General features: G+C 40.5%; 6 protein-coding genes and 1 pseudogene across 9 annotated transcripts; 6 read left to right on the forward strand and 1 right to left on the reverse strand.

Moving 5' to 3' along the window:
• The first annotated feature begins 34,540 nt into the window (after window positions 1-34,540).
• On the forward strand, window positions 34,541-36,752 carry LOC103698426 (UPF0481 protein At3g47200-like). Its single transcript, XM_089929341.1, has 2 exons — window positions 34,541-34,704; window positions 34,918-36,752. Exon 2 carries the CDS (start codon window positions 34,928-34,930, stop codon window positions 36,323-36,325), a length of 1,398 nt encoding a protein of 465 aa, XP_089785467.1. The 5' UTR covers window positions 34,541-34,704; window positions 34,918-34,927; the 3' UTR covers window positions 36,326-36,752.
• A 22,164-nt stretch (window positions 36,753-58,916) lies between these two features.
• On the reverse strand, window positions 58,917-62,564 carry LOC148702520 (uncharacterized). Its single transcript, XM_089928189.1, has 3 exons — window positions 61,824-62,564; window positions 59,891-60,523; window positions 58,917-59,606 (listed from the first exon to the last, which is right to left on the reverse strand). The coding sequence occupies exons 1-3, from the start codon at window positions 62,562-62,564 to the stop codon at window positions 58,917-58,919; spliced, it is 2,064 nt and encodes a 687-aa protein (XP_089784315.1).
• Window positions 62,565-63,203: 639 nt separating this feature from the next.
• On the forward strand, window positions 63,204-108,711 carry LOC103699705 (long chain acyl-CoA synthetase 8-like). Of its 3 annotated transcripts, none has more exons than XM_089929018.1 (4): window positions 105,012-105,146; window positions 105,863-106,453; window positions 106,550-106,630; window positions 108,371-108,698. In XM_089929018.1, the coding sequence occupies exons 2-4, from the start codon at window positions 105,908-105,910 to the stop codon at window positions 108,476-108,478; spliced, it is 735 nt and encodes a 244-aa protein (XP_089785144.1). In that variant the 5' UTR covers window positions 105,012-105,146; window positions 105,863-105,907; the 3' UTR covers window positions 108,479-108,698. The 3 variants fall into 3 exon arrangements, with proteins under 3 accessions (XP_089785146.1, XP_089785144.1, XP_089785143.1); XM_089929017.1 differs by having other exon boundaries at window positions 105,086-105,165; XM_089929020.1 differs by lacking the exons at window positions 105,012-105,146; window positions 105,863-106,453 and adding an exon at window positions 63,204-64,105 and having other exon boundaries at window positions 108,371-108,711.
• Window positions 83,087-85,520, forward strand: LOC149768326 (pyrophosphate--fructose 6-phosphate 1-phosphotransferase subunit beta 1-like). The gene is made up of 5 exons (XM_089929312.1): window positions 83,087-83,279; window positions 83,401-83,562; window positions 83,732-83,853; window positions 85,218-85,271; window positions 85,419-85,520. The coding sequence occupies exons 1-5, from the start codon at window positions 83,102-83,104 to the stop codon at window positions 85,518-85,520; spliced, it is 618 nt and encodes a 205-aa protein (XP_089785438.1). The 5' UTR covers window positions 83,087-83,101.
• On the forward strand, window positions 93,522-95,766 carry LOC120104961 (UPF0481 protein At3g47200-like). Of its 2 annotated transcripts, none has more exons than XM_089929015.1 (2): window positions 93,522-93,727; window positions 93,887-95,766. In XM_089929015.1, the coding sequence occupies exon 2, from the start codon at window positions 93,897-93,899 to the stop codon at window positions 95,457-95,459; it is 1,563 nt and encodes a 520-aa protein (XP_089785141.1). In that variant the 5' UTR covers window positions 93,522-93,727; window positions 93,887-93,896; the 3' UTR covers window positions 95,460-95,766. The 2 variants fall into 2 exon arrangements, with proteins under 2 accessions (XP_089785141.1, XP_089785142.1); XM_089929016.1 differs by having other exon boundaries at window positions 93,535-93,666.
• A 151-nt stretch (window positions 108,712-108,862) lies between the features above and the next one.
• On the forward strand, window positions 108,863-110,018 carry LOC149768327 (uncharacterized; annotated as a pseudogene).
• Window positions 110,019-130,673: 20,655 nt separating this feature from the next.
• LOC120104956 (UPF0481 protein At3g47200-like) lies at window positions 130,674-132,879 on the forward strand. The gene has a single exon (XM_039116964.3). The coding sequence runs from the start codon at window positions 130,911-130,913 to the stop codon at window positions 132,450-132,452; it is 1,542 nt and encodes a 513-aa protein (XP_038972892.1). The 5' UTR covers window positions 130,674-130,910; the 3' UTR covers window positions 132,453-132,879.
• The last annotated feature ends 11,300 nt before the right edge of the window (window positions 132,880-144,179 follow it).

A 144,179-nucleotide genomic window follows, 5' to 3' on the forward strand; every position in this document is an offset into this window, starting at 1 on the left:
ATACTTAATTGTCTTCTTTTTTTTCCTTTTTCTTCTTTTTTCACTTTTTTTCTTTTTCTTTCATTTCCTTTTTTTTTTTCTTTTCTTTCTTTTTCTTTTCTTTTCTTATTTTTTCTTTTCTTTTTCTTCTTCTTTTTTCTTTTCTTCTTTTTCTTTCATTCTCTTCTTTTTCTTTCCTTTTTCTTCTTTCCTTTTCTTTTTCTTCTTTTCTCCTTTTTCTTCTTTTTCTTTTTCCTTCTCTGATACCAACTTGAGGGGGCGCGAGTCCCTCGGAGCGAAAGCGGGGGAAAGGAAGGAGAAGAGCAAGGAGACCGAGACGGAAGCGAAAGAGATTTTCTTATTACTTCAAGGGGCTGTCTAAGGTTCCTCCTCCTTCAATGTGAAGAGATGAGTCCCTTAAATAGACCACGGGTTACATTGGATTCCAATTCATTTTGGAGTCCGGGGTCAGACTGTCTCCTCACGTGGACGACAGACAAAACAATAAAGAATGACACGATATACAGAAAAGGAAAAGAAAGACCGAAAGGACTCAACAATAAAAAGCAAGCAGTAAACAGTACTGCTTTACAAAAGTGCTTTATTGCACAGTGTCCTTGGTCCGCTGAAAGGAGATTCCTTCGTACGTCCTTTTCTTATCCTCTGCTGGTGGAGATGCCATCTGTCAGAGTGACGTGACATTGGTCTGTGTTGCTTTCTGCCGAAAGAAATTTCTTCGCTGCCAAGAAAGCATCTTTCCTGCCAAAAGTGATTTCTTCTGGTTCAAGAAAGCATCTTTCCTTGGGTAGAGGGATTCCTTCCGCCTGAAGGAAAGCACCGATGTGATGTAAAGTGGCCTCGGGCTGAGCCACTCTGCAAAGGCGATTCCTCCTGTTGGATGGAGGACGTCCTTCTTCGTGCTGGCTTCACGGGCGAGCACTGCTGGTCTGATTTGATCCAGCTTTGTTCAAAGCATCTTCTCTAGACTTGTCCTTGTGCTTGGTGAGAGGTCATTTCTTCCACCGAAAGCATTGCTTGATGAAGACACAAGGCTTGGTTCTTCTGCCGAAAGTAGATTCTCCCGGTCATAGAACAATCATCTTCCTCTGCTTAGTCAGAGGCAGGTTCTTTTTCCTTGGTTTGGTGTAGCTTCACCGGCTTGAACCTGGAATCATCAAGGATTACTTGATGTTGGGTCTTAATTGCACCCTTTCTTGGATGGATTTCCAAGATGCTTTGCCACATATGTTCTGTAGCTTCAGCTCTACTCATCTTATGCATTTGATTATGCACAGAAGTAGACTGTTCTTCTTCTTTCTCAGGAGATAAAGTATCCTGTGCATAAGGATCTTGAGCTTCTCCTGCAAGACACCTGAACATATTAGTATCATCAGGCAAAGAGTTGGATGAACTCTGTGAGGCAGTATCCTTCATTGACACCGTCTTCTTTGATGCAGTACTCTTGATGGATTCTGTCAAATGTTCTGCTTCAAATGTAGAACAGAACTGCTTCTTCAGCTGGTCCAGGCATTTGGACATAATCTCTTCAGGACTGCATTGTGGATATTTCCTGGAGAGTTTAGCTTTAAGATTGGCAAAATAATTGTCAGTAGAACCTTCAGACTGCTGAATTTCAGTACGGTCCTTCTTGAAGGTAGCTAAATCAGATTTAATGGTGGAAATGATATCATCATATTTTTCTCGAGGCATTCCTCACCACCATTTGTAGAGATATTTTCTCTTTAGGACAGGGATATTTACCTCCTGGTCCATTTCTGCCGATATGATCCACTTGAATATCCATGGGATCTTGTTCTGAATTACGAACATCATCGGGCATAGCTCTGTAGAGATGTATTCATCTGTGAGCTTGTTGATGGTGGGATGATTATCCACCCATTCTTCAAAATGTTGAAGCATTGGTGAGGGCAGCATATTGATTTCTGGCCCAAACTTGGTCCACCATTTGTGAAACCATCCTGGCAGTGGCTTCTGCAATATCTCCGTCTCCACCTGTATAAACCAAGAATGCTTCTTCTTGGGATTTTCATAATAGAAAATGTTGGTGAAGGCTTGAACATAGTCCCAGTAATTGACTAGATAGACTTGTCCGTTGGTGTGATCTGCTTGGCCTGATTTGGGTCAAGTCCCCATTCATTTGGTCTGATCACTTTTAGAATATAGCATTTGCTAAAATTAATTATTCCACTCCTGATACTTCCATTCTGGAAGTTATGCTGGGTTTCTACAGATTTAGTATGGAGCAGGAGTGCCTCCATTACTACTCTGTTTTTCCCCTCCATTGAAGGGTAACCCCATTCGTCAAAGTATTTTTGACATATGAACCATGGATCACTCAGATGAGCAACTTCACTGTGATCCAGGTACATAACAACCTCCTCGGATTTCTTCTCCGAGTAAGTACTGTCCAGGAGATTCTCCTGTAGTACTTCCTTCATCGTTGGGCTCGACGATGAAGTTGGTTGCAAGGAAGTTCCTTGCCCAGCACTAGTGTGCTGTTCATGGCCAACCTTCTGTTTTTCCTTATTGAGAAAGGTTGCCAAATCCACCAGTTTCGAACTGCTGGGCTCCATTGGTGGGAAATTTTCCGCAGTTAACTGTGGAGCAGCTTGAGTGGGAAGTGCATAAGTACTGCGTCCCCTGCCATATATGGGAAGTGCATAAGCACTGCGTCCCCTGCCATAATGACCATAATGGGGCCATGTATTCCCAGTATTTTCGGGAAGTGCTATATTTGCACTGCGTCCCCTGATATTTCGGGCAGATGATTTTCTGCCTTGTTCATGGTAGTCTCGCCTTGGGATCATTCCTGCAAGAATTCATGAAACAAGGGGTGAAGAAGACTAGTATCTTCTACAGTCAGATATTTAATCTGAAAATCAAAAACACTTAATTGTGCTTGCCAACCAACAGATACTTTCTGCGTGGCTTCAATGATTTGTTTTACTGCATTGCAATTTGTCCTTAGCACAAATGGCTTGGATAACAAATCATTTTGGAAAAGGGATATAACTTTCATTATTGAAAGTATTCCTCTTTTCTCTTCAGGATACTTACTCTGAGTGGCATTCCACATGGCAGAAGTGTATCTCAATGAAACTTCTTTACCTTGGATTGGATCAAACTGTTTTAAGATTCCTTCAAAATAAATAGAGGAAGTTGAAACATGAATAATCTTATCCCAGTTTGGATTAGGTAAAGTGTTTTTTATTGGAACAATTTTTCCAAAACTGATGTAATATCCCTTAAACCTTAATGAGGTTTGGAATAAATTCATTTCATCAGATTTTATGGTGAAATTGTTATTAACAGTCACCATCTTAAAGATTTGTAAATCTTTAAAGTGTTGTTCTACTGATTTAGAAAACACTATAACTTCATTGTTATAATTAACAATAAAATGTAAGAATGGATTATAAATCTCATTCTGTATTCTCTGGAATTCAGAGAGTGCATTTCCTATGCCAAAAGGTATGACAGTCCATTCGTATTGTCCGAATGGTGTGGTAAATGCTGTTTTATAATGATCACATTCCTTAATTGGAATATGATAAAAAGCTAAGTTTAGCTTGAACTTAGAAAAGATGAATGATTCACTCAACTTATCTAAGCATTCTTTCTGGTTGAAAGATGGATATATTTTCCATCCTAAAGCTCTATTTAGAGGTTTATAATCTATAACCAATTTTGGTTTACCTCTAGCTTGTACTATGTTATTATTAACATAGTATGCTTCAGAACTCCATGGTGATTGGGATTCCCTAATCAACCCTTCATTCAGGAGTTTATCTATTTCGGTTTTACACAGATCAAGATATTTCTTGATATTCTGTGTTGGTCTAGCCTTAGGAGGTATATCCTTTTCATTAAAGGATTCATCATAAGGTAAGGAAATAAAATGATTTTCCCTAGACCTAGTTGACAGGTTATTTCCTGTCTGTTTCCTTAGATCCTTAATCCTTTGAATTATTAAAGGATCTTCAAGCTTTCCTAAGGTGCTAAGTATTTTAGCCTGCTTTATAAGAAAGCTTAAGTAGTCTTCTTTACAAGCTAATTTAATTTTAGCCTGCAGTACAGCCTGATTACAGGTCTGTGAGACATAAGGAGTTATTCTTTGTCTTTTCATGTTAGGCACTATGTCTCTTCTAGATTCTAACAGATTTATTTCTGTTTTTAATTCTTCAGTTTCATGCCTCAGTTGATTTACCGAGACCATGGCTCTATGGTTGTTGGTTAACATATTAACCATATGAACCATCTGATGTAGAGCTATAATCTACATCACTTTCTTCTTCATTAGAAGAATAGTTTACTTCTTCTTCTTCTTCAAATAAAGAAGAGTAATACTGTTCTTCCTCTTCTTTATTTGAAGAAGAGTATCCTCTTTGTTCTTCTTCTTCTTCATCTGAAGAAGGAACTGCTAATGGATAATCCCTAATTTTGGATTTCCAATAGTGGACTGACAGGGAAGGCAGCCTATCCATTTTTAATCCTGATTTAGAATAAAATGTCCATTCACGGAGTTGCCTTACTCCTTTAGGTGGACTCTTAGGTTTATTTTTAAACCTTAAATAGGCCTCTAACAAGGTCTTAATATCTTCTAAGTAGTTTTTAACTGACTCAGTTTTCGGCAGACTATTTTCTGTCTTCTGTATAGGTTCAGATTTTTGTGGACCTATATTCCCTTTCTTAATTTGAAAAGGATCTACATCCGACCTGGATATAGTAGTAAACTGTCTCAAATTATTAATTTTTTCTTGAGCTTCATCTAGTTTACTAGTATTCCAGTCAGGTAAGTCTGACATATCTATTAGATCTGGTAACGTCCTAGATCCATTATCTAGGGGATCTTTCTCAGAACTTATTGAGTTCTGAAGATCAGAATCAACCTTAAGTTGAGCTATTTCAACCTTAAGTTGCTCTATCTCTTTTTCCTTCTCTTTAATGAGAGAGGAATAAACATCCTGCTGAGGTAAAGCAGTGGACTCTATAGGTTTAACTATAGGTTTTATCACACTGTTTTCCTTAACAGACTTTGTTTTTACCCTAACTGATTTATCAGGGTTAGTCCTAGAATTTTCCAAGACTTCTTCTTCTATTAAAAGTTTACCAAGACCTTTCTGTTCTAGAAATTCATTATAGAACTTTTTAAACCAAAGGGGAAGACCTATTATCTCTCCTGTGGTCTGGAGGTCCTGTAAATACAGAGTTTTGATTTTTTTCTCTCTCTGTATCTGAGAAATGGTTTTTATACCATTCTCTAAAGGGCTTATTTGCCTTAGAATTAAAATCTTTACTTAAGATTTGTCTTAAGAAACTTCCTTCTTGAAGATTCTTTACTCGGTCTATTAGACTCATTGTTCTAAAATTAAAGAACAAAAAGAGTTGCTCCATAATATTATTATTATGGGTTAAGCCAGTGGGAGGGGAGACATTCTCCGACTTCATGGAAACATTGTCCATGACCACAGTGGAACCAGGGCAACTGGAGATCTTCTCCATAGGTTCAGGCAGTGCTGGCTCTTTGGGCAAGTGCTAAGTTGAACATGCACAGTGAAGATATAGCTTTCTTTCTATTAACCTTATCATCAGATATGTATATGCTAACTGATCAACAAATAGTGTATGATTCTGAACAATAAAAGCAGTATGATACGGGAGCTACATTCTAGTCTATATTTGAACTATGAATCTTACTATAAGATATATGATATAAATGCATGCTCAGGATATGATAGCTTAACTCTATGGAACTTAGAAGCAAAACATGATAATCTTTTATTCTAGCATTGAAAAGTACAACTCTTCAATCCTGCCATCTTATGGATGACCAACCCGACGGTCCTCGATCACCGGGCGATGTACCATACAGGAGAGGATCACTGCGGGGACTTAGGCTTCATCGTCCTCTCTTCCCCTCAACTGCCGCCTCCATGCGGACTTACCAAACGGGTACTTCAATCGGACATCATCACCCTCCCGCTCTCGGCCTCAACCCATCCAAGTACATTATCCCCGGGAGAGGGATTGCCGTATACTTGAAATCATCCTTATGACGGATTCAGGACGAAGATGTGTTCATACCGTTCAATGATAGATAAACTATTACCATATAATGCCTTCGGACACAGAATATTAAACTACCATATAAGATCATGCTTGGACATCATAACAAATAGTGGAGATTCAAAAGCTCAAAACAAGATAGACAATAGCCACCAGATCATGCTTTTAGCAAAATCCTATACTATTTCAGCAGCATAATAAGGCTACATAGAAAGAACCATATACCTTCGAGTGCCTTAACACTCCCAAGCCAGGCGCCTCTTAGCCTATCATTAGGCTAAGCCCTATTCCTGCCGGCCTACCGGCGTGCGGTAGTCTCCTCCCTGAACCAAGAGCTAACTTGGCTCTGATACCAACTTGGCTCTGACACCTCTTTTCCTTTTTCCTTTTTCTTTTTTCCTCAAGTTGGTATCAGAGCCAAGTTAGCTCTTGGTTCAGGGAGGAGACTACCGCACGCCGGTAGGTCGGCAGGAACAGGGCTTAGCCTAATGATAGGCTAAGAGGCGTCTGGCTTGGGAGTGCTAAGGCACTCGAAGGTATATGGTTCTTTCTATGTAGCCTTATTATGCTGCTGAAATAGTATAGGATTCTGCTAAAAGCATGATCTGGTGGCTATTGTCTATCTCATTTTGAGCTTTTGAATCTCCACTATTTGTTATGATGTCCAAGCATGATCTTATATGGTAGTTTAATATTCTGTGTCCGAAGGCATTATATGGTAATAGTTTATCTATCATTGAACGGTATGAACACATCTTCGTCCTGAATCCGTCATAAGGATGATTTCAAGTATACGACAATCCCTCTCCCGGGGATAATGTACTTGGATGGGTTGAGGCCGAGAGCGGGAGGGTGATGAAGTCCGATTGAAGTACCCGTTGGTAAGACCGCATGGAGGCGGCAGTGAGGGGAAGAGAGGACGATGAAGCCTAAGTCCCCGCAGTGATCCTCCCCTGTATGGTACATCGCCCGGTGATTGAGGACCGTCGGGTTGGTCATCCATAAGATGGCAGGATTGAAGGGTTGTATTTTTCAATGCTAGAATAAAAGATTATCATGTTTTGCTTCTAAGTTCCATGGAGTTAAGCTATCATATCCTGAGCATGCATTTATATCATATATCTTATAGTAAGATTCATAGTTCAAATATAGACTAGAATGTAGCTCCCATATCATACTGCTTTTATTGTTCAGAATCATACACTATTTGTTGATCAGTTAGCATATACATATCTGATGATAAGGTTAATAGAAAGAAAGCTATATCTTCACTGTGCATGTTCAACTTAGCACTCGCCAAAAAGCCAGTTTAAGCCTTGAACCATGGATATGGAATCCATAGACCTAGTTCCTGCCTCCTATGAGGTCTCCCAATGTTCCCGAAGCTCGACCAATGAGGTCACCTATGCGGAAAGCATAGAATATCCAAAATATTTGGATGAATTGAATAATTGGTCAATTCCTAAGGTGAATCCAAGCCATATCTATAAGAAAGGATGGCTGGGTTTAGGTTCTAAGATGATAGTAAAAACTATCGAAAGGACCCTGTCTGTTAAAAAACAGACCCAAACTTTTCAGTTATTAGATGAAAAGGATATTAAGGAATACCGAGAAAAGTATAATTTCATACACATCGGTATGGTCCAGGTTTCATTTAAACCATTAACTTTGCTAGGAATAAACTCTAGCTTTATGTCCATAATAAGGGATGCAAGGAATATGGATTTCCAGACTTCCTTGGCAGCAGCAGTAGAAACTAGTCTCTGCTATGGTCCAGTTTATTTTAACTGTTCCCCAAACTTTAGTCTTTCATTAAAAGACCAAAATCTTTTGAGAGCCTTAGAACTTAAGGTATCTACTCATGGATATAATTTTATTCCAGGGTCAGAAATTATGGCCATCAGTTATAGAATTTACTATAAAATTCTGACCACACTAGCTCCTCGAACTCGAGAGGTAAATCTTCCACATGGATTTACAACAGTGGTCCAAACAAATCTGAGGTCATCCCATGTAATGACCAATAAACTTATCGAATGGAATAAGATAAAATTTCCAGAATCCTGGAAAATGGAAAAAGAAGAAACAACTGAGCCTGTACTAAATAAAAGTATAGATCCGGTGATCCAACATACAGATGGATCAGTAGAAATTATGTTTCAGGATAAAGAAACAGGTAGGATCAAGAGATCATTCTCTAGTAGATCCTTTCACCAACCCAATCTGGTTGATATCCCTAGTAGGCCATCAACGTCTCGAATGAGGATTGAAGACATTTAGACAGTTGAAGGAATAGGGATGAGTAGAAATGAAATTCCTTTTGGAATCTACTCCAGAGACAGAGGGAAGGAATCTCCGACCCAATCTGAGATGAGCTTTCATCTATGATTTCTTACAAAATAGGAAGTCATTTTAGAAAACTCTTAAGTAAAGAGTTTGGGCTTGACAAAAACAAGCCATTTAGACAGTGGTATGGGAAGAGATTTTCCCAACAAGAAAGAGAGTTCTATAAAAAGAAATTCTATAAGGAACTCCAAAGAAATCAGGATATCCAATTTTTTATCCCTTGGTTTCTAAAGTATTTCTTGAATGATCAAGAAAAAAATTGACTGTTATACAAAGATCTTGGATAACAGTTCAAGATGAGGTAATAAAAGCCCCATTTCCACCTCAACAGCCGATCAAATTAGAATCGACTGAAGCCAATGCTTATCTAGGATTAAATAAATCAATCCTAGAACATATAAGGGTAAAAGAACTTAATGAATTAATTAAGTCCCAAAACTACACAAATGTGTATCTAGTTTGTCTAGGAAGCCAGTTCTTAGAGCTGGAAAATAAAATTGAAAAAATGACAAACTACTTTAAGAGAGAGATTCAAAATTTGAAATCTCTTAAAGAGCCCCCAAAATAGAAGGAAGTAATCGATCTTCCAATGATACAACCACCAATTAAGGTGGAAGGATTCAAATTGAAAAACCATAATTCTGAATTTTTAGAATTATTGGAAGAAAGGTTAAAAACCTTACATATAGGAATGATAAATCAAAATCATTTCTCAAAAAACAATTATGGCTTTGATAATCAATCAAGCCTAGAAAAGTTGGAAAACCAACTAGGAGTATTTAAACTTGATCATCTAGATGAATTATCACAGATAAATCAAGTTAAATACAAGCCGGCAAGAATGGAGCATTATTATTATCAGAGACCTACTCCGGCTGATGTACTCCTTGAGGAAAATCAACCTCACTACCAGACTTCATTTTCTGGAAAACAAATCTATGAATGGAACATAGATGGCATGAATGACAAACAGATAATTGATGTTATACATAGAATGATGATGTATAGCACTGTTTGTAGAGCCAGTGGTAACTCAGACTATCAAGTAGCTTAGTTTATAATAACTGGGTTTGTAGGCCAACTAAGAGGCTGGTGGCAGCATTATCTTTCTGAGGCTCAAAGAATTGAAATCATGAGTCATCAGAAAATTATTAAAATAGAACCTGATATGGCAGGAGCTACAGCTGTCACAGAGCAAGATGCAGTTTATACACTCACTCTTGCTATAGTTCAAAACTGGTTAGGTCATGAAATCTCAGTGACCGATACGATCAAGTCATTATTGATCAATCTCAAATGCCCAACCTTAACCCATTTTAGATGGTATAAGGATACTTTCCTTAGCAGAGTCATGCAATTACCGAACTCTAACTCAGAAGGTTGGAAGTCTAAATTTATAGAAGGACTCCCAAATTTGTTTGCGGAAAGAATTAAAAGAGTCCTGAGAAATAGAAATAATGGAATTTCTATAAATTATCAACAATATACCTATGGACAACTCATCAATACTTGTGTCCAGGAAGGTCTTGCCTTATGTAATGACTTAAGGTTAAAAAGACAACTGAAAAAACAAAGGCTCATAGAAAAACATCAATTAGGTGAGTTCTGTGACCAATTTGCTTGTGATATAGGGGAAGATGTACCACCTATAAAAAAGCATAAGCATCGCAAATTGCGAAGGGAAAAGGTAAGAAAACCAAAACCCCATAGGAGAAAATTACCTCCTAAAACTAAAACACCTAATAATGAACTTACGTGTTATACTTGTGGGAAAAAGGGTCATACCTCTAAGTACTGCAAGATTAAAAAACGGATTAATAATCTGAGTTATGATGAAGAAACAAAGGCTGAAATAGCAAAAATAGTACTAGCATCTTCATCAGATCAGGAAATAGATTCTGATATATCTGATGCAGATGATGAAATGGACACCATCTCATCCTCATCCTCAGAAGTAGAGGCATGTTGCAGTAGAGCAAGCTGCAAAAAAGACTACTGGAAATCCGTAGTCGAAATGAACAATATAAATGTTCTATCCAGAGATCAAGAAAATATTCTTGAACTCCTTGATCGCATTAAAGATCTAGATGCAAGGAAAGCCTTGCTCGAGTTCTTAATAGAAAAGAACCCGAATAATACAGAAATAGGGCCTAAAATCCCTACTTACACATATCAATTGAGTGAAGTCATGAATCGATTTTACTCATCCCAAATCAGGGAGAAACCTGTTTCAACCAATGAATTGAAACGGAAGATTGAAGAAATAGAAATAGACATAGTTCTATTAAAATCTGAAAATGATCAGATTAAGTCTAGAATAACAGACTTAGAATGTTCCCAAGAATCTTCTTTTGATTCAAAAGGGAAAAGAGTAGTCAATGATGAAGAAAATATATCTTCTGAATGTCTACACCCATTGCAAAGGGTAATAACCCCAAAATGGTATGTTAACATTAGCATTAAGGTTAATAAAAACCTTATCATACCAAATGTTATTGCTCGGATAGATTCTGGAGCAGATTTTAATTGCATTAAAGAGGGAATTATCCCCAAAACTTATCTGGTTAAAACAACTCAATCAGCTACTATAGCAGAAGGAACCAGATTAAGTATCTCCAACCAATTGTTGGATGCATATGTTATTACAGAGGATACAAAGATAAAAACATCCTTTGTAATAATAGAAAACTTGACACATAATGTCATTCTAGGAACACCTTTCCTAGATCAGATTATGCCTATCAATAAGATAGATCATAAGGGAATAATATTCCAAAGAAAAGGCAAACAAATCAAGTTTCCCTTTGTGAACCCGAATTATGAGGTTGTTAAACAGATAATAAATCATCTTAATGAAAAGGTGAAATTATCGCAACCACAAGAAATTCTTGATGCAGGGACAGCCAACAATGCTAGCTGCAGCCAACCACAGCACCAAGCTCTGGTAAGAAAGGGGAAATACCCCAAGGTAAATTATTTGCCTGATTATGCATCAATAATAGATGCTATAGAGTATTATAAATATTATAATACTGGATTTGAAAATAGTCCTCCCTAACCTGTCTGCCATGCAGGAACAAGATCAGGACAGAAAATTTTATCTACTTGATAAATCAGGGGACGCAGTGCTCATAGCACTTCCCACTTGTTATGACAGGGGACGCAGTGCTGATGCACTTTCCGAAATAATGGAAATTATCCCCAAGGGACGCAGTGAGGAAGCACTTCTCATAATATGAGACGCAGTGCTGATGCACTTCCCGAAATACTGAGAATAATCCTACGGGACGCAGTGAGGAAGCACTTCCCACATTTGGCATTTTGTTTGGAAGAATAGCCTTGATAGCAAATTGCTATATTGCAATGAATACGTTGCAACCAACTTTGTTCTTAGCCAGGAACAAAGGGAGTATTATTACTCGTTCTCAGAGAAGTATTCTGGGAGGTTATTGAACCAATATCATAATGAAGGCTATCTGAATGATAGAAGGTTCATTGAGTTAAAAAATAAATTAACTCCTTGGCAACAGATTGGTAATAGCCAATTCTGGTTAAAAGAAGCTAATAAGCTCTATAGCTATAAAAGATGCTAATAAGCACTATAGCTATTCTTGATCAAGCCTTGCAGAAGAAGAAATCACTTCTTGCCCAGGACAAGTCCAGAGAAGATGCTTTGAACGAAGCTGCATCAAATCAGATCAGCAGTGCTCGCCCGTGAAGCCAGCACGAGGAAGGATGTCCTCCATCCAACAGGAGGAATCGCCTTTGCAGAGTGGCTCAGCCCGAGGCCACTTTCAGTCACATCACCGCTTTCCTTCAGGCGGAAGGAATCCCTCCATCCGAGGAAAGATGCTTTCTTGGACCAGAAAAAATTACTTTTGGCAGGAAAGATGCTTTTTTGGCAGCAAAGAAATCACTTTCGGCGGAAAGCAACACGGACCAATGTCACGTCACTCTGACGGATGGCATCTCCACCAGCAGAGGACAAGAAAAGGACGTACGAAGGAATCCTCTTTCGGCGGACCAAGAACACTGTGCAATAAAGCACTTTTGTAAAGCAGTACTGTTTACTGCTTGCTTTTACTGTTAAGTCCTTTCAGTCTTTCTTTTTCTTTTCTTTATGTCGTGTCATTCTTTATTGTATTTGTCTGTCGTCCACGTGAGGAGACAGTCTGACCTCGGACTCCAAAATGAATTGGAATCCATTGTAACCCGTGGTCTATTTAAGGGACTCATCTCTTCACATTGAAGGAGGAGGAACCTTAGACAGCCCCTTGAAGTAATAAGAAAATCTCTTTTGCTTCCGTCTCGGTCTCCTTGCTCTTCTCCTTTCTTTCCCCCGCTTCCGCTCCGAGGGACTCGCGCCCCCTCAAGTTGGTATCAGAGCCAAGTTAGCTCTTGGTTCAGGGAGGAGACTACCGCACGCCGGTAGGCCGGCAGGAACAGAGCTTAGCCTAATGATAGGCTAAGAGGCGTCTGGCTTGGGAGTGCTAAGGCACTCGAAGGTATATGGTTCTTTCTATGTAGCCTTATTATGCTGCTGAAATAGTATAGGATTCTGCTAAAAGCATGATCTGGTGGCTATTGTCTATCTCGTTTTGAGCTTTTGAATCTCCACTATTTGTTATGATGTCCAAGCATGATCTTATATGGTAGTTTAATATTCTGTGTCCGAAGGCATTATAGTTTATCTATCATTGAACGGTATGAACACACCTTCATTCTGAATCCGTCATAAGGCTGGTCAAGTATACGGCAATCCCTCTCCCGGGGATAATGTACTTGGATGGGTTGAGGCCGAGAGCGGGAGGGTGATGAAGTCCGATTGAAGTACCCGTTGGTAAGACCGCATGGAGGCGGCAGTGAGGGGAAGAGAGGACGATGAAGCCTAAGTCCCCGCAGTGATCCTCCCCTGTATGGTACATCGCCCGGTGATCGAGGACCGTCGGGTTGGTCATCCATAAGATGGCAGGATTGAAGGGTTGTATTTTTCAATGCTAGAATAAAAGATTATCATGTTTTGCTTCTAAGTTCCATGGAGTTAAGCTATCATATCCTGAGCATGCATTTATATCATATATCTTATAGTAAGATTTATAGTTCAAATATAGACTAGAATGTAGCTCCCATATCATACTACTTTTATTGTTCAGAATCATACACTATTTGTTGATCAGTTAGCATATACATATCTGATGATAAGGTTAATAGAAAGAAAGCTATATCTTCACTGTGCATGGTCAACTTAGCACTTGCCCAAAGAGCCAGCTCTGCCTGAACCTATGGAGATGCTCTCCAGTTGCCCTAGTTCCACAGTGGTCATGGACAATGTTTCCATGAAGTCGGAGAATGTCTCCCCTCCCACTGGCTTAACCCATAATAATAATATTATGGAGCAACTCTTTTTGTTCTTTAATTTTAGAACAATGAGTCTAATAGACCGAGAAAGGAACCTTCAAGAAGGGAGTTCCTTAAGACAAATCTTAAATAAAGATTTTAACTCTAAGGAAAATAAATCCTTTAGAGATTGGTACATAAACCAATTCACAGATACAAAGAGAAAGAAAATTAAAACTCTGTACTTACAAGACTTACAGACCATAGGTGAAATAATAGGGTTTCCCCTTTGGTTTAAAAGGTTCTATAATGAATTTTTAGAACAAAAAGGTCTTGATAAGCTTCTAATAGAAGAAGAAGTCTTGGAAAATTCCAGGACTAACCCTGATAAATCAATTAGGGTAAAAACAAAGTATGTTAAGGAAAACAGTGTGATAAAACCTATAGTTAAACCTATAGAGTCCACTGCTTTACCTCAGCAGGATGTTTATTCCTCTCTCATTAAAGAGAAGGAAAAAGAGATAGAACAACTTAAGGTTGAAATAGCTCAACTTAAGGTTGATTCTGATCTTCAGGACTCAAAAAGTTCTGAGAAAGATCCCCTAGATAATGAATCTAGGACGTTACCAGATCTAATAGATCTGTCAGACTTACCTGACTGGAATACTAGTAAACTAGATGAAGCTCAAGAAAAAATTAATAATTTGAGACAGTTTACTACTATATCCAGGTCGGATGTAGATCCTTTTCAAATTAAGAAAGGGAATATAGGTCCACAAAAATCTGAACCTATACAGAAGACAGAAAATAGTCTACCGAAAACTGAGTCAGTTAAAAACTACTCAGAAGATATTAAGATCTTGTTAGAGGCCTATTTAAGGTTTAAAAATAAACCTTAGAGTCCACCTAAAGGAGTAAGGCAACTCCGTGAATGGATATTTTATCCTAAATCAAGATTAAAAATGGATAGGCAACCTTCCCTGTCAGTCCACTATTGGAAATCCAAAATTAGGGATTATCCATTAGCAGTTCCTTCTTCAGATGAAGAAGAAGAACAACAAAGAGGATACTCTTCTTCAAATAAAGAAGAGGAAGAACAGGAAAAAAAAGGAGAAGAAAAAGGAAATGTTGCCCAAGGTGACAACCCAAGAGGGGGGGGGGGTGAATTGGGTTTTTCTAAATTTTTAGTACTTTAAAAACATCCTTAGTTGAGTGCGGTGAATGCTTTCTTAAATTACTTCAATGAATTAAACTATAGCAAAGATGAAAGATAATGCAAGAACAATCACAAGTGAGTCCACAACACAAACACCACGATGTATAGTGGTTCGGTGCACCCCAAGGCACCTACGTCCACTCCCTAAGCGTCCCCTTGGGAATTTTACTATAACCCCTCGGATTACAGTAGGATTGTTTTTCGGGCTGACAATCCAAAACCTTTACACTTTGGTTTTCCGGGATCACCAAAAACCTATGTTGGTTTTACGGGCTCACCAACGAACCTTCACAATTGGTTTTACGGGTTCACCAACAACCTACGTTGGTTTTACGGGTTGACCAACAACCTACGTTGGTTTTACGGGATTACCAACAACCTATGTTGGTTTTGCGGGTTGACCAACAACCTACGTTGGTTTTACGGGCTTACCAACAACCTACGTTGGTTTTACAGGCTTACCAACAACCTACAATGTTGGTTTTACGGGCTTACCAACAAACCTTACAACAAGGTGATTAATAAAAGAAGTAAGAAGATTTAAGCTCCTAGATGAGCAAATATAACAATATAATCTACAAAGAAGAGTTTAGAGAATAGTTATCGCTTGATGTGTCTTCTCTCTTCTTTGTCAAGGATGCTTCACTCTTCAAGGGTGGATGGAGCTCTTAATGACTCTTGGAATCTGCTCAACCACTTTCTTTTGACTCTTGAATGAAGCACTTGGATGAAGCTTGCCTTGCTAGGGTTTTCTCTTGAATGCACTTGATGTATTTTTCCCAAGCTTACTTCCTCTGATGGATACTCCCTCTTAAATACTTCTCCAACCTCCAAATAGTCCTTCCTGACCGTTGGATTGAAGAAACTAGCCGTTTATAGCCGTTGGGAGTCCAAAAAGCACTTCTGCACAACTAGCCGTTATGCTTCTGCCCGTGCTTGGGTCGGCTCAACCTGTCCTTGGGTCGACCCAACATTCACTTGGGTCGACTCAAACATTCCTTGGGTCGACCCTCTCAGAAAACACAGAAACTTGAAATTTCAGCCTTCCTTCCCATAGGTCGACCCAACCATTCTTTGGGTCGACTCAAAGTTCACTTGGGTCGACTCAACTTCTTCTTGGGTCGACCCTCTCAGTAATTCCAGGGAACCATTTTCTGTCTGCCTTTCTGTCTTGCCTTTGGGTCGACCCTCTCAGGGTTTGGGTCGACTCAAGCTTGGGTCGACTCAACCACTGTTTGGGTCGACCCTCTCAGTAAATCTAGAGAACATATTTCTTTCATGTTTTGAGGTTCTTGAAGTTTGGGTCGACTCATGCTTACCTTGGGTCGACCCAACTCACTGTTCATCTGTGCCAATTTTGCAGAAGTGTGCCAAATGACTTCTTGATGTGCCGGGGTCGACCCAATCATCCTTTGGGTCGACTCAATCTACACTTTGCTGCATCTCAAGGTTAGATTCATTCAAATGAACAAAGACATGTATCTATATCAATTCATACAAATATACTGAGAGTAATGAACTTATAAATGAAGTATCAATTTAACTTATAATATACTCTAGATAATTGCTTGTTAATCATCAAAATAACACTATCATCCTCAATCTCCCCCTTTTTGATGATTACAAAATAAAGAGTATAAGCCTATTGATACTTGTCTTTAAAAACAGTTTATAAAAGGGTTTAAATTGCTGAATTTCAGCTTTTCATATATAAGAGTGAAATCTCCCCCTATATTATTTAAATGTTGCCAGTTTGACTCTTTGAATTGCTCCCCCTTTCATTTATAATTTATTAGCGATGAAACTTCAAAAATTTGAGATAAAATATGAGTTTCAGGTTATGTATCGGGGTGCGAGAGGTGCGTGCCAAATTCTGAATTTATATGTGCCAAATTCTGAAATTTGATAGAAAATTTTTGATTTAATCAATTTCATTGTTACAAATTGCTCCCCCCTTGGATGTATATGCTTTCCTATATGATTTTCAATTTGTTTTACAAATTATTTCTCTTTCTTTACTTCTCCTCTTATTACTCTATCTTTGCTTCTCCCCTATTACTCTTTCTTTACTTATCCCCCTTTTTGTTACTCTATTTACTCTATCTTTACTTCTCCCCTATTACTCTTTCTTTACTTCTTCCCCTTTTTGTTATCATCAAATAGGTACATGGGAAAGGACACAATAACAAACATTCAAACTTCATTGATCAAAATAGGAACATTTTAGTACAATCATGCCAAAAACAAAAGCAAATATAATGTTCCTCAATCAAGGTTCAAAATACATGATCAACACAAAATACATATGAGAACTAGATACATATCCTAGGCTCTAAACAAGATCGTGAGACTCTCTCGGATCGCTTGGCTACGGCTCTCTTGGGTCCCATTTCTCCAAGATATTGAAGTAATCTACTGTTTGGAGATGATTGGAGAAGATTTGAGAGTGGGAAATAGGGTTTTCGGAAGAGGACAAAGGGTAAACAGTGCCCTAGATAGCTCACGGGTCCTCCTTTTAACAGTGGGGTCCCGACGTTGGGTCGACTCAAGAATTTTCTTGGGTCGACTCAACGTTGGGTCGATCCTATTCTGGGTTGGGTCGACCCAAGTTCAGAAATTTTTTCTTTCTCTTCCTTTTCGCTTCTAAAATTTTCCTTGCTTCCAATCCTTACAAATTCTTTCTGGGACAATGATACATGAGTAAGGAATCTATAGATTACAAGTTTGACTCATGTTTCATAGGTTTTTAGAAATGGGAGGAATGTATCATGAGACTGCTTGCTCCCTTTTATATCTCTTCAATAAAAAGGATCACATATGCCTAATTCCCTCCTTAGCATGCAGAATCTATCTTCACTCAAGGGTTTTGTGAATATGTCGGCTAATTGTTTTTCAGTCCATATATGCTCAATACATATGTTTCCATTTTGCACACGATCCCTAATAAAATGATATCTTATTTCTATGTGTTTGGCTTTAGAAATGAGACATTTAAGATGTGAGCCAAAAGAGATCTCTAACTGTAGATTCCAAAGATATTTTTCAAATCAAGTGTAGATGGAATCTTTTTCAAGTTATTTCAAGAAGTATCAAGAATAATATTCAAAGAAGGTACGAATGAAAATTCAACACCTTTATATATATATATTAAGTATATAGCAAGATGAGAGTAATCTAATTAATTTTTAGAGTATAGTATAAGAGCAGATAAAGATCAAAACTTATATACTCGAAAAACATAAGATTATGTTGAATCCTTAATTTTTAATGACTTCAAAGTTTTTTCATGATATAAAAGTATTGGAGCATAGATACCAAAATATGAATTTATGCAATGTAGGATACATAAAATTCAGGGCTTTGAAAGTTCTTTTAAAGCTCTCTTAAAGACTTTCTTTTACTCCTTTAAAGATCATAGAATCAAAATCAATTAAAATGAATTGGCTCAGGATTGAAACACTAAAGTGCAAGAAAATAAAAACTCATAAGTAGATTCCAAGATAAATTTTCGAAACTAAGACAGATGGAATCCTTTTCAATTAAATTTTCAGAAATAAATGATTTACCGATGAATACAGATGGAAATCCAACTTTCAAAAGATATTCAATGAAGCACAAAGTTTAATACCACTTTACATTTAGTATTCTTTGTCTCATCTTTAGATGCGAATTTATACGATTAAGTTCTATATGATCTCTCACTCGGAAATTTTCTTTCTTCCCCTTAATTAATCATTCCATTTGAGAGTTTAGAGTTTGAAGATAATTTTCAATAAAGAGATTGAGTATTTAAAGCTCCCCCTCAAAAGATGTATTTTCTTTCAAACTTCTTTTTTTTTTTTGTGTTCTTCTATAATATCAAGAATGTAGAGTGATCCAGAATTTTTCAAAATTTATAGCAATCACTCTTTTTAATCTTTCAAGAATAAATTATATTTTCTCTTATTTTTTTTTTGAATATGTATGGAAATATTAATCAGAAAATAATTCTTTTGAAGCTCAAATTTTTTTTTCAAAAGTAATTACATTTTCTTTCCTATAAGAATTATTGAAGTGAGTTGAAATATTTTAAGCTTTAGGATCATTAACTCTCTTCTTAAAAATAGCTTTTTGTTTTTTAATGATAGAAGCATTTAATTATGCAGGAGTGTATATTCAAAATATTAATTTCTTAGTCATAGTTTTTCAACAATGTATATATGAAGCACCATAAATCTTTTTAATATCAAAATAACATCATATGTTTAGAACCATTTGTTCGCAATCAAGATCATTGAAAAATACATCATTTAGACCAATTTCAGTACACTTATAAGATAAAAAATGATATGTTTCAGATGCGTATCGGAGCAGACAACCAAAGTATCAAAATTAATTCTATTTTTCTTAAGCTGTAGTTTTTATCTAAGAATCATAGTAAATTATTCTCCAGCATGATGCAATCATTGAAGCATATAATGAAAGTTACAAAAATGCAACGATAGAAGCATTTTTAAATTAAGTTTAAGCTTTTATACAAAATCAGATTCTGAATTTCATAAAAATTTTCAAGGAGGCTTTCAGGATTATAATTTGAGATATGCATCTTCTACATTGTAGCTCATCTTAAATTATTAAGATTGAAAACACATATTTCAAGAACATTAGAGCACATCCAGAATCTTTGTAATTCATATTGAATTTTGGTACAAATTGGAAGACATTATGTACTAATGTTAGGCAAGATAAAAGATAAATCAGAATCAATTCATTTTGCCTAATTTGCAAATTCAAATTATTCTTTTCTTTTATTTTTCAAAATATATTCATTAAAACAAAATGATGTTGTTGTTGGTAATAACATGTTTCAATCAAATTTTATAGGCATGAAGCATTACAAGTTATATTTAGGAAAGATCTTTGTTATTTGAATATTGAAAACACATAATTCATAACATCATGTTACATGCAAAACATAATATGCATTAAGTCATAACATCATGTATTAAAACATTAAGAGCAAGCATGTCAAGGATCAAAATTTATTCTTTTCAAATAAACTCTCCCTATTTATATATAATTCTACACTGATTTTATCCTAAAGGTGTGTTTTCAAGTGATCGAAACTTCATTTGGCTTTTCACAAGTTTTTTATATACTTTCATTTATCTTGTCATTCATTTCCTCATTTTTGAATTTCTTCCTTTAACCACTTAGTGAACATTCTAATCTTCATTTCTTTTGGTTTTACTTTTCTATGCTCTATACTCTATTTGCTCCCTATCCGGTGGAGTTGGAAGGGGCATGAGGTACTACCACTAGCCTCCCTCTTGTGCCGTCCCTAATATGCCCTACACCGAATAGTTGGGTCAAATAGTATCGGGTACTACCACTAGCCTCCCCATTGACACCATTCCTATGATGAGCAATATAGAAGGGTTAAAATGTTCACTTCAAACTTTTCTTGTAATTAATTACGGATTTTATCTCTTCCAAAGGAATGTTCATATTAGTCTCACAAATGTGCCAAATATATTATGCTTGTTTTGCTTTTCCTAAATATTGGAGCATTTGCCTTTACTTAGATTTTACTTTCCTTGAATAATTGTTCATTTTCTTTTCTTTATCTCTCCCTCTTTTTGTTATTCTCAAGTAATTTACATGAAAGAGCAGAATAAAGAATTAATCTAATATGCTGCATATAAATGTATATCATGCAAACAGCATTTTCATTATGCCAAATGATTCATAGCGTATCACAAGTTATTTTGAATTAGAGATTTGAGGCATAAACTTGTGTATTTCATGGTTATGCATTATATAGGAAAAAGTAAACTTCAATTTAATCACACCATGAAACAATTATCACTAGCATGAGAATGAAGCATGATATCAAGATGATCACTAGCATGAAACAGTTATGCATTATATAGGAAAAAGTAAACTTCAATTTAATCACACCATGAAACAATTATCATTAGCATGAGAATGAAGCATGATATCAAGATGATCAGCAATTAAAGGTTTAATCATGCTACCATATAATTTCAGACTATTGATTTTGCTCAACTAACTCACAAGAGAAGAGTTTAGATTACCAGTGCATTTAGCATTCTTCAAGCCAAATACCTTTTAGATTCTTTACACCCTTGGCTGAAGAAAATCTCCTTTTTTTTTTTGTTTCCAAGGGAATGTTTATTGTATCTTTCATCGAGGTGTCCTTCAAGTTGAAATTTCTTGCTCATAAATCCTGTATCATTAGCAAAATCTTTTTCTTTTCTTGAAGGCAATTCATTAGGTTCTCTAGGATACAAAAACATTCATACAACATATTTCTTAACTAGATGACTCAACATGAGACATGACAATAATTGAATTTGAGTCACTTTACTCAAGAGATTGTCTAAATATAAGCAAGCACATGTCACTTGAACTAAAGAGATAGTTTCATTAACCAAGATGGTTCAAGAACAAGCATGTGAGGCAATAGGAAGATTTATCAAGGTCAAATTAATTTTTTTTTATTTTCAGAATCAATTTAGCTTAGATTCTATTTGCTTAAGATAATTATCAATAAGACGTGCTAGCTAAGTTTTAATCAAATTATCTTAAACAGTTGTTTCTTTCAAAATTCAGATTGTTACATAGAATCAAAATGATAAGCTATATTCTCAATAAGGGATCCAGTTTTAATAAGAATAGTTTGAATTGATATTTCTACAACTAGTATCTTTTCATTGAATATTCTATATGCATTGCTTGGAGAGTAATATCCAAAGAAACACTGTTTTATCAGATTTGGCATATCTTTCATTGTTGAGAGCATAACATGTACAATTGAAAAACATGAAAGTGTGCAACATTTGATTTTCCTTTTTTTTTTGAGTTCACAAGGGGTTTTCTTCAAACATAGATCTAATAGAAACCTTATAATATGACAAGCTGTAATGATAGCATTAATTAAAAGTTACTATCACAAAGCATTGTTATTACACAAATCTTCCAAGGGTTCTATTTTTATGTTTTTATAACCCTATATGCAATGGTGTTCTTGGTGCAAGCACAATTGTATTCAATACCATTTTCTGTACAAAACTTATCAACAAATTGATTTTCAAAGCTGTGTCATGAATTTTCACAGTTTGCAAACCTTTTTCATTTGAAACCTTTTGTAAGTTTGTGCCAAAGCAGAAAATATTTCAATTTAAGTGCCAAAAACCAACATTAGCTTTGAGAAATCATCCATAATTACAAAATTAGAGAGCTTATCTCCTAGGTTCACAATCCTAGAGATCTAAATAAGTTCTTATGGAGAATTTTCAAAGGCTAAAAGGTGGAAACAATGTTTTCAGATTTAGAAATGATTCTAGTTTATTTTTCTAGATGACATACATAGCAAACTTTGACCTTGCAAAAATTAATCTAAGTGAACCAATGACAAGGTCTTTTGAGATTAAGTCCATACTAGTATGAGTTGATTTTATATGCCAAAACTAGACTCTTTAATCTTGGTATTCTTAATGCATATATTTAAAAAATATACCAAGTAGACATTCTTATGTTTATGATCAATAGAAGATAATGCCATGGATAAGAACTCTCAATCAAGCATATAGAGAATTTAAAGAGTTATTCTAAGAGTATTGATTAAGCAAATTATCCATCAATAACTGAAGCATAATATAGAAAGATGGAGTGATTTGGATATATTTTCTTTTCATGCCAAAAGTATCACTTATATCACAGAAATGATTATACTAGCTACAATTTCAATATGAGAGGATGCAAGGATTACTAATTTTATTATTTCTTCCATTTTAGTCACTCTTCTTAATTACATTTTAAGTTTCATTCTTTAACATGTGTCTAGAGAACCCATTATCTAAATTAACATCTTTTGTTGGAGCCTTGAGTGCTAGACACACCTACAGAAAATATTTAGATTTTCAACTTAGGAACCCAAGCTCTTTTGGGTCCTTGTAGGTTAGCTATTATTGTTCCTTTTGGAACCCATATTTTCTTAATAGCTATTTTGTCCATAGGCTTGCAGATTTTAGGATTACAAGGAGTGTATTTCTGCTTCCTCTTGTTAAATTTAACATCAGTAGTAGATAAACTTACAATTTTCTGTTTTTGCCTATTAGGTTCATCAGAAAAATTAGAATCTGTTTTAGGATAGATAGTGGAGGATTTAACACATATATTATTAAGGAATTTTTGTGTGTACCAAGATTGATATCCTAATCCAGCCTTTTCAAATTCAGCTCTTTGATTATTTATCATTAAGTTCAGCTTTTCAGAGCTGATAGTAAATTTTTCAACTATAGGCTTAAATTTGTTAAATTCTTTAGTTAACCTTTCATTATCTTCTGAAAGCAATTTATTATTTTTCTGAATTATATCATAGCTTTCAGCAAGAGATAGATTTTTCTGATTTAGCTTTTTATTCTTTAAACTAAGCTTCTTATATTCTAAGTATAGATCAGAAAAAGCATCATGAAGTTCATCAAATGTAAAACCAGATTGAGTTTCAGCATGTACTTTATCTTGGAATGAGAAATCACTTTGTGTTCCAATACATACCTTATCTTCATGTGCCATAAAGCAAGGATTTTTAATTTCAGTTTGCTGCTCTTCTTCTTCAGAGCTAGTTGCAGATTCACTAAAAATGTTAGTGCATTCATATTTACCTTCAAGCATATTCCAGATTTCCTTAGCAGTTATGCAAAAAGATATGCTATTAAGTTCACTATCATCTAATGCACAATATAGAATATTCATGGTTTTTGCATTTTGCTGAGCCATTTTCTTATCATGATTAGTGTTTGTGTGTAGCCCGTTCACTATGATACTCCATAAATCATAGTCATGTGCTTGAATGAAAATGCGCATGCGTGCTTTCCAATGTGTGTAGTTTATGCCATTAAATAGTGGAGGTCGATCAATTAACTGTCCCTCTCCTAGGAAACTGTCTATTTGAGTTGTCATGATCTTTGGCTCTTTGACGGTTAGGTCAAGATCAAAAAGGCAAGGAATTATAGAGCACCTGCTCTGATACCACTTGTTGCCCAAGGTGACAACCCAAGAGGGAGGGTGAATTGGGTTTTTCTAAATTTTTAGTACTTTAAAAACATCCTTAGTTGAGTGCGGTGAATGCTTTCTTAAATTACTTCAATGAATTAAACTATAGCAAAGATGAAAGATAATGCAAGAACAATCACAAGTGAGTCCACAACACAAACACCATGATGTATAGTGGTTCGGTGCACCCCAAGGCACCTACGTCCACTCCCCAAGCGTCCCCTTGGAAATTTTACTATAACCCCTCGGATTACAGTAGGATTGTTTTTCGGGCTGATAATCCAAAACCTTTACACTTTGGTTTTTCGGGATCACCAAAAACCTATGTTGGTTTTACGGGCTCACCAACGAACCTTCACAATTGGTTTTACGGGTTCACCAACAACCTACGTTGGTTTTACGGGTTGACCAACAACCTACGTTGGTTTTACGGGATTACCAACAACCTATGTTGGTTTTGCGGGTTGACCAACAACCTACGTTGGTTTTACGGGCTTACCAACAACCTACATTGGTTTTACAGGCTTACCAACAACCTACAATGTTGGTTTTACGGGCTTACCAACAAACCTTACAACAAGGTGATTAATAAAAGAAGTAAGAAGATTTAAGCTCCTAGATGAGCAAATATAACAATATAATCTACAAAGAAGAGTTTAGAGAATAGTTATCGCTTGATGTGTCTTCTCTCTTCTTTGTCAAGGATGCTTCACTCTTCAAGGGTGGATGGAGCTCTTAATGACTCTTGGAATCTGCTCAACCACTTTCTTTTGACTCTTGAATGAAGCACTTGGATGAAGCTTGCCTTGCTAGGATTTTCTCTTGAATACACTTGATGTATTTTCCCCAAGCTTACTTCCTCTGATGGATACTCCCTCTTAAATACTTCTCCAACCTCCAAATAGTCCTTCCTGACCGTTGGATTGAAGAAACTAGCCGTTTATAGCCGTTGGGAGTCCAAAAAGCACTTCTGCACAACTAGCCGTTATGCTTCTGCCCGTGCTTGGGTCGGCTCAACCTGTCCTTGGGTCGACCCAACATTCACTTGGGTCGACTCAAACATTCCTTGGGTCGACCCTCTCAGAAAACACAGAAACTTGAAATTTCAGCCTTCCTTCCCATGGGTCGACCCAACCATTCTTTGGGTCGACTCAAAGTTCACTTGGGTCGACTCAACTTCTTCTTGGGTCGACCTTCTCAGTAATTCCAGAGAACCATTTTCTGTCTGCCTTTCTGTCTTGCCTTTGGGTCGACCCTCTCAGGGTTTGGGTCGACTCAAACTTGGGTCGACTCAACCACTGTTTGGGTCGACCCTCTCAGTAAATCCAGAGAACATATTTCTTTCATGTTTTGAGGTTCTTGAAGTTTGGGTCGACTCATGCTTACCTTGGGTCGACCCAACTCACTGTTCATCTGTGCCAATTTTGCAGAAGTGTGCCAAATGACTTCTTGATGTGCCGGGGTCGACCCAATCATCCTTTGGGTCGACTCAATCTACACTTTGCTACATCTCAAGGTTAGATTCATTCAAATGAACAAAGACATGTATCTATATCAATTCATACAAATATACTGAGAGTAATGAACTTATAAATAAAGTATCAATTTAACTTATAATATACTCTAGATAATTGCTTGTTAATCATCAAAATAACACTATCATCCTCAGAAAAAAAAAAGGAAAGAAAAAGAAGAGAAGGAAAGAAAAAGAAGAAAAAGGAAAAAAGGAAAGAAAAAGAAGAAAAGAAAAGAAGAAAAAAAGGAAAATAATGAATGAATGGCAGTTAGGTTAGTAAGCTTGGTACACAGGTATGTATAATATAGTATGGCACACATTTAAGTAAGCTTGGCATACAATTAATTAATATTTTAATATTTAATCTAGCCTGGCATAGTTTTCTATTCTGTGTGCATAGAAACTATATCTTTGTGTAGGGAACGATAAACTATGTGCACAGAATAGAAAACTGTGCCAGGCTAGATTAAATATTAAAATATTGATTAATTGTATGCCAAGCTTACTTAAATGTGTGCCATACTATATTATACATATCTGTATACCAAGCTTACTAACCTAACTGCCATTCATTCATTAATTTCTTTTTTTTCTTCTTTTCTTTTCTTCTTTTTCTTTCCTTTTTTCCTTTTTCTTCTTTTTCTTTCCTTCTCTTCTTTTTCTTTCCTTTTTCTTCTTTTTCTTTCCTTTTTCTTCTCCTTTTTTTCTTTTCTTTTTTTTTTCTTTCCTTTTTTTCTTTTTCTTTCCTTTTCTTCCTTTTTCTTTCCTTTTTCTTTTTTTTTCTTTTTCTTCTTTTTCTTTCCTTCTCTTCTTTTCATTCCTTTTTATTTTTTCTTCTTCGTTTTCTTTCCTTCTCTACTTTTTCCTTCCTTTTTCTACTCCTTTTTTCTTTCCTTTTTTTTTTCTTTCCTTTTTTTCCTTTTTCTTTCCTTTTTTTCCTTTTTCTTTCCTTTTTCTTCTTTTTTTCCTTTTTTCCTTTTTCTTTCCTTCTCTTCTTTTTCTTTCCTTTTTCTTTTTTTTTCTTCTTTTTCCTTTTCTACCTTTTTCTTTCCTTTTTCTTCTGCTTTTTCTTTTCTTCTTTTTCTTTCCTTCTCTTCTTTTTTCTTTCCTTTTTTTCTTTTCTTTTTTTCTTCCTTTCGTTCATTCATTCATTCATACATACATACATACATACATACATACATACATACATATATATATATCTATATTCCTTTCTTTTTTTTTCTTCTTTTCTTTTTTTATTCTTTTTCTTTCCTTTTCTTTTTTTTTCTTCTCTTTTTTCCTTCTTCTTTCTTCTTTCTTCTCCTACGGCAATGTCGCCGGCGTCAGAAGGGGGCCGGGTTATGGCGGACGCAGGAAGGAGCCGGGCCGCCGCCGGTGGCGGCCGCAGATGGCCCGCGGAGAATTCTTTTTCTCTTGCGAAGCCGTCGACGCCGAAAAGTGGCCGGGCCGCGGCGAACGCGGGAGGAGGTCGGGTCGCGGCCAGCGACTGCCGCAGGATGCCACGGCCGCCCTTCTTCCTCTTCTTTGGCGCTATCCCATCGTTGGGCTGGGGCATTCTCGGCGGCGTGGCCGCGGGAGGGAGCTCGGGCGGGGATATTTCTGGCGGCGCGATCGCAGTAGGAGGTTCGGGATGGGTCGGGCCATGGCTGATGCCGGCTATGGCGGGCCCGACCCCTTTTTTCTTTCTCTTCCCCGGTAGGATGAGAGATAAAGCAATAGGAATTAAAATATTCTTAGTGGGCGTTTTCATCTCATAATAAAATATTGAAATATAGCTAGACTGATTGTTAAACAACCAGTCAATAGGGATTAAATGTTAGAGACCGGTCAATGAATGTACCGGTGATTAATTACCCCTAACTAAAATCCTTGGGCATGCCTCTTTTTTTTTTTCTTTCTGATTTCATGTGTTTTCCCTTTATGATGAATATATCCCAGCTTTCATCTTTATAATAAATATAAATGTATCCTTTTATGTTATTTTAAAATAAATGGAATAGAGAAACGAAAAACCATGAGTTGATATTGCCTCTGATCCAACTTTTGACATCATCCAACTGACCGATGGCAGCTAATCACGTGGCTTCCACTAAATGTGTCATAAACCTATTAAAAGCTTCTCCAACGGGCAACGATTCCTTAGCCCACAAATGCATGTAGCCAAGCTTTATGTTGCCACCCATAGGGATATGTGTTTACTCTCCCCCCATTGATTATTCATTAAGTAGATGAAGTCATTTTTTGAGAATTAAAGAACCTAAATAATATTTTTTAGCTAATTATTTTAGATAAAATTTTTAATTATTACAAATGGTATCAGAGCGGACTCGGCTTATAACCTATGTGAACTAGAGAACATTGCCCCATAAATTCATTGGGGCTGACCATGGGCCGATCTTGGTGAATATGATTAAACTTGAATAGATTTGAACTCTTAGCTTGACGAGAACATTAGGGCTTGAACAGGAGAAATATATAAGGACCCGTGCGGGTGTGTATTTAGTCCTATATCGATTATTCGCTGGATAGATCTTGAATACTTTTACAGAATTAAGGAACCCAAATAATACTTTCTGGCTAGATATTTTGGATGAAATTCTTAATTGTTATAAATTCAAATATATAGATGGTTATCAAGTAGTTAAGGCGCATAACTACCTTACTCAGTAACAGATCCGACTCTCATCCTATATAAATAGTGTTCAGGGGACCATTTGGTACAATTATTCCCACTTGTTCTCTGCTATTTGGTACAATTATTCGATACAATTATGCTTATCATGTATGCCTCAGACAATTTTGGAACGTGTCCGTCGTTCAATTATAACCAGAAATGCATGTAACGAAGTGCTCCACATGTCACAGAAACCAAATTCACAACACAACTGATAAGAACTCTTCTCAGAATCCTTTAAAAGGTGGAACTTGGACCTAGTGTCTTAGTATGGGGACCAAAAAGCTATGCAGGCAACTTTTGTAGACTTAGCTTTTTTTTTTTTTTTTTTTTTTTTAAGATTTAAGGCACAACTGTTTGCAGTAAAGTTTTTGGAAATAGATCTTTTGAAAGTAAAGCTTTTAAAAATAGAGCTTTTAGAAATAGAGCTTTTTGAAGTAGAGCTTTTACAAAAAGTTGTCTCCTATTTGATAACTATATTTTTAAAGTGTTATGAAACTTTAACATGTATTTAATAAATAAATTAAAAAAATACTTTTGGTACGATAAAATGACCATAAAGAATACTGCATAGTATTATACAATAGAGCATAAGAAATATAATATATATTAATGTATAAATATATGATATAGTACAATATTACTGTAATGTAATATAATATAGCAATATAATATTATATCCTATAACATAATAATTTAATATAATATTAAATTATTTAACATAACATATCAACGTATTATGATATAAAGTAATATAACATTAAATTTATAGTATAATACAATAATAAATGCATAAAATATTTTAGTTATTTTTTTTGCTTTAATAATATTTTATTTTAGTTATTAGCGTAAAGGTATAAAATACTGGGACTCTTGCACATTTCTATGATTATAAATAGACATTTTTTGTAATTATTATATTTTATTAAGTCAAAATATTTTTTCGACATGGCCAAAAGTACTATTTCGGAGAAGCTCCAAAACCAAAAGGCTAGCAAAGCTAAAACAGCTTTCTAAAATTTTTATCAAACACTCCTATTTCATCTAAATGTGATTTTGGAGGGCCAAAAAGTAAAACCTCTGCCAAATAGGGCCTAATTGTTGGGAGAGGACATTAGGTAGCTGGGGGTCACTCATTTGATTTATCATAGTATAACATCGCTGTATCAATAGCTGAAGTAGTATAGACTAGGCATCAATCACTCTTTTGATTTATCATTTATTATTTGTGTGTTTCATAATGTTATTTACATGGCACTTGGAATTTCATGTTGAGCAAGTTCTTACGAACTTTATTTAGTTTTCTAATAAATATATAGCGTTGGAATCAGAGCAAGGATCAAAATAGCTATATTTTTTTGATGTGTTTAATCCGTAATTGAAATCAAAATCAGAATTGGATCAGGAATTTGAATACTCCAGTAATGAATGTTATTGGGCTTGCCCAATCTTTTCTCTAAAAAGGACAAGCGGCTAGCTGTTTTAAGTATCACACGTGGCTGAGTTAGATTGTTTCCGTGAAGGGAATCAGGTGGGTTGATGCTGTTGTGGTTCAATCTTGTTACAAGAATAATATGTAGTCCGCAAGACATGTGAGTCGCCATCAAAGGCTGAAGGATGCGAAGATCGAAGAACAACTTGATTGAAGAAAATTGGCAAATTTGGTGTCATCTAACATGAATCTGATTCTAGCCATGCAAGATGATGCTTAAGATACGAGCATTGGATAAAGACATTAGATGCCTTCTTTATTGATTTAAATTTCCATCATTTATTTGCTTAGGTTTTGTTGCGGAATTTAGCAATTGGTTGAATATTTCCATCTTCTGTGAGTCAATACCTTGTAAATTCTGTTTACAGGGCAGCTCTTAGATGTGTTTCCTAACCTAAGGTGCAAGCAATGCATTTGGAAAGTTCTCATTAGGTGGCATTGTTCAAGGTTTGGTTTCAATGACACCAACATCACCAAATGAGAGTCATTCCCCAAATCTTTTTTTTCCCCTCTCCAATATAACCAAAATAATGGTTTTATTTGTCCGGTTGAACTTGGACTAGGTTCATTTGGGAATTAAATATTTGTTGTTAATGTAGTTGCTTTGATCCGGTATAACAGAATAAGTGACAATAACCGGGGAATAATAGTCTTTAATTTTCTGAAATGATCATTTATGTAAATTTTTAATATTTAATTTAAAAATTCAAATTTGAAAAAAAAATCAGTAAGATAAATACTTACATTGTAAAATAATGACCAGCTATTCTTGTTATCACTGATTTTTGTTTTGTAAAGTTCCATAAGGTTTCTTCCTATCTCTTTTTTTTCTGTTTTTTTTTCACTGTTTTAACTCTGCCTTGAAATGACAGATTATCCATCTGATGTCTCTAGGTAATCATAATACGGCATGGCAGCATTTTGCTTAGAAAGAAGAAAGCATTTGCATTATTTGTATGTCGATATGAAGCCTGATTGTTTCCGAAATCCATGGCTGACCATGTTGGTAATTGCTGCCATTCCCTTCATTCTCACCTTCATAAATACCTATTATACTGTCTTTTGTTATTATCTTTGTATCTCGCTTGGTGATTCACTTGTGGAGGGTATTTTTTTTTCACTTGAGGGCGACTCTGCTACGATGATTGCTTGGATTCAGAAGCAAGTTAGAAAGGTGAGTGCACTTCTCGTGCTGCAGTAATTTAGAGCCAGATGAGAGAGGGTACCATCTTTGTTGTGAGGGATTTCTACCGCGAAGTAAATGGAGTTGCGGATTGGGTGGCCTTTTTTGTGATCATATATTTTGGACAGATTATATGCTTGCCCCGAGGGTATTTCGAAATATGTTGCATTTAAATTTTTTTTAATGTACTCGTGTTAGAAAGAATATGCCCAAAAAGTGTACTTTTTTAAGTATATCTGTCACTTTTCTAAGAAGAAAGCGTGCTTGTGACTTATTTGTCACTTTTCTTTTAAATGTACATTCCTATCACCGTTAATTAGGTTGGAATCTTAAAACATAGAGATGTTTCAAAATATATACAAGAAAAAGAAACACATTTGAAACAATACTAAACGCGATTTCACAGACTTGTATGTAGATCTAAGAATGAAAATATAGATAATAAATTTTAACCACAAAGATACTATAGGGAACAGTAATTATGACAAGTCAATATTAAACCTAAGCCTTAAATCGAGCCTTGTTCTATACTTTTAGTGCTGCAACAGAGAGGTCATGTTCTTGGTGGCATGTCCACACTAACATGATCAAAGTTATTTGTGTTGAGAGATGCCCATTTGACCATTTGATGGTCCTATGCAATAAAGACCACTAGATCTAAAGCTAGAAATGGGCCCGAACTACCTGAGGCCTGTCGGCCGAGGCAAGCTTCAGCTTAGGCCTTGGACCAGGCCCAAGAATGTATGAATCGGGCTCGGCCGAAAAAATTTCAGGCCAAGCTTGGGCTAGTGCTCGGCCTGGCCTAAAAAGGCCTATGCTCCCTCTCTCTCCTTCCCAATCTCTCTTTTAGAAAACCTTATAAGACAAGGACTAGTAAGGGTGCTGAAAGCCGTTGGTTTAGGGCTAGTAAACTCTCCTAAAGAACGTAACTTTTCCCTATCTCTTCTCTCCTCCCTGCTCTCCCCCCCACCCACACCCCCCCGCCCGGTCTCATTTGTGTTGGAGCTCAGAGGAGAAGCTCAGTCTTCGACCAAGCTCGAACTCAAACTCAGGTCAGAAATTTAAAAGAAAATTTTAGCTATAGCCCAGTTTGAAGCTCGGTTTCTTTTTCGAACTGAAGCTGCACTACATGGAAGCTAAAAAAATTTTTTAGAAATTTTTTCTTTTCAAAAAGAAAATGACCTAATTTTCTCCTATTGAATCAACATAATTCATCATGCTCCCCTTCAAACGGCATATATATGAAATTTACTGTTGGGCATGCATTCCTTGCCTTAGGATAATTATACATATCATGAAATTATGCAGCAATAATTCATCACACCATAATAAATCATAATTAATCAAATAATACAGCTATCTAGAACCAGAGAAAACTAAATTTAGAGATTTACAAAGGAATGGGCAAATTTGTCAAAAAGGTGATATTTTACTCTAATAATGACATTATTATAATCATAGTTAATTATCTTCTTCTTAAGGCCCAAAAGGGCATGACATCCATCCAGCAACTTTGTTTCAAAGCATATGAGTTATTCCTCAAATCCAGCTTGATGCGAACATTAAAACTAGGTTATCTGAAAAATTGATTTTAATCTCTTCCCATATGAGAAGGAGATGACAATCACGAAACTGGAGGGGATAGAGTACATCAAATTAGTCAGGCGGAAGTATTAATTAAGACTATTCTTAATATTAGAAAAAGATTCGGGACAACTTAGGGACATCAACCTCATCGAATCGAGGGCTGAGTTCCAGCAAGACCATACGTGATATAGTTGTTGGCCATCTCTCAACAAGCCCTATATGGCGTGGTAAAGAATCCAAACTCGTCAAAGCAACGCTGGAGGAATATATAAAAGCTATATAAAAAATTTATAAAGTCTATACGCTATTTACATGACATATTGAGGTGACGTGCAACATGATCATAAGATTAACACCCCTGTTCCTCTAAGGATGAGAAAAATTGAGGAAAGAAAAAAGTGATGCCGCTGCCAAACCTAGCGAAGAGGAAGAGGAAGAGAAAGAGGTGTTAATTTTAGTGCCAAGTTGGATGCCAGCTTAGTAGATCAGGCAAATTATACATTGTTACTTCAGCATATATCACTCAAATGTCAAAACTAGATATATAACTGGCAAGCGATTGGTATCCAATGAACATTTTCTGTCCCCCACTTGATGGATCAATAAGTTCTAACGCGAAAGCGCCAGTTTTTCTTTTTGTTTCCATTGCCGACGTGGGACGTGAGGATTTGGACAAGCGGAGACACATCTCGAAAATAGTAGGATGTGTGGAGTTAGATCGATGCTGCTGGCATGCCACGAACGTAGCATTGTTTTTTTGTGCTGGAAATTTTATTCTACACTATGTTCATCACATAGTGGTGCACCATGCCAAGCACTAGCTTTTTTTTGGATCATAAATCAAGTACTCATCTCAATAATTGATATACTGGAATAAATATTTGTGATTGCCATGGTGCACCGGTCATGTGATGTATATGCATGTGGTGTAGAATATAATTTAGGCAGCTTGTGACTGTTCAGAAAAATTATCGATCAGTATCTTAGTCTTATAAATAGAACCCAATTACCCAACGTTAAAAGGGCTATCATGGTGGACCTCTCTGGCAGCTCATCTGGCTGACATAACAACTTGGTTTTTTATATGCCAATATGATGGATGATAGCCATTCATTTTCAAGATAGACCATGTGCCCATCCAAATATGATATCTATCCACAATGGTGGAACGTGAGAAGTTAGACCTAGTGTCGGCAAACCATCACGTCTTCAAAAGAAGCGATCTTCGTCCATTCTTCCGGTCCCTGGTATGATGGATAGAAGATATGATTCCAGCCGAATCGAGATTCCTGTGCATGCATCCGAGGACGTAGCACTTTAATTTGTTCTTTTGTCAACTCTGGTGGGTCAGCCTTCATAAATACAAGGGACAGCGAGACCAGAGCGACTGTCCCCACCAAGAAAAATTATTTGTCCATTGTTTCACTTGTTCCCATAAATGGAGCAAATAACGTTACAACTTACAAGGGTTATTATGGAAACGACCCCTCTCTCAACTCAAGTTGTTGACATACAAGCTGTATTTGCCGTGCCAATAGGATGGGCAACTGCGAGATCCATTTTTGAGGTAGGTGATATGGCGACCGTCTCAACTCAGTACCTTTTTTTTAAAAAAAATATTGTTTATAGTCTTAATTAGTCTTTGCTCTTTTATATTATGAGATAGAGAAATTATTGATTAAATCACATCAATCATTTCAGCAGTAGAATATTAATTTAATTATAAAAAATATGGGCCATAATTTCACCTCTGAGCAATGCATATCGCGATGAAAAAGAAATGAAACGGAAAGAGAACAATTCAAACATATTTATGCACGTTCTTTTGTAATTATGTTGGTCCATTGTTGAGTTGGTAGATTTGATTCAACCAATAATTTCATCATGAAGCATGCCATTTAATAGAAGAACGTAGTTGGTGCCAAACACTTAAGTGCTTTGTTTTTGAGTAATTTTTTTGAGTTACCCCGCCATTACCCTTCAAATAATGGAGCATCTAGATCAACCCACACATACTTGCTGCCAAAATATACTAAGGACCGTCAACAAGAATTAATTGTATAATAAAAGACTTGCTGCCAGTACTCCTTATCTATAATAAAAGACTCAAGACTTTATGAACGAACACAAACCATGTGCACTCGACTTCCTCCATTTCTTGGTCTTTCTACTATTCTATTTTTTAGAGCTCTATCAAATTTAAGCATCGGAGGCCTCTTTATCGGTACTTTATCTTCCATCATAGCAGATCAACATCCTCATATCGGATTTTAGTGGCACAATATGTATTCAGTGCTCCGATGACTTCTGTTACCATATAAGCTTGCTTGTGTGGTTCTTCCTTCATATGCTTTCATCCCAGCCAGCTAATATCTGCGGCTCTCCCTATCTATTATTTTCCCAGCTAGAGCTAATAGCATTTCTATCCTTCTTACAGCAAAGGCGCGATGTATTGGCCAAGGGACGAAGCAACGGACGTTTGGGCCAAAAAAATGCTGGATAAAATCGATGTCGTCCTTCAGAAGCCACGTAATTACACTGCATCCAAAAGCACCAGCGCAGCTCCTGCAAGCACCGAGGACCGTGACAAGAAGCTTTACGAGCCAAGGGCGGTGGCCATCGGTCCCTCCCACCGGAAGACGGAGGATAATTATTTCAGAATCACAGATGAACACAAACTGTGGTGTGTGAAAGAAGTAATCGGCGATAATTACAGACGAGACCTCGGTAGATTCCTCCGTGAGATGCAGGAGAGGAAAGAAGATGCTGTGAAGTTTTATCGTGAGCGTTATGGGGAAGACGATAACTTCGGCATGGATCCCCAAAATTTACTGGAGATGCTAATGCTTGATAGCTGCTTCATCTTGTTTGCGCTTTCATTGCATTATAATCCTGTCAAGGTACTCCCTTTTGTGGGTGGCCTTGAAGATGGACCATGGGCACCACGTGATATAGTGGGGGCATCGGAGCTTGTCAAGACTGACTTGCTGTTGCTCAACAGCCAAATCCCTTTCTTTATCCTTGAGGATGTTTTCAATATGCAAATTGCTATTCACCCAAACGAATATATGAACAATGAAGGCAATGAAGGCCAACCCACAATCAGAAAAGTTGCTCTCAAGTTTTTTGGTACTCTCGGTTTAGAATGCAACGGTTCGAATGACACAGAAACAGAGGTTGTTCATCATCTGCTTCATTTGTACCACATGTATTTGAAGCCAACGAAGCATCGTGCTGCAAGCCTTCCTGGAGATACATTTATAATTATCAATCCACGGCGATATCTCCCCAGCGCAACAGAGCTCCAACGAAAGTCCGCGGTGAATTTTAAGGTGAAAAAAACGGTAGGTGTGCCACAATGCGTGCTCGACGTAACGACGAGGAAATCTGGAGATATCCAGGTGCCGGCATTGGGCGTCTATGACCATACCAATATTCTCCTCCATAATCTAATCAACTTTGAGCAGTCTCTTGGCAACATGGACTCGTACATCACAGCCTACGTCGCATTCTTGAATCACATCGTGCAGAGAGAAGAAGACGTGGAGCTGCTTGATACAAGAGGGGTGTTGGAGCACAGATTGACCAGCCGTGCGGAGGTGGTCGCTGTCTTCAGGCAATTACATAATGTGATCGATCATTATAAGACGCCCGGTTACTTGGCTAGCGTATACGAGGAGGTGAATGATCGTTGCACCAGCAAGTGGCGCAGAATCTATGCCGATGGGAAGCAACGTTATTGCTCCAATGTATGGCTGAGCATGTCGTTTGTTGCCGGCATCGCTCTATCAGTTCTCGCCCTCATCCAGACCATCTACGCCGTCGAGGGCTACAAGAGAAAATGAATGGCACCGCTGCTAGCTAGGAGCAGCGTTTGATGTTATGCTGAATAAATCGTGCATGAATGTAATCCATCGCGCATGATCCGTCCCACTTGTCTCAGCTGTAATGTTCTTTCCTGTGTTATATATATTGTAAGCTGTCTGATGTGTCTCCCCTAGATTTCAGGGATCCTCCCCCCATCGGGGGAGACCAAGTTTTTTTCATCTTCTTTTGGTGTAATTACTAATAAGTGTCGTGGTAGCTACTTGTGTGAATTCTCCCCGTCAATGTAAATTAAGCTTGCAAGTGGAACTTTTTAAACCGTGTACCTAACTGCTTAATAGTTTATCTGTTGTAACTGATGCTGGAACTAATGATATATGCAGTATTTAACCTTGTTTCTGTAAGATATTATTGATTGAAAACGCTTATTGTTCGCTAATACTGACTAATGGCATTCGGAATGACTGGCACGTTTTCTCAGGAGGGTCCGGGGGCGACCCCACCAATCTCCCCGGATGCACGTAGATGGAGAGTGTGCAGGACAGCAATCCGTAAATCCGTCCATTGTTTTGTTTTGTTTTTTTTTTTTTTGCTAAAGCAAAAGGGGAAGGAGGGAGGAAAAGACAAGCCCACCCCTGCGTAGCAGCCTCCACTGGGCCCCCACCCCGCCAGGAGAATGTTCGATGCGGGCAAAAATGACCGTGTGTTGGGCACCTTGGCCGGTTTTACTCATACCCTCCCCACCCGTGGGCCCGGCTCGATTACCCTTCTCGGCTCCGACTCGAATACCACGTGTAAGTACGTCACACCTGGCACCACTGAGACTACTAGCAGAGCGATACGCCCTTCCAGACCCCGTGTTCGAGCAGAGAGCATTTAGTCTCCACAATTTAATCGACGCTCGTGCGTTTCGAACTCAGAACCACTTAATTGGAAGTAAGACCACGCTCCCATTGGGCTACCACCTCAATGGTTGGCGAGCAAATTCACCATTGTGATGTGACTTTGTATTGGCTGAAGTTCAGGCGCTCCCCACCTCCCCCCAGCTCACGTGCATTGTCGAGTCCCAAGCCCCTCGTTAGGTAATGTTCTGCCAGTTTTAACTTGTTTGCCCTATGGCTTGGAGAGGAGGAGAGAGAGTGTGACAGCGAGCGAGAGATTTCTTGAGCCCGGTCCTTATCTCACAACAACTAATGGTCTTCCAAGCGCCGTTTCACTTAGTTAGCCCACTAGCATACTTTACAACAAATTAATATTATTATATTATGCTAATGTTTTATGCCAGCATCATAAGTATATGACCATTGATGGAGAAAATATGGGACACCTTGATCTCAGGCTAGACTAACTCCCTTGATCTCGGACATGGATAGTGGTGAACGACTTTAGCTCCAACCGAGGAGTCGCCAGCTGAGAAGAACCATCAAAATGCGTCAAGCAGGGCTAATAACCCTAAGAACCAACAGTCCTGGCAGTTCACAGTAGTGGCAGCCCCATGTCTCGTGTCAGACCTGAAGTAAAAATCTCTCGCAAAATCCGATAAAATCGGATGCCCGGTCAGAAAATCAGTTTTAAATTTTTATCTATTTATTTATAACAGGTATAAATAAATAACATAACTATATTATGTTTACCATACCTCGGTCCCGCAGCGGAAGATTGATCGAGGTACTCTGGAACAGAATCTGGTACAGGGCCAAGTGCTGGATCAGATACTGGATCGGATGCTAGATCTAGTACTGGATCGGGAACTGGATCTGGAACTGGATCTGGTGCCGGATCTGGTACTGGTGGATCTGGTGCTATGCGAGGCCCGGATGTACGGACCCTCTACTTCACACGCACGCCAAGAAATGCAGGAAGGTAGGATGATGTCTGTATAGTGCAGAAACCTTTTTTTGCAAATAAACCCCTGGAAGAAAAGAATTTCAAAAATTCTTTCTTCCCTTTTTTTTTTCTTTTCTTTCTTTTCCTCTTTCTTCCCGTTTCCTTTTCCTCTCTTTTCAAGCTACTCAAAAGATCATGAATCTCCCCTCTCCCCAGATAAAATCTCTAGCAAAGAATGAAGAGAACCCCAGCCTATTTATAGGCAAAGAAAAGGCTGAACCAGGGAAGAGAAAACGCCAAACGATTCATGATTTAATTAAATTTTTTTTGAACCGTTTGATTTCATTTAAATCAGCACTACATTAAAGAGTTTTGAAAACCGAAGAGACACGTCTCTTCGGATCTTCAAATGGTTGCAGGATGAGGAAGATCAAGCGGTCAATTTATGTGTTTCGAAGAAGGGAAAAACCGTGGTTCACGGGAGAACGTTTCAGCAGAAAAGTGGTTCATAGGCTTGTGTGGACCGAAGAAGAAACACAGGAAACGAGTCATTTAATTCAGGAGGGCATCTAAGTAAATTCCCAATTCAAATTGATTTTTCTTAAATGGTTTAATTCAAATGGGCTGAATTAAAATGGGCTTGGGTCCATTATTGGTTCTAAACCAAATTGAAGACCAATTTGAAAGATTTTGGATCCGAAAAAATTCCACATGAATCTGATTCATGTGAACTCCAATTAGTTCAATTTTCAGATCAATCCGAGTCACACTTGGACTAGAATAAATATGGAATAAATCGTCATAAAGCCCAATTATATTTATTTGAATCCAATTCAAAACCATACTCAACAAATGAGCCCAAATCAATTTCAATTACATTAATTGAAACTTGATTAAGCCAGAATACAGACATAATCAAATACACATCCATGAAATTCAGTATGTACCTCATGTTCAGTGCTAGCTGAACATAGACAAAACCAAATCTCACATGACCCACAATTTAATTCTCAATTAAATTGGATCAAGTCCTTCCTACTTAACTTGACTTGTGTGCGTGACTCCGATAGGTTCGAACACTAAGCCGGTAGTACATGAACCACTTCATGCACTAATCGAGGTGACCATCTAGCAATGATACCCGACGTCCGGATAGGTCGAATATGCCAAGCAACATTCAAGAACCCATTCATATGGTTACTGCATAATTGATCCTTTTGACCAACGATGCTCAAGATGACCTAAAGTGAACTGTCATACTTTGGTCCGGTCATTCATATTGTATTTCAATTAATTAAATTCAAGTGACCAATCACTTGGTTTACCCTGGCCAAGGTTTTACTAAATTGAAACACAGCGAAGCATCAACTCCTATAATCTGGAGCGGTCAATCCCTTCTTGACTCATACACAGACTTCGCGAGTACTTGACTGCACCCAGCAACTTTTCAATATCTGAATTAGAAATTCAGATCGTTCAGTGCCAAAGTACAGTGAGTTGCTTGCAAGTCACCGTGATAGTCTCAGGTCTAAGGGATACTTATGCCCATATGCTTTGTGAGCTAACTCCTGACAGTGGAGTGCTCAACAGGTGAGTCACTGTTCAGCGACGATGTACTCCTACATCTCACCTATATGCCATACCAGTGTCTCCACACTCCTTGGTTAAGAGGACAACCAACTAAATGGCATACAACGACCTATACTTGACATAGCTATTGTCCAATTAATAGCTTGTCAATCGGTCGCGAACTAATTTAAGGACTAAATGATAAAACCTCCTTTATCCACTAAATTAGTCCTAAGGACTTCATCACAATACACAGGAGTTCCTATTTGAAGATGCAACACTTGTGATGAAAAGAGTGCCATAATAGATTTTATTATTCATTAAATAAAACATATACATTATTCTTACAATAAAAATTGGCTTTGGGACACAATTTCCAACAACTCCCACTTGAACTAAAGCCAATTTGTACAGTATCTAATACCCATCTTCGATTTGTGATAATCGAACTCCTTTACAGAAAGGGCTTTAGTGAATGGGTCAGCTAGGTTCTCCTTTCCATCGATCTTTCGAAAATTGACGTCACCTCGTTCCACGATCTCTCGTACAAGGTGGTAGCGACGCAGAATGTGCTTGGTTCTATGGTGGGACTTTGGCTCCTTTGCTTGTGCAATGGCTCCAGTATTGTCACAATACAAAAAAACTAGACCGTTGATTGAGGGAGCAACACCAAGTTGATTTACAAACTTCTTGATCCAAACAGCTTCCTTTGCCGCATCTGATGCAGCAACATACTCTGCTTCGCATACGGAATCGGCTACTGAATGCTGCTTGGAACTTTTCCAGCAGACTGCTCCTCCATTCAGGGTAAACACAAATCCTGACATACTCTTACTATCATCATGGTCTGACTGAAAACTAGAGTCTGTAAACCCCACAAGTTTTAAGTTGGATTCTCCATAGATTAACCATTGGTCTTTAATATTTCTCAAATACTTAAGGATGGTTTTCACCACCTTCCAATGGTTCTCACCCGGATTAGACTGATACCTACTCGCTACTGCTAGTGAGTAAGCAACGTCCGGTCTTGTACATGTCATGGCGTACATGATAGAACCTACTGCAGAAGCATATGGGATTCTACTCATACGCTCTCTTTCTTCGGAAGTTGTCGGACAATCTTTCTTAGAGAGAGAAATTCCTTGGCCTATCGGAAGATAGCCCTTCTTGGAATGCTCCATGTTGAACCGCTTCAACATAGTGTCGATGTACGTGGATTGGGATAATCCAAGCAACCTCTTAGATCTATCTCTATAGATTTTCATCCCTAGGATGTAGGATGCTTCTCCCAGATCCTTCATGGAGAACTGTGATGACAGCCAGAGTTTCACATTTTGTAATGCAGGAATGTCATTCCCAATTAAGAGAATGTCATCCACATACAAGACAAGGAATGTGATCACTGAACCGTTAGCCCACTTGTAAACACAAGGTTCTTCTTCGTTCTTAACGAAGCCATACGTTTTGATAGTTTTATCGAAACGTATGTTCCAACTTCGAGAAGCTTGCTTAAGTCCATAAATGGACTTTTGCAGCTTGCATACTTTGGACTCGTCTGTGGATATGAAACCCTCAGGTTGTATCATATACACCTCTTCTTCCAGCTCTCCATTTAGAAAAGCTGTTTTCACATCCATTTGCCAGATTTCATAATCCATATATGCTGCTATAGCTAGCATGATCCGAATAGATTTTAGCATTGCCACAGGGGAAAAAGTCTCGTCATAATCGATACCATAACGTTGACGATACCCCTTGGCAACCAGACGGACTTTATAGGTCTCCACCTTTCCGTCTGCGCCTCTCTTTCTTTTGAAGATCCATTTGCACCCTATGGGTTTTATCCCTTCGGGTGGATCAACTAGTGTCCATACACTATTGATTTCCATGGACTCCATTTTGGATTTCATGGCATTAAGCCACAACTCAGAGTCAGACCTCTGCATAGCATCCATATAGGTGATCGGATCCTCATTGTTCTCATCGAGCTCAATAGGATCCGCGTCATGGACCAAGAAACCGTAGTATCTATCCACTTGACGCGGTACTCTACCGGATCGCCTTAATGGTGCTTCTACATTGGGCTCCGGGTTTGATCTAATCAAAACCGATTCTGTGGGTTCAGTAGATTGTGTTAAATCTTCCACCTGCTGAACTTCACTAAGTTCAACCTTAGAGGCAACATTTCCTTCACCAAGGAATTCCTTTTCCAAAAATGTTGCCTTAAGTCCTACGAACACCTTTTGTTCATTAGGAAGGTAAAAGTAATAACCCCTAGTTTGCTTGGGGTACCCTACAAAATAACACTTATCGGACCTAGGACCCAGTTTGTCAGTTTGAGAACGTTTAACATAAGCCGGACATCCCCAAACCCTAAGGTATGAAAGTGTCGGCTTACGCCCAGTCCATATCTCATATGGAGTCTTCTCAACAGACTTACTTGGAACCTTATTTAGTATTATACACGCAGACTCTAAAGCATAACCCCAAAAAGATAGAGGCAGACTAGTAAACCCCATCATGGATCGAACCATGTCTAACAGAGTTCGATTCCTTCTTTCGGATACACCATTATGCTGAGGTGTTCCTGGAGGGGTCCATTGTGAGAGAATCCCATTCTCCTCTAGATAAGTCAAGAAATCACCGGAAAGGTATTCTCCTCCTCGGTCTGACCGAAGGATCTTAATACTCTTTCCAGTCTGTTTTTCTACTTCATTACGAAATCGTTTGAACATTTCAAATGATTCCGACTTATGCTTCATCAGATAGACATACCCATACCTGGATAGGTCATCTGTGAAGGTTATGAAGTAGGCATAATCACCTTTGGCACTTACGTTCATAGGTCCACATACATCAGTATGTATGAGGCCAAGAACATCGCTGGCTCGTTCACCCTTTCCAGAAAAAGGTGACTTGGTCATTTTACCCAGTAGACAGGATTCACAAGTTGGCAATGATTCACAATCATTGATTTCTAAAATGCCTTGTTGGGCTAACCTGTTTATCCTGTTTTTGTTTATATGACCAAGCCGGCAATGCCATAAATAGGTTTCATTGACTTTATCTAATTTAGGGTGTTTATTAGATGTGTACATTACATTCACAGGCAATGATAGAGTATAAATGCCATATTTCATTTGTCCACTGAAAATTTTAGTATCATTCAAAATGATATCACAAAATCTTTCATTTATATAAAAGGTATAACCATTCTTGGCCAAAAAGCCTACAGAGATGACATTCATCAAGAATGCTGGACAAAAGTGACAATCATCTAACATAACTACTCCAGACTCAAAAAACAACTCAATGACTCCTAAAGCTAGGACTGGAACCGATCTTCCATCACCAACATTTAGGAATCGATCGCCGTTCTTGAATCTTCTACTTACTTGAAGTCCCTGCAAAGAATTGCAAATATTAATTGGACTTCCAGTATCCAATACCCAGGTAGTAGAATCATAAACAGAAAAATTACAAGGTGTTATCATATAATTACCTTGTGCGGCAACTGTTTGCTGCATTTTCTTCTTTGGCCTGTTTGGATCAAGGGATGCTAAATAAGCCGGACAGTTCCGCTTCCAGTGACCCTGCTTCTTGCAGAAGAAGCATTCTGCCTTACTCTGATCAGATTTCTGCTTCATAGTCTGTTTGGGCTTAGAGACCCCAGCACGAGCTTTCTGCACCTTCTTCTTCTTTCCTTTCTTAAAGGAAGAAAGTCCTGCAGAAGTCCCACCTACCACATTCACCGACTCCTTTTTGAGTTGGTGATCCTTCTCATAGGTCTGCAGTAAACCTAGCAAACCATGATAGGATACTTCAGGTTTAGTCATTCTATAATGACTAAGGAAGGTCAGGTAGGACTTGGGAAGTGAATTCAAAATGGCATCCTTGCCCAATTGCTCGTGCAAAGGAAAGCCAAGTTTACTTAGGCGATCGATTTGTTCGACCATGTACAATACATGATCGGTGACCGATGCCCCTTCCCTCATGCGGGCATTGAATATAGCGCAGGAGGTCTTATGTCGTTCAACATCATCAGGTGTGCCGAAAGACTCCTTCAATATTTGAAGGATTTCCACTGGCTGCGCTTCCTCGAATTTACGACTAAACTCGTCATTCATCGAGGCCCTCATGATGCAACGCACTGTAGTGCGATCGTTGAACCACTTCTGATAAGCGTCTCTGATTGCACGTGGTGCATTGGCTGCAGGTTCCTCAGGTGCAGGATCCGATATCACATACAGGATCCGCTCATGCTCTAATACTATTTTCATCTTTCGATACCAGCTATCGAAGTTAGGTCCATTAAGCTTATCATTGTCTAATAGTGTTCGGAGGGATAATGAGTTAGCCATATCTGAAAGGAAAAACCAGAGCTAATTAGTATATGATTTATTTTAATTCTAAAGACTTGGACTTCAGTCTAAAGATTTCTCCCACTATTTTAGTCAAATTTTTAACCTTTACCTTTAATTCGAGGAATTACTTTAATTCCTTAGCGGGTACTAGAATCCACATGGACTGTATACAGGCCCGAGGAAAGCTCGGCCAACCCATATGCATCTAAGGGTAGGTACATTACCAATTATTTCTCTAAATAATTTCTAGTATTTTATTTTGCCCCAGGTGGTAATCAGTAGGTGGAGGCCTCCACTGAAAATCCTGGTCAGATCCAACCATTAATGAACTAACTCGATGACACTACCTAATGTATGATCAGGCCCGAGGAAAGCTCGGCCAACCTAATCACAATCAGATAGCTCAAAGAGCTATCATATAATGAAGGATAATTCCAATATTCAGATGAACACCAGACGGAAGCGTCCTGCATGTCCAACTGAAATACTGGACCAATTATCATCCATTTTAATGGGAGGCTATGACCTAGTTATCTATATAACTATATCATTTTAAGGACCTAATAATTTAGAGGATTTTAGAGAGACCGATAATTCTATATCCTCCCACTGACTGCACTGAGTCATATAGAGAACATAGAATTTCATTGGTCTATGGACATCTAAATCAGTCATACTGATTTCCTTATTGACATGGGTGAGTACCAAGTCTCAAGATATCTAAATCAAAGCTTGAACGACCACATTGGCCAGGTAAGAGAGATCACGGGAGGGTTCCGCCATTAACCGTCTTTCCTAGACACCAACAGAGTTGGCCAGGAAAGAGGTAGCCCCAATTAATAACCGTAGATCCAACTTGCCTTAGACACCAAATGGTATGTCAAGTTGATTTAGATAGTCATTGAGAACTCAGGCTCGACCACTGAGCCACAATCAGATCCAATTGAAGTGTTTGGACATGATCAACTAAACTATTGAGTTTGATCAAATTAGAAAAATGAATTTAGTCTAATACAACTATTGATTCCAATTCAATTCTAACATTAGGTCTAACCTAATCAACTAATCTGATTGTGCTAACCCATGCCCCAAAACCCATGTTCAAATTTAAATTTTAATTCGAATTTCAAATTTTGAATTTTAAATCTTTATTTGAAATTCAAATTTTAAATTTTAAATTCAACATTTAATTCTTTATTAAATGTATTATGATCATGGATTCAAGATGTCAATTTATTCCAAATATAAACAATTTATATTTAAACTTTGTGGTCATAATAAATTTAAAACTGAAATTTCATAAACATCAATTATGTATAATTTCACAAAAATAAACTATTTATTTTATGATACAAATTAATCTCAATTTTGTGCTAGGACAACCTTTTCACTATAAGGGGTTAACCTTATAGCAGGACAACCTTATAATTCAGCACAAGATTGATATTTTATCAATAAATCTAGATCTAATCTAAATTTAAAAAATTAAATCATGCATAATTCTAGATATTATAGGCCAATTCCATCGGCCAACCTAGCTCTGATACCAATTGAAGTAAAAATCTCCCGCAAAATCCGATAAAATCGGATGCCAGGTCAGAAAATCAGTTTTAAATTTTTATCTATTTATTTATAACAGGTATAAATAAATAACATAACTATATTATGTTTACCATACCTCGGTCCCGCAGCGGAAGATTGATCGAGGTACTCTGGAACAGAATCTGGTACAGGGCCAAGTGCTGGATCAGATACTGGATCGGATGCTAGATCTGGTACTGGATCGGGAACTGGATCTGGAACTGGATCTGGTGCCGGATCTGGTACTGGTGGATCTGGTGCTATGCGAGGCCCGGATGTACAGACCCTCTACTTCACACGCACGCCAAGAAATGCAGGAAGGTTGGATAATGTCTGTATAGTGCAAAAACCTTTTTTTGCAAATAAACCCATGGAAGAAAAGAATTTCAAAAATTCTTTCTTCCCTTTTTTTTTCTTTTCTTTCTTTTCCTCTTTCTTCCCGTTTCCTTTTCCTCTCTTTTCAAGCTACTCAAAAGATCATGAATCTCCCCTCTCCCCAGATAAAATCTCTAGCAAAGAATGAAGAGAACCCCAGCCTATTTATAGGCAAAGAAAAGGCTGAACCAGGGAAGAGAAAACGCCAAACGATTCATGATTTAATTAAATTTTTTTTGAACCGTTTGATTTCATTTAAATCAGCACTACATTAAAGAGTTTTGAAAACCGAAGAGACACGTCTCTTCGGATCTTCAAATGGTTGCAGGATGAGGAAGATCAAGCGGTCAATTTATGTGTTTCAAAGAAGGGAAAAACCGTGGTTCACGGGAGAACGTTTCAGCAGAAAAGTGGTTCACAGGCTTGTGTGGACCGAAGAAGAAACACAGGAAACGAGTCATTTAATTCAGGAGGGCATCTAAGTAAATTCCCAATTCAAATTGATTTTTCTTAAATGGTTTAATTCAAATGGGCTGAATTAAAATGGGCTTGGGTCCATTATTGGTTCTAAACCAAATTGAAGACCAATTTGAAAGATTTTGGATCCGAAAAAATTCCACATGAATCTGATTCATGTGAACTCCAATTAGTTCAATTTTCAGATCAATCCGAGTCACACTTGGACTAGAATAAATATGGAATAAATCGTCATAAAGCCCAATTATATTTATTTGAATCCAATTCAAAACCATACTCAACAAATGAGCCCAAATCAATTTCAATTACATTAATTGAAACTTGATTAAGCCAGAATACAGACATAATCAAATACACATCCATGAAATTCAGTATGTACCTCATGTTCAGTGCTAGCTGAACATAAACAAAACCAAATCTCACATGACCCACAATTTAATTCTCAATTAAATTGGATCAAGTCCTTCCTACTTAACTTGACTTGTGTGCGTGACTCCGATAGGTTCGAACACTAAGCCGGTAGTACATGAACCACTTCATGCACTAATCGAGGTGACCATCTAGCAATGATACCCGACGTCCGGATAGGTCGAATATGCAAAGCAACATTCAAGAACCCATTCATATGGTTACCGCATAATTGATCCTTTTGACCAACGATGCTCAAGATGACCTAAAGTGAACTGTCATACTTTGGTCCGGTCATCCATATTGTATTTCAATTAATTAAATTCAAGTGACCAATCACTTGGTTTACCCTGGCCAAGGTTTTACTAAATTGAAACACAGCGAAACATCAACTCCTATAATCTGGAGCGGTCAATCCCTTCTTGACTCATACACAGACTTCGCGAGTACTTGACTGCACCCAGCAACTTTTCAATATCTGAATTAGAAATTCAGATCGTTCAGTGCCAAAGTACAGTGAGTTGCTTGCAAGTCACCGTGATAGTCTCAGGTCTAAGGGATACTTATGCCCATATGCTTTGTGAGCTAACTCCTGACAGTGGAGTGCTCAATAGGTGAGTCACTGTTCAGCGACGATGTACTCCTACATCTCACCTATATGCCATACCAGTGTCTCCACACTCCTTGGTTAAGAGGACAACCAACTAAATGGCATACAACGACCTATACTTGACATAGCTATTGTCCAATTAATAGCTTGTCAATCGGTCGCGAACTAATTTAAGGACTAAATGATAAAACCTCCTTTATCCACTAAATTAGTCCTAAGGACTTCATCACAATACACAGGAGTTCCTATTTGAAGATGCAACACTTGTGATGAAAAGAGTGCCATAATAGATTTTATTATTCATTAAATAAAACATATACATTATTCTTACAATAAAAATTGGCTTTGGGACACAATTCCCAACAAGACCTACGTCGCACTCTGCCCATGCATACTGGCCTCCACATCATAGCCGTACCACCTGTAGCTGTCTGAGATTATTGCATATCATATCGGCCCAAATAACGATAAGGCTGATTCCTCTATATAAAGAAGGCAATCCTAGAAACTTGAGGCTGATTACTCTCTGCTGAGATTTCTCCCTTCCACACTATTGCATCGTTATTCTGACCTAAGCATCGGAGAGTCCTCACCGGAAACTCTTCAACAAATAGACTTCTTGCATGCCACCCTGTGGAGGAGACTAGTCACTACAAGAAAAAGGGGCTTTGGCGATGCTTTTTAAGGCTTTTACCGACGCTTATAAGCGTCGGTAATTTTCTTTCCGATGCTTTTTAAAGCGTCGCCAAAGCGTCGACTATGTCGGGGTGGAAAAAAAATTGCTGACGCGTTTGAAAAGTGTCGCTAAAGGTTATTTTTAGTGACGCTTAAAAGCGTCGCTAAAATCCGTCTAGCAATGCTTTAAAGTGTCGGGTTTGACTCCTGTTTTTTAAATTAACGACGCTTTAAAGCGTCGTCATAATTTTTTTTAAAGAAAAAAATATATAAAAATATATTTTCTTACCGCAACCTGAGGGGGGCATCTCCAAGAAAACCGGAAGGATTCCGACGCGGAGGATTAAACCGCCCTGATCCCCAAGAAAACCACCGCCGAAGCCATCGCCGTGGCCGCCGTCGCCTCCTTATGATCCCCGTCATCTCCGCCTCCGCCGCATCCGCCGCCAGTGCGGGGGTGGGCGATCTGGATGCTTCTCGAATGGAAACGGCGAGCTTGGTGAGATCTTTCTGGATTCTTTTCTGGGACCGGACAGAGGACGCGACCCGGGCCTTGTCGCGCCACCGGATGGCGGTCTGGAGCTTGGATTGGGCTTCTTTGAGGGAGATGAGGACGGATCGGAAGGAGTCGTAGGCGTCGGCGAAGCGGAGGAAGTCGTCGAGGAGGCGGTCGGTCTAGGGGATGGAGGAGCGGAGCGGAGGGTGTCCTGGGCTTGGGGGAGCTGGTGGAGGTCATCGAGGGAGGCGTGGAGGAGCTCGATCCAGACGAGGCCGGCGCAGATCCAGTCCGGGGAGCCGGACTCCGGCTCCAGGAGGGACTGCCAGGACCGGAGGGCACGGATCTCATCTTCGAGTGAGGCGAGAAGGCTTCGGCGATCTGCTTCACGGTCAGTGGGACGGCGCCCTGAGCCCCGCGAATCTGAGATTGAGAGCATGATCGAGAACAAGGATTCAGAGGTCGAGATATCGAGATCGTGATTCTACAGAGAGAGAGAGAGCCTGATGGGTACCTTGGCGGGGGAGGAGGAGGGATCGGGGGCCTGGGTGGCCTAAGAAGGCATGAAGCCGACGCCGCAGAAGAGGGAAGAAGCTCCATCGAACTGTCTATGAAGCATGGCCGCTATCTCTCTCTCTCTCACTTCTTGGAAGGGATTTGATCGAGAATCAGGAGGGGGTTAGAGATTTGTAAGGGAGGGGGTTTGAGGGATCGGGAGGGGGGAGGGGATTTGTAGAGAGGAGGGGGCAAGCGGCGAAGAGAGAAGGAGAGGGGGGCGGCTGGATGGATTAGGGATCGGGAGGAATTTGCAGCGAGGAGAGGGGAGGGGGGATAATGGCCTCCGACGACGCTTTCTAAAGTGTCGTTGGGAGGAAAAAAAGAAAAAAAAAGGGAGATGGCTGCGGTTGGGGGATTTTTTGCTTTCGCCGACGCTTAAAAGCGTCGGCCTAAGCTACGGCTTCCGACGATGCTTATAAGCGTCGGTGGAACCTTTCGCGACGCTTATAAGCGTCGTCTTAGCCAGACCTACTGACGGCAAATTTTGGTGCTCAGCAAAAATTACCGACGCTTCTACTTAGCGTCGGCAGACAAAAGTCGGAAAAAGTAGTTTTTCCTGTAGTGAGTACTTGACGCCTCAATTAAATATGTGTTGATGTTCCATCATAGCAGATTGATTAACATCCTCCTCGTCGCCGAAGCATCAGATCGGATTTTAGTGACACAATATGTATTCGGTGATTAGATGACTTATTTTTTTAATTAAAATAAATATGGTTTTTATAAATGGTGTTAGAAAAACTATTATATTAGAGGCATTTGTGTAAAAACACTATTCTATGAGGATACAGAAATAAATATAAATTTTAAGAGAATATTCACGTAAATTTAAATTTTTAGAAGGTATTCATGAAAAAAAAACCTTTTTTTTAGCGTGCGTAGGGGTGGGAGGGGAAGGGCGGGTCAAAGGCAGTGTTGGAATTTCTATACGGTATGGTGAAGGATGGGGACTAGAAATTAAAGCAGTACTTGCCCCCTGGACTGACAATTTAGACCCTATTTAGAGGAGTTGTTGGTAGTTGAGATTTTGAAAGTAAAACTTTCTGAAGTAGAGCTTTTATAAAAAAGATTTGCTGTTTGGTAACTACATTTCTAAAGTGCTGTACCACTTTAACATGTATTTGGCAAACAAACTGAAAAAGTACTTTTGGTATTACAAAATAACCATAAAGGACATTGCATAGTATTATACAATAGAGTATGATAAAATATATTATGTATTAATATATAAATATAAATATAGTATAATATTACTGTAATATAATATAATATTATTATAATATATCAATATAATATTGTATACTATAGCATAATAGTTTAATATAATATTAAATTATTTAACACAACATATCAATATATTATGATATAATGTAATATAATATTATATTTATAGTATAATACAATAATAAAGGTATAAAATATTATAATTATTAGCGTAAATTAATTTTTCATAATATAATAAATATTAAATTATTTAACATAATATATTAATGTATTATGATATAATGTAATATAATATTATATTTATAGTATAATACAATAATAAAAGTATAAAATATTATAATTATTAGTGTAAATTAATGTTTCACCCTTCTGATGACTTTTTATCTCTGTAATAAATTTTCTATTAGATTTTCAGAATTATAAAGGGACATTTTGTGTAATTGTTATATTTTATCCCAGATATTTTGATCGAAAAAACAGCTTTCCGATCGGGCGTAAAAGTGCTTTTTCGGAAAGCTCCAAAATGGAGCTTCTCCCAAAAAGTTGTTTTTAGCTTTATGGGAAACAAAAACAGCTTTCCAAATTTTTTACTAAACATCCGGATCTAAAAGTGCTTTTGGAAGGCTAGGAAATACTTTTTAGCCCTTCAAAAGCTCCTTCAAACGAGACTTAGGCCCTGTTTGGGAGAGCTGTTGGCAGTAGAGCTGTTGGAAGTAGAGCTGTTGGAAGTAGAGCTGTCTGAAGTAGAGCTGTTATAAAAAGCTGTTTGTTGTTTGGTAACTATATTTTTAAAGTGCTGTAGCACTTTAACATATGTTTGGTAAACAAATTGAGAAAGTACTTTTATATGACAAAATTACCATAAAGGACATTGCATAGTATTATACAATAGAGCATGATAAAACATAACATATATTAATACATAATATACGATATAGTATAATATTACTGTAATATAAAATATTATTATTATAATATAGTAATATGATATTGCATAGCATAGCATAATGGTAATATAATTATTAGTATTAATTAATTTCTCATAATATAACATAATATTAAATTATTTAAAATAACATATTAATGTATTATGATATAAGGTAATATAATATAATATGTATAGTATAATACAATAATAAAGGTATAAAATAATATATTATTAGTATAAATTAATTTTTCATAATATAACATAATATTAAATTATTTAACATTACATATTAATGTATTATGATATAATGTAATATAATAATATATTTATAGTATAATACAACAATAAATAACTATTTATCTGTTTAATAGATTATCTTTTTACTTAACTATTTGCAATGGCGACAAATTCACCGTACTTATCAATATCATAAGGATCAGATTATTTGCCACTCACTCATTATTTTTCTTTATATTTATTTATTTATACGTTCATTCGTATATATATTTTTATTTATGCATTTATTTATTTATTATTTTATCCATTGAAATATATTTATTTATTATCTTATTTATTTATTTATTCATTCATTCATTCATTTATATAAATATTTATTTATGCATTTATTTATTTATTTATTTATTCTTTTCTTTTCTTTTCTTTTCTTTTATTTTATTTCCTTTTCTTCTTTTTTTTCCTTTTCTTTTTTTCTTCTCTTCTTCTCCTTCCTTCCTCTGCCCCCTTCTCCGTTCTTCTCCTCCCGCGCACCCGGCAGCACCGGAAGGGGGCCAGGCCACGGCGGCCGCGGGAGGGGGCCGGGCCGTGGCCGGCGGCGCCGGAGGGGGTGCGGCCCTATGGCGGCGGGGGAGAGGGACGGGGTGCAGCGGCGGGGGAGAGGGAGGGGGTGCGGCGGCGGGAGAGAGGGAGGGGGTGCGGCACTGCAGCGGGGAGACACTGCAGCGGCGGGGGAGAGGGAGGGGGTGCGGCGGCGGGGGAGAGGGAGGGGGTGCGGCACTGCAGCGGCGGGGGAGAGGGAGGGGGTGCGGCGGCGGGGCACTGCAGCGGTGGGGAAGAGGGAGGGGGTGCGGCGGCGGGGGAGAGGGAGGCACGGCAGCGGCAGCGGCGGCGGTGATGCGGGGGGGAGGGGTGGGGGTGCGGGTGGGTTGGGAGGTGGTTTGGGAGAGGAACAGGGTCGGGGGGAGGGGGGGCGGGTCGGTTGGGAGAGGAACAGGCGGTGAGGAACCTTTTTGGGGGAGAAATTTTTTTTTTACATGGGGGTATTTTGGTCAAAAATACAGCTTTCCGAAAAAGCTGAAAACAGCATTTTCGGAAAGCTCCAAATTAGAGCTTCCTTCCAAAAGCTATTTTCAGCTTCCCGCAAAAGCTGAAACAGCTTTTCAAAAAATTTACCAAACACCATTTTTTAGCTAAAAGTACTTTTGGAGGGCCAGAAAGTGCTTTTTGGCCCTCCAAAAGCTCCCCCAAACAGGGCCTTAATAGCTGGTGATCAACGAGGACTTTTCATCGTAGCAGAGTATACAGAGGGACCGGCGATTACATTGCCGAAAAATACAAGGACCCACCAACGAGATTTATTACCATGTCTGCTCTCTCTTTGGTCTTTATTTTTGTAACGTTATTCATATGTACTCAGTGCTCCGAGGCCTTATGTTTTCCATATATGCTTGCTTGCATGCTATCTGTCCCCCTTCATATGCTATCCGTCCCAGCCAGCTGATATGTGCGTCTCTGGCCCTTAATCTATTATTTTCCCAGCTAGAGCTAATAGCATCTCTAACCTTCTTACAGCAGAGGCACGATGGATGGGGGATATGGTGCACTTTCCTCCTTCAAGAAGGCCAAAGGAAAGGAGAAGGTGGAGACCATGGAGGTGAGCAAAACAATCAGAAAATCTCTTTCTTCATCCTTGAGGATGATTTCAAGATGAAAAATGATATTTACCCAAAAGAAAATATGCAAAATGGAGGCAATGAAGGCAACGGCTCAATCAGAAAAGTTGCTCTCAAGTTTTTTGATACTCTCGGTTTAGGATGGAACAGTTCCAGAGAGGGAAAAAAAAACGGTAGGTGTGCCATAGAGCGTACTTGACGTATCCTCAACTTGCACAAAGCTGAACGGCTGGCAGCTAGGAGCAGCGTCTGATATTATTTTGAATAAATCGCGTACGTAATCGATCGGATTCAAGTTGCATCTTTTGCATATGACCAAATGATCGATCATCTTTCATTCGTTGGATTGCATCTTGCACAGCTCTCAAAGCATTCTGAGCACTCCAGTGTCATCCTCCATCCGTCAGCACACTCAAAGCGGCTATTACAAAATCCAACGGCTGACGTCGCTGCTACTTATAGCTTTTCCATTGTAACTGATGCCGGAACTAATGGCTTCAGTATTCAACTTAGTTTCTCTAAGATATTATTGATTGCAAATGGTATTTGTTTGCTCTCACCGGCCAAATGCATTCGCAGCAACTCGGACGTTCTCTGTGGAGGATCCGGGTGCGAACCCACCGATCTCTTCGGACGCATCCAAAAGGAGTGTGCGCGGGACGGCACTCGGTTGATCCATTTACTCCCGGAAAAGGAGCGCAGGTGAGCCGTGCCGGGCCACCCCCGCCCGGGCCCAGCCTAGTTTTTTTTATTTAATTTATTGTAAATAATAAGAATGTTTTCTTATTTTCACTGTACAATTGTATTTCCATGTGAATATTTTGTTGTTTGATAATATATAATCAAAATTTTCTGAACAGAGTAGAGAAAGTCCCTTTTTTTTTTCAACACAAGTTATTGATATAGAATTAGACATCTAATAGTGACCTAAACAATGGAATTTAACCTTAGTATCAATTAAAGGGATTCTAAATTGAGTTCAATCAAACTAGGCGGATCAAGTAAAAAAATTTGTAAACTCATTTTATACTAATTGGTTAGCTCATGGTTTGGATTAGGATGATAAAATTAGCAAAATTTATGGCTCGAACCTAGTTCAATTCGACAAACAAGTCATATTTTGGATCCTGATCCATCGGTATAAATAATTGGGTCAAGCCAAACCTAATCAAGTTACATCATGGATTAACCCAATAGCCTCCCATCGAAACTACATCTTTCTAATAATTATAATAATCATTATTTATCTCAAAAAATACTTTTAATTTTTTTATTTAATACAATAATATATTTTTTGAAATCGTGTGATCAAATGAAGGGAATTAAAATTTTAAAATAAATATTATTTTATTAAAGAAGAAAGTAGAAGTAAAAATAATGGTCCTTGTTGTAGCAGTCCGTTAACGGAAAATAATGAGATATAATAGAAAATAATTGTTATTATATTTTTTTCATATTATTTAATTTAATAGTGTAATAGGAGATGGTTGAAACCGTTATAATAGTTATAACGCCGTTATAAGACCATGGATGAGATCGGGCTCACCTCGTCACCATCTAGTTCTGGGGACAAGGTGACGAGGATACGTCATGTGGACGGTCCTGATCGTCTGACCTCGAACGGTGTGCCGCCGCTTAGGGGTGTTGGGCGAATTATTCCTGCGCGTCTCTTTCCTTTTGCTCAGCCGTTGGGCCCACCGGATCCTCACTTCGAATCGGCGAGCCCATAAAAACTTCTTAACAAAATACCCTTGTCCTTCCAAGTGAATAACGATCGCTCCCACAGATTTTAGGAAGTGAGATGAATATGTATAATCTATATAAACTAAAATATAGGAGAAAATAAGAGCTTAAGAGGGAATAAAAAGAGCTTTTTTCTCTCTCACTGCCCACCATCGTTCCCCACTTACCATCTAACCGCCGCCTCCAATTGTCGATGATCCTCATGCCATCTATGATTGTTGGCGCTCCCCAATTTGTCCACTACTATTACTGATAGCCACCACTGCTCGGCATCATCCTAATCTTCATCACAGCTCATTATTATTGAGGATCTTTATCACCATGCATCGTGGCTAGCAATTTTTGTCTCTACCTACCACCATTGATAATCTCCACTATCATCCTCCATCGTTAATAATCTTCACTATCATCCAACATCATCGATGATCTCTAGCGATAGCTGCTATTACTACTAATGAAGTCCACCATTGCTCACCATCGATGATACACTATGCCACCACTAGCCATGATGATAATCATTACTACGACCCATCACCAACTTTTTCAACATGTTTAATCATCGACAATAATCTCCACCACCCTCTACGACCACCGTCAAACTCCATGATCTATGACAATGATGATGATGGAAATCACCGGTAATAGTGGTTGATGATGGGATGGCAGGTGATGGTGGGTGGCCAAAGAGATGGGAAACATCGGGCAGGGTCTCTTTTCTTCATATATTTTGAGATGACATGGTGAGAAACATCTTGGTCATAGAAAAGTGAAAATGGTCATTCCTTCAATACCAAAAATAAAATATGCATGGTGGCCATTTTTGCAAATTGCTACCGGCATTACAAACCTTTCAGATTATTTATATTAATGTAATGTACTTTAAATCAATACATCGATGTTTTAGTTTGTTCTTTGGACCAAGACAATTATATGGGCATGTGTGATGCATATATAGGAGAGCAAATTCCTTCGAAAAAATAGAATAAGAAACTAAAAAAAAATACTTCTATATGCAAGAACATATTTTATTATTTTAATTAAAAAAACAGAGATTTCATAATCTAGCATGTGCATCCAATCTTTAGGTCGTTTTCCCATTATATATGATAGACAAAAATATAACATGATTTATCAAGAGGTAGCTCAAGATCATTGGCAATATATTAGAAAAGATATAGCGTTACCATGTATGCAAAAAAAAAAAAAAAATGATGCCATATCCTGTGCACCATCGCTGATAGAGTTTAATTAGGCCGATTTGGGTTTAAGAATTTTTAAATCAAGTTTTCCAACGGTCAGAAGAGAAAGAAGGAAAAGAAAAAAAAAGCGGGGTAATTATGATGACCTGCGGGGTATTTACGCAATATTGGAATGAAAGGAGGGCTAGTATACCGAGTCTTTTTCTTTTTTTTTGGTAAATCGGCCGCTCACACATGACGGGCGTGAAGCTGGCCTACAAAATCAGAAAACAAAATGCTACGCAAGGACGCAGGCACAGCATCGTGGCCCGTCCAAAGAAAATCTTCCGAATGATGAGCCGTGAAAGAAGCAACCCAGTCAGCCGCACCGTTTGCCTCCCGATATACGTGCGAGGCTTGGTAGGAGACAGTCTCCCCCAGCGCTCTACGGATATCATGAAGCAGCGGCCGGTCCTCGACTGAGTACCCCCCTTCCCGGATCCACCCAACCACCGTGGTCGAGTCTCCCTCGAGAAGGAAGTGACCCTCACCAAGTACCCGCCTCGCATAGGAGACACCCTCCCAGGCCGCCTGAAGCTCTGCGGTCGCCACTGATGAGTCAAAAATCCTGCGTCCACCTGCCGCCACAAGTCTGGCATCATGATCCCTAATGATAAATCCCACACCTCCGCAGCTCCCATCCGCTGATACACTGCCATCGAAGTTCACCTTGAGAAAGCCAGGGGGTGGGGGCACCCAGGATACAAGTATCGTTCTAGACGCTGCAAGAGCAGAATGGGAGCCCCAGATGTCCCTAGCCAACCCAGTAGGTGTAGCCTCAACAGCGCCGATGATCTCCGCCGCAAGCCGTAGAGCTCGATCCGCCACCACCCTCGGATGGTGGCTCTCACCATCGAAAACCCATGTATTCCTCCCCAGCCAACAATGATAGGCCAGGTAGGCATCACGTGTCCCCCTCTCCTCGCGTCCAGACCCCCGGACCGAGGCCTCCAAGTGACGAAGGAACTCCTCAACGGACGCCCACAACTGCCTCTGGTCGGGCTGAGCTGAAGCATGTCTCCATATCTGACTAGCTCTAGGGCACTCAAAAAGAACATGATAGATGGTCTCCTCTGTCGCCTGACAAGCTCCACATCCAGCCTGGACTCTCACTCCCCGTCTCACCAAAACCCCACTAGTAGGTAAACACCCCCAAGCCACCTTCCACAGGAACAAGGCCACTCGGGGGTGAATGTGCATCCTCCAAATCTAGCCGCAGTCCATCTGTCTCGCAGAGGGCCCTCTACCAATCGCTAAAAGGTCCCGAACTCTCACAGTCGTCCTGCCTGTCCTGCTCCATACCCTCCTGTCCACTGCCTCCCCCTCCGGGATCGGCAGAGCTAGGACGCGCTCAGCAAGGTGCTCCCCGAATACCTGTCGAACAAGGCTCGTGTCCCACCTCCGCTCCCCCTGGGCCAATAAGGCACACACTCTACGTCCCTCCATCCAACCATGGTCAATCTCGGTGGGCCACCCCTGCAATGCTACCTCAGCCAGCCATCTATCCTCCAAAATGCTGATCGACCGCCCATCCCCAATCTCTCACCTGATCTCTGGCAACACTCCTGGGGCGCGAACGCAGATCTCTCTCCAAATAAAGGAAGCCCCTCGGCCAGTACGTAGGACGTAGTGGGGGGCAGGGTCCCCGTACTTCGCCCTCAACAGAGAGCCCCAAAGGCCCTCAGGCTCTAGAAGAAACCTGGCTGCCAACCTGGTCGCCAGTAACTCCCTCCGCTCGACCAGTGAGAGAATACCAAGTCCTCCCCTGTCGGTCGGCTGGCAAATAGACTCCCAAGCCACCAGGTGAACACCGTCTCTGCCTCCCCGCCGTCCCCAGATGAAAGTGCGAAACATCCTCTCCAATCCCCGGATCACAGCGAGAGGGACCAGGGTATTGGAGAGCAAATAAGTGGGGATAGAGCTCAACACTGACCGTACCAAGATGACTCGGCCCATCATCGACAGTGCCCCCGCCTGCCAACCCTCCAAACGGTGGGTGATGCTCCGCTCCATGGATGTACACTCCCTCTGACGTAGACGGCGTCCCGTAATAGGCACCCCGAGGTATGTAAGGGTCCCCACCTGCTCTCCAATCCCTAGTAGACTCATAATCGACTGCCTCGCCCCATGGTCAGTCTTCGGGCTGAAGAAAATGGCAGACTTGGTCAGATTGACCTGCTGCCCCGACATGCCACAATATGCCCCCAAGATCCTACTAATGGCCCGGGCTGATCTGCTCGTCGCGCGGGCTAACAGTATACAGTCATCAGCGAATAGCAGATGCGAAACCCTAGCCGTCCCGGCCCCCGGGCCATAGACCTCCAACTCCTGCTCATGGACGGCCTGTCTGAGTGCACGGGACAAAGAATCTGCACATAGAATGAACAAAAGTGGTGATAAAGGGCAGCCCTGTCTCAATCCTACCGACGACTCGAAGAAACCTGATGGTGAGCCATTAAACAATAAGGCAAAGGACGGGGACAATATGCAACCGAGCACCCATCTGACCCACTGTGGGTGAAATCCAAATCCCTCCAGGCATCGCCGCACAAACTCCCATCTCATCCTGTCGTATGCCCGCTCCATATCAAGTTTGACTCCCATTAAGCACCTACACTTAGGCGCTTTCTAGAGGTCAGCCATGAACTCATGAGCAATGAGGACGTTATCCGAAATGGAACGCCCCTCAATGAAAGCCCCCTGCTCAGGGCAAATGAGTCTGGGTAGGATACCCCTCATCCTCTGGACTAGTACCCTCGCCACCACCTTATACAGGGTGGTGCACAAGCTGATCGGTTTGTAGTGGCTCGGCTCAACAGGATCCTGTCTCTTCGGAATCAGTGTAATGAAAGTCCTCCTCCACTCCACAGGCATCGCTGTCGACACAAAAAACTGCTGGACTGTCGCAGTCACCTCCTGTCTGACTATGTGCCAATACCTCCTGAAAAAGATAGGGGGGAAGCCATCTGGGCCCGGGGCTCTGTCCTCGCCCAAAGACCAAAGGGCCGCCTGTACCTCATCCCCGGACACTGGACTAACCAAAGCTGCGTTCTCCTCCACTGACACCTGCCTCCCTGGTACCGATCCGCATGCACCTCCATCTGTACCTCCAGACTCGGTCCATCTATCACGAAAAAACTGCACCAAGATCCTCCTGACTGTCTCCTGATCCTCAGACACCCGCCCACTGCTATCCCTAATCCGGCCAATCCGGTTCCGATGTCTCCTGATGATGGTCGACTGGTGAAAGAACCTGGTATTCCGATCCCCCTCCCTAATCCACTGGATCCTGGACTTTTGCCTCCAAAATACCTCCTGCTGCCTCAAAAGGGAAGTGTGTCCAGCCAGTAGTCCCCTGAGCTCCCCCTAATCCACCTCTGAAAGACTACCCCCTCTGTCCTCAAGAGCCTGTAACCTGGTAATGGATGCCTCCGTCTCCTCCACCCTCCTGAAGATATTCCCAACCTCCTCCTTATTCCACCGTTGCAATCGGCGTCTGGTTGCTCAAGTTTCCGGGTAACCCTATACATCACATCCCCCCTAACCGGCATCTGCCACGCCTCTCTCACCACCTCCCACGACCGTGGGTAAGACAACCATACCTTCTCAAAGCGAAAAGGACAATGAACTGGAAAGGTATAAGGGGTACTCACCAATACTGGGCAATGGTCAGAAGCAATCCTGGGCAGGTGGCGCACCAAGAAGTCCGGAAATCTCTGAAGCCATCCGGGCATCGCATACACTCGGTCAATCCGCTCCCAAACACGTGCCATCCCCAGCCTGTTGTTGCACCAAGTGAAGCGCGGACCAGTGAAACCAAGATCAGCCAGCCCATTAGACTGGATAAAGTCCTGGAACTCTCTAACCTCAATGTTGTTGGAGAAGACCTTACCCCCTCTCTTGTCCTTCGGGCTGTCAATGCAATTGAAGTCCCCTGCCATCATCACAGGGTGGCCAAGCTGAATGAGGCTGGTGGCCTCCTCCCACAAGACTCTCCTCTCCCGATGGTTTGTACTGGCATATGTGGCTAAAATGACCCACGGAGGCCCAGCCCCCTCAGAAATAACCAGGATCACCTGTTGGTTGCACTTGTGGAAGACATCAATGCCAACACCCCCCAACCTCCATAACACAATGATGCCCCCTGAGAGGCCCCAAGAGTCCACCGCATATGTCCCCCATGATCGCGGGATGGCACGCCTAGCTCGTTCCAAACTAGATCCCGACAGTCGGGTCTCAAGCAAAACACAAACATCTGGGTCATGCAAACTCACTAACCTACGGAAGGCCGGCCGAAAGGAAGACTTCCCCGCTCCCCGACAGTTCCAAAGAAGAACCTTCATAACAACACTTGGGTGTTTTGATGCATGGCCACCCCTTCGGGGTCTTGCAGCCCTCCCTCCTTACTACACGCCGCACCCTCTTCCAGCACGGCCATCTCAAGCACCACCTTCAATTGGTGTACCAAGGCTTCGTGTGTCGTTCCCCGTGGGTGCCCGGTGCTCACAGTCTCAACTATCACAGGCTTACTCTGAACTTCCATCTCCTTGGGCTCCTCTGCCGTTCCCCCCTTAGACATCTCACCTAGGGTCTTCTTCCCAAGTGAACAATCTGTGGAAGAGAGCAAGATTTCATCCCGCACAGTCTCGGCCCCATCACCGTTCCTGGTTCCTCCGCAGACCGACTTGGGAGACGACCCAAGCTCCGTTGGCGGGAGGCCACCTCGCCCGAGTTCATCCACCGCCCGAGCATCCACCCCGCCTGGCGCCACCGGAGGCAGACCCCCATCTCCACCGCCCGCCGCCATACCTCGTCGAGGAACGGGATCCGCAGAAGATCGCTCCCGGTTAAAACCACCCTTGCCGCCCCCGCCGACAGACCTCCCAACTCGCAGGCCTTCCGCGATCGCCGGAGACGCGCTCCGACTCCTGAACCGCCGCCGGTCGCCATTCTTGTTCGCCGCCCCGGCCACCGGCACGCGGAACCCCGGCACGAGGGACCCGGGCACAAGGGGGGCCGAGTGGTCTCGGGCCAGACCTCGCTCCGGCCCGAGGGCCCCCCGCCGCTTTGAAGGGCTTCTGGCCCTTTTCATTGGGCTGGGTCCACTGTTCAGACTGGGAGGGCCCAGCCCAGGCCCCTGATCACAGGCCCGGTCTGGACCGGGCCCGCTTGGGCTTGGACGACTCCCTGCCGAGTTAGACTCGGAGTCGACTCGGTCCGCTGTACCGGTGCCGCCGCCACGCCCAGCACCGGTTCGACTCCTCCCGCTCCCTTCGCCGGCGAAATGCGCCGAGCGACCTTCTTAGGCTTCCGCCAGCCCTCAGAGTCCGGCGATGACTGAGGCTCGCTCGCCCCTCCCTTGGCCAGACACGGGCCCGAGACGGTATGAACCGGTTCCCGAGTCGGCTCGGTGCGGGAAGTCGTCGTCCCCTTCGGCCTCGCCGGAAACCTAGCCCCACCGCCTCCTCGCTGTGCCGGAAACCTAGAAGAGGTCATCCATGGGCCGAAGACCCTCGGCCTACTCCCCCCGGGTACATTTCCCTCCGTAGACGACGAAGAGCCGCCAGGGACTTCATTGACCATCGGGATCGATCTCCCTTCCGCCTCGCAGAACCGGCACTCCCCCGCCTGATGACCGGTGCGGGCACAGAGGTAGCAGAGGCTCGGCAGATCTTCGTAAACGAAGGCCTGCCAGAACCTATTCTTCCCCCATTGGACTAGCGTACCAGGAACCAGAGGGAGGCTGGCGTCGATCTCGACCTTGGCTCGGGCATAGCCGACCCTCCGCCTCTCACTTGACACCGCATCGAGCGCCAGTGGCCTCCCCGCCGCCGCCACCATCTCCAGGATGGATGCATTGTCCCAATACTCCAACGGCAGCCCCGGTAGCCTAACCCAGACGACTGTCCGGCTAACCGAGTGGACGCCCGGGGTGAAGTCCGGCCGCCAGTCCTCCATCGACATCAGCTGGCCCCCCACCAGCCAAGGGGCCACAGCCATCGCCTTCGCCCGCTCCTCCCCTGACCCGAACCGGATAGTCAGAACGCCCTCCGCCATTGGGAGAACCTCCACCGGTTGCAGGAGCTTAGCCCGTCCTCTGAGTTCACGAGCCACAATCTCTGCCGGAATGCGCCGCCCCAAACTCTTGGCGTGCACAGCTCTCCCCTCCCAATCACTCCTCGCCTGCATCACCCTCTCCGTCGGCAGCGTTACCACCCGGGGAAAACGACGCTCGAGCGCAGCCAGTTCCTCCTCGGTAAACCGGTGGCAACCCATCTCCGGTTGGGACGGAAGCCCTCGCGCCACCCCAACCCACCGTGGAGTGGTCTCAGCCCGGCCTGGCAAGGGAACATCCCGTTTCCCCCGGTCAGAAACCCCCCCCCCCCCCCCCGGCGGCTGCCATCCGGCGAGCCCACCAGTTACTCGGTGTAAAGCCTTTTTCTTTAAAGAGCTCATTATACGTATGACGTATCCCCCACCCCACCCTCCACCACCACAGAGCAATCGTAACATTGCTCTTCTTCTGTATCAAGAGGGTAAAAGAAGCTCCTTTTGGTACTTTCTCCCGACTTCTGAAGCTAAAAATTCCAATCATGCCTCTCTTTTTTTCCCTTCTATGAAATATATGAGTTTTTCTGTTCATATATTTATATATATGCTGTAAATTTCGTTCTTTATGGATCAAGAACAGCAAGAAATTCTTTTATTTCTTCTTTTTATTCTTTATACGAATTTGGATTTTGATTTTATTTTCAAGCGGTGGACTGTGATCAATTTTGACCTAATTTTTTAAATTAGTTTCTCACTCGAGCATCTTCTTGTTCTGTTCTCCTTTTACGAGTTAGGGGTATTATAGAAATTGTTAGCCGATTTGGGATGAATTTTCTTTCGTTTAAGCCGGATGTCGTGTCAAAAAGATTTCCAGCTTCTTCGTTACTCTTTCTTGATGCTTATCTTTGTTGAATAATTGGTGCCTTGTTTAATTGTGGATTACCTGTTGTTTCTTTATTCGGATATACGCTTGTTGTCGCTCACTATGTATTATTTTGAATCGTATCACCACACACACACACACACACAACAAGAGAACAAAAAAATAAATTTGTGAAAAATAATTCTTGTGATGATTTATCAATGAACGCATTGCATAATTTAGCTTGATTGTTTAACTCTATTTTGTTCAAAGAAATTAATGCTAAGCTACTCTGTTCTGATTTTATCTACGGAACCTGTGAAAGGAAACGCTGATTTGAAATTTATAAGCAAGAGTTATGGGAGATACAGATAGAGGCCATTTAAACTTTGCTTTTCTAGAAAGTATTTCTAGAGGCTATATATCGGTCGTAAACGAATATAGGTTGCATGGCATTGTGGGTGCAGCTATCCTTGGGCTTATTCTGCCTTTAGTAGTTTCATCACTATATGTGCTCAAGAAGAAGAATAAGCAAAGAGCAGTGCAAATAAATGTGGGTGGTGAGCCAGGTCTTACAATGCGACATATTAAGTTCTCCTCTTTAGTTGAAGTTCCTTGGGAAGGGGCCTCAACAGTGGCAGCTCTTTTTGAGCAATCTTGCAAGAAGCATACTCAACGTCGGTTTCTTGGAGCACGGAAGCTAATCTCCAGAGAAGTAGTAGACTCTGCTGATGGGAGGAAGTTCGAAAAGCTTCATCTTGGGGAATACAGGTGGCAAACATATGGGGTAATATTTGATCGTGCTTGTAATTTTGCCTCTGGTCTTATCAAAATGAGCCACATTGCAGAGAGACGTGCCACAATTTTCTCTGATTCTAGGGCAGAGTGGTTCATTGCCTTGCAGGTAGACATGTAGTTGTTTATATCAGATATATGCATATCATTTTCCTCTACATACATAATAAGTATGCTTAATAACAGTTGCTCTTATTTTAATCTGGGATGCTTTCGCCAAAATATAACAGTCGCAACAATATATGCATCTCTTGGTATGGATGCGCTTATCCACTCACTTAATGAGGTGAGAATAGCCTGCCATGGATTATGTGTTACATGCTTCGGCTACTATAGCTTTTAGACAAAGAGGACTGCATCCTTTCTTTCCCTTTTTTCTTTTGAGTAGAAGTATATTTTTGTTTTATTCATGTATCCTAGTGGACATTTTAGGACCGATCTGTGCTATTTCTGTACCTGTTCTTAATTTTCTATTGAGTGAGGCTGCAACCGTTCGCTCATTTATTCAGCTGAGAAACAATAATTCCATGATTGCTGCATTGGTGCTGTGAGCTACTATAATTTTTGATCGAGACAGTTTCATCTTTATTTCTTTTTCTTTCTCTTATATTGATAACAAATTTTAATTTGTTTGCTATCTTAGCAGACATTCCTTGACTTGTCTAGGGCTGTGACTATATTTTTTTTTCTATGGTATTTTATGTAAAATTTTCAATTTATGTGTCATTGATATTATGAAACACTGGTGACAGTGATTCCATATTCTGATGCTTCAAAATTTTTTCTCCTCATCCCACAACTACTTCTTGCTTCTTTTTTTTTTTTTTTTGTTTTCGGCGGCAGGGGCTGGGCCCAATAATTCGGCGAGCACCTGAGCTTCGACATGACTGGTCGCGTCGGATGATGATGACTCCCCGACACGCTCTGAAATAAGAGTTGTTGCCCTGTCCTATAATGCACAAAAAAAAAGTCATATTAATATATGGCAATAATAGAACTAATAATAATATCGTTGAAAGATTCAAAGATGAATACATACAACTATATCTCTTGCCTCATCCCGAACAAAACTGCCATCTCGGTGGGTATGAGTCATCTTATAAAACTCCACCTTATCAGGCTCCCTTCCATTATCATCCATCTATAACAAAAAGTATATTGACAAGCTAGTTATCATGATACATGCTATATGATAGAACATTTTAAAATAGTTTCAAAGAGTTTCAAAATAACTTACGAATCCAGCTCTACACCTAGCATAACTCATCGAGCCTGAAGTATGAAGAACAGTTTGAGAGGCTTGTGCAGCTCTACCAATGTTGAAATATGTCTTCCTAAAAAAAGAATAAACAATATAATATATTTAATGTATAAAGTTGTAATCTATATTATTAGTAAATACAATCTAAGGAATTGAAAAAATATACACAACCTGAGCTTTTTCTGAAAACCAGTAGCGGACAAGCTCCCTCCATTGATGAGGGATTACATCAGGAGGACAAACACGAGCCACCTCCTCTTCAGTCATGCCCACGTGCGTCTAGTCCGCCTTTAGTTTCGCCTTATATTCTTTCCATTTGCGGTTGACGGACTTCAACACCCAATCATGGCTATTTACAGGAAAGACAAACTTTTTCTACACCAAAGTCAAGAATGTTATAACAATGATAAATCAAAAAATAAAATTATGATAGTAAGCAAATTCAATTCTTTACCTTAATAACTTTAAGAAGCTCAACCTTATACGAAGGAAGCATTTCATTCCATTTCGTATAGTTGAGCGGACACAACTGACCCTTCCGCACAACCGATCTTAGAAAAGTCGATAAAATGCTTGCAGCCCTCTTGATAGGCTGCCCCAGTCATTGCATTGGACGACGATCTTCTCATCCTCACGTAGGCTCCACACGTCCTGTGCTCGTGTAGGTCCTCGTGTCCTCCTCACTCTCCCCAGTTCATCTATAAAAATAAAATAAAATATCCATGGATTGTAAGAAAAATTAATATAAAAAATGTAAATCAAATTATCCTGGATGTGCACGTCATCCATGTCTGGACAATCAACAGGTGGCACGTGCGCAGACTGAGACTCGCGCTGCTGGGGCTCGTCGGGCTGTTGGGACCGTAGGGACTAATCGGAAGAAGATCCCACGGATGTGTGCTGAAACTCAACATCTCTGAATCGTTTTTCTCGCGGCATGTTGTTACCTAGTATGCACAAAAAGAAGCAATATTAGTTAAATAATAAATAAAATCTAAATGAATTGCAATAGAATATATCTGTTTCACCAGGTTGTTTCTTGTGTTTTAAACATTGTAAGACCACAAGATTCATTTCAAACATTTATGAATAGTTGAACCAAGTCAATGCTCTTTTCTTGCTTCTACTCATGATGTAAATCCACTTCAGGCATTTCTTTTCTGTTGCCTTATTAGTTTCGAAAACTTTTATTAACTTCCCCTCTCACTGAACTTTCTCAAGTAAATGCCAGTAATCTTGTTTTGAAGTTATGCATATAAATGGCAGCATAGATCATTTTTGTCACTAAAATGCTTGGAAATCACAATTTCAGATGTTTACTGTGGCATCCCCCCTAAAATATGCATTTAGATCATATGCCTTTTCCATCTGTCCTCAGAACTAAAATATGCATTTAGATAATATGGCTTTCCCTCTGAACCGCTAACTGAGGACTCCATAAAAATTAGCAACTTCTGCTATTTCAAGAGATAAGTGTTGATCAGTTGGTCACAGTTCAATTTTATCAAGCCTGGCTGGCCTTTTGGTGAGACACCTCATAGGCCATATACAAGATTTAAAGAGTATGTCATTAGATATACTAGTGATGCTAGTTTTGGAAAAATTCATGAGTATGCTGCATAATTTCAATACACGATGTTTCGTGTGTATCAAGATCTTCAGAGAGATCTTTTTCAACCTCTGCTTTTTAACTCCTGCAAAGATGATCAAGACCATCTTCACCCACCATCGTCAGAAAACCCACAGCCGTATTGCAGTACATGTCGCATTGTTTGATTAGAAATTATAATCTCCAGAATTAGTGCACTTCATTTCATTCTATCACTAGTTTATATCTTCAGTGTCAAGCCACATTTTGACAACAGTATTTCAATCAAACTAGGATGGCTGCATTATTTTTACTTTCTTTCATTGGTCAATCATGGTAAGTTGAAAGTTCTCATGTAGAAATTTCTTACTTCAATCAAATCAGCACCAAGTTTGAAGACTTTGTTAACAATCTAATGCTCTTGCTGCTCCAAGTCAGAAAGCAAGGACACTAATCTTCATGTTAACAGTTCATGAGGATCATGCAATTAATAAATGCTAAAATAAGGAAGAACATTTCGAAGGACTCGGGAAATGTGGATAAACTATGAGAATCACTAATACAAACTCATGGATCTATAGGGTATTAATAAATTAGGGTATAATTCCTCTAATTAGTTGCTAGTTATAATTAAATTTTTCAATTTAATTAAACTTTTAGATTAATATATATCCGATTTAAACTGCTCTTACCTTAATTCGTAATTAGTATTTAATACTTTATATCAAAATAAAGGCTCCCTTCCCATCCTTTTTTGTATTTTAAGCAACTGTATTTATACTAGTCAAACTTCATAATTGTTCAATCCCATCGCTGCTAATTATAACTAGCAACTAATATACAAACTCACTAATTAGAGGAATGCTTCACGCAGAAGTATCGTGGACTAACTAGCAACTAGAAAGACTAAATCTAGAAGTACCATTGCTCTGCTACCATGTTATTATAACAACAGATGGATGAAGTACAAAGAGAAAAAAAAAAAAGAGAATACAAAAGGAAATGAGATAAGGGTTTCGCGATTTTTGATATGAGAGTCAGAAAAACAGAGGCATGTAGACCAGAACTGAATACAAAAATCATAAAATGCTGATTATTGCTCGTTTTCTTTATTCTTCATTTTACCAACACTATATTTCACCAAGTTAATCAAAACATTTAGAGATTATAACGCTATCACGAGATCAAAACTGCAAAATTAGAACGGAACAAGAAAAATATCTTCCATACCTTCGGCCGGAGATTCATCGGGAGAAGCGGTTGGAGGAGAGGGTGCGGAGGACGCCGAATGCTGGACCGCCGCCACTGGAGAGGAGGGAGGAGGAGAGGACAAGGGTCCGCGCTCAGGAAACCCTAGAAACCCTAGGTTTTGGAGAGCGTGGAGGCGGAGGAGGGAGGAGCTAGGGTCGGCTAGGGCTTGTTATCGATCTAGGATGGGGGAGAAGGGGGCGGCTGCTGGGTTTTGTTTAGAATTAGGTTTTCGACGACGCGCGCGAATACGTGTTGTCTTAGGTTGTACAATACAACGACGCTAATTAGCGTCGTATATTGCCGACGCTTTTTAAAAATGTCGGGCTTTTTAGGTGCTACAAAGAAAACCGCCGACGCTTGTGTGAAGCGTCGGCAAAAAAGCATCGGCGAAAACCAATTTTGCTGTAATGAAGCTCCCCCCTAGAGCTTCTCCCCCCTTTCATAGGAGGGAGTGTAGCGGTTATATGCAATCGGGCGTGATTGCACAAATCTTAGTTTAAATGAGTTACCTTAAACGACCCGAGATTTCGGGCTAGCTGGCGATCAGTTGACGCGTGAATTCAAATATTGACAGCCGTTGAGGCAGAGATTGCTGGATTTGATCTCGGATTTAGAAGATTTGACCGTTTTTTCCTTAGGCGGACCGGTTTGACTGTTGGTAGAGTCGGGGTCGGCTCGAGGTCAATCGGGCTTTGCTCGGCTGAGACCATGCATGCCGAGGTCGTGCCTGCCGAAGCCATCCTTATTGGGATTACGCCTGTCGTCGGATTCGGGTGTTTTAATTGTACCTTGCGGGATGGTCCACTTTTTTCCCCATCACTACCCCCCGACTTCCGAGCTCGAGCTGTTTTCGAGCTCGGATGAAGGAAGTAGCTATTTCTGTCATGCTGATGAGTTTAGGCGGTTTCAAATCATTTTGTCATTTCGAAAGGAGAAGAAAAGGCACTTTTAGATGTTTTTAATGAAGGCGCGAGGCGGCGTCTTTCTGTCTTCCGAGGCGATTTGTGCTGCGGCTTCATAATGGGACTCCAGTGTTCGAAGAGACGCTTGCTCCCATTCTACCTTTAAAGCGGCGATCCAGGTTGATACGCTGGGCCAATTTCCGAGGCTGGCACGTGGCATGATCTGGATGGGAGGCGCGACTTGCTTTTGTCGATCCGATCCGTTGGGAGGGTCTATATAACGGGTCTATATAAACCCCAGCTTTGCCCTAAAGATCTTCATTTGGCCGCCATAGTCTTTGCCTTCTTCTTTCTCCATTTTACTTTCTTCCACTGTGGTCTAATCTTCCCCGAAGGTGCCTCTGAGTATTTTCTAGAGGTTCTTCTTGATTTTCTATTTCTAGTCGTCGGTGCTTTCGGCGAGGACCACGGTAGGTCTCCCACTCACGCCTGCTCGGAGGCTTGCTTTTTCTTCTTCATCCTCCTTCCTCTTTTTTTTTTGTTGAATTCGTGAGCGGGACAAATGTCGGACGACGCTTCGTCTTTTGCTGGGGTTCCTTCTAGTAGGAGGGAGGTTGAGCCGGAGGTGGGCCATGGCCCAGACGGAGTCGGGTCGAACCTGACTAAGGAGGAACTGGGCATGATTCGGACCCAGTTCCTCTTTCCACGCAAGTTTGCTTTCGACCTCGCGGGGCCGAAGGATCGGGTCATGAGACCCCCTCCAGGTCGGATTGGAAATGTGCAAATAGAGCGTGGCGGACCGGGAATTGGACCTTTGCGGCTTGGTTAGAAGCCCGTTGTTGAACGTTCTTATGTTTTCTTCTCTTCTCTCTCTCTCTCTCTCTCTCTTTTTCTTTTTTTTCTTCTTTCCGCTGAGAAACAACAACAAGAATTCCAATTGCAATCCCTGAGGATGGTAACAAAGCATATATCAGCAGCCAGAATAGTTCCAAACTCAGACGCGCTAAAAAAAAACAGCAAGAACGATTATTCTATCTAGTTCCAAACGTAAAAGAGAGAGGGGGAGAAGAGAAGGAGAGAGAGAGAGATTGATTGATTGCAAAATAAAATAAAGTTTTAGTTTATGAAGAAACAAAAGAATAAAATGAAAATGAGATATCACTACCTTAGATTGTATTTACTAATAACATAGATTACAAATTTATACATTAAATATATTATATTGTTTACTCTTTTTTTGGAAAGAGATATTCCAACATTGGTAGAGTTGTACGAGCCTCTCAATCTATTCCTCATATTTCAGGCTCGATGAGTTATGCTAGGCGTAGAGTTGAATTCGTAAGTTTTTTTGAAACTCTTTGAAACTATTTTAAACTATTCTATCATATAGCATGTATTATGATAACTAGTTTGCCAATATACTTTTTGTTGTAGATAGATGATAATGAGAGGGAGCCTAGTAAGGTGGAGTTTTATAAGATGACTCACACCCACCGAGATGGCAGTTTTGTTCGGGAGGAGTTAAGAGATATAGTTGTATGTATTCATCTTTGAATCTTTCAATGATATTTTTATTAGTTCTATTATTGGCATACATTAATATAACTTTTTCTTTTGAGAGATATAGGACAGGACAACAACTCTTATTTCAGAGCGTGTCGGAAAGATCATCATCATCTGACGCGACCAGTCATATCGAAGCTCGGTGCTCGCTGAATTATTGGGCCCAGAGCATTATGGTCGAGTGAGAGGTTATGACATTGGAGTTACCCCCACTCAGTTGTCTGCAGTGGGCATGTATACAAGTGCTGGAGAAGGTAGTAGTAATGCAGAAGTGAGTAGACTTCGGGCATCAATTGGAGATATGAAGGATCGCTATCAGGTAGAGTTGGCGGAGCTGAAGCAGAACCAACAAACTTTGCAGTCTCAGCTTTAGCATATTTTATCTATTTTACAGGGATTTCTTCCTCCTCAGGTAAATAACTATATATATTTGATGACTTTACATAATTATCACTTATTTTGCATGAGTTAATGATTTTCGTATTCCAAACTTCTAAATTTCTTCTTTTTTTTGTAGATTTCTGATACTTCAATAGCTCATAGAGATGATGATAGTGCTGAATCCGGTCCTGATACTTTTTAGAATGTTATTTTAGAAGTTTTATATGTATCTTTCTTATATTTTTCAAAGTACATTAATTATAATTCTAAACTTATTATGTAAATTTAATCATATATGCCAATATGAATGTTTCAAATGATCTGAATGTTTGTGTTGATGTAAATGTAATGCAGATTCATATTGTTATAATGTGATTTATGATATGCTTTTGTTTTTCTAATATTTTTTTTAAAAAAAAATCCCTTCCGACGCTTTAAAGCGTCGCTAAAAAACAGCTTTGGCACGGGCTGGCACGCTTTCGCCGACGCTTTCAGGCGCCGGTAAAAAGCCTCACTTTCGCTGACGCTTTTAAAGCATCAAAGTGTCGGTAAAAATGGTCACGCCGATGCTTATAAGCGTCGGAAAAAACCCCCGCCATTATGCCGGCATGCCCAAGTAGTAGTTTATGCCGACGCAAAAATGCGTCGGCAAAACGACGTACGCCGACGTTTTAATAAGCGTCGTTAAATCTTTGGTTTTGCTTACGCTTTCTTTTAGCGTCGGCAAAAACTTTTCCTACTCAGGTATCGCCGATACTTTTGCGACGCTTGCTCTAGCGCCAGCTGGTATTTTACCGACGCTAATAAGCGTCGGTAAGGGCTATAAAAAATGCCGGTAAAAGATACTATTTCTATAGTGTTTTGAGAGTAGGTCAATGGTTACGCAGTCTAAAACTGATTGCATGAAATAAGGGAAGAGGAGAAAGATAAGTTAATTTTTGCTTCCTTTTGTTCTAATTTATGAACTTATGAACTCTATATTCAAACTTTTGATAGTTTAATCAAGAGGCTAATACAGAACACCAATTGGCTAGTGGACTGTTGAAATTTTTAAATTTTGATAGGATAGATAAAATTGACTGGTTCTAGAACTTGTACTTTTACAATATTATAAGACAAAGTCCGGGAAGTGAAACCCACACATCTTTACCTATTTCATTTTATATCCATTCCATGAATTTCATTTCCTTGACTTCTGGAGCAGGCCTCCTGACTAAAATCATTTAGCATACCCTTTTTTTTCTTTCTGATTTTATGTGTTCATCCCCTTTATGGCAATATATCCCAGCTTTCATCTTTATAATAAATATAAATATATCCCTTTATATTATTCTAAAATAAATGAAATAGAGAAATTTAAAAATATGAGCTGATATGCCTCAGATCCAACTTCTGACATCATCAAGGCCAGCTCATCACGTGGCTTCCGCTAGAAATGCCATAAAGCTATTAAAAGCTTCTCCAGTTTGGGGCAGTTACAACTTAGCCCGCAAATGCATATAGGTTATTCCAGGGGACCATTCGGTACGATTATTCTTGCTCGTTCTCTGCTATTCTCATTTTTCTGGTTACCATTTTTTCAAAATCTTTATTGAAGAACTTTTCACCGGGCAAACTCTAGCAATCCTTTGGTATTTTTTCTGTTAATTTCAGGTCTGAACACAGCCGACCACTCGCCGGTTGTTCAACTCGTCCGATCTCTTCAGCTCGAAGCTCACCTTCAGCTTGAATTTTGACAGCAACAAAGATAAATTGAGGACATGCTTATCATATATGCCCCAGACAATTTTGGAACGAGTCCATTGTTCAAATACAACTGCAAATGCATGTAACGAAGTGCTCCACATGTCACAGAAACTAAATTCAGAACACAGCTGATAAGAACTCTTCTCAGAATTAATACAGCTAAAGGTTGAACTTGGACCTAGTGCCTAGTATGTGGACCAGAAAGCTATGCAGGCGACTTTTGTAGACCTAGCCTTTCTCAGGATTTAATTGATGGGAGAGGACATCAGGTTGCTGGGGGTCACTCTTTTGATTTATCATAGTATAACATCACTATAGCAGTAGCTGAAGTAGTAGTAATAGTACAGGCTACGCATCAGTCACTTTTTGATTTATCATTTATTATTTGTGCGTTTTATAATGTTATTTACATGGCACTTGGAATTTTACGCTAAGCAAATTCCCACGTACTTTATTTAGTTTTCTGATAAATATATAGTATTGAAATCGACATGGCCATATGTATTTTGTTCGTGATTAGAATCAGAATCGAATTTGGAATCAAAATAAAATTTAAATACAACGATAATAAATGTTATTGGGCTTGCCCAATTTTTTCTCTAAAAACTGTTAGCAATATATCATATAAATAAACAAATGAATCTATTAATTCAATTAATGGAAAATCTTAAAAAAAATAATATACATACATATTATTCGGCATCCAAATAATTTTATTTTAATGCAAAATAAATCTAATCTAGCACAAAATAAATCTATGCATTTAATAAATTTATATCATAAAATTTCAAATACCACAAATCTACTAATATTAAATTAAAAATAAAAGTAGAAGAAAGTAGTCTGATTGAAGAAAGGTCGAAGCGCGTAGACGCTGTCCCAAAGAAGTATTTGCCCTCACGTACGGGTCTCCCGGCAATCCTTCTCGGAGATACGACGATCCTACAACTTCTTCTTCGGCACGTCTCGGAAGAAGTCAAAGCGAACCCGATCGGACTTGCAGATCCAGCAAAGAGCGTAATGAAAAGAACTAAATAAACTGAATGAAAATGTAAAAACAAAATTCGGAAGTGGCTAAGAGGAAGAAGATTTTTTTCAGAATTTTTTCACTATTTTTTTCAAATTTTTCGTCTCTCTCTCCAAAAGAGATGAAATCAAGGAGTTTAAATAGAAATTTTTACAGGGGCAAAATAGTCTTTTGTGAACACGTTTTCAAACGCATCCGTTTTCAAATGCGTAATGCCCGGTGGCATTACCTTTTTCTCAAATGCGCACGTGGCCAAATTTCGGGCCGCGTGCACATTTAAATTTTTCCTAACAATAACGACAAATGGTTGATTGTATTAAGTATCACACATGGCTCGTGAAGGGAATCAGGTGGGTTGATGCTGTTGTGGTTTCAATCCTATTACAAGAATAATATGTAGTCCGCAAGATATGTGAGACACCATCAAAGGAGATGACTGAAGGTTGCGAAGATTGAAGAGCAACTTGATTGAAGAAAAATTGCAAATTTGGTGTCCACTAACATGAATCTGATTCTAGCCATGCAAGATGATTCTTAAGATTTGAGCATTGGATAGAGACACTAGATGCCTTCTTTATTGATTTAAATTTCCATCATTTATTTGCTTACGTTTTGTTGCAGAATTTAGCAGTTGGTTGAATATTTCCATCTTCTGTAAGTCAATACTTTGCAAATTCTGTTTACAGGGCAGCTCCTAGATGTGTTTCCTAACCTAAGGTGCAAGCAATGCATTTGTAAAGTTCTCGTTAGGGGGCATTGTTTAAGGTTTCAATGACACCAACATCACCAAATGAGAGTCATTCCTCAATTTTTTCCCCCTCTCCAATATAACAAAATAATTGTTTTATATGTCCGGTTGAACTTGGACTAGGTTCATTTGGAAATTAAATATCGGTTGCTTTTATCAATTATAACAGAATAAATGACAATAACTGAGGAATAATAGTCTTTTATTTTCTGAAATAATCATTTATGTAAATTTTTAATATGTAATATAAAAATTCAAATTTGAAAGAAAAAATCAGTAAGATAAATACTTACATTGTAAAATAATGATCAACTATTCTTGTTATCACTAATTTTTGTTTTGTAAAGTAAGTTCCATAAGGTTTCTTCCTATCCTTTTTTTTTTTTTTACTGTTTTAACTCTGCCTTGAAATGGCAGATAATTATCTATCTGATGTCTCAGGATTATCATAATACGCCATGGCAGCATTTTGCTTAGAAAGAAGAAAGCATTTGCATTATTTGTATGTCGATATGATGCCCAATTGTTTATGAAATCCTTAGCTGACCATGTTGGTAATTGCTGCCATTCCCTTCGTTCTCACTGATAGATGCTAAATAATGCATAAATTAATATTTTATTCGTAGCACTTATCATTATTTTAATTCATATATTTTGTGAATTTAACTAAAAAAATGTGTTACCTTCATTATTGCATGTTAATAAATTACTAAAGGTAATTCGAGTTTTACTTATTTACTGATTGAGTCTAATGTATGCAGGTCAAGTCAAACTCATTTAGGATGATCGCTGAACCCAAATCGCATACACCCTGCAATTCAAATCCTCTCAGATTTTCGATTCAGCCGTTCATCCCAACGCTATTATTTCTTTCACATCCAACTGAGCTCGACTTTTCGTTCATGTTCTAATATTTTGTCTCAAAACTTCCCACGTTGCAAACTCGTATCACATTCATTAGACTTTATCCCGGTTGAAACCAGCCATTCCAGTCATCCCATCATCCACGAATTAATTCCCCTGCTTTACATCTCGTGCATGATACTTCCGTCCACATTTTTCTTATCCTCCCCTTCTTCCACGTAATTCCTCCCACACATCATAGCCTTTTGGATTAACCCAACCAGCCGTGACTAATCTCCCATCCGAAGAACAAGCCTTCCATGCTAGTCTTCCCGTGTTCCTATTCCCATTCTTTCCCAAGTTTATCTTCTCAGATCACATCTTCCAGCTCTCATACTCTTCCGGATAAACTTCTTATCCCACAAATCAATCTCTTCCAGAACCATCCTTCCAGCGGAACAGATGCCGAGTCTTCCCATCCCATGGCTAGCCGTTCCCAAGCTTCTCCCCTGTTTCAACTTACACGTCTCCGTATTCATTCTCATCCCGTGATCACTCAGATTAGCATCCCGATTCTTCCGGACTCCCAGCTTCAACTGTGTTCATCTTCCCATCGACCTACGCTCCCACGTCATCCGTATCATCCCAGATTTTATCCAAGAGCCATCCGAGCCTTCTCCGCATCATTCCAATATCCCACAGATCAGCTCCCCTGTTCCCAGCTGTCCGCATGTGAGGTCTCAGCATCCTTATCCTCTCCTCATTCCGTGGATCAGCATTCCATATCCTCCCGAGCTTCACGGCGTCAAAATGCATCTTCCCCTGCATCCCAAAACAGAGTGTTATCTTCCCCGCGTCCGCGATTCAAGGATCAGCCCCAAGGTCCTTCATTCCGTTTTCTTCCAAGCATCCCACCGTTCATAAGGATAAACGTCATCCCCTGCTTCAGCGGAACAGAATCTGAATCTTCCCATTGCGAGCTTCACGTCCACGTCTCCTCCGGTTGAAGCAACGTCAGGCTCTTCCAGATCGCGTCAACCATCCGTGATTCAAGTCTTCTTCCCTCCACGGATGAGTTCAGCTCAACTTCTCCACGTCCCAGCTACTTCCACGACCGTGCATATCAGCGTGATCCTTATCCAGATACCAACTGCAAGTATCCAAGGATCAGAGCCGATCTCCCGTATCATGGCTTCCGATTCATCTTCCCAACGTTCACGGATGAATTCCTTCCACGCGATCCAGCCTTCTGTTATCCATGGATAAGCTTCAACTCCAACATCTCGACGGATCAGCATCTTCCAAGATCTCGCCATTCATCACGGACGTTATCCATCCTTGTCTAAGCAACCTTACATGTTCACCCATCCTCCCCTGTTTTGAGTCATTTCTCTGTTTCCGGAAAAGATGGAGCAACCGCCTTCCAACTGCACCTAGCTTTATCCGCGATCAGTTCTTATCTCCATCCGAACTTCTTTGCGTGCATCCCAAACAGCCACATGAGGTACAACAGGGGAGGTGGACAGCCTATATAAAGAGAAGAGTTCTTCTCTTCAGAGCATTCTTCAACTTCGGTTCGGTTCCATCTCTTGACAGGGGAGTTCCCACCGAAGAACCAAGGGAGAGATAATATTTTGGGTATTTTGGGAATGATTTCCCAAAGAAAAAAAAGATGAAATCCAAGAGAGAGAGGAAGCCGGCGGGAGAAAGGAGGGAGAACCCAGTCGTGATGAAGGCCTTCTACATCGCTGCTGCTGTCGCCCACGACTCCATGGAAGGCTGATCTCTTCACTAGGGCTGGATGCAACCCTAACAAAGGGATAAGGGTTTTATATTTTATTTTATATTCTTGGGGTTGTATGAACTTATTATTTTTAATGGATATCTTCTTTTGAATCATATTTAATTTCTGTGATTTTAAGTATGATGTTCGTACAACTCTTCTTCATGATCACTAAGTAAATATAAGATAGTCCATGCTTAGGGAAGATGCAGTGTCCTGCCACATTAGTTTAGGATAGACATTTCATGCCAACCGAAGATGGATTATTTCCAAATTACTTTTGTGAATTTTTATTTAAACGCTTATTAGGCTTGTAGCCAATTTGCATGATAATCCAAGAATAAATTAAAATATAATTAACCCTTGTTCCGATGTTAGTGGTGAATTTCTTGCCCTAGTTTTCCTCAAACTGATAACATTTTAATTAAATTCCTTAGTTTAATTTTCTTCACAAACTCTTCTTTTTAAATATTTTTTATTTTTAAGAAAACAACTGTACCACAATCTCTATGGATCGATACCCGTAATCACTATCCTACCAGATACGTGCTATTGCGTGGTTTTTAAAGTTGACTATCAATCACCTTCATAAAGACCTATTATACCATCTTTTGTTATTATCACCAATAGATGATGCCATTGGCAGGAACTATAGCTATTATCAGAATAACTAATATAATTGATCACCATATCTCGCTTGTTGATTCACTTGTGAAGTGTGTTTCTTTTTAGTTGAGGGCAACTTTGCTACGGTAATTGCTTGGATTCAGGAGTAAGCCAAAAAGGTGGGTGCACTTCCCTTGGTATAGTACATCTCGAGCCTAATGAGAGCGGGTACGTTCCTTGTTGCGAGGAGTTTCTACCGCGAAGCAAATAAAGCTGCAGACTAGGTGGTCTCCTTTGTAACTTATCACTTTGATCGTTTGTTTTGGACGGATTGTATACTTGCCCATGGGACATTTCGGGATATATTACTTTTGAATTTTTTTGGATGTATTCATGTTAAAGCCGTGTGAATTGCCCCCCCCCCCCCCCCCCAAAAAAAAAAAAAAAAAAAAAACAATGTGTATTTGTTTAAAGTGTATTTGTCACTTTTTGGAGAAGAAAGCTTGCTTGTGACATATTTGAACTCTCTTAAAACCAGCTACATTCACATCACCGTTAACTAGGTTGGAATCCCAAAGATAAATATGTTCCATCCTCGAGACAAAACATAGAGATTTTTCAAAATATGTAAAACAAAAGGAATCACGTCTAAAACAATACTAAAGGCGATTTCACAAACTTGTATGTAGATCTAAGAATGAGAATATAGATAATAAATTTTAACCACAAAGATACTATAGGGAACAGTAATTATGACAAGTCAATATTAAACCTAACCTTTAAATAGAGCCTTGTTCTCTACTTTTAATGCTGCAACACAAAGTTCATGTTATTGGTGGCACGTCCACACTAACATGATCAAAGTTATTTGTGTTGATGGACACCCATTAGACCATTTGATGGTCCTATGCAATAAAGACCACTGGATCTAAGGCTAGAAATGGGCCCGAGCAGCCTGAGGCCCGTCGACCCAGGCAAGCTTCAGATCAGGCCTTGAACCAAGCCCGAGAATGCATGGGTCGGGCTCAGCCAAAAACATGTCAGGCCAGGCTTGGGCTAGGGCTTGACCTGGCATCAAAAGGCCTATGCTCCGCCTCTCTCCCTCCTAATCTCTTTCCCCCTCTCTCCCTCCCAATCTCTCTTTCCCCGATATTTCTTCTCTCCTCCATGCTCTCTCCCCCCCTCTGTCTCATTTGTGTTGGAGCTCAGAGGAGAAGCTCGAGCCTAATTTAGGGCAGTCCAATCAGTCTTCAACCAAACTCGAGCTCAGAGTCAGATCAAAATTTTAAAAGAAATTTTTAGCCGCAGCACAATTTGAAGCTCGGTTTCTTTTTCGAACCAAAGCTACACTACGTGAAAGCTAAAAAATTCTTTTTAGAAATTTTTTATTTTCAAAAAGAAAATGACCTAATTTTCTCCTATTGGATTAACATAATTCATCATACTTCCCTTCAAACGGCGCATATATGAAAATTCACTGTTGGACATGCATTTCTTGCCTTTGAATAATTATACAAATAATGCAATTATGCAACAATAACTCATCGCACCATAATAAATTATAATTAATCAAATAATATAGCTATCTAGAACCAAAGAAAACTAAATTTAGAAATTTACAAAAGAATGGGCAAATTTGTCAAAAAGGTGATATTTTACTCTAATAATGAAATTATCATAATCATAGTTAATTATCTTCTTCTTAAGGCCCAAAAGGGCACGACATCCATCCAGTAAATGAGTTATTCCTCATATCCAACTTGATGCGAACATTAAAACTAGGTTATCTGAAAGATTGATTCTAATCTTTTCCCATATGAGAAGGAGATGACAATCACGAAACCAGAGGGGATAGAGTACATCAAATTAATCAGGCGGAAGTATTAATTAAGACTATTCTTAATATTAGAAAAAGGATCGGGACAAATTAGGGACATCAACCTCATCGAATTGAGGGCTGAGTTCCAACAAGACCATACGTGAGATAGTTGTTGGCCATCTCTCAACAAGCCCTAGATGGCGCGGTAGAGAATCCAAACTCGTCAAAGCAACGCTGGTGTATTAATTAGGACTATTCTTAATATCAGAAAAAAGGATTGGAAAAATTAGGGACATCAACCTCATCGGATCGAGGGCTGAGTTCCAGCAAGATTATGCGTGAGATAGTTGTTGGCCATCTCTCAAAAAGCCCTATATGGCGTGGTAGAGAATCCAAACTCGTCAAAGCAACTCTGGAGGAATATATAAAAGCTATATAAAAAATTTATTAAGTCTATACGCTATTTACATGGCATATTGAGGTGACGTGCAGCATGATCATAAAATTAACACCCCTATTCCTCTACGGAAGAGAAAAAATGAGGGGAAAAAAAAACTGATGCCGCTGCCAAACCTAGGGAAGAGGAAGAGGTGTTAGTTTTAGTGCCAAGTTGGATGCCAGCTTAGTAGATCAGGAAAATTATACATTGTTACTTCAGCATATATTACTATAATGTCAAAACCACGCAACTGGCAAGTGATTGGTATCTAATGAACGTTTTCTATCGCCCACTTGATGGATCAATATGATCTAATGCAAAAGCACCAGTTTTTGTTTTTTTTGTTTTTGTTTCATTGCTGATGTGGGACGTGAGGATTTAGACAAGCGGAGACACATCTCCAAAATAGTTGGATGCGTGGAGTTAGATCGATGCTGCTGGCATGCCACGAACGTAGCACTGCTTCTTTGTGCTGGAAATTTTATTCTACACCCAGGGGCGGCCCAATGCATTTGGAGGCCTAAGGCGAACTCGCTAAGAGAGGCTTTTTTTTAAAAAATGATAAAATATTTTAATAAGTGCAAAATGCTTTAAAAATTTATTTAAAATAATGAAGTACTTTTCAGAATTTAAACAAATGAAGAGTAAGGAGAAAAACACAAATAGCCCATATATACAACTAAATATGGTCTTACAAGCCAAAACTCCAAAGCCAACCTAGGTTTTGCATTGGCTCCAAGCAAAACCAAGAAGTTCAACTTTTCAGATTCAGAGCCCTGGATAGAACTTAAAACTGTGTTTATAAATATATTGCAAACCAGACTGAGATGTTCAATGTATGCTACAATTACTAAGTAGTTCTTTATAATGGATGTTTATTAGGAAGCTTCACCAGAAAAAGAAACAAACATACACTGGGTGATAACTAAAAGCAATAACAAAAGTAACATCGGCATAGCAGGAAATAAGCAAAGAAAACTGTATCTTAATCTGAATATGTGAATGGTACAAAGGAAATGATACAAGCTGCATTTAACCTTTTAATGATACTGATACTTCCAAAACAGTAGGACGAAACAATGAATTACGTACACAACCAATATGTTCAACAACAATGTCACAATTACGTGATTTCCTTGTTCAACCAAAACATAGGTTAGAATTAAGCCCAATGACTTTACCTAAAATATTATTGCATTGGACTCCGAAGCCTTTTTCCAAGCAACATAGATTGGCAATGTCAAGAGATAGTCATTGTTCAATGCATATATCAACAGCAAATCTTGTGCTGATAGTTCTTCAAATTGAGCATCACATAGAAGTTTCATAAAAGACCGTTGGAATTGAGTTGCAACAGCTACAACTCTGCATGTGAAAACCAATTATGAGTTAGGCAAAAACAACAAGCAAACACTAAATGGAGAATGATATGTATTTTACTTTGTAGAGAACTTCAAATCAGGAACAAAAAAATAACACAAGAATCCTATCTAAACGCATTGGGCCCTGAAATGCATTGGACCAATGCTATATTGTCTATGAACAAATCACTGCAGCAAATTAACAAACATCTGATGTGCCAACAGTAGATTGCAATATAACAATTCCAAGAGCATGGACCAGCAACAAAAAACAAGAGATGCAGCCGATCAAACCCATACAGAGAGACCAGAGAGGGAAAGGGAAGTAAAGAAGAAAACAGATAAAAGAAATCAGATAGAACGGCAGGAGAGAAAAGAGAATCAGGATTTTCTTTTTTATATCTTGCACTTGATCACAGGAAATCAAAAAAAAGAGAAATCAAGACTTACAGGTTACAACTCTACAAGTTGGGCAGCGACGATAAAATTGGAAGCTTCCCGTAATCCCATTGGAACTTGGATGCTCCCGGGCCCGACTTAGAGTTAGTGGCTGGCTAGCTGTGGAGAGATCGAGAGGAGCCGACTGCCTTCTTATCATCGGGTTCTTGCCTTCTTGGAGCCGGAGGATGGTCGACCGTGGACCACTGACGAGATCGAGAGGAGCCGACTGCCGAGGAGGATGAGACTTTAGAGCGGAGCCATGGAGGCCAGAGCCTAGAGGTCGGAGGAGCCGAGGCGAGGAGAGTTGGAGAGGAGATCCGGACTTTGAAGCAGGGGCAGCCCAAGAACTGAAGATTTGAGAAGCCTCAAGCCGTCGACGGTGTCACAATCGAGCTGAGAAGGGAAGGGTCGAGCCGCCGAAGAACTGAAGAACTGAAGAAGGCAAAAAGCACTGGAGTCTGGGGGGAGAGGAGAACTAAAGAAGCCGAGAAGGTTCAGCAAAAAAAAAGCACCGGCAGAGAAGGGGGGAGAGAAGGGGGGAGGGAATGTCCGTTGTTTATCGTAGCCGTCGCCCGCCTTACCTCACCTCAGCCACCTATAGCCCGTAGCCTGTCTGTCGTCGGGGACGCACTGTAGCGGCGTAGCCAGGCGATAGCCGGTAGCTTTCGGATGTGAAGCTGTGCAGCGTTAAACAGAAAAAAAAAAAAAAAACTGGGCAGTGGGTGGCAGAGCGGGGCCTTCCTTGGGCCGGAGGCCTTAGGCGACCGCCTCAGTCGCCTAAGGCTCGAGCCGGCCCTGTCTACACCATGTGCATCACGTAGTGGTGCACCATGCCAAGCACACTACAGGAAATGTGGGAAAAGCCGACCCTTTTTTGCCGACGCTATTCACTAGCATCGGGAAAAAATACCCCAAGCGCCACATATCCTCACGCTTCAAAGAAGCGTCGGTAGCTTCCTCCTCTCCCGATCGAGCCCTAGCCTGGAATCCTTTTCCGCCTCTCCGCCTCCCTGAGTACCCACCCAATCGAGCCCTAGCATTTCCGCCTCTCCGCCTCCCGATTCTCCCTCAAGCCTCCTCCCTCCTCTCCGGTTCATAGATCGAGCGTTGCCTCACCTCCGCTCATATAACTGGTGGTTCATAGCTCGAGGCTTGAGCCCTAGACTTTCTCCCTCACCCCCTGAATCCTGATCATATAACGTCGGATAACTCCGTGACGATAACCCTAACCGATCCCACCCTGCTCCCTCTCCCCCTGCTATAAAAGGACCGTAAGCACACTATACAAAGTGATATATCTTCTCCGTCGCTTGCTCTCATCTCATCATCTTTCTCGATCTCCGCGGATGGCTGCGAACTCCATCCTCGCCAACGGCGGCAAGGGGCCGTCGCCCGGCCGCCTCGCGGCGGTGTACAGCGAGGTGCAGACTAGCCGCCTTAACCACTCCCTCCCCCTCCCCTCCGTCGTTAGGGGACCCTTCAAGATCGTGGATGGCCCTCTGAGCTCCGCCGCCGGGAACCCCGGTATCTGTCTCCCCTGTTTTCTCTCTCCCCCTTATGACTTGATTGAGATCTATATCGATCGATCTGAGGCCAATGATGGTCTGTGTTTTGATTGTCATGCTTGTGACGATATCGATTGCAGATGAGATCAAGAAGCTGTTTCCTAATCTTTTCGGCCAGCCCTCCGCCACGCTAGTTCCGACGGGTTCCGCTCCTTCGGAGATGGCTGGGAGTCTTAAGGTCGGAGTGGTGCTCTCTGGAGGCCAGGCTCCCGGTGGGCACAATGTCATCTCTGGGATCTTTGGTGAGCGCTTCGTTTCATTGTTTCTTTTGGATTTTTACCCCTTATTGATTGATTGATTTCTTTCTATATCCTTTTGTGGTCATGGATGATTTTTTTTTTGGTGTGCTTTTGGTTGATTGTGTGATGGATTAATTTCTTGGTTTCCTCATCTTTTTTGTCGTCATGGTAGATTACTTGCAGGATCGAGCCAAGGGGAGCACGCTGTACGGATTCAAGGGAGGTCCAGCAGGGATCATGAAATGCAAATACATGGAGCTCACTTCAGAGTACATCTATCCTTATAGAAATCAGGTATCTGGCTCGCCCTAATAGTTCTGGATTAACCAACCGCATCTTTCTATGCTACAGGGTTTATAGACCGTTTTCCCTCTTCTCTCTCTTGAATTTCACATTAATATACTATTCACACGTGCTTACCTTGATTAGACAATAATCTTATGGGAAAAAATATGTTTGAGGAATGATGATGCTGATTTTTCTAACCTAGTTTTGGATAGGAGTATTCGTGGTCTTTCTTTCTTGCTTGCTTTTTAATAGATGTTTAGCTTTTTTTGTTACTGTTGTCCAGAATCTGTAAGTTTAAATAGAGAAAAAAACTGAAGAAAAAAAAAAGAGGATTAGTCTGTGCAAAGTAAAGCTTATGGTTTGTAAGGAATGCCATTGTGCCTAAATATTGTACCTAAGTATTATGATGCCAATAAAATACAATAGATTTGCTCCCTGTTGTTGGTTTGACACTGTGAGGCTCAGTTGCCTCCAATAAGCTTGGTGATGGTTCATAATGATTGGTGATGCACTTGCAAGCATTTCTATTTAATCCTCTTTTTCCAAGCATTTCTATTTAGCACTACCTTTAGATAAAACAAGTGATGCACTTGCAGTTGTGAATATCAAATTTGGATCCATTTGATAGTTTGGATTTTTTTTTTTTTTAACAACTGGCTGTGAACCTAATGGCAAACTTTTACCTTTCTTATCATGATTGGGACTGGCCATGATTGTTTTAAGTTGGCATGACATGTGAGTATTGCTGTGAAAACCAAAGGGGCTAGATAATAAACATCGAAGAAGTGTGAATTATTGGGTGCTTTTATTGAAATGAAAAGTAACATACATTGGTTGGAGAGGAAGGGAAAATATTCACTTCTAGATTGCGAAAGTTATTGTTTGAACGTAAAATTCTTTGAGAAGGCAGCACGGAAACTAAACTATTAAAGTGTATATGGAAAGACATGATGTATTTGTAATCAAGGTAAAACTACGGAGTATCAGAAACAAATGTACTCTTGCATTATTCAACATAGTCCTCGGATAAAATTTGCTCATCTTAACATTCCATAACGGTAATTGTGGTGGTGCTCCATATTTGTTCATGCCTATTTGTGCTAGTGGTTCTGTTGATACAACACCATGTGCTATCATGCTATGAATGCTAATCAGCTGTTTGACTGTTGAGTTACAGTCTAGTTGGTGGCCTATGCATACAAATATTTAGCCAGGTAGCACCCAGTACGTTGATTCCTTGCACACTTGTTTCATGCAAGCATTTACTTAAACAGTAATGACCTTTATGTAGTTTATAATTGCATCTTTTTTTATTTTTTTTTGGAAGTAAGTTATTTGACTTCAATTTTGTGGTTTTGATATGAAAATAGGGTGGATTTGATATGATCTGCAGTGGAAGGGACAAAATTGAAACTCCAGAACAGGTGCTTATTGTCTATATGTATCTACAAATACCTCTTGAATAAATGCAGTATCTATTGTGAGCCATTTTTACCCTGTTTATTGATTTTAAATTTTCATTCTTCTCATTTTTTAACTGACTGATGCTCTCTTATGTTCATATGCATCAGTTTAAGCAAGCTGAAGAGACAGCCTTGAAACTTGATTTGGATGGACTTGTTGTGATTGCTGATACTTCTACTCGTAGAGATGATGATGCCGTCGACCCTTGAGACCTCGTAGGCTGTTTATTTAGGAATTTGCTATGTATGTTTTTAATATTTTTAAAGTACAATGTAATCAAATATGATAATATGATTAGCTTTTAATAAAAAATTTTGTTTGTGATGTGACTTTTGTGATGGGATAATAGGTTGTGTGTTTGCTGTGCTGGAAAAATTTGTTTTATAAATTTGTATACAGGTTTCACATTTCTTTTTATGATTTTTTTTTAAAAAAAAATCTCTATTGCCGACGCTTAAAAGCGTTGGCAATAACACTATCCCGGCACAGGCGCATAAGAAGATTTTAAGCCTTTGCCGACGCTTTCAAGCGTCGGCAAAGGTAATCGGATATAAAGCCTTTGCCGACGCTTTAAAGCGTCGGTAAAGGTAAGATAATGCCGACGCATAAAAGCGTCGGTAATCCCGGCACTAACACTATCCAGGCACATGCACACCGACGCATAAATCCTTTGCCGACGCTTAAAATCGTCGGATATAAAGCCTTTGCCGACGCTTTAAAGCGTCGGTAAAGGTAAGGTAATGCCGACGCAGGCGAAAAGCGTCGGAACGAAAATTATCCACGCCCACCTGCCCGACAGTTTCGTGACGCTTTTGGACGCGTTGGATTAGAAAGTACTGACGCTTATAAGCGTCGGTAAAAGCTCTGGAAAGCGCCGGGAAATACTATTTCTTTTGTAGTGGCACTTATTTTTTTGGATCATAAATCAAGTACTCATCTCAATAATTGATATCTAGGGATAAATATTTGTGATTGTCGTGGTGTATCGGTCATGTGATGTATATGCATGTGGTGTAGGATATAATTTGGGCAGCTTGTGTGGGCTCAAAAAAGTTATCGATCATTGTCTTAGTCCTATAAATAGAACACAACGTTAAAAGGGTTATCATGGTGGACCCCTCTGTCAACTCATTTGTTTGACATAACAACTTGTATTTTTACATGCCAATATGATGGATGATAGCCATTCATTTTTAAGATAGACGATGCAGCGCCCATCCAAATATGATATCTATCCACAATAGTGGGACATGAGAAGTTAGACCAAGTGTTGGCATGCCATGGAGGCAACTTTTGTAGACCTAGCCTTTTTTAGGATTTAAGGCCGTGTTTGGCACAGCCGTTGGCAGTAGAGCTTTTGAAAATAGAGCTATTGAAAATACAGCTTTTTGAAATAGAACTTTTATAAAAAAAATATTTACCGTTTGGTAACTAAATTTTTAAAGTGCTGTGGAACTTTAACATGTGTTTGGTAAACAAACTAAGAAAGCACTTTTGGTACGACAAAATGACCATAAAAAATATTGTATAGTATTATACAACAAAGCATAATAAAATATAATATATATTAATACATAAATATACGATATAGTATAATATTACTGTAATGTAATATAATATAGTAATATAATATTATATACTATAACATAATAATTTAATATAATATTAAATTATTTAACATAACATATCAATGTATTATGATATAATGTAATATAATATTATATTTATAGTATAATACAATAGTAAAGGTATAAAATATTATAATTAATAGCATAAAGGTATAAAATATTGGGACTCCTGCACATTTTCATGATTATAAATACATATTTTTTGTAATTATTATATTTTATTATAGGTATTTTGGTCAAAAAAGAAAAAAAAATTTATAACTCAAAACATCTTCTCGACGGGGCCCAAAAGTGCTATTTTAAAGAAGCTCCAAGACCAAAAAACTGTTTTAGCTTTCTGGCAAAGCTAAAACAGCTTTCCGAAATTTTTACCAAACACCTCAATTTTATCTAAAAGTGATTTTGGAGGGCGAGAAAGTGCGTTTTGGCCCTCCAAAAGCTCTGCCAAATGGGGCCTAATTGATGGAAGAGGACACTAGGTAGCTAGGGGTCACTCATTTGATTTATCATAGTATAACATAGCTGTATCAATAGATGAAGTAGTATAGACTGAGCATCAGTCACTCTTTTGATTTATCATTTATTACTTGTGTGTTTCATAATTATTCACATGGCACTTGGAATTTCATACTGAGCAAGTTCTTACGAACTTTATTTAGTTTTCTAATAAATATATAGCATTAGAATCGGAGCGAGGATCAAAATAGCTATATTTTTTTGATGTATTTAGTCCATAATTGAAATTGAAATCAGAATTGGATCACAATGGAATTTGAATACTACGATAATGATTGTTATTGGGCTTCCCCAATCTTTTCTCTAAAAAGGACAAGCGGCTAGCTGTTTTTAATTATCACACGTGGCTGAGTTAGATTGTTTTCGTGAAGGGAATCAGGTGGGTTGATGCTGTTGTGGTTTAATCTTGTTACAAGATTAATATGTAGTCCGCATGTGAGTTGCCATCAAAGGCTGAAGGTTGCGAAGATCGTAGCTTGATTGAAGAAAATTTGCAAATTTGGTGTCATCTAACATGAATCTGATTCTAGCCATGCAAGATGATTCTTAAGATAGGAGCATTGGATACAGACATTAGATGCCTGCTTTATTGATTTAAATTCCCATCATTTATTTGCTTAGGTTTTGTTGTGGAAGTTAGCAATTGGATGAATATTTCCATCTTCTGTAAGTCAATACCTTGTAAATTCTGTTTACAGGGCAGCTCTTAGATGTGTTTCCAAACCTAAGGAGCAAGCAATGCATTTGGAAAGTTCTCATTAGGGGGCATTGTTCAAGGTTTCGATGACATCAACATCACCAAATGAGAGTCATTCCCCGAATCTTAATTTTTTTTTCCTGCTCTCCAATATAACCAAAATAATGGTTCTATTTGTCCAGTTGAACTTGAACTAGGTTCATTTGGGAATTAAATATTTGTTGTTAATTTAGTTGCTTTTATCCAGTATAACAAAATAAGTGACAATAACTGAGGAATAATAGTCTTTAATTTTCTGAAATGATCATTTATGTAAATTTTTAATATTTAATATTAAAATTCAAATTTGAAAAAAAAATCAGTAAGATAAATACTTACATTGCAAAATAATGACCAGCTATTCTTGTTATCACTAATTTTTGTTTTGTAAAGTAAGTTCCATAAGGTTTCTTCCTCTCCCTTTTTTTCTATTTTTTTTACTGTTTTAACTTTGCCTGAAATGGCAGATTATCTATCTGATGTCTCTGAATTATCATAATACGCCATGGCAACATTTTGCTTAGAAAGAAGAAAGCATTTGCATTATTTGTATGCCGATATGAAGCTTGATTGTTTCCGAAATCCATGGCTGACCATGTTGGTAATTGCTGCCATTCCCTTCGTTCTCACCTTCATAAATACCTATTATACTGTCTTTTGTTGTTATCGCCAATAGATGATGCCACTAGCAGGAATAATAGCTATTATCAGAATAACTAATAGGATTGATCATCTCTGTATCTCACTTGTTGATTTACTTGTGAAGTGTATTTGTTTTTAGTTGAGGGTGACTTTACTATGGTGATTGTTTGGATTCAGAAGCAAGATAGAATGGTGGGTGCACTTCTCGTGCTACAATAATCTAGAGCCAGATGAGAGGGGGTACCTATTTTGTTGCACGGGACTTCTACCGTGAAGCAAATGGAGTTGCGAATTGGGTGGCCTTTTTTCTAGCTTATCTATCTGATCATATATTTTGGACAGATTGTATGCTTGCCCCGAGTGTATTCCGGGATATGTTACATTTATTTTTTTTCAATGTATTTGTGTTCAAACGGATATGCCCAAAACGTGTACTTCTTTTAAGTGTATTTGTCACTTTTCTAAGAAGAAAGTGTGCTTGTGACTTATTTGTCACTTTTCTTTTAAGTGTACGTTCACATCACCGTTAACTAGGTTGGAATCTCAAAACATAGAGTTGTTTTGAAATATGTAAAAGAAAAAGAATCACATCTGAAACAACACTAAAGGCGATTTCACAGGCTTGTATGTAGATCTAAGAATGAGAATATAGATAATATAGATCTAAGAATAATAAATTTCATAGGGAACAGTAATTATGACAAGTCCATATTAAACCTAAGCCTTAAATCAAGCCTTATTCTCTACTTTTAATGCTGCAACAGAGAGGTCATGTTGTTGGTGGCATGTCAACACTAACATGATCAAAGTTATTTGTGTTGAGGGATGCCCACTAGACCATTTGATGGTCCTATGCAATAAAGACCACTAGATTTAAGGCTAGAAATGGGCCCGAACCACCCGAGTCCTATCGGCCAAGGTAAGCTTCAGCTCAGGCCTTGGACTAGGCGTGAGAATGTATGAATCGGGCTCGGCCGAAAAAAATTTCAGGCCAAGCTTGGGCTAGTGCTCGGCCTGGCCTAAAATGGTCTATGCTCCCCCTCTCTCCCTCCTAATCTCTATTCCCCCTCTCTCCTTCCCAATCTCTCTTTCCTCTATCTCTTCTCTCCTCCATGCTCCCTCTATCTCATTTGTGTTGGAGCTCAAACTAGAAGCTAATCTTCAACCAAGCTCGAGCTCAGACTCAAGTCAGAATTTTAAAAGAAAATTTTAGCCGTAGCCTAGTTTGAAACTCGGTTTCTTTTTCGAACCGAAGCTGCATAGAAGCTAAAAATTTCTTTTTAGAAATTTTTTATTTTCAAAAAGAAAATGACCTATTTTTCTCCTATTGAATCAACATAATTCATCATGCTCCCCTTCAAACGACATATATATGAAATTTCACTGTTGGGCATGCATTCCTAGCCTTTAGATAATTATACATATAATGCAATTATGCAGCAATAATTCATCGCACCATAATAACTCATAATTAATCAAATAATACAGCTATCTAGAACCAAAGAAAACTAAATTTAGAGATTTACAAAGGAATGGGCAAATTTGTCAAAAAGGTGATATTTTACTCTAATAATGACATTATCGTAATCATAGTTAATTATCTTCTTCTTAAGGCCCAAAAGGGTATGACATCCATGCAGCAACTCTGTTTCAAAGCATATTAGTTATTCCTCAGATCCAGCTTAATGCGAACATTAAAACTTGGTTATCTGAAAGATTGATTCTAATCTCTTCCCATATGAGAAGGAGATGACAATCACGAAACCAGAGGGGATAGAGTACATCAAATTAATCAGGCGGAAGTATTAATTAAGACTATTCTTAATATGAGAAAAAGGATCGGGACAAATTAGGGACATCAACCTCATCGAATTGAGGGCTAAGTTCCAGCAAGACCATACGTGAGATAGTTGTTGGCCATCTCTTAACAAGCCCTATATGGCGCGGTAGAGAATTCCAACTCGTCAAAGCAACGCTAGAGTAATATATAAAAGCTATATAAGAAATTTATTAAGTCTATATGCTATTTACATGGCATATTGAGGTGACGTGCAACATGATCATAAAATTAACACCCCTATTCCTCTAAGGAAGATAAAAATTGAGAGAAAAAAAAAAACTGATGCCGCTGCCAAACCTAGCGAAGAGAAGAGGAAGAGGAAGAGGTGTTAATTTTAGTGCCAAGTTGGATGCCAGCTTAGTAGATCAGGCAAATTATACATTGTTACTTCAGCATATATTACCCAAATGTCAAAACTAGATAACTGGCAAGTGATTGGTATCTAATGAACGTTTTATGTCCCCCACTTGATGGGTAGTTCTATATACACCCCCCCTATTGCTCAGGACACCCCCCAAAAACCAAAAAAAAAATACCCAAACTAACCTTTAGTGTAATTACCATATTGCCCTTGAAATTTTCTCATACACCCCCCTTCCTCCTCCTCCGTTTCGTTTTGAAAAGAAAAAAAAAAACACCCCTCAAACCCCCCTTAAACCCCTCCTCCCCCGTTCCCCCTTCTCCCTCTCGTCGCCGGCATTCTCCCGATCTCCGACCACCTCGCCGGCTTCTCCCGGAACCACCTCGCCGGCTTCTCCCGAAATTTTTTTTTTCACGGTTCGTGCTCCGTTCGGCACTGGACCGCCGAACAAAAGGCTTCTGTTCGGCTGAACAGTGCCGAACAGAAGCCTTCTGTTCGGCAACCCTCAACCGAACAGATCTGTTCGGCTGCACAGTGCCGAACAGAAGGCTTCTGTCCGGCACTGTTCAGCCGAACAGAAGCCTTTTGTTCGGCGGTCCAGTGCCGAACGGAGCACGAACCGTGAAAAAAAAAAATTTCGGGAGAAGCCGGCGAGGTGGTTCCGGGAGAAGCCGGCGAGGTGGTCGGAGATCGGGAGAATGCCGGCGACGAGAGGGAGAAGGGGGAACGGGGGGGTTTTGGGCGTTGGCGAGGTGTTTTGGAGGGGAAGAGCGGGGTGGGGGGGGGTTTGGGGGGTGTAGAGAGCAATTTAGGTGAGGGGGTGGGGAGGGTGGGGGGTAATTTAGGAATTTTTAATTTTTTAGGGGTGTCCTTAGCAAATGGGGGGGTGTAGAGAGTATTTAATTTTTTTTTAATTTTTGGGGGGTGTCCTGAGCAATAGGGGGGGTGTATATAGAACCACCCCCACTTGATGGATCAATATGTTCTAATGCAAAAGCGCCAGTTTTTCTTTTTGTTTCCATTACTGACGTGGGACCTAAGGATTTGGACAAGCGGAGACACATCTCCAAAATAGTAGGATGTGTGGAGTTAGATCAATGGTGCTGGCATGCCATGAACGTAGAATTGTTTTTTTGTGCTGAAAATTTAATTCTACAACACGTGCATCACGCAGCGGTGCACCATGCCAAACACTTGCTTTTTTTTGGATCATAAATCAAGTACTCATCTCAATAATTGATATCCAGAGATAAATATTTGTGATTGCCTTGGTGTAGCGGTCATGTGATGTATATGCATGTGGTGTAGTATATAATTTGGGCAGCTTGTGTCGGCTCAGAAAAGTTATCGGTCATTATCTTAGTCTTATAAATAGAACACAACGTTAAAAGGGCTATCATGGTGGACCTCTCTGTCAACTCATGTGGGTGACATAACAACTTGTATTTTTACATGCCAATATGATGGTTGATAGCCATTCATTTTCAAGATAGACTGTGTGGCGCCCATCCAAATATGATATCTATCCACAATGGTGGGACTTGAGAAGTTAGACCTAGTGTCGGCATGCCATGGACGTCTCCGAAAGAAGCGATCTTTGTCCATTCTTCCGGTCCCTGGTACGAAGGATGGAAGATATGATTCCAGCCGAATCGAGATTCCGGCGCATGCATCCGATGACGTGGCACTGTTATTTTGTGCTTTTGTCTAACTCTGGTGGGTCAGCCTTCATAAATAGAAGGAACAACGAGACGAGAGCGCCTGGCCCCACCAAGGAAAAATATTTGTTCATTGTAAATTATTGTTCACTTGGCCTCATAAATGTAGCAAATAACGTTACAAGGGTTATTATGGAGACGGACCCCCCTCTCAACTTCATTTGTTGACATACCAGCGCTATTTGACGTGATGAACCTCGAAAAAATTATTGATTGGATCAGATTGATCATTTCAGCAGTAGAATATTAATCTAATAATAAAAAATGCACCATAATTTGACCTCTAAGCAATACAGATATTGACAAAAGAAGAAATAGAAGAAAAAGAGCGCAATATAGATATATTTATGTGTGCTCCTTTGTAATTATGTTGGTTTTGAGCTGGTAGATTTGGTTCAACCAATATTTTCACCATGAAGCGTGCCATTTAATGGAATAATGTGGTTGGTGTGAAACGTTTAAGTGTCTTGTTTTTGAGTAAATTTTTTGAGTTTTCCTATCATTGCTCTTCAAATAATGGAGCGTCTAAACTTGTTGCCAAAAAAATATAAGGACACATCAACAAGAATTATTGCTATATTTGGTCGCTCCTTGACCTTTATTTAGAAAACGTGATTCACATATGATGTGACTAAAATCGGATTTGCCAATCGTAAGCCGACATATAGTATAGGAGAGGGACCAGTTTCAATTGGACTTATTTTTTTGGATCAATCCAAAAAAGGAAAATAAGGAATCAGCTCCCAGTTGGATTCTAAATTTTGGAGTCTCGCTCCCGTGGGACCGGTACTTCTTATCTATAAGAAAAGACTCACGACCGTATGGACGAACACAAACTATGAGCACTCTACTTCCTCTTCTCCTTGGTCTTTCTACATGTTCTGTTCTTTAGAACTTTAGAGGCCTCTTCATCGGTACTTCATCTTCCATCATAGCAGATCAACATCCTCAGACCGGATTGTAGCGGCACAATATGTATTCAGTACTCCGATGACTTATGTTACCATATATGCTTGCTTGTGCTGTGTGGCTCTCCCTTCACATGCTTTCATCCCAGCCAGCTAATATGTGCGGCTCTCCCTTCATCTATTATTTTCCCAGCTAGAGCTAATATCATTTCTGTCCTTCTTACAGCAAAGGCGCGATGGACTCCTCCGAGAAGACCAAAGGAAAGGAGAAGGTGGAGACCATGGAAGTGAGCAAAACCATCAGTTCTGTTGGAGGGGAGCGTAACCCCAGTGCAGCAGGCGGCCTTTCCCCTGGCGATATCCTAGCAACGGACGTTTGGGCCGAAAAAATGCTGGATAAAATCAAAGTCGTCCTTCAGAAGCCACCTAGTTACACTGCATCCAAAAGCATCAGCACAGCTCCTGCAAGCACTGAGGACCGTGACAAGAAGCTTTACGAGCCAAGGGCGGTGGCCATCGGCCCCTACCACCGGAAGGCGGAGAATAATTATTTCAGAATCACAGATGAACACAAACTGTGGTGTGTGAAAGAAGTGATCGTTTTAGCAAAAAAAAAAAAAGAAGAAGTGATCGTCTTTCACCAAAAGTTAAAAGAAGAAGAAGAAGAAGTGATCGGCGAATTCCTCCGCAAATTCGTCGGTAAGATGAAGGAGAGGGAAGAAGATGCTGTGAAGTTTTATCGTAAGCATTATGGGACAGGCTATAACTTCCGCATGGATTCCCAAAGTTTCCTGGAGATGCTAATGCTTGATAGCTGCTTCATCTTGTTTGCGCTTTCATTGCGTTACGATATTGCCAAGGTAATCCCTATTCTGTTTGGCTTAGGCGATATAACATGGGCACCACGTGATATAGTGGAGGCATCGGAGCTTGTCAAGACTGACTTGCTGTTGCTCAACAACCAAATCCCTTTCTTTATCCTTGAGGATGTTTTCAAGATGAAAAATGATATTGACCCAACAAAAAAGATGCAGAATGGAGGCACTGAAGGCAACGGCTCAATCAGAAAAGTTGCTTTCGAGTTTTTTTATTTTCTCGATTTAGGAGGGAACAGTTCGCAAGACACAGAAACTACGGAGGTTGATCATCTGCTTGATTTGTACCACATGTATTTGAAGCCACCGGTGCATCCTGGTCGAAGCTTGCTTGGAGATATTCTTCCATTTATCGATCCTCCGCGATCTCTCCCCAGCGCAACAAAGCTCCAACAAAAGTCTGCGGTGAATTTTAAGGTGAAAAAGATGGAAGGTGTGCCGCAAAGCGTACTTGACGTAACGACGTGCAAATCTGGAGATATCCAGATGCCGGTCTTGCGCGTCGAAGACCATACCAATATTCTCCTCCATAATCTAATCAGCTTTGAGGAGTCTAAAAGCCACTCGCACATCACAGCCTACGTCGCATTCTTGCATCACATCGTGAGGGGAGAAGAAGACATGGAGCTGCTTGAGACTAGGAGGGTGTTGGAGCACAGATTGAGCAGCCCTGCGGAGGTGGTCGCTCTCTTCAGGCAATTACATAATGTGATCGATCCTTGTAAGACGCCGGGTTACTTGGCTAGGGTATACGAGGAGGTGAATCGTTGTTGCGACAGCAAGTGGCGCCAACTGTATGCCAATGCGAAGCAACGTTATTGCTCCAATGTATGGCTGAGCATCTCGTTTGTTGCCGGTATCGCTCTGTCAGTTCTCACCCTCATCGAGACCATCTACGCCATCATCGGCTTCTATCAAAGTTGAATGGCACCGCTGCTAGCTAGGAGCAGCGTCTGATGTTATTCTGAATAAATGGTGCATGTATGTAATCCATCGCGTATGATCCGTCCCACTTGTCTCAGATGTAATGTTCTTTCCTGTGTTGTATGCATTGTAAGCTGTCTGATGTCTCTCCCCTAGATTTCAGGGATCCTCCCTCCATCGGGGGAGACGAAGTATTTTTCATCTTCTTTTGGTGTAATAATTGTGGTGGTAGTTACTTGTGTGAATTCTCCCCCTTAATGTAAATTAAGCTTGCAAGTGGAACTTTTTAAGCCGTGTACCTAACTACTTACAGTTTTTCTGTTGTAACTGATGCTGGAACTAATGATGCAGTATTTAACCTTATTTCTGTAAGATATTATTGATTTAAAATGGTTATTAATTATTCCCTATTACTGGCTAATCGCATTCAAAATAGCTGGCACGTTCTCTCAGGAGGGACCGGGCGCGACCCCACCGATCTCCTTGGATGCACGCAGATGGAGAGTGTGCAGGACGGCAATCGGTAAATCCGTCTATTGTTGGTGAGGAAATTCACCATGCTGATGTGCCGCTTTGTGTTGGCTGAAGCTTAGGCGCCCGCGTTAGGTAAAGTTCCGCCAGTTTTAACTTGTTTGCCTTGTGGTTTGGAGAGGAGAGAGAGAGAGAGAGAGCGAGCGAGAGATTTCTCGAGCCCGATCTAGACCTGACCACGGTTCCGGAACCGCCGATTTCGGTTATGGAACCGCCGGTTCCGGTTCCACAAAAACCTAGAACCTTAACCGGAACCGAAAATAGTCGGTTCGATTCCGGTTCCGGTTCCGGTTCTAGACGGTTCCGGTTCCGGTTATAAAATTTTGAAAAAAATTAGATTGTGTAATTAATTTGAAAAAAAAATTTAAATACAAATAAATTGTGTAATTAATAAAAAATGATAATTTGTACCTCATTTTATTATTTACTCATCAATAGAGGGGGGTCGGTAATTTGGATCCCAAGAATTTGAGTTTGGAACATATATTTTCTTGCCTTTATTTGAGCAGGAGGAAGACATTTTTGATAATTGGATTGGAAAAAATGAAAATATGGGAAGGTTATGAAATGTGTAGAGAATTGGAATAGATTGAATAATTGAGAGAGCGAAAAATTGAGAGAAATTGGAAGATTGAGTTATTGAGTGGTGTGGTGAAAAAATTGATTTGGAGAGGTATATATAGTGTTGGGGATAATTTTTGTTTTCCAAAATGCCCCTCAAACTAGCCGTTTTTAGTTGTTAGGAGGGGTAAAATAGTCTTTTTCGGTTCGAACCGGAACCGAACCACCGGTTCCGATTTCGGTTCCGGTTCCATCAAACCTGAAACCTTAACCGAACCGTATTCCTCAAGGTTCCGGTTCGGTTAAGAACCGTGAGACATGGTTCTGATTCCGGTCCGGTTCACCCGTTCGGTTCCGGTCCGGTTATCCGGTTAGAACCAAACCTTGGTCAGGTCTAGCCCGGTCCTTATCTCACAACAACTAATGGTCCCCTAAGCACCGTTTCACTTAGTTAGCCCACTAGCATAATTTACAACAAATTAATATTATTATATTATGCTAATTTTTTATGCAAGCATCATAAGTATGTTTTCATTGATTAGAAAAAATATAGAACACCTCGATCTCAGGCCAGACTGACCTCTATGACCCCGGACATGAGCTAAGGTACCACTTTGACTCCAATCGAAGAGTCGCCAGCCGAGGAGAACCATCAGTACGCGTCGACCATGGCTGATAGCCCTAACAATCGATAACTCTCGCAATTTGCAATTGTGGCAGCCCTATATCCCGTATTAGACCTGTGTCGCACTTTGCCCACATGGACTGACCCGCACCATGGCCGTACCACTGACTACTGCCTGGCATCATTGCATGTCACATCGTCCTAGGTAACGACAAAACTGGCTTTCCTATATAAAAGGGGCAACGCAGAAAACTTAAGGTACACGTAGAATAAGCGCTCACAATTACTCACAGAGACCACTTTGAGATCTCTCTCTTCTACACTGTTGCCTCATTATTCTAACTTAGGTATCGGAGGGTCCCCGCCAGAAACTTTCCAGCAAGTAGACTTCTAGCAGACTATCGAGCGGAGGAGACCAGTGCCCGGCGCCTCAATTAAATATGTGATGATCTTCCATCATAGCAGATCGATTAACGTTCTCTTCGTCATTAGATCATCACACTGGATTTAGTAGCACAATATGTATTCAATGCTCAGATGACTTATGTTACCATATATGCTTGCTTGTGTGGGATGAAATTAAGCCAGCTAATTAAAACTATATGCTTGCTTGGCTGGGATGAAAGCATATTCATTGCTCCGATGCCTTATGTTGCCATATATATATATATATGCTTGCTTGCATGCTATCTCTCCCCCTTCACATATTATCATGCCAGCGAGCTGATATGTGCGTCTCTGGCCCTTTATCTATTATTTTCCCAGCTAGAGCTAATAGCATCTCCAACCTTCTTACAGCAGAGGCGCGATGGATGGGGGATATGTTGCACTTTTTTCCTCCGAGGAGGCCAAAGGAAAGGAGAAGGTGGAGACCATGGAAGCGAGCAAAACCATCAGTGCTGTTGAAGGAGAGGATACACTACAAAAAACTTGGACGTTAGCGACGCTTGTTTTGGCTATTAGCGACGCTTTTAAGCGTCGGTAGAAACCATCCCGACGCTTTTCAAAATGTCGGTAAAGCGTCGCCTATGCTACAGTGGAAAAAACATTTTTCGACGGTTTCAAAAGCGTCGCTAATTCTAATTTAGCGATGCTTTTAAGCGTCGCTCTTTGCCGACACTTTAAAGCGTCGCGAATTACCGACGCTTTAAAGCATCGCGAATTACCACTTGCCAAGAAAGTTACCATTTGCGGTCTGCATCTTCTCCTCAATTTAGAAATACAAACAACCTCCCCGATCGGTAACTTCATTCCATCCGTACAGAGTGGTTGGATTTGGCTATATAAACAGTTTTTTTCAGACCGCCGATGTGGGACTAAAATGAGGTGGTTTTTTGGCTTTCAACGACGCCTTTAACGATGCTTTTAAGCGTCATTATTTAACAACGTTAAAAAGCGTCGTTAAAAGTGTCGTCAATTACATATTAACTTCAACGACGCTTTTAAGCGTCGTCATTAGCCGATGCTTTTAAAAAACGTCGGCAAATGTTGACGGGGAAAAATTTTTGCCGACGCTTAACAAATAAGAGTCGGTAATTGTCTTTTTTTGTGTAGTGATAACTCCAGTGCAGCAGGCGGCCCTTCCCCTGGCGATATCGGAGCAAATGCAAGCCGAAGGGACGAAGCAACAGACGTTTGGGTGAAAAAAATGCAGGATAGAATCGATGTCATCCTTCAAAAGCCTTCAAAATGCAGGATAGAATCGATGTCATCCTTCAAATGCAGGATAGAATCGATGTCATCCTTCAAAAGCCTTAAAATTACACTGCATCATCCAAAAGCATCAGCACAGTTCCTGCACGCGCCGAGGACCGTGGCAAGAAGCTTTACGAGCCAAGGGCGGCGGTGGCCATCGAGCCCTACCATCGGGAGACGGGGGATAATTATTTCAGCCTCACAGATGAGTACAAGCTGTGGTGTGTGAGACATGTAATCGGCGATACTTACAAACGAGACCTCGGTAAATTCCTCGCTAAGATGAAGGAGAGGGAAGAAGATGCTTTGAAGTTTTATCGTAAGCGTTACGGGACAGACTACCTCGGCATGTGTCACGCCCCGAACCCAGCACCCGAGTTTAGGACGTGACCGGCCGCATAAGCTCTAGAGCAGTGCCCTAAAGATCATGCAAGGCCTATGATTAACAAAATTTCCAATAAATCCATAATTAATTTAATAATTCAAATAGACAAATCTGACATGTCCAAATAAACAAATTAGTTCGATTACAAGATCTTCAAATGTTCATCGACATCAAAGAAGAATAAACAAACTAACTAACTAATGACTCTGGTACTCACACTCTGCGCCCATCCCATCCAAATCTATGCATCCTGCAACTCTGATAAAGAAAAAGAAGAAGAAGGGGTGAGCTTTACAGCCCAGTAAGAATCCCTACACATCCATACCAACACAATAATAATATGAATTTGAAAACTACGACCAATCGATGCATATTTCATGAAATTATAAACAGTTTCCAAAAGACTCAAATAATCAATATAATTATGTACATCAAACATCAATGAAAGTCCATAATTATACATCAAACATCAATGAAAGTCCAGCCACATAAGAATGATATAGTATATAATAGCTTATAAATTATTATGACTGTTTTCAATGCTTTTTCTTTCTATTCTATGTTAACTTGATCCGGATCAATTATCTTTCCGACTTTGGGCTACATCCCGATCACGTTTCCAGCCCGTGACGGGGCAATCGATAGTATCACATTTCCGGCCTGTGACGGGACAATCGATGGTATCACATTTCCAGCCTGTGATGGGGCAATCGATGGTATCCCATTTCCAGCCTATGACGGGGCAATCGATAATATCACATTTTTAGCCTGTGATGGGTAATCAATACTAACGAGATAAGCCCAAAGTCCCTACTCATTTAACCAATTCACATACACACATCAATTTCTTTTTTCCATCTTATATCCGGCCTAGACTAACCATGGTCACGTTTCCGGCCCGTGACAGGGCAATCGATATAACATGGTTAGTCCATACCACTACATTCATAAATTCAATTATGCAGGTATAAGTTATACGCATACATGCATCCATCATACTACCAATCTCAAGTCAACACGATCAAAATATAATTAAATATAAAACTATTTTTGCTTTGTCTGGATCATAGCATATCAAACATATATAATGCAAAAATATTTTTATCATGTAGGATTGGCGTACAAGGATTCTTACCCTTTGTTGAAAACTCAGACAACTAATCACCCACCCTCACGGCGATCTATGAACCGGAATGCGCAGGACTCCGCTCAGCGTCCTCTCGTCCAATAGATTGTCCCCCTACAGAACCAAATCATCATTAAAATTTATCAAAGATATATGATAATCTAGGACCCCTGTTTGATTCCTATAAAGGGTCCTCTAAGATCTAACATCCCAGGACTTTCTAGAGTCCACAAAGCAATGCTCTCCCCAGATCCATGTGTAGAGAAAGAACCCAACTAGAGAGAGAGGGAAATATAATAAGAGAAAGGGAATTGGAAAGACCCTTTCTCTTTCCCTCTTCTTCCTTCTTCCCGACGGAAAGGGGACAAGGGGGTTCGGCAGTAGGTGGCCCACGGCTGGCGACGCTCCATGGTCGTCGGCCTGTGGCGTGCCGGCGGTGCCACGCCCGGCGTCGGCTGGCCGGAGCGGAAGAGGAGAAGGCCGAATAGGGTTCGGCTTTCCCCATTCAGTCCAGCGGCTTCCCGGCTACAATCCCCAAGAGGTAATGGCCAAAGACGATAGAGGAGGAGGAGAAGGTGCTCACCTTGCCTCCGGCGAGGTCCTCCCGATCGGATTGACGGCGAACGGTCCGATCCCTCCTGCGGCAAGGTAGAACTCCAATCTCCCTTCTCTTTTTTTTTTGTGTGTGGAAACCTCTCGGCTGATGCCCTAGGAAGAGAAGGGAGGGGATCCTCGCCTGATATGGTAGGGTTTTATCACCCTATAACCTCCCTTCCAATGGATTCGGGAGGAGGGGAGAAGGATTCGAAAACAGGGGAGGGAGGGCATTTCAATCGGGAGACTCCCTCCCCCTTTTTGACGTGTTGGGCCGCCCTTGCTCAGAGGCCGACCCAAACCCAAATGGGGGCCTTTACAGCATGGATCCCCAAAGTTTTCTGGAGATGCTAATGCTTGATAGCTGCTTCATCTTGCTTGCGCTTACATTTCATTACGATCTTGCCTATGTATTTCGTGAGTTTATGACGGTGGGCTCGCCCGCTGTACCATGGGCACGAGGTGATATAGTGCGGGCATCCGAGCTTTTCAAGACTGACTTGCTGCTGCTCAACAGCCAGATCCCTTTCTTCATCCTTGAGGATGTTTTCAAGATGAAAAATGATAGTGACCCAAAAGAAAAGATGCAAAATGGAGGCAATGAAGGCAGCGGCTCAATCAGAATAGTTGCTCTCAAGTTTTTTGATACTCTCGGTTTAGGAAGGAACAGTTCGAAAGACAGAGAAACTACGGAGGTTCATCATTTGCTTCATTTGTACCACATGTATTCGGAGCCACCGGTGCATCTTGGTGCAAACATTCTGGAAGATATTCTTCCACATATCGATCCACAGCGATCTCTCCCCAGCGCAACAGAGCTCCAAGGAAGTCTACGGTGAATTTTAAGGTGAAAAAAATGATAGGTGTGCCGCAAAGCGTACTCGACGTAACGGCGCGCAAATCTGGAGATATCCAGATGCCGGCATTGCGCGTCGATGACCATACCAATATTCTCCTCCATAATCTAATCAGCCTTGAGGAGTCTCTTGGCATCATGGGCTCGTACATCACAGCCTACGCCGCATTCTTGGGTCACATCGTGCGGAGAGAAGAGATGTGGAGCTGCTTGAAACTAGTAGGCGGAGGTGGTCGCCCTCTTCAGGCAATTAATTACATAATGTGATCGGTCGTTATAAGACGCCGGGTTACCTGGCTAAGTTATAAAGGGAGCAGCAGGGGCATCCATTTACTAGCGTGGGACACGGTTTGCCAATAGTGTGGCGGATTGGATGGTATCCTATGCTGCTCGTCATTCTGAAGATTAGAAAACCATACTTCTGTTTTAGCTTTATTGCAGTGTATTTAGTGTCTGACTTTGTAGGCTGTATCCATGTTCATTGTGTGTGAGCCGCTAATGTAACAAAAAAAAAAAAAAAGGGTATACAAGAAGGTACAGGTTGTTACAACTACAAGTGGCGTAGAATGTATGCCGTTATTGCTTTAATGTATGGGCGAGCCTCTCGTTTGTGGCCGCATTAGTTCTCACCTTCCTCAGCACCATCTACGCCATCATCGGCTTCTATCAAAACTGAATGGCACCACTGCTAGCAGCTAGGAATAGCGTCTGATATTATTCTGAATATGCTATGACCGCTGCTGGCAGCCAGGAACAGCTAGAATCCTGATCCATCGGTTCAAATAATGGATCAAGCCAAACCTAATCAAGTCACATCATCGATTACCCCAGCAGCCTCCGATCGAAACTACACCTTTCTGATAATTATTATAAACATTATTTATCTCAAAAAAATACTTTTAATTTTTTATTCAATAAAATAATATATTTCTTGTAATTGTGTGATCAAATGAAGGGAATTAAATTTCTAAAATCAATATTATTTTATTAAAAAGAAAGTAGAAGTAAATATAATGGTCCTTGTTATAGCAGTCCACTAATGGGAAATAATGGGATATAATAGAAAATAATAGTTATTATATTTTTATATTATTTAATTTAATAGTGTAATTGGAGACGGTCGAAACCGTTATTATGGTTATAACGCTGCTATTAAACCATGGATGAGACCGGGCCCACCTCGTCACCGTCTAGTTCTGGTGACGAGGAGATCGGATACGTCATGTGGACGGTCCTGTTCGTCTGACCTCGAACGGTACCCTCGTCTCTTTCTCAACAAATTACCCTCGTCTTTCCGATTAAATAACGAGCGCTCTCACAGATTTTAGCCCAAGGAGGCATAATGTGTCTTCTCCGGGTAAAAAGACGAAAGTGGGAAGGGAAGCATAGACGACTTTCAAAAACTTTTCATATTCAATAATAAATTATAGTAAGAAAAAGTATGGTAGGTGTAATGGGAATTATGTATAATAATAGCAAAGTCATGGAAAAGGTAGTGCCTAATGGGTTTTCATTTTATTTTTTATCAGAGAATGCTCTCCCTTTTTATTATTCTCTTTTAGCATCCCTTCATTGTTTCCCATTTCTATTGCCCACTTTGAATTGTTAGTATAAATGCGGCTATTCCAAGGAAACTTTATTAAATGAACGTATGTTCTTGATAATATTATATTATTGATGCACTTTTATGATTCTGCGATAACTATAAAGATGGGATGTTTTGTAAAATCGATCACCATAATTCTATTATTAATGCACCATAATTTTATTTTTTTTGAGACTTGGATTGTTTTTTTTTTCTATGGGCCAAAAAATTTGTTTCTACATTTCCGGACCAAAATATCCCTACCACTTCATCTTAAAATATGGGAAGAAAAAATATGAAGTGAGATGAATATGTACAATCTATGTAAACTAAAATATAGGAGAAAAGAAGAGCTTATGAGGGAAGAGAAAAAGCTCTTTTCTCTCTCGCTCGCCATCCACCATCGTCTACCACCTACCATCCAACCGCCCCCTACAGCTGCTGATGATCCTCACGTCATCCATGATAGTTGGCACTCCCAATTTGTCATCACCATTATTGACATCCACCATCGTTTGGCATCACTCTAATCTTTATCACTTCATCACATGTCATCATTATTGAGGACCTCCATCACGATGCATCGTGGCTAGCAATTTTTATCTTCACCTACCCTATTGATGATTTCTACCATCATCCTCCATTGTTAATAATCTTCAGTATCATTCAATGTCATCGATGATCTTTAGCGATAGCTACTATTACTAATGCTCTCCACCATTGCTCACCATCGATGATACACTATGCCACTACTAGTCATGATGATAATCATTACTACGACCCACCACCAACTTCTTCAATATCACCTATTATCGACAATAATCTCCACCACCCTCCATAACCACCGTCAAACTCCACGATCTATGACAATGATGATGATGAGGATCACCACCAATAGTGGATGACGATGGGATGGCAGGTGGTGGCTGGCCAAAGAGATGGGAAACGTCGAGCACGGGCTCTTTTCTTCATATATTTTGAGATGACATGGTGAGAGGTATCTTAGTCATGAAAAAGTGAAAATAGTCATTCCTTCCATACCAAAAATAAAATATGCATGGTGGCCATTTTTGCAACTTGCTACCAGCATTACAAACTTTCAGATTATTTATATTAATGTAACAATTTAAATCAATACATCCATGCTTTAGTTTGTTCTTTGGATCAAGACAAGTACATTGGCATGTGTGATGCATGTATAGGAGAGCAAATTCCTTCGAAAAAATAGAATAAGAAACTAAAAAAAAATATACTTCTCTATGCAAGAACATATTTTATTATTTTAATTTAAAAAATAGAGATTTCATAATCTAGCATGTGCATCCAGCTCTTTTTCCCATTATATATGATAGACAAAAATATAACATGATTTATCAAGAGGTAGCTCAAGATCATTGCCAATATATTAGTAAAGATATAGCCTTATCATGTACCCAAAAGGGCAAAAAAAACGATGCGATATCCTGTGCGCCACCGCTGAGAGAGTTTAATTAGGCCGTTGGATTTGGGTTTAAGAATTTTTAAATCAACTTTTCCAACGGTCAGAAGAAAAAGAAAAAAGTATTTATGATGACCTGCGGGGTATTTATGCAATATTCGACTGAAAGGAGGGCTAATATACCAAGCCTTTTTCTTTGAAGAACTCACTATACGTATCCCCCACCTTCCACCACCTCAGAGCTGTCGTAACATTGTTCGTGGGACGCTGCTCTGCTTCTGTAGCAAGAGGGTAAAGGAAGCTCCTTTTGGTACTTTCTCCCTAGTTCTGAAGCTGAAAATTCCAATGATGTCTCTTTGTTTTTCCTTTCTTTGAAATATATGAGTTTTTCTTTTCATATATTTATATATATGTTGTAACTTTCGTTCTTTATGGATCAAGAACAGCAAGAATTTATTGTATTTCTTCTTTTCCTTCTTTATACGAATTAGGAGTTCGATTTTCTCTTCAAACGGTATACTGTGATCAATTTTGAGCTAATTTTTAAAATTAGTTTCTCACTCGAGCATCTTCTTGTTCTGTTCTCCTTTTACGAGTTAGGGGTATTATAGAAATTGTTAGCCGATTTGGGATGAATTTTCTTTCGCTTAAGCAGGATGTTGTGTCAAAGATTTCCAGGTTCGTTGCTCTTTCTTGTTGCTTATCTTTGTTGAATAATTGGTGCCCTGTTTAATTGTGGATTACCTGTTGTTTCTTGATTCGGATATACGCTTGTTTGTCGCTCGCTATGTATTATTTTGAATCGTATCACCACACAAACACACACACACACACACACACACACACACACACACACACACAACAAGAGAACAAAAAAATAAATTTGTGAAAAATAATTCTTGTGATGATTTATCAATGAACGCATTGCATAATTTAGCTTGATTGTTTAACTCTATTTTGTTTAAAGAAATTAATGCTAAGCTACTCTGTTCTGATTTTATCTACAGAACCTGTGAAAGAAAACGCTGATTGGAAATTTATAAGCAAGAGTTATGGGAGATACAGATAGAGGCCATTTACACTTTGCTTTTCTAGAAAGTATTTCTAGAAGCTATATATCGGTTGTAAACGAATATAGGTTGCATGGCATTGTGGGTGCAGCTATCCTTGGGCTTATTCTGCCTTTAGTAGTTTCATCGCTATATGTGCTCAAGAAGAAGAATAAGCAAAGAGCAGTGCAAATAAATGTGGGTGGTGAGCCAGGTATTACAATGCGACATATTAAGTTCTCCTCTTTAGTTGAAGTTCCTTGGGAAGGGGCCACAACAGTGGCAGCTCTTTTTGAGCAATCTTGCAAGAAGCATACTCAACGTCGGTTTCTTGGAGCACGGAAGCTAATCTCCAGAGAAGTAGTAGACTCTGCTGATGGGAGGAAGTTCGAAAAGTTTCATCTTGGGGAATACATGTGGCAAACTTATGGGGTAATATTTGATCGTGCTTGTAATTTTGCCTCTGGTCTTATTAAAATGGGCCACAGTGCAGAGAGTCGTGCCGCAATTTTCTCTGATACTAGGGCAGAGTGGTTCATTACCTTGCAGGTAGACATGTAGTTGTTTATATCAGATATATGCATATCATTTTCCTCTACATACATAATAAGTATGCTTAATAACAGTTGCTCTTATTTTAATCAGGGATGCTTTCGCCAAAATATAACAGTCGCAACAATATATGCATCTCTTGGTGTGGATGCGCTTATCCACTCACTTAATGAGGTGAGAATAGCCTGCCATGGATTATGTGTTACATGCTTCGGCTACTATAGTTTTTAGACAAACTGGACTGCATCCTTTCTTTCCCTTTTTTCTTTTGAGTAGAAGTATATTTTTGTTTTGTTCGTGTATCCTAGCGGACATTTTAGGACCGATCTATGCTATTTCTGTACCTGTTCTTAATTTTCTATTGAGTGAGGCTGCAACCATTCACTCATTTATTCAGCTAAGAAACAATAATTCCATGATTGCTGCATTGGTGCTGTGAGCTACTATAATTTTTGATGGAGACAGTTTCATCTTTATTTCTTTTTCTTTCTCTTATATTGATAGCAAATTTTAATTTGTTTACTATCTTAGCAGACATTTCTTGACTTGTCTAAGGCTGTGACTATTTTTTTTTTTTCTATGGTATTCTATGTAAAATTTTCAATTTATGTGTCATTGATATTATGAAACACTAGTAACAGTGATTCCATATTCTGATGCTTCAAAATTTTTTCTCCTCATCCCACAACTACTTCTTGCTTCTTTTTTTCTTTTGTTTTCGGCGGCGGGGGCTGGGTGGGTGGGTGGGGTGGAGGTCAAAGACAGTGGTTGTTCTTTGTGCAAAAAGATTAATTAGTAGCTTTTCTTGCATCTTAGTAATAAATGCTACAAAGTATCATGGGATGACTATTTCTGCTGTGTATCACAGTGTCTCTCAAATGCCATAAATTTGATAGTTGATTGCATGTAAAATGTTGGCAATTCATTTAAGTAGCACTCCTGTGCTTGTTGTTTGAACAGAATAAACACTCACTATCACTCACAAAGACCATCCTCTATTGAGATTTATCCTTTCCACAATGTTGTCTCGTTATTAATTTTTACTTTGGCATTAGAGGATCTCTTGTCGGAAAGTCTTCGATAAGTGGATTTCTAGCAGGTATGAGGCCCAATAGTCCCACATCGGAAAGACTCGTTCTAGAGCCTGGGCATATGAGGCGGGTGTTTCCTAATCCTGCAGACGCGTTTTGGGTGGAAAACAAAACCCGGGAGGGATGAAGGACGCTTGCGTGAAGCCCCGGAAACGGATAATATCTGGCAGGGGAGCCCCATATTCCCCCCTCATGTGGCCCCCACGTGGGCACTGGGTGCCTTACGTGCTCCACGCAGGCGGGGGCGTGACATTTGATATCAGAGCTGAGGACGGCTCTTGTCCGATGGTGGGAAGGGTGTGAGGCCCAATAGTCCCACATCGGAAAGACTCGTTCTAGAGCCTGGACATATGAGGCGGGTGTCTCCTAATCCTGCAGACGCGTTTTGGGTGGAAAACAAAACCGGAGAGGGGTGAAGGACGCTTGCGTGAAGCCCCGGAGCTACCGAGCGGAGGAGACCAGTGTTTGATGCCTCAATTAAATATATGTTGATCTTCCATCATAGCAGATCGATTAACGTCCTCTTCGTCGCTAGATCATCAGACTGGATTTTAGTGGCACAATATGTATTCACTGCTACTTATGTTACCATATATGCTTGCTTGTGTGGGATGAACTTAAGCCAGCTAATTAAAACTATATGCTTGCTTGGCTGGGATGAAAGCATATTCATTGCTCCGATGCCTTATGTTTCCATATATGCTTGCTTGCATGCTATCTCTCCCCCTTATACTATCATCCCAGCCAGCTGATAAGTGCGTCTCTGGCCCCTTAGCTATTATTTTCCCAACTGGAGCTAATAGCATCTCTAACCTTCTTACAGCAGAGGCGCGATGGATGGGGGATATGCTGCACTTTCCTCCTCCGAGAAGGCCAAAGGAAAGGAGAAGGTGGAGACCAGGGAAGCGAGCGAAACCATGATTGCTGTTGAAGGGCACGAAGCAACGGACATTTGGGCCAAAAAAAATGCTGGATAAAATCGATGTCGTCCTTCAGAAGCCACGTAATTACACTGCATCCAAAAGCATCAGCACAGCTCCTGCAAGCACTGAGGACCGTGACAATAAGCTTCACGAGCCAAGGGCGGTGGCCATCGGCCCCTACCACCGGAAGACGGAGGGTAATTATTTCAGAATCACAGATGAACACAAACTGTGGTGTGTGAAAAAAGTGATCGGCAATAGATACGAACAAGACCTCGGTAAATTCCTCGGTAAGATGAAAGAGAGGAGAGAAGATGCTTTGAAGTTTATCGTGAGCGTTATGGGACAGACTACCTCGGCATGGAAAGTTTTCTGGAGATGCTAATGCTTGATAGCTGCTTCATCTTGTTTGCTGTTGCTCAACAACCAAATCCCTTTCTTTATCCTTGAGGATGTTTTCAAGATGAAAAATGGAGGCAATGAAGGCAACGGCTCAATCATAGAAGTTGCTCTCAATTTTTTTGATAATCTCGGTTTAGGAAGGAACAGTTCGAACGACGCAGAAACAAAGGAGGTTTATCATCTGCTTCATTTGTACCACATGTACTTGGAGCCACCGGAATATCATAGTTTAAACATTCTTGAAGATATTGATTTACTTATCGATCCACATCGATATCTCCCCAGCGCAACAGAGCTCCAACGAAAGTCTGCGGTGAATTTTAAGGAGAAAAAAAAATGTAATGCAAAGCGTACTCGACGTAACGACGGGCAAATCTGGAGATATCCAGATGCCGCCATTGCGCGTCGAAGACCATACCAATATACTCCTCCACAATCTAATCAGCTTTGAGAAGTCTGATGGCGTCTGGTACATCACAGCCTACGTCACATTTATGGATCGCATCGTGCGGAGAGAAGAAAACGTGGAGCCGCTTGAAACTAGTGGGGTGTTGAAGCACAGATTGACCAGCCCTGCGGAGGTGGTCGCTCTCTTCGGGCAATTACATAACGTGATCGATCATTATAAGTCGACGCCGGGTTACTTGGCTAAGGTATACGAGGAGGTGATTCGTTGTCGCAACAGCAAGTGGCGCAGAATGTATGCCGATGCGAAGCAACGTTATTGCTCCAGTGTATGGCTGAGCATCTCGTTTGTTGCCGATATCACTCTATCAGTTGCCGCCCTCATCCAGACCATCTACACCATCACCGGCTCCTATAAAAAATGAATGGCACCGCTGCTAGCTAGGAGCAGCGTTTGATGTTATTCTGAATAAATCGTGCATGTATGTAATCCATCGCACTTTCCTGTGTTATATTGTAAGCTTTCCGATGTCTCTCCCCTCGATTTCAGGGATCCTCGCACCATCGGGGGAGGCGAAGTATTTTTCATCTTCTTTTGGTGTAATAAGTGTGGTGGTAGTTACTTGTGTGAATTCTCCCCCTTCGGCTAAATTAAGCTTCCAAGTGAAACTTCTTAAGCCGTGTACCTAACTACTAATATTTTTTCCGTTGTAACTGATGCTGGAACTAATGATGCATCTAGTATTTAACCTTGTTTCTGTAAGATATTATTGATTGAAAACGGTTATTGTTCGCTGTTACTGACTAATCGCATTCGGAATAATTGGAGGGTCCGAGCACAACCTCACCAATCTCCTCGGCTGCACACAGATGAAGAGTACGCTAGACGGCAATCGATTACCATGGTGATGTGACGCTTTGTGTTGGCTGAAGTTCAGGCGCTTCCCGCCTCCCCCCAGGCCACGTGCATTGTCGAGTCCTGAGCCACCCATTAGGTAAGTTTTGCCAGTCTTAACTAGTTTGCCCTGTGCCTTGAGGAGGAGGAGGGGAGAGAGATTTCCCGAGCCCTGTCCTTATGTTACAACAACTAATGGTCCTCTAAGCACCGTTTCGCTTGGTTATCTAAGCGTCGTTTCGCTTGGTTAGCTCACTAGCATAATTTACAGCCAATTAATACTATTATATTATGCTAATTTTTAATATGGGACACCTCGATCTTAGGCCAGATAACGAGACTTCACAAGTTCAGAGACTTAAGAGCAGAACAAAAGATGAACGAATGGTACGAAGGTAGCAAAATTCCTAGGGAAGAAATAGACATGCCGTGCGCCCTATGAAGGACGGACCGGAAAGGCGGGCGAGACAGAATGGGCGGGCCCTAATAACAAAGCCAAGCCTTTTCCGCGAGACTGCTAACATAGTTTGAGGATCGCTCCTGACCTGAACCAAGGAAAACGATTTTAGCTCCAATCGAGGAGTCGCTAGCTAAGGAGAACCCTAATCTCCCGAGAGTCGTTGTAGATCTCCAAACCCACTCCATCAGAACAGCCCGCCGTGCTTGTAGAAAAGGAGCAGTTTGATCTGCTCGCTCAATAGGTGCAGGAGTTGACCGCGGCAGTCCAGAGCCCACAGCAGGCGTAGTGCAATCGGAGCCAGCCCAATCGGAATCTGACCAACCTAGCCACTATTGGCAGTGCTTCGAGCGACCGAACCCCTCAATAAGAAGACCATAGAGGGGCCACAAGTCATGCATATAGATAGTCATTGAGTCTGAGAGGCAGCAGGGTTGATCCCATGCTTACCAGCTCTAGCGGAGTAATCACAGAGTGCGCCATCTGGTACGAATTCTCCACCTCAAGTAACGAAATTGAGTATGAGGCGCTCAGTACTAAATCTCAGAACCCGAAAACTGGAGGCCTTTGGCGTACAAGACAGGAACCTCGACGATGCCCCAATTCCGCATGCTTGGAGCTACGGCAACCTTCGTACCTGTCATTAGTACAGTTCATTGACGTCCGAACTTATTGCCAATATTCTCTCATTTTGTTTGTCTTTCAAATCGGACGACCATAAAAATTGAATTCGACTTGGGACACCCCGAGGATGCCTAGGGCCTCCTCAAAACCAAGCCCACTCAAATTTTCTCTACGAGCCAACCCCAAGAGATGTCTTCGGAAGCATCCTCTGGATATGAAAGGAGTTGTTGGCCTCCTTAAGACCAAGCCCACTCGGATTTCCTCTAGGAGCTAACCCTAGAGATGCATCGGGGAGCATACTCTCGAGATGAAAAGAATGGCCGCTACGCTGAAGGCTCGGCGAATCAACCGACCTCTTGAGGTCGATAATGGCCTAAGCAGGAGAACCGACCACTGCATCGAAGCTCGGCGAGTCAACCGCAGGTTGATAATAGCTCGAGCAGGAGAATCAGCCGCTGCACTGAAGGCGCGGCAAGTCAATTGACCTCTTCAGTTCGATAATGACCCAAGCAGAAGAATCAGCCGCTGCGCCGAAGGCCCGATGAGTCAACCAACCTCTTCAAGTTGATAATGGTTTGAGTAGGAGAACCAGTCGTTGCACCGAAGGCTCGGCAAGTCAATCAACTTCTTCAAGTCGAGAATGGCCTGAACAGGAGAATCTATCGCCGCTTGCCAATCAATCTCTTCATGTCGAAAATAACCCAAGCAGGAGAACTGGCAGCTACGCGCTTGGCGTAACAACCAACCTCTTCAAATTGAAAATGGCCCAAGCAAGAGAACTGTCTACCACGCCGAACTCTTGGAGTGCCAACCAACCTCTTCTGGTTGAGAATGGCCCGAGCAAGAGAACTGCCCGCTGCGCCGAACTCTTGGAGTGCCAGCCAACCTCTTCTGATTAAGAATGGCCCGAGCAGGAGAACTGTCTGCTGCGCCGAAGGCCTGACGTGCTAACCAACCTCTTCAGTCGAGAATGGCCTGAGCAGAAGAACCGACCGCTGCACCAAAGGCTTGGCATGCCGACCTGCCTCATCAGGTCGAGAATAGTCCAAGTAGGAGAATCGATCGTTGTGCCGAAGGCTCAGAGTGCCGAAAGCTCAGAGTGCCGACCGACCTCTTCAGGTCGAGAATGGCCCAAGTAGGAAAACCGACCTCTATGCCGAAGGCTCGGCATACCAACCGACTTCTTCAGGTCGAGAATAGCCTGAGAATGAGAACTGCCTGCCATGCCAAAAGCTTGGTATGCCTACCGACCCTCTTAGATCGAGATGGCCCAAGGAGGAGAATCGGCCACTGCGTCGAAGACTTGACGTGTCAACTGACCACTTTCGGTTGGAAACAGCCCAAGCAAAAAACATACTTATCCATATATGCCCCAGACAATTTTGGAACGAGTCCATCATTCAAATATAACTAGAAATAGATGTAACGAAGTGCTCCACATGTCACAAAAACCAAATTCACAATGCAACTGATAAGAACTCTTCTCAGAATACTGCTAAAAGTGGAAATTGGACCTAGTGTCTAGTACGTGAACCAGTAAGCTATGCAGACAACTTTTGTAGACCAAGCCTTTCTCAGGATTTAATTGATGGGAGAGGACATTAGGTAGCTGGGGGTCTGGACAGGCATATTAGCAAAATAGTATAGCATCACTGCATCAATAGCTGAAGTAGTATAGACTAGGCAACAATCACTATTTTGATTTATCATTTATTATTTGTGTGTTTCATAATGTTATTTACACGGCACCTATAATTTCATGCTGAGCAAGTTCCTCCTAACTTTATTTAGCCTTCTGATAAATATATAGCATTAGAATAAGAATGAGAATCGAAATGGCCATATTTTTTTTTGACGCTTTTGGTTCTTGATTGGAATCGGAATCAGAAGCAGAACAAAACCAGGTCGCACAGCCGCAACAAAATATACACCCAATCTCATCCGCAGTACTAAAAGAGAAGAAATCTGAAAAAAAATATTTTGAGTTTCTGAACTCTGAAACGTGAGCACCAGAACAAAGCTATTATTCTGTATGGTTCAATATATATATATTGTTTACAAGATTGAAACCATAGACTGTTGTGAGAAACAAGCACTCTCTGATTTGCTGTTACAACAACTGATTTGCTGTTACAACAATAGTGAATTTAAAGTTTAAATATCCGGTTGGATTGCTTGGGCTGAAGCTGATGTTTGAAGATCAGATTTGTTGGAGACAGATTACCTCGAACCAAGCTTATCCCAACGTCATGCCTCTCTTTGGATGGGTGTTCGTTCCGATTCTCAAGCCCTCATCTTATCACTCCATGTTACGTGGCTTGAGAACGGATGGTGTTTCGCTAATATCCTCCCTCAAGATGTGTCGGGGCGTGAGACACAGCTTGTTGCAAAGATGTTGAAGGGCGGCTTTGGGGAGATTTGGTGAAGATATCAGCAAGTTGTTCCGTAGAGGAGACATGGCGTGTGACAAGTTGACCAAGAGCAACCCGTTCTCGAACAAAGTGATAATCTAGCTCAATGTGTTTGCTTCTAGCATGAAAAACCGGATTAACTGTCATATAGAGAGCACTCAGGTTGTCACAAAAAAGAACTGGAGAAGTGCGTTGAGGAACACGCAAGTCACGCAAGATAAAGGTGAGCCACATGAGTTCTGCGGTGGTATGAGCCATGGATCTGTATTCTGCTTCTGTGCTAGATCTGGACACAGTAGTCTGCTTTTTGGCACACCATGAGATGAGATTACGGCCAAGAAAAGTGCAATATCCAGTGGTAGATCGTCTAGTGTTAGGACATCCTGCCCAATCTGCATCAGAGAAGGCAAAGAGATCAAGTGTAGAGTGTGAGTTGAAGTTTAATCCAAGATCTAACGTCCCTTTTACATAGCGCAAAATACGTCGAACCATTTTTAAGTGGGAGTAGCAAGGAGCATGCATGAATTGTGACACAAAATTAATGCTAAATGCTAAATCTGGTCGAGTAAGTGTGAGATATTGTAGAGATCCAACTAAACCACGGAAGAAACTTGGATCTTCAAGCGGTGTGTCATCCTTGAGACCACTGGTTTTGCTCTCCATTGGTGTTCCCATGGGTTTGCAGTCAATCATTTGGGCCCTGTTCAGAATTGTGAAAGCATAGTGAGTTTGAGATAGGTGAAGACCATCTGAAGTAGAAATGGCTTCCATTCCAAGAAAGTGATGAAGTGAGCCGAGATCTTTCATGGCAAATTCTTTGTTCAAAACTGCAATGAACTCAGTTAGCAAATCGGGGCTGGATCCTGTAACTAACATATCGTCAACATAAAGGAGGAGAATTAGTGTTCCATGAGATGAATGACAAATGAATAAGGATGGATCAGCTAGACTGCAAAAGAAACCGGACTGCAAAAGAAATGAACTGAACCGATCAAACCATGCTCTTGGAGCCTGCTTTAGGCCATAGAGAGCACGTTCAAGTTTGCACACATGGTTAGGATAAGCGGGATCCGTCATTCCAGGTGGTTGAACCATGTATATATCTTCTGTGATTCGACCATGGAGGAAGGCATTCTTTACATCTAGTTGACGCATTTCCCAATGACGAACCAGTGCAAGGCTGATGACTAGTCGAATGGTGCCTGGTTTGATCACAGGAGAGAATGTTTCGGAGTAATCTACGCCATCAACTTGATGATATCCTTTAGCTACAAGACGAGCTTTCAACCTTTCAAGGGAACCATCAGCTTTTAGCTTTGGTTTAAAAACCCATTTTGCACCTATCACATGCATGTCTGCCGTGCGAGGAACTAATCTCCATGTTTTGTTGTGATGCAAAGCATCCAGCTCTTCTACCATTGCAGCTCGCCATCCAGGGTGTTGGAGTGCTGTTTTGATTGTTTTGGGTTCCTGTGGAATATCATGCCGAGTTACAATGAGTGCATATTTGGGATTTGGTTTTACAATACCATCTTTGAGTCTCGTGATCATGGGATGTGTGGAAGCAGCGGAAGTCAGTTGCTCGGGTGCAAGATGAAGAGATTCCGAAGGTAATTCAGGTGCTGCAATAACAGCATCATGATGTCGTTCTTGCTGATCAGTAGGTGAAGTACGGACCATGTCTACATTCTCTTCAGAAGTTGTGGGTAGGCTGGAAATCTCGCTAGCAGATGTTGAAGGTGTATTATCTGCAGAAGAAGTAATTTGGGCTGGTTGATAGAGAGTTCTGGAGACATTGATATCACTCAGAGGTATGTAAGATGGGCTGTCTTGGTGTGACATATCCTGCAAAGATGAGCAACCATTATTGTGAGTGTCATGCAGAACAATCCATTCATTAAATTCAGATATTGGTAGTGTGAGGAGATGGAGAGGAATTTGTTGAGTTGTTGTTCGATATGGGAAGATATTCTCAGCGAACGCAACATGTCGTGAAATCAGAAATTTTCGTGTAGGGGGGTGATAGCATTTGTAACCTTTGTAGTTGTCACTGTAACCTACAAAGACACAAGGGATTGTTTTAGGATCAAACTTGTTTCTTCTTGTTTCCCAAGTATAAGGGTAGCATCGTGAGCCGAAGACCCTTAGACTAGAATAGTCAGGATGCCGTTTATTCAACTTGAAGTAAGGAGTGTGGAACTCAATTGCAGAGCAAGGTAATCTATTCATTAAGAACACAGCTGTATGAAAAGCTTCCACCCAAAATTGCTTAGGTACACCACTGTGAAAGAGCATGGTCATGCCAAGTTCTCTTATCACTCGGTGTCTTCGTTCAACTGAGCCTGTCTGTTGAGGAGTATTTGGACATGAGATTTGATGTAATATCCCTTCGTTTTTGAAATGTAAAATCAGTGTTGCATTTATAAATTCTCCTCCTCCATCTGAATGAAATATTTTTATTTTCTTGTCAAACTGCCTGTAGACATAACGCTCAAAAGCCAAATAAGCAGAAGAGAAATCAGATTTGAGACGTAAAGGAATTAACCAACAATATTTAGAGTAATCATCAACAATGCAAGCATAATACCGAAATTTTCCAATTGATAACTCTGGAGCTGGACCCCAGAGATCACAGTGAATTTTATCAAATAAATCAGAACTAACAGTCTCAGACTGATTGAAGGGAAGTTTACTTAATTTTCCTAACTGACAACTCTCACAAGGAGTAGTTGTTTTATTCGACCCATTACTCCTAATTAATCCCTTAGACTTTAACATACGAATGGCAGCGACTTGTGGATGCCCAAGTCTCTGATGCCACACCTCTTCCGTTGCATTTGTAAACCGGTTTGAGAACTGGGCTTGATGAGGAGGTGAAAGCACATATAAGTCACCCTTGCGTTGTCCTGTCATCAGAGTTCGACCTGTCTCTCGTTCCTTTACACAGAAATTTATATTAGAAAATTCACAATTCAATGGAAACTGATCTGTAAGTTGACTCACTGAAAGAAGATTACGAGCTAATGAAGGAACTAATAATACATCTCTCAGAGTTAAGTTTGCATTACCATGTTTAATCTGTGTATCACCAATTGCTTTGATGGTTAGAGCATCCCCATTACCAACTAGTACAGAATCATTCCCAAAATAAGAACGTAAATTAAATAGGAGATCTGAATTACCTGTCATGTGATTGGAAGCACCTGTGTCAGTTGTCCATTCAGTATCCTGCACTGAAGTATCAAGTGTGAGAGCAGCTAAGGCTTGTGGAATTTCTTCAGATTGAACAGGCTTCCTTTTGTATCGTTCCCAACAGATGGTCGCAATATGGCCTTCTTTCCCACAAATTTGACATGTTTCATGTCGGTAGCGCTCTCGTTCAGCAGGTGTCATGCGCTGAAGGCATGTTCCATCTGGTAGAATTGGTCCAGTGGCTCGATTACCTCCATCTCGTGATGTTGAAGCACTGATGTTGGTTGGCTGAAACCCGCGTCCCTTGGAGGAGAAATCAGTTTTGCTGATTTTGGAGGCACTGTGATGTTGATGGTGTTGCCGTTGGCCATAGAAAGCCATTTGTTGAGGTTCCTGCCATAGAGTTCTTTGCTCATACCCTTGAAGAAGGGACACCAATTCTGAATAACCTGGCATTGGTGGTTTGAGCATGGTGGTGACGAAGGTCTCATACCGAGGACCAAGGCTGGTAAGGAGTGAGTAAACTTTCTCTCTGTCATGAACTGGACAGCCAATGGCAGCAAGGCTGTCACACAGTTTCTTGAAGGCACGAAGATGATCAGTTAGTGTTGTAGCTAAATCCTTCTTGAGATATGTTAGTTGCTGTTTTAAGGTGAATTCCCGTTCTTGGGAATCCTGGGCGTAGGCTTCTTGGAGACCATCCCACACCTGTTTGGCAGTTTGGAGTCCTACAACAAGGCCCAGTGCTTCCTCAGTCAGGGTGCCGATGAGCCACCCTCGAAGCAGACGATCAGACTTCCTCCACTGAAGATAGTCTGAACTGAACTGGGTCATGTCTGTTGGTGATGTTCCTGGAGTGTACATGGTCGGAGCTGCCACGTCTCCTGTGAGATGGCCATGGAGATCTTGGCTTTCGGCCAGTGCAATGACCTGCTCACGCCATAAGGGGTAGTTATCTGGGGTGAGCTTGAGGGTAACGAAGTTTCCAACATTGAGTGAGATGGTTGCCATGGCGATTAGCAGATGAGAAGAACTCCGAGTGCTCACAAAGGCTCTGATACCAAAACTGAAAAAAGAGAAGAAATCTGAAAAAAAAATATTTTGAGTTTCTGAACTCTGAAACGTGAGCACCAGAACAAAGCTATTATTCTGTATGGTTCAATATATATATATATTGTTTACAAGATTGAAACCATAGACTGTTGTGAGAAACAAGCACTCTCTGATTTGCTGTTACAACAACTGATTTGCTGTTACAACAATAGTGAATTTAAAGTTTAAATATCCGGTTGGATTGCTTGGGCTGAAGCTGATGTTTGAAGATCAGATTTGTTGGAGACAGATTACCTCGAACCAAGCTTATCCCAACGTCATGCCTCTCTTTGGATGGGTGTTCGTTCCGATTCTCAAGCCCTCATCTTATCACTCCATGTTACGTGGCTTGAGAACGGATGGTGTTTCGCTAATACACAGCCGCAACAATAAAATGATAAAGGTCAGCGGTTCCAAGCTGCCAGAAAACAGGCACGATCAAATCTTTGAAATAATTGATTTCCTTCTCCATTCACTTATAAAACCAGTAGGATAAAAACAAAAAAAGAGTCGAATTCTACTAATCATCATCAGAGCCCAAATCCTAATTCCACTTAAACCCCTCTCAGAACCTCAAATTACCGAAATCTATTTGGGATTAAGAACTAAAAACAAACGCAAGATTAAGAAAATCTATTGGAAATAGCGAACAAAAGACAACCCTAGATTGTGAATCAAGAAGAACAGCGAACGAAAAAGAACTCCCCCGCTTTTTCATGTCTCCCTTCCGGGCCTTGAGGGCGGCGAATAGGAGGCGCGGGAGACGGTCGGACTCCGCCGCCTCGACGTGCGACGGCCAGACGTCCGGCGACTTGTAGCAGAGGAACACGTGGCGGTCGTAGATCTGGACGGTTCCCACCAGCGCCTGTCGCCCGAACTCCGGCCGCTGGAACCCGAACTCCGCCTCGCCCCGCTTCCTCCATCCGCCGCCGGAGCAACGCCGGCCGGCCCGGCGAGGGGGCCCTCGCCCTGGAAGCTCCCGGCGGCGCGTCCAGCACGAGGTAGGAGTCGTCTCCGGCGGATACGGCGCCGCCGGAGAAGGTGACGGGGGAGGAGCGAGAAGGGGATGCCATGGAAGCGGGAGAGGAGAGAGGAGGGATAGAAGCAGACCGGAGAGAGGAAGAGTGTCTCGGTAGGGTAAGAAGAGAAAGGAGGAGGTAGTTGCCACGGGAATCGAGGTGGAGAACCGATGTGAGAAACGGCAACGCGGACCGCCTCATTTTGAATTAAATAAATTATCGCGAGATTCGACCGAGTGCAGCTATCAGCCTTCTAGTTTCTTTGCGCCCGTCAGGTTGAAATGTGTGAAAATGGAGCGTGGCGGACCGGGAATTGGACCTTTGCGGCATGGTTATAAGCCCGTTGTTGGACCTTTTTATGTTTTCTTCCCTTCTGTCTTTTTTTTTTTTTTTTTTTCCTCTTCTTTTCTCTAAGGGCTCGTTTGGTTCGCGGAAAAAGAAGGGAAAAAAGTGTGGTCAACGAAAAAGTAATGAAATACCTCTTATTTGATTGGAATTTTCAAAGGAGAGAGAAGAAAAAGTTGTATTCCCATGAAAATGTGATTTCCACATTTCATGGGAAAGTCTTTCCCATGAGAAACATGGAAAAGTTACTTTCCCATTAGGCAGGAATCGCTCTATTTTTACTTTTTTCCAAAAAGTCCCTTCAGCATTAAAGAAGCATTAAAAAGGCATTAAAAATCTAATTTTTATTAAGGGCATAATAGGAATTATATATAACTTTCCTAGGAAAGTGGATGGCCAACCAAACATAAGCATCTTGGAAATTTGTCACTTTTCCATGGTCAACCAAACATGCCAAAAGTACTTTCCTAGGCATCCTCTTCCTAGGAATTTGTTTCCCAGAAATCATATTCCTAGGAAGGAAAATGCTTCCCGCGAACCAAACGAGCCCTAAGAAACAACAAGAATTCCAATTGCAATCCCAGAGGATGGTAACAAGAACGATTATTCTATCTAGTTTCAAACATGAAAGAGAGAGAGGGGGAGAAAAGAGAGAGAGAGACTGATTGATTGCAAAATAAAATAAAGTTTTAGTTTGTGAAGAAATAAAGAATAAAATGAAAATGAGATCGGAGAATAGGTCAATGATTACGTCGTCTGAAATTGATTGCACGAAATAAGGGAAGAGGAGAAAGATAAATTAATTTTGGCTTCCTTTCGTTCTAGTTTATGAACTCTATATTCAAGCTTTTGATTGTTCAAATCAAGAGGCTAATACCGAAGACCAATTGGCTAGTGAACTGTTGAAATTTTTTTATTTTGATAGGATAGATAAAATTGACTTGTTCTAGAACTTATACCTTTACAATATTATAAGACAAAGCCTGGAAAGTGAGACCCGCACATCTTTACCTACTTTATTTTATCTCCATTCCAAAAATTTCACTTCCTTGACTTCTAGAGCAGGCCTCCTGACTAACATCCTTGAGCATGCCCTTTTTTTTCTTTCTGATTTGATGTGTTCATCCCCTTTATGATGAATATATCCCAGCTTTCATCTTTATAATAAATATAAATATATCCCTTTATGTTATTCTAAAATAAATGAAATAGAGAAACGGAAAAAGATGACTTGATATGCCCCTGATCCAACTTCTAATACCATCCAACCGACCAATGGCAGCTCATCACGTGGCTTCAACTAAATGTGTCATAAGCCTATTAAAAACTTCCCCAACGGGCAACAATTCAGCTTAGCCCGCAAATGCATATAGCTAAGCTTTATGTGAGCACCCGCGCGGATGTGTGTTTAGTCCCATATTAATTATTTGTTGGATAGATCTTGGATACTTATATAGAATTAAAGAACCTAAATAATACTTTTTGGCTAGCCATTTTGGATAAAATTCTGAATTATTACAAATAGTATCAGAGCGAACTCGGCTCATAACCTATATGAACTAGGAAACATTGCAGCATGAATCCATTGGGGCTGACCATGGACCGATCGTGGTGTTTGTGATTAGATTTGAATAAATTTGAACCCTTAGCCTGACGAAAATATCAGAACTTGAACGGAAGAAGTATATAGGACCCGTGCGGACGTATGTTTAGTCATACATCAGTTATTCACTGGGTAGATCCTGGGTACTTATACAGGATCAAGAAACCCAAATAATACATTCTAGTTAGCCATTTTGGGTGAGATTCTGGGTTGTTACAAATTTAAATATGTTGGTGGTTATCAAGTAGTTAAGGCGCATAACTATCTTACTCGGTAACAGAGCCGACTCTCATCCTATATAAATAGTATTCGAGGAACCATTCGATACATTTATTCTCACTTGTTCTCTGCTATTCTCTACTTTCTTAATACATTTTTTTCAAAATTCTTGCTTGACTTAGGTATCGGAGGATTTTTTATCGGACAAACTCCAACAATCCTTTGGTGTTTTTCCTATTATTTTCAGGTCTAAGCAGCCGACCACTAGCTAGTTGTTCAACTCGTCCGTTCTCTTCAGCTCGAAGCTTGCCTTCAACTCGAATTTTGGCAGCAACAAAAGTAAATTGAGGACATGCTTATCATGTATGCCTCAGACAATTTTGGAACGAGTCCATCGTTCAATTATAGCCGGAAATGCATGTAACGAAGTGCTTCGCATGTCACAGAAACCAAATTCACAACACAACTGATAAGAACTCTTCTCAGAATCTTTTTATAGGTGGAACTTGGACCTAGTGTTTAGTATGTGGACCAAAAAGCTATGCAGGCAACTTTTGTAGACCTAGCCTTTTTAAGGATTTAAGGCTCTGTTTGGCACGTTTGTTGGCGGCAGAGCTTTTAGAAATAGAACTTTTGGGAGTAGAACTTTTTGAAGTATAGCTTTTATAAAAAGTTATTTGCCGTTTGGTAACTACATTTTTAAAGTACTTTAGAACTTTAACATGTATTTGATAAACAAACTAAAAAAGTACTTTTAGTATGACAAAATGACCATAAAGAACACTGCACAGTATTATACAACATAGCATAATAAAATATAATATATATTAATACATAAATATATGATGCAGTATGATATTACTATAATGTAATATAATATAGTAATATAGTATAGTATACTATAACATAATAATTTAATATAATATTAAATTATTTAACATAACATATCAACGTATTATGATATAATGTAATATAATATTATATTTATAGTATAATACAATAATAAAGATATAAAATATTATAATTATTAGCGTAAAGGTATAAAATATTGAGACTCCTGCATATTTTCATGATTATAAATAGACATTTTTTGTAATTATTATATTTTATTATAGGTATTTTGGTCCAAAAAGAAAAAAATTTTATAACTCAAAACATCGTTCCGATGGGGCCTAAAAGTGCTATTTCGGAGAAGCTCCAAAACCAAAAAGCTGTTTTAGCTTTATGGTAAAGCTAAAATAGCTTTCCGAAATTTTTACCAAACATCTCTATTTCATCTAAAAGTAATTTTGGAGGGCCAAAAAGTGATTTTGGCCCTCCAAAAGCTCTGCCAAATGGGGCCTAATTGATGGGAGAGGACATTAGGTAGCTGGGGGTCACTCATTTGATTTATCATAGTATAACATTGCTGTATCAATAGCTGAAGTAGTATAGACTAGGCATCGGTCACTCTTTTGATTTATCATTTATTATTTGTGTGTTTCATAATGTTATTTACATGGCACTTGGAAGTTTATGTTGAGCAAGTTTTACGAACTTTATTTAATTTTCTAATAAATATATAGCATTGGAATTGGAGTGAGGATCAAAATAGCTATATTTTTTTGATGTATTTAGCCCGTAATTGTAATTGAAATCGAAATCAGAATTGGATCATGATGGAATTTGAATACTACGATAATGAATGTTATTGGGCTTGCCCAATCTTTTCTCTAAAAAGGACAAGCGGCTAGCTGTTTTAAGTATCACACGTGGCTGAGTTAGATTGTTTCCGTGAAGGGAATCAGGTGGGTTGATGCTGTTGTGGTTCAATCTTGTTACAAGAATAATATGTAGTCGGCAAGACATGTGAGTCGCCATCAAAGGCAGAAGGTTGCGAAGATCGAAGAACAACTTGATTGAAGAAAATTTGCAAATTTGGTGTCATCTAACATGAATCTGATTCTAGCCATGCAAGATGATTCTTAAGATACGAGCATTGGATAAAGACATTAGATGCCTTCTTTATTGATTTAAATTTCCATCATTTATTTGCCTAGGTTTTGTTGCGGAAGTCAGCAATTGGATGAATATTTCCAGCTTCTGTAAGTCAATACCTTGTAAATTCTGTTTACAGGGCAGCTCTTAGATGTGTTTCCTAACCTAAGGTGCAAGCAATGCATTTGGAAAGTTCTCATTAGGGGGCATTGTTCAAGGTTTCAATGACACCAACATCACCAAATGAGAGTCATTTGCCAAATCTTTTTTTCCCCCTCTCCAATACAACCAAAATAATGGTTTTATTTGTCCGATTGAACTTGGACTTGGTTCATTTGGAAATTAAATATTTGTTGTTAATGTAGTTGCTTTTATCCAGTATAACAGAATAAATGACAATAACCGAAGAATAATAGTCTTTAATTTTTTAAAATGATCATTTATGTAAATTTTTAATATTTACTATAAAAATTCAAATCTGAAAAGAAAACAGTAAGATAAATACCTACATTGTAAAATAATGACCAGCTATTCTTGTTATTACTAATTTTTGTTTTGTAAAGTAAGTTCCATAAGGTTTCTTCCTATCCCTTTTTTTTTCTTTTTTTTCTTTTTACTGTTTTAACTCTGCCTTGAAATGGCAGATTATCTATCTGATGTCTCTGGATTATCATAATACGCCACGGCAACATTTTGTTTAGAAAGAAGAAAGCATTTGCATTATTTGTATGTCAATATGAAGCCCGATTGTTTCCGAAACCCATAGCTGACCATGTTGGTAATTGCGGCCATTCCCTTCGTTCTCACCTTCATAAATACCTATCATACCGTCTTTTGTTATTATCGCCAATAGATGATGCCACTAGCAGGAACAATAGCTATTATCCTAATAACTAATAGGATTGATCATCTTTGTATCTCGCTTGTTGATTCACTTGTGAAGTGTATTTCTTTTTAGTTGAGGGCGACTCTGCTATGCTGATTGTTTGGATTCAGCAGCAAGATAGAAAGGTGGGTGCAGTACTCGTGCTACAGTAATCTAGAGCCAGATGAGAGAGGGTACCATCTTTATTGCAAGGGACTTCTAACGTGAAGCAAATGGAGTTGCGGATCATTAGGTGGCCTTCTTTGTAGCTTATCTTTCTGATCATATATTTTGGACAGATTGTATGCTTGCCCCGGGGGTATTTCGGAATATGTTACATTTAATTTTTTTTAATGTATTCATGTTAGAACGGATATGCCTAAATAATGTACTTCTTTTAAGTGTATTTGTCACTTTTCTAAGAAGAATGCGTGCTTGTGACTTATCTGTCACTTTTCTTTTAAGTATACGTTCCCATCACTGTTAACTAGGTTGGAATCTCAAAACATAGAGATGTTTCAAAATATGTAAAAGAAAAAGAATCACATTTGAAACAATACTAAAGGTGATTTCACAGACTTTTATGTAGATCTAAGAATGAGAATATAGATAATAAATTTTAACCACAAAGATACTATAGGGAATAGTAATTATGACAAGTCAATATTAAACCTAAGCCTTAAATCGAGACTTGTTCTCTACTTTTAATGCTGCAACAGAGAGGTCATGTTGTTGGTGGCATGTCTACACTAACATGATCAAAGTTATTTGTGTTGAGGAACGCCTATTAGACCATTTGATGGTCCTATGCAATAAAGACCATTGGATCTAAGGCTAGAAATAGGCCCGAACCATCTGAGGCCTGTCGGCCAAGGCAAGCTTCAGGCCTTGGACCAGGGCCGAGAATGTATGGATCGGGCTCGGCCGAAAAAATTTCAGGCCAAGCTTGGGCTAGTGCTCGGCCTGGCCTAAAAAGGTCTATGCTCCCCCCTCTCTCCCTCCTAATCTTTATTCCCCCTCTCTCCTTTCCAATCTCTCTTTCCCCTATCTCTTCTATCCTCCTTGCTCTCCACAACACCCCCCCCCCCCCCCCCCCCCTCATCTCATTTGTGTTGGATCTCAGGGGAGAAGCACAATCTTCAACCAAGCTCGAGCTCAGACACAAGTCAGAATTTTAAAAGAACATTTTAGCTGTAGCCTAGTTTGGAGCTCGGTTTCTTTTTCGAACCGAAGCTGCACTATGTGGAAGCTAAAAATTTCCTTTTCAAAAAGAAAATGACCTAGTTTTCTCCTATTGAATCCACATAATTCATCATGGTCCCTTTCAAACGGCATATATATATATATATATATATATATATATATATATATATATATATATATATATATATATATATATATATATATATATGAAATTTCACTGTTGGGCATGCATTCCTTGCCTTTGGATAATTATACATATAATACAATTATGCAGCAATAATTCATCGCACCATAACAAATCATAATTAATCAAATAATGCGGCTATCTAGAACCAGAGAAAACTAAATATAGAGATATACCAAGCAATGGGCAAATTTGTCAAAAAGGTGATATTTTACTCTAATAATGACATTATCGTAATCATAGTTAATTATTTTATTCTGAAGGCCCAAAAGGGCATGGCATCCATCCAGCTACTCTGTAGTGCGGACACCAATGCCAGTTCAGCTAGTTCAGTCGACTTGATTTTATTTTGAATTGATTTCATGTTATTTGGGTTTATTAGGGTAGTTTGTTATTTGATAGCTTTTAGGGCTTATTTTGGTGTTTCGTTATTTTGAAGATCTTTTGTGAGACTAATTTCTTTTAGAGGGTTGTTTGCATTTTCTGGATCTATAAATATGTTGGACCGTACATTGTTTAGGATTATGCTATGATGAATGATGAATGAAAATTAACCTACTTGTCTTTTTCTTTCCCCTCTTCTTTACCCGACTAATTTCTTTTAGAGGGTTGTTTGCATTTTCTGGATCTATAAATATGTTGGACCGTACATTGTTTAGGGTTATGCTATGATGAATGATGAATGAAAATTAACCTACTTGTCTTTTTCTTTCCCCTCTTCTTTACCCCCCTCTTCTTCTCCTCCTCTTCTTCTTCCTCCTTCTTTTCTTTCCCCTTCCCTCTCCTTCCTGCAGTTGTTCTGCATCAACTTTGGTATCAGATCCTAGAGCTTTGCCTTCGTCGCCAAAGCTCTCCGATCTTGCGGCCCTATGTTTCGCTGTCACGTGAGTTCCTTCACGGGATTCATCTTCCTCAAGCCAAAAGCCTCTTCCTATTAAGTTTCACGTGGGGGATCAGGGCGTCTTCTCCACGGTTCCACCTTCCAAGCCTTCTTCTCCCGCGTGCTTTTTTCACCGTGTGCTCTCTTCTACTGGTGGATTCCAATTGTGAAAGGAAGAAAAGGGAAAACCCCATCGCGAAGAGCACCTCCCCCCCCCCCCCCCCTCCGAGCGTGCCGTCGCCATCTGCGGCCTGATCCCTAGCCGCAGCCGCCACCCGTGGACAGATTTGGAGAGGAGGAGCACCGCCTCCCCTCCCCAAGCACCCCATCGTTCTCACGCCGCCAGTACTGCTCGTTCTCCTTCGTTGACCGCCGTCTCCGAGAGTTCCATTGCCGCGCTCCACGCACTGTCACCGCCCCGTCGCCGTGCTCCATGCACCGTCGCCTTCAACCACCGCCGCGCCCCGCACGCTGATCGCCGCGGAAGCCGGCGTAACCAGCTGCAACAACCCACAGAGAAGATGCACAGTAATGGGTACGTAACGGGTTATCAGGTCGGTACGAGCCCGTTAACCCAAATCCTTTGGGTTTTGATTAAAAACTCCGTATCGGGCATTAACTGGGTTACGGAGCGGGTCATGCCCGTTAACCCGAACCCTATCGGATTTGAGCTTTAAAAAAAAAAAAGAGCGAGAGAGAAAAAAAAAAGAGAAACAAAAAAAAAAGAAAGAAAAATACCTGTTCATCTCCCTCCTTCTGTTTTGTTTCCGCCGCCGCCCGAGCGCCGCCCCTTCTCCCCGTCGACCACTCCCGCCTCCGCCGTCGACGCCTCCGCCGTTGACGCCTCTGCCCCTCCCGTTTCCTCCGCCGCTCCGCCTTTCCGCCTTCGCCCTTGCCGATCCGTCTCCTCCCCCATCTTCCTCGACTCCCGCTGCTACCACGGCCGCACCCCCCCCCCCCTCCGCCGTTTCTTCTTCTTCCTTCTTCTTCTTTCCCGAGATCTTCCCTGCATCGTCGTTCCGCCTTCACGGCCGTCGCAACAGCGCCTTCCCCGCGTCTCCGTCTTCGTCTCCATCTGCGGCGTCGGACGGCAGGACACAACCGCCTGAGCTCCGTTGCCCCTCTTCCCTTTGACTGTCTCTGCTCCTTCTTCCCCAGCATCGAACCCTTGCCACCAGGACACACGATTCCCCCCACCCCTCCCCAAGTTGCTTCTCACGGCACAAGTTATCAGGCCCGCACCCCACTTTTGAGTTCAATCCACCCACCGCAACCATTTTCCCTGTTCATTTCACGGGCCAACGGGCCCAACCGCACCATTCCCTATTTAATCTTCCGGTCCGCACCGCACTCCACCCACAACGCCCCCCTCCCCGGCTCCCTCCTTCTAAACCACAGGCCTATTAGGCCCAGAACACACTCCACCCCACCCCTAATCTGCAGGCCCGCCAAATAGAATTGATTAGGCCTACGAGTTGCTGAAATCAGGCCCGCTAAGCTATTGTGAATAGGTCCTATTTGCGTCAATTGAAGAGCCCGCTTGCCGCGACCGCATCTCTGATCGTCGTCTCTAGCCCAATTTTTACCAGTGATGGAGATATCCAGTGCTTCTTGGTTTGTTGGGGAGGACGACCAGCATCCGGTTCCACTTGGCTCACATGCGAGGAGCTTCAGTTGATTGACCCGGACCTATTGGAGTACTAGCAGAGCTACACTAGTCACGTTCGTCGAGGTCGACTTCTTTTCATCCGGGAAGAGTTGGTGCAGACACCAGTGCTAGTTCAGCTAGTTCAGTCGACTTGATTTTGTTTTGAATTGATTTAATGTTATTTGGGTTTATTAGAGTAGTTTGTTATTTGACAGTATTTAGAGCATATTTTGGTGTTTCGTTATTTCGAAAGTCTTTTATGGGACTAGTTTCTTTTAGGGGGTTGTTTGTATTTTTTGGGTCTATAAATATGTTGGACCATACATTGTTTAGGGTTATGCTATGATGAATGAAAATTAGCCTCCTTGTCTTCTTCTTCCCCCTCTTCTTCTCCTCCTCTTCTTCTTCCCCCTTCCCTCTCCTTCCTGCAGTTGTCCTGCATCACTCTGTTTCAAAGCAGATGAGTTATTCCTCAGATCTAGCTTGATGCGAACATTAAAACTAAGTTATCTGAAAGATCGATTCTAATCTCATCCCATATGAGAGGAAGATGACAATCTCGAAACTAGAGGGCATAGAATATATCAAATTAATCAGGCGGAAGTATTAATTAGGACTATTCTTAATATCAGAAAAAGGATAGGGAAAATTAGGGACATCAACCTCATCGGATTGAGGGCTGAGTTCTAGCAAGACCATACGTGAGATGGTTCTTGGCCATCTCCCAACAAGCCCTATATGGTGCGGTAGAGAATCCAAACTCGTCAAAGCAACACTAGAGGAATATATAAAAGCTATATAAAAAATTTATTAAGTCTATACGCTATTTACATGGCATATTGAGGTGATGCGCAGCACGATCATAAAATTAATACCCCTATTCCTCTAAGGAAGAGAAAATTAGAAGAAAAAAAACAGATGCCGCTGCCAAACCTAGCGAAAAGGAACAGGAAGAGGAAGAGGTGTTAATTTTAGTGCCAAGTTGGATGCCAGCTTAGTAGATCAGGCAAATTATCCATTGTTACTTCAGCATATATTATTCAATTGTCAAAACTAGATAACTGGCATGCGATTGGTATCTAATGAATGTTTTCTGTCCGCCACTTGATGGATCAATATGTTCTAACGCAAAAGCACCAATTTTTCTTTTTGTTTCCATTACTGACGTGGGACGTGAGGATTTGGACAAGTGGAGACACATCTCCAAAATAGTAGGACGTGTGGAGTTAGATCAATGCGGCTGGCATGCCACCAACGTAGCACTATTTTTTTGTGCTGGAAATTTTATCCTACCCTACGTGCATCAAGTAGCATTGCACCATGCCAAGCACTTGCTTTTTTCCGGATCATAAATCAAGTACTCATCTCAATAATTGATATACAGGAATAAATATTTGTGATTGCCATGGTGCATCGATCATGTGATGTATATGCATGTGGTGTAGGATATAATTTGGGCAGTTTGTGTTGGCTCTAAAAAAACTTATCCATCACTGTCTTAGTCTTATAAATAGAATACAACGCTAAAAGGGCTATCATGGTGGACCTCTCTGTCGGCTCATCTGGTTGACTTAACAACTTGTTTTTTTACATGCCAATATGATGCATGGATGATAGCCATTCAATTTCAAGATAGACCGTGTGGCGCTCATTCAAATATGATATCCATCCACAATGGTGGAACCTATCCAAAAGAAGCGATCTTCGTCCATTCTTCCGGTCCCCGGTATGATGGATGGAAGATATGATTCCAGCCGAATCGAGATTCCTGCGCACGCATCCGGGGACGTAGCACTGTTAATTTGTTCTTTTGTCAACTCTGGTGGGTCAGCCTTCGTAAATAGAAGGAACAACGAGACGAGAGCGACCGGCCCCACCAAGGAAAAATATTTGTTCATTGTAAATTATAGTTCACTTGGCCTCCTAAATGCAGCAAATAACGTTACGAGGGTCATTACGGAGACGGACCCCTCTCTTAACCCAAGTTGCAGACATACCAGCGGCATTTGACGTGCCAATAGGATGGGCAACTGCCAGATTCATTTTTGATAGGTGATATGGCGCCCATCTCAACTCATTATCCCTTTTCATAAAAAAAATATTATTTCCAGTTTTACTCTTTTCTATTTTATATCATGAGTTGAAAAAATTATTGATTGGATCAGATGGACCATTTCAATCTAATCATAAAAAAATGCACCATAATTTCACCACCAAGCAATACAGATGTTGACGAAAAAGGAACAGAAGAAAAAGAGAGCAATATAGGCATATTTATGTATGTTCCTTTGTAATTACATTGGTTCTAAGCAGGTAGATTTGATTCAACCAATAATTTTTACCATAAGCGTGCCATTTAATAGAACAACATAGTTGGTATGAAATAAGTGCCTTGTTTTTGAGTAATTTTTCTGAGTTACCCTATCATTGCCCTTCAAATAATGAAGCATCTGGACTTGCTGCCAAAAAATATAAGGACCCATCAACAAAAATTATTGCTATATTTGGTCACTCCTTGGCCTTTATTTAGGAAACGTGATTCACATATGATGTGACTAAAATCGGGTTTGCCAATCGTAAGCCGACATGTAGTATAGGAGGGACCAGTTTCAATTGGGCTTATTTTTTTGGATCAATCTAGAAAAGGAAAATAAGAAATCAGCTCCCAGTCGGACTCTAAATTCTGGAGTCTCACTCTAATGGGACCAGTACTCGTTATCTATAAGAAAAGACTCATGACTCTATGAACGAACACAAATTATGAGCACTCTACTTCCTCTTCTTCTTGGTCTTTCTACATATTCTGTTCTTTAAAGCTCTAGAGGCCTCTTCATTGGTACTTTATTTTCCATCATAGCAGATCAACGTCCTCAGACCGGATTTTTTAGCAGCACAATATGTATTCAGTGCTCCGATGACTTATGTTACCATGTATGCTTGCTTGTGTGGCTCTCCCTTTATCTATTATTTTCCCAGCTAGAGCCAATAGCATTTCTATCCTTCTTACAGCAAAGGCGCGATGGACTCCTCCGAGAAGGCCAAAGGAAAGGAGAAGGTGGAGACCATGGAAGTGAGCGAAACCATCAGTTCTGTTGGAGGGGAGGGTAACCCCAGTGCAGCAGGCGGCCTTTCCCCTGGCGATATCCTAGCTACGGACGTTTGGGCCGAAACAATGCTGGATAAAATCAAAGTCCTTCAGAAGCCACCTAGTCACACTGCATCCAAAAGCATCAGCACAGCTCCTGCAAGCACTGAGGACCGTGACAAGAAGCTTTACGAGCCAAGGGCGGTGGCCATCGGTCCCTACCACCGGAAGACGGAGAATAATTATTTCAGAATCACGGATAAACACAAACTGTGGTGTGTGCAAGAAGTGATCGGCTTTCACCCAAAAAAAGAAGAAGAAGAAGAAGTGATCGGCGATAGTTACAAACAAGACCTCGGTAAATTCCTCGGTAAGATGAAGGAGAGGGAAAGAGATGCTGTGAATTTTTATCGTGAATGTTATGGGACAGACAATAACTTCGGCATGAATTCCAAAAGTTTTCTGGAGATGCTAATGCTTGATAGCTGCTTCATCTTGTTTGCGCTTTCATTGCATTATAATCCTGTCAAGGTACTCCCTTTTGTGGGTGGCCTTGAAGATGGACCATGGGCACCACGTGATATAGTGGGGGCATCGGAGCTTGTCAAGACTGACTTGCTGTTGCTCAACAGCCAAATCCCTTTCTTTATCCTTGAGGATGTTTTCAATATGCAAATTGCTATTCACCCAAACGAATATATTTACACTGAAGGCAATGAAGGCCAACCCACAATCAGAAAAGTTGCTCTCAAGTTTTTTGGTACTCTCGGTTTAGAATGCAACGGTTCGAATGACACAGAAACAGAGGAGGTTCATCATCTGCTTCATTTGTACCACATGTATTTGAAGCCAACGAAGCATCGTGCTGCAAGCCTTCCTGGAGATACATTTATAATTATCAATCCACGGCGATATCTCCCCAGCGCAACAGAGCTCCAACGAAAGTCCGCGGTGAATTTTAAGGTGAAAAAAACGGTAGGTGTGCCACAATGCGTGCTCGACGTAACGACGAGGAAATCTGGAGATATCCAGGTGCCGGCATTGGGCGTCTATGACCATACCAATATTCTCCTCCATAATCTAATCAACTTTGAGCAGTCTCTTGGCAACATGGACTCGTACATCACAGCCTACGTCGCATTCTTGAATCACATCGTGCAGAGAGAAGAAGACGTGGAGCTGCTTGATACAAGAGGGGTGTTGGAGCACAGATTGACCAGCCGTGCGGAGGTGGTCGCTGTCTTCAGGCAATTACATAATGTGATCGATCATTATAAGACGCCCGGTTACTTGGCTAGCGTATACGAGGAGGTGAATGATCGTTGCACCAGCAAGTGGCGCAGAATCTATGCCGATGGGAAGCAACGTTATTGCTCCAATGTATGGCTGAGCATGTCGTTTGTTGCCGGCATCGCTCTATCAGTTCTCGCCCTCATCCAGACCATCTACGCCGTCGAGGGCTACAAGAGAAAATGAATGGCACCGCTGCTAGCTAGGAGCAGCGTTTGATGTTATGCTGAATAAATCGTGCATGAATGTAATCCATCGCGCATGATCCGTCCCACTTGTCTCAGCTGTAATGTTCTTTCCTGTGTTATATATATTGTAAGCTGTCTGATGTGTCTCCCCTAGATTTCAGGGATCCTCCCCCCATCGGGGGAGACCAAGTTTTTTTCATCTTCTTTTGGTGTAATTACTAATAAGTGTCGTGGTAGCTACTTGTGTGAATTCTCCCCGTCAATGTAAATTAAGCTTGCAAGTGGAACTTTTTAAACCGTGTACCTAACTGCTTAATAGTTTATCTGTTGTAACTGATGCTGGAACTAATGATATATGCAGTATTTAACCTTGTTTCTGTAAGATATTATTGATTGAAAACGCTTATTGTTCGCTAATACTGACTAATGGCATTCGGAATGACTGGCACGTTTTCTCAGGAGGGTCCGGGGGCGACCCCACCAATCTCCCCGGATGCACGTAGATGGAGAGTGTGCAGGACAGCAATCCGTAAATCCGTCCATTGTTTTGTTTTGTTTTTTTTTTTTTTGCTAAAGCAAAAGGGGAAGGAGGGAGGAAAAGACAAGCCCACCCCTGCGTAGCAGCCTCCACTGGGCCCCCACCCCGCCAGGAGAATGTTCGATGCGGGCAAAAATGACCGTGTGTTGGGCACCTTGGCCGGTTTTACTCATACCCTCCCCACCCGTGGGCCCGGCTCGATTACCCTTCTCGGCTCCGACTCGAATACCACGTGTAAGTACGTCACACCTGGCACCACTGAGACTACTAGCAGAGCGATACGCCCTTCCAGACCCCGTGTTCGAGCAGAGAGCATTTAGTCTCCACAATTTAATCGACGCTCGTGCGTTTCGAACTCAGAACCACTTAATTGGAAGTAAGACCACGCTCCCATTGGGCTACCACCTCAATGGTTGGCGAGCAAATTCACCATTGTGATGTGACTTTGTATTGGCTGAAGTTCAGGCGCTCCCCACCTCCCCCCAGCTCACGTGCATTGTCGAGTCCCAAGCCCCTCGTTAGGTAATGTTCTGCCAGTTTTAACTTGTTTGCCCTATGGCTTGGAGAGGAGGAGAGAGAGTGTGACAGCGAGCGAGAGATTTCTTGAGCCCGGTCCTTATCTCACAACAACTAATGGTCTTCCAAGCGCCGTTTCACTTAGTTAGCCCACTAGCATACTTTACAACAAATTAATATTATTATATTATGCTAATGTTTTATGCCAGCATCATAAGTATATGACCATTGATGGAGAAAATATGGGACACCTTGATCTCAGGCTAGACTAACTCCCTTGATCTCGGACATGGATAGTGGTGAACGACTTTAGCTCCAACCGAGGAGTCGCCAGCTGAGAAGAACCATCAAAATGCGTCAAGCAGGGCTAATAACCCTAAGAACCAACAGTCCTGGCAGTTCACAGTAGTGGCAGCCCCATGTCTCGTGTCAGACCTGAAGTAAAAATCTCTCGCAAAATCCGATAAAATCGGATGCCCGGTCAGAAAATCAGTTTTAAATTTTTATCTATTTATTTATAACAGGTATAAATAAATAACATAACTATATTATGTTTACCATACCTCGGTCCCGCAGCGGAAGATTGATCGAGGTACTCTGGAACAGAATCTGGTACAGGGCCAAGTGCTGGATCAGATACTGGATCGGATGCTAGATCTAGTACTGGATCGGGAACTGGATCTGGAACTGGATCTGGTGCCGGATCTGGTACTGGTGGATCTGGTGCTATGCGAGGCCCGGATGTACGGACCCTCTACTTCACACGCACGCCAAGAAATGCAGGAAGGTAGGATGATGTCTGTATAGTGCAGAAACCTTTTTTTGCAAATAAACCCCTGGAAGAAAAGAATTTCAAAAATTCTTTCTTCCCTTTTTTTTTTCTTTTCTTTCTTTTCCTCTTTCTTCCCGTTTCCTTTTCCTCTCTTTTCAAGCTACTCAAAAGATCATGAATCTCCCCTCTCCCCAGATAAAATCTCTAGCAAAGAATGAAGAGAACCCCAGCCTATTTATAGGCAAAGAAAAGGCTGAACCAGGGAAGAGAAAACGCCAAACGATTCATGATTTAATTAAATTTTTTTTGAACCGTTTGATTTCATTTAAATCAGCACTACATTAAAGAGTTTTGAAAACCGAAGAGACACGTCTCTTCGGATCTTCAAATGGTTGCAGGATGAGGAAGATCAAGCGGTCAATTTATGTGTTTCGAAGAAGGGAAAAACCGTGGTTCACGGGAGAACGTTTCAGCAGAAAAGTGGTTCATAGGCTTGTGTGGACCGAAGAAGAAACACAGGAAACGAGTCATTTAATTCAGGAGGGCATCTAAGTAAATTCCCAATTCAAATTGATTTTTCTTAAATGGTTTAATTCAAATGGGCTGAATTAAAATGGGCTTGGGTCCATTATTGGTTCTAAACCAAATTGAAGACCAATTTGAAAGATTTTGGATCCGAAAAAATTCCACATGAATCTGATTCATGTGAACTCCAATTAGTTCAATTTTCAGATCAATCCGAGTCACACTTGGACTAGAATAAATATGGAATAAATCGTCATAAAGCCCAATTATATTTATTTGAATCCAATTCAAAACCATACTCAACAAATGAGCCCAAATCAATTTCAATTACATTAATTGAAACTTGATTAAGCCAGAATACAGACATAATCAAATACACATCCATGAAATTCAGTATGTACCTCATGTTCAGTGCTAGCTGAACATAGACAAAACCAAATCTCACATGACCCACAATTTAATTCTCAATTAAATTGGATCAAGTCCTTCCTACTTAACTTGACTTGTGTGCGTGACTCCGATAGGTTCGAACACTAAGCCGGTAGTACATGAACCACTTCATGCACTAATCGAGGTGACCATCTAGCAATGATACCCGACGTCCGGATAGGTCGAATATGCCAAGCAACATTCAAGAACCCATTCATATGGTTACTGCATAATTGATCCTTTTGACCAACGATGCTCAAGATGACCTAAAGTGAACTGTCATACTTTGGTCCGGTCATTCATATTGTATTTCAATTAATTAAATTCAAGTGACCAATCACTTGGTTTACCCTGGCCAAGGTTTTACTAAATTGAAACACAGCGAAGCATCAACTCCTATAATCTGGAGCGGTCAATCCCTTCTTGACTCATACACAGACTTCGCGAGTACTTGACTGCACCCAGCAACTTTTCAATATCTGAATTAGAAATTCAGATCGTTCAGTGCCAAAGTACAGTGAGTTGCTTGCAAGTCACCGTGATAGTCTCAGGTCTAAGGGATACTTATGCCCATATGCTTTGTGAGCTAACTCCTGACAGTGGAGTGCTCAACAGGTGAGTCACTGTTCAGCGACGATGTACTCCTACATCTCACCTATATGCCATACCAGTGTCTCCACACTCCTTGGTTAAGAGGACAACCAACTAAATGGCATACAACGACCTATACTTGACATAGCTATTGTCCAATTAATAGCTTGTCAATCGGTCGCGAACTAATTTAAGGACTAAATGATAAAACCTCCTTTATCCACTAAATTAGTCCTAAGGACTTCATCACAATACACAGGAGTTCCTATTTGAAGATGCAACACTTGTGATGAAAAGAGTGCCATAATAGATTTTATTATTCATTAAATAAAACATATACATTATTCTTACAATAAAAATTGGCTTTGGGACACAATTCCCAACAACTCCCACTTGAACTAAAGCCAATTTGTACAGTATCTAATACCCATCTTCGATTTGTGATAATCGAACTCCTTTACAGAAAGGGCTTTAGTGAATGGGTCAGCTAGGTTCTCCTTTCCATCGATCTTTCGAAAATTGACGTCACCTCGTTCCACGATCTCTCGTACAAGGTGGTAGCGACGCAGAATGTGCTTGGTTCTATGGTGGGACTTTGGCTCCTTTGCTTGTGCAATGGCTCCAGTATTGTCACAATACAAAAAAACTGGACCGTTGATTGAGGGAGCAACACCAAGTTGATTTACAAACTTCTTGATCCAAACAGCTTCCTTTGCCGCATCTGATGCAGCAACATACTCTGCTTCGCATACGGAATCGGCTACTGAATGCTGCTTGGAACTTTTCCAGCAGACTGCTCCTCCATTCAGGGTAAACACAAATCCTGACATACTCTTACTATCATCATGGTCTGACTGAAAACTAGAGTCTGTAAACCCCACAAGTTTTAAGTTGGATTCTCCATAGATTAACCATTGGTCTTTAATATTTCTCAAATACTTAAGGATGGTTTTCACCACCTTCCAATGGTTCTCACCCGGATTAGACTGATACCTACTCGCTACTGCTAGTGAGTAAGCAACGTCCGGTCTTGTACATGTCATGGCGTACATGATAGAACCTACTGCAGAAGCATATGGGATTCTACTCATACGCTCTCTTTCTTCGGAAGTTGTCGGACAATCTTTCTTAGAGAGAGAAATTCCTTGGCCTATCGGAAGATAGCCCTTCTTGGAATGCTCCATGTTGAACCGCTTCAACATAGTGTCGATGTACGTGGATTGGGATAATCCAAGCAACCTCTTAGATCTATCTCTATAGATTTTCATCCCTAGGATGTAGGATGCTTCTCCCAGATCCTTCATGGAGAACTGTGATGACAGCCAGAGTTTCACATTTTGTAATGCAGGAATGTCATTCCCAATTAAGAGAATGTCATCCACATACAAGACAAGGAATGTGATCACTGAACCGTTAGCCCACTTGTAAACACAAGGTTCTTCTTCGTTCTTAACGAAGCCATACGTTTTGATAGTTTTATCGAAACGTATGTTCCAACTTCGAGAAGCTTGCTTAAGTCCATAAATGGACTTTTGCAGCTTGCATACTTTGGACTCGTCTGTGGATATGAAACCCTCAGGTTGTATCATATACACCTCTTCTTCCAGCTCTCCATTTAGAAAAGCTGTTTTCACATCCATTTGCCAGATTTCATAATCCATATATGCTGCTATAGCTAGCATGATCCGAATAGATTTTAGCATTGCCACAGGGGAAAAAGTCTCGTCATAATCGATACCATAACGTTGACGATACCCCTTGGCAACCAGACGGACTTTATAGGTCTCCACCTTTCCGTCTGCGCCTCTCTTTCTTTTGAAGATCCATTTGCACCCTATGGGTTTTATCCCTTCGGGTGGATCAACTAGTGTCCATACACTATTGATTTCCATGGACTCCATTTTGGATTTCATGGCATTAAGCCACAACTCAGAGTCAGACCTCTGCATAGCATCCATATAGGTGATCGGATCCTCATTGTTCTCATCGAGCTCAATAGGATCCGCGTCATGGACCAAGAAACCGTAGTATCTATCCACTTGACGCGGTACTCTACCGGATCGCCTTAATGGTGCTTCTACATTGGGCTCCGGGTTTGATCTAATCAAAACCGATTCTGTGGGTTCAGTAGATTGTGTTAAATCTTCCACCTGCTGAACTTCACTAAGTTCAACCTTAGAGGCAACATTTCCTTCACCAAGGAATTCCTTTTCCAAAAATGTTGCCTTAAGTCCTACGAACACCTTTTGTTCATTAGGAAGGTAAAAGTAATAACCCCTAGTTTGCTTGGGGTACCCTACAAAATAACACTTATCGGACCTAGGACCCAGTTTGTCAGTTTGAGAACGTTTAACATAAGCCGGACATCCCCAAACCCTAAGGTATGAAAGTGTCGGCTTACGCCCAGTCCATATCTCATATGGAGTCTTCTCAACAGACTTACTTGGAACCTTATTTAGTATTATACACGCAGACTCTAAAGCATAACCCCAAAAAGATAGAGGCAGACTAGTAAACCCCATCATGGATCGAACCATGTCTAACAGAGTTCGATTCCTTCTTTCGGATACACCATTATGCTGAGGTGTTCCTGGAGGGGTCCATTGTGAGAGAATCCCATTCTCCTCTAGATAAGTCAAGAAATCACCGGAAAGGTATTCTCCTCCTCGGTCTGACCGAAGGATCTTAATACTCTTTCCAGTCTGTTTTTCTACTTCATTACGAAATCGTTTGAACATTTCAAATGATTCCGACTTATGCTTCATCAGATAGACATACCCATACCTGGATAGGTCATCTGTGAAGGTTATGAAGTAGGCATAATCACCTTTGGCACTTACGTTCATAGGTCCACATACATCAGTATGTATGAGGCCAAGAACATCGCTGGCTCGTTCACCCTTTCCAGAAAAAGGTGACTTGGTCATTTTACCCAGTAGACAGGATTCACAAGTTGGCAATGATTCACAATCATTGATTTCTAAAATGCCTTGTTGGGCTAACCTGTTTATCCTGTTTTTGTTTATATGACCAAGCCGGCAATGCCATAAATAGGTTTCATTGACTTTATCTAATTTAGGGTGTTTATTAGATGTGTACATTACATTCACAGGCAATGATAGAGTATAAATGCCATATTTCATTTGTCCACTGAAAATTTTAGTATCATTCAAAATGATATCACAAAATCTTTCATTTATATAAAAGGTATAACCATTCTTGGCCAAAAAGCCTACAGAGATGACATTCATCAAGAATGCTGGACAAAAGTGACAATCATCTAACATAACTACTCCAGACTCAAAAAACAACTCAATGACTCCTAAAGCTAGGACTGGAACCGATCTTCCATCACCAACATTTAGGAATCGATCGCCGTTCTTGAATCTTCTACTTACTTGAAGTCCCTGCAAAGAATTGCAAATATTAATTGGACTTCCAGTATCCAATACCTAGGTAGTAGAATCATAAACAGAAAAATTACAAGGTGTTATCATATAATTATCTTGTGCGGCAACTGTTTGCTGCATTTTCTTCTTTGGCCTGTTTGGATCAAGGGATGCTAAATAAGCCGGACAGTTCCGCTTCCAGTGACCCTGCTTCTTGCAGAAGAAGCATTCTGCCTTACTCTGATCAGATTTCTGTTTCATAGTCTGTTTGGGCTTAGAGACCCCAGCACGAGCTTTCTGCACCTTCTTCTTCTTTCCTTTCTTAAAGAAAGAAAGTCCTGCAGAAGTCCCACCTACCACATTCACCGACTCCTTTTTGAGTTGGTGATCCTTCTCATAGGTCTGCAGTAAACCTAGCAAACCATGATAGGATACTTCAGGTTTAGTCATTCTATAATGACTAAGGAAGGTCAGGTAGGACTTGGGAAGTGAATTCAAAATGGCATCCTTGCCCAATTGCTCGTGCAAAGGAAAGCCAAGTTTACTTAGGCGATCGATTTGTTCGACCATGTACAATACATGATCGGTGACCGATGCCCCTTCCCTCATGCGGGCATTGAATATAGCGCAGGAGGTCTTATGTCGTTCAACATCATCAGGTGTGCCGAAAGACTCCTTCAATATTTGAAGGATTTCCACTGGCTGCGCTTCCTCGAATTTACGACTAAACTCGTCATTCATCGAGGCCCTCATGATGCAACGCACTGTAGTGCGATCGTTGAACCACTTCTGATAAGCGTCTCTGATTGCACGTGGTGCATTGGCTGCAGGTTCCTCAGGTGCAGGATCCGATATCACATACAGGATCCGCTCATGCTCTAATACTATTTTCATCTTTCGATACCAGCTATCGAAGTTAGGTCCATTAAGCTTATCATTGTCTAATAGTGTTCGGAGGGATAATGAGTTAGCCATATCTGAAAGGAAAAACCAGAGCTAATTAGTATATGATTTATTTTAATTCTAAAGACTTGGACTTCAGTCTAAAGATTTCTCCCACTATTTTAGTCAAATTTTTAACCTTTACCTTTAATTCGAGGAATTACTTTAATTCCTTAGCGGGTACTAGAATCCACATGGACTGTATACAGGCCCGAGGAAAGCTCGGCCAACCCATATGCATCTAAGGGTAGGTACATTACCAATTATTTCTCTAAATAATTTCTAGTATTTTATTTTGCCCCAGGTGGTAATCAGTAGGCGGAGGCCTCCACTGAAAATCCTGGTCAGATCCAACCATTAATGAACTAACTCGATGACACTACCTAATGTATGATCAGGCCCGAGGAAAGCTCGGCCAACCTAATCACAATCAGATAGCTCAAAGAGCTATCATATAATGAAGGATAATTCCAATATTCAGATGAACACCAGACGGAAGCGTCCTGCATGTCCAACTGAAATACTGGACCAATTATCATCCATTTTAATGGGAGGCTATGACCTAGTTATCTATATAACTATATCATTTTAAGGACCTAATAATTTAGAGGATTTTAGAGAGACCGATAATTCTATATCCTCCCACTGACTGCACTGAGTCATATAGAGAACATAGAATTTCATTGGTCTATGGACATCTAAATCAGTCATACTGATTTCCTTATTGACATGGGTGAGTACCAAGTCTCAAGATATCTAAATCAAAGCTTGAACGACCACATTGGCCAGGTAAGAGAGATCACGGGAGGGTTCCGCCATTAACCGTCTTTCCTAGACACCAACAGAGTTGGCCAGGAAAGAGGTAGCCCCAATTAATAACCGTAGATCCAACTTGCCTTAGACACCAAATGGTATGTCAAGTTGATTTAGATAGTCATTGAGAACTCAAGCTCGACCACTGAGCCACAATCAGATCCAATTGAAGTGTTTGGACATGATCAACTAAACTATTGAGTTTGATCAAATTAGAAAAATGAATTTAGTCTAATACAACTATTGATTCCAATTCAATTCTAACATTAGGTCTAACCTAATCAACTAATCTGATTGTGCTAACCCATGCCCCAAAACCCATGTTCAAATTTAAATTTTAATTCGAATTTCAAATTTTGAATTTTAAATCTTTATTTGAAATTCAAATTTTAAATTTTAAATTCAACATTTAATTCTTTATTAAATGTATTATGATCATGGATTCAAGATGTCAATTTATTCCAAATATAAACAATTTATATTTAAACTTTGTGGTCATAATAAATTTAAAACTGAAATTTCATAAACATCAATTATGCATAATTTCACAAAAATAAACTATTTATTTTATGATACAAATTAATCTCAATTTTGTGCTAGGACAACCTTTTCACTATAAGGGGTTAACCTTATAGCAGGACAACCTTATAATTCAGCACAAGATTGATATTTTATCAATAAATCTAGATCTAATCTAAATTTAAAAAATTAAATCATGCATAATTCTAGATATTATAGGCCAATTCCATCGGCCAACCTAGCTCTGATACCAATTGAAGTAAAAATCTCCCGCAAAATCCGATAAAATCGGATGCCAGGTCAGAAAATCAGTTTTAAATTTTTATCTATTTATTTATAACAGGTATAAATAAATAACATAACTATATTATGTTTACCATACCTCGGTCCCGCAGCGGAAGATTGATCGAGGTACTCTGGAACAGAATCTGGTACAGGGCCAAGTGCTGGATCAGATACTGGATCGGATGCTAGATCTGGTACTGGATCGGGAACTGGATCTGGAACTGGATCTGGTGCCGGATCTGGTACTGGTGGATCTGGTGCTATGCGAGGCCCGGATGTACAGACCCTCTACTTCACACGCACGCCAAGAAATGCAGGAAGGTTGGATAATGTCTGTATAGTGCAAAAACCTTTTTTTGCAAATAAACCCATGGAAGAAAAGAATTTCAAAAATTCTTTCTTCCCTTTTTTTTTCTTTTCTTTCTTTTCCTCTTTCTTCCCGTTTCCTTTTCCTCTCTTTTCAAGCTACTCAAAAGATCATGAATCTCCCCTCTCCCCAGATAAAATCTCTAGCAAAGAATGAAGAGAACCCCAGCCTATTTATAGGCAAAGAAAAGGCTGAACCAGGGAAGAGAAAACACCAAACGATTCATGATTTAATTAAATTTTTTTTGAACCGTTTGATTTCATTTAAATCAGCACTACATTAAAGAGTTTTGAAAACCGAAGAGACACGTCTCTTCGGATCTTCAAATGGTTGCAGGATGAGGAAGATCAAGCGGTCAATTTATGTGTTTCAAAGAAGGGAAAAACCGTGGTTCACGGGAGAACGTTTCAGCAGAAAAGTGGTTCACAGGCTTGTGTGGACCGAAGAAGAAACACAGGAAACGAGTCATTTAATTCAGGAGGGCATCTAAGTAAATTCCCAATTCAAATTGATTTTTCTTAAATGGTTTAATTCAAATGGGCTGAATTAAAATGGGCTTGGGTCCATTATTGGTTCTAAACCAAATTGAAGACCAATTTGAAAGATTTTGGATCCGAAAAAATTCCACATGAATCTGATTCATGTGAACTCCAATTAGTTCAATTTTCAGATCAATCCGAGTCACACTTGGACTAGAATAAATATGGAATAAATCGTCATAAAGCCCAATTATATTTATTTGAATCCAATTCAAAACCATACTCAACAAATGAGCCCAAATCAATTTCAATTACATTAATTGAAACTTGATTAAGCCAGAATACAGACATAATCAAATACACATCCATGAAATTCAGTATGTACCTCATGTTCAGTGCTAGCTGAACATAAACAAAACCAAATCTCACATGACCCACAATTTAATTCTCAATTAAATTGGATCAAGTCCTTCCTACTTAACTTGACTTGTGTGCGTGACTCCGATAGGTTCGAACACTAAGCCGGTAGTACATGAACCACTTCATGCACTAATCGAGGTGACCATCTAGCAATGATACCCGACGTCCGGATAGGTCGAATATGCAAAGCAACATTCAAGAACCCATTCATATGGTTACCGCATAATTGATCCTTTTGACCAACGATGCTCAAGATGACCTAAAGTGAACTGTCATACTTTGGTCCGGTCATCCATATTGTATTTCAATTAATTAAATTCAAGTGACCAATCACTTGGTTTACCCTGGCCAAGGTTTTACTAAATTGAAACACAGCGAAACATCAACTCCTATAATCTGGAGCGGTCAATCCCTTCTTGACTCATACACAGACTTCGCGAGTACTTGACTGCACCCAGCAACTTTTCAATATCTGAATTAGAAATTCAGATCGTTCAGTGCCAAAGTACAGTGAGTTGCTTGCAAGTCACCGTGATAGTCTCAGGTCTAAGGGATACTTATGCCCATATGCTTTGTGAGCTAACTCCTGACAGTGGAGTGCTCAATAGGTGAGTCACTGTTCAGCGACGATGTACTCCTACATCTCACCTATATGCCATACCAGTGTCTCCACACTCCTTGGTTAAGAGGACAACCAACTAAATGGCATACAACGACCTATACTTGACATAGCTATTGTCCAATTAATAGCTTGTCAATCGGTCGCGAACTAATTTAAGGACTAAATGATAAAACCTCCTTTATCCACTAAATTAGTCCTAAGGACTTCATCACAATACACAGGAGTTCCTATTTGAAGATGCAACACTTGTGATGAAAAGAGTGCCATAATAGATTTTATTATTCATTAAATAAAACATATACATTATTCTTACAATAAAAATTGGCTTTGGGACACAATTCCCAACAAGACCTACGTCGCACTCTGCCCATGCATACTGGCCTCCACATCATAGCCGTACCACCTGTAGCTGTCTGAGATTATTGCATATCATATCGGCCCAAATAACGATAAGGCTGATTCCTCTATATAAAGAAGGCAATCCTAGAAACTTGAGGCTGATTACTCTCTGCTGAGAT

The sequence above is a fragment of the Phoenix dactylifera genome, chromosome 2, assembly GCF_051530095.1.
Source record: "Phoenix dactylifera cultivar Ajwa chromosome 2, Ajwa_hap1_PhDact_Kaust_v1.1, whole genome shotgun sequence".
In the NCBI taxonomy this organism is placed as follows: Eukaryota; Viridiplantae; Streptophyta; class Magnoliopsida; order Arecales; family Arecaceae; genus Phoenix; species Phoenix dactylifera.

What these genes read in the sequence shown, in the direction of transcription:
- LOC103698426 (XM_089929341.1), top strand. Translation starts at nt 34,928, where the DNA reads ATGTATTGGCCAAGGGACGAAGCAACGGACGTTTGGGCCAAAAAAATG.
- LOC148702520 (XM_089928189.1), bottom strand. Translation starts at nt 62,564, where the DNA reads ATGGGTTGCCACCGGTTTACCGAGGAGGAACTGGCTGCGCTCGAGCGT. An exon ending in CGTCGTCTACGGAGGGAAAT is followed by an intron (nt 60,524 to 61,823) that starts GTACCCGGGGGG and finishes GTTTTGCTTGAG; the next exon opens with ACCCGACTGTCGGGATCTAG. An exon ending in GTCCTTTTCGCTTTGAGAAG is followed by an intron (nt 59,607 to 59,890) that starts GTATGGTTGTCT and finishes CTTTTGAGGCAG; the next exon opens with CAGGAGGTATTTTGGAGGCA.
- LOC103699705 (XM_089929020.1), top strand. Translation starts at nt 63,560, where the DNA reads ATGGGAGATACAGATAGAGGCCATTTAAACTTTGCTTTTCTAGAAAGT. An exon ending in AGTGGTTCATTGCCTTGCAG is followed by an intron (nt 64,106 to 106,549) that starts GTAGACATGTAG and finishes TATTTTAATCAG; the next exon opens with GGATGCTTTCGCCAAAATAT. An exon ending in TTATCCACTCACTTAATGAG is followed by an intron (nt 106,631 to 108,370) that starts GTGAGAATAGCC and finishes ACCTTCTTACAG; the next exon opens with CAGAGGCGCGATGGATGGGG.
- LOC149768326 (XM_089929312.1), top strand. Translation starts at nt 83,102, where the DNA reads ATGGCTGCGAACTCCATCCTCGCCAACGGCGGCAAGGGGCCGTCGCCC. An exon ending in CTCCGCCGCCGGGAACCCCG is followed by an intron (nt 83,280 to 83,400) that starts GTATCTGTCTCC and finishes TATCGATTGCAG; the next exon opens with ATGAGATCAAGAAGCTGTTT. An exon ending in AAATTGAAACTCCAGAACAG is followed by an intron (nt 85,272 to 85,418) that starts GTGCTTATTGTC and finishes CATATGCATCAG; the next exon opens with TTTAAGCAAGCTGAAGAGAC.
- LOC120104961 (XM_089929015.1), top strand. Translation starts at nt 93,897, where the DNA reads ATGGACTCCTCCGAGAAGACCAAAGGAAAGGAGAAGGTGGAGACCATG.
- LOC120104956 (XM_039116964.3), top strand. Translation starts at nt 130,911, where the DNA reads ATGGACTCCTCCGAGAAGGCCAAAGGAAAGGAGAAGGTGGAGACCATG.